This window comes from Spea bombifrons, chromosome 11, assembly GCF_027358695.1.
Source record: "Spea bombifrons isolate aSpeBom1 chromosome 11, aSpeBom1.2.pri, whole genome shotgun sequence".
NCBI classification, from domain to species: Eukaryota; Metazoa; Chordata; class Amphibia; order Anura; family Pelobatidae; genus Spea; species Spea bombifrons.
The window spans coordinates 34,837,092-34,981,270 of record NC_071097.1 but is presented as its reverse complement, the minus strand read 5'-3'; positions in this window follow the sequence as shown (position 1 = coordinate 34,981,270).

The following is a 144,179-nucleotide window of genomic DNA, read 5'->3' as shown; positions in this document are numbered from 1 at the left end:
GCACCCAAGGGCAGCTAAGTCCTTCTTGCAGGAGAAGTTGACCCAGACTGAAATGTGTGAGATGGAATTTCCCACCTCAATGCAACCTAAAGGGTTAATTTTGCAATTTGCATAATCTCCCATATATGGAACTTGTAAATTAATAAAAATATCTCAGTAATGACCGCTAAATCGGAATTCACATCCAACAGAATGCTCTTTTTGTCTCTTTTAAGAAAACAATTTAATCTGTTGCGGCAAAGTCTGTTTTGCATAAATTGAATAATTCTATGGAAATAGGATGTGTGATTTCTTTTTCTAGTTAACGAGTGCTGATGTTTATCCCGTCTCTCTCTGTAACTCCTCTTCCTTTGGTTTCTAGTCCATTTCTATGAATTTTTTTGATGGCTTCATTAAGTGTCCACCCTCCATAGCCACATGCCAACGTTGTCTGCCGCGTCAGAATTGGTCTTGAGCTGCATGGAGGAAACATTAGTCGGCATAAATTAAACAAGTGTAGAATTAATGAAGAATTCCATAAATTTAAAGATAAAGAAAGGTATGAATTCAAAATTGGAGAAATGAGTTCCCTTGAAGAAATTCGAACTGGTCTCCAGTCCCTTACGTATATGGGAGCCAGTGGTAGAGGCTGGCCATGAGAGGCACCAAGGACGTAACTCAAGCCCCAACAACCCATGTGGTGTAGGTGACCACCAGGTCCTAGGGCCCAGGGTACCAGATGCCCAGCCCAGGTCTCTCTCTTCCACAAGACCCTTTCAAATCGATCCACTTTGGTAAATTCATAGAATTTCACTCCTTTCCAAAAGTTATATTTGTGTCTTTCCGCATAAACCTCGGATTTTCCTCCCCACGGAAGTGTTTATCTAATCTTTACAATGCTCGTAGATTTTTGCGAGTCACGGGGAATGATTTTACCCCATTCAATAAGTCACAATAGTCTATTTAATTTTCGCATACACCGTGCACTATGCGCAGTTTGTCAGGAATGACAGCCCCGTGCCGGATATTAGTTATATTCTGAATTCTGCGCTACAGATAATCATCTCTTCGCTCGTATATATATATTTTTTTTTTTTCAGGAAATTGTCTTTTTTTTTTTACTTTTGCATCTGTTTTGTGGCCTAAAAAAAGTAAGGTGGGGGAATACGCAGACTCCTAGAAAGTGACTCCTCGATAAATCTTTTTTCCTCTATGCAAATCCCAGTAAAATTCAACTAAAATTTATATCCCGTGTACGTGTATATCGCTGAAATAATCTCTTACGTAATTTATGTAGAAGCCGAAAGAAAGGGAGACTGCAGAAATTTAGAGCCAAGCTTGTAAATAACATTACCCAGCAGGACAGGTTCGCTATGCAGTACTTTCCTAAGTGACACACAATAACATTTTGTATCAATTTACTAAGTTCTGTGATTTAAATCACCCGTGCAGAGAAATGCAAAATGCAGAGAAATGTAAAATGCGCTGCCACAGCTCAGGGACAGAGAGGGACGGGATGGGGTCTGTGTCCCTTAAAGGGGCTTTCAAACCTTTTAACCTCCTCCTCATCTCAAGGCAAAGATGCCACCTAAGGACTAATAATTTATTATAATCCCAGCATCCCATAGGGAAAAGTATGGGTCATGGGAGGGAGAAAGTGCTTCCATATCTCCTAATTTAAAATATTCCAACCTATCGTCCCTCTGTGAAGAGGTATAGGAGTGGGGGGGGGGGGTTGCTTGGGGACTATACCTGCCCCTCCAAGGTTAGGTTAATTACCCCCTGCTTACCATACAGAGGGTAGGGGAAGGTGAGAGGTGATTGTGACCCCCTTGGTCTTGGTCTTTATTATTTAATTTTTATATTATGTGAGGGGTACAAAATCATGCTAGTTTTCATTCAACTTGCATGCCCTCCCATAAAACCTACAAAAAGTAAAATGCTCACGCCCCCTTGCATTTAAGTGAATATGCAATATGTTTTTCAAGTGTAGGAATGCAAGAGAAGAACTTGACTGAATTGAGTTAACCCTGGCCAGAAGACTTCTTAGTGGTCTAAGACTTCTTAGACACAGTTGAGGAATGTTATACCCTTCATCCCTGATAGTACATAAAAAAGAAAAGGCATTTGCAAAAGAAGCACCAAAGGAATGTTTTGTATTCCAGTGATTCCCAAACTGTGCTATGTGCTGTTTCTTGAAAGCAAAGTATATGTCAATGATGGGAGATACAATAAAGACAGTGGGAGATAAGCACAGGGAAGGAGAGCTGTGTGAGCTGCACATATTATGGGGGAGGGTAAGAAAATGAGAGTGTGTGTGTAAGTAATAAGTATGTGTAAGTGTTTGGTGTTACAATGTATGGAGGTAGAGGGCAAATGAATATATAGCACATGTATGTTAGCGTGAGTGTGTGTTATGGTATGGCATTAGAGTGTGCATGTGTTAGTGTATGATTTTATAGTGTGTGAGTATTGGTGTTAGCATGTGTGAGTGTATGTTTTTAGCATGTGTGTGTATTTGTTACTGTAAAGTGCTAGTGTGCGTTAGAGTATGGTGCCAGCATGAGTGTGTGTATGTTAGTGTATGGTGATAGAATGATTGTGTGTGTTAGTGTATAGTGTTAGCAAGAGTATGTGTCAGCATATGGTGTTAGAATGTCAGGGTATCTACGTGTAAGTGTATAGTGTTAGAGTGAGTTGATGTTATATTGAGTTTGTGTGTTACTAGGCTTTACTTATGCAGGGCACGCTGAATAAAATACTGCACCCAGGTGCCGCTAACCCTAGGCTCACCCTTGGACAGTTGATTGAAGAGATCAGATCTTTTCTGTTCTTTGAAATAGATTGAAACACATAAAATATATTTTGGATTGAGGTAGAAATGAAAGTTTTTGTGATGGAGAGATACGAGCCAAAGGTCTTACGTCTTATCACAGATGTCTACAGCGACATGTCTGAACATTTGTAGGTCTATTACCCTGCAGTTTTCCAAAGCACAATCCTTTTTTATATCACCATAAAACACATCTTTTTTCATAATGCCAGACTGACCTCGGGGCTAAAAAAAGCTAAAACACATTTCATAACATTAATTTCTAGCATCTGTAACTTAAAGGAGTACACGCTGGCTAAGGGATAGTTCAGAACATACCTGTTTAGCTTTCTTTCCAAATTTACTTTCCTTTGTAGACTGAACCCTCCATGAAAAAGAGACTTAAGAGACTTAAGTGCGTGGTAGAAGTCTTCTGCTACCACCACCTCTGCTCTCCCATCTGATAGCAGATAATAAGATAATAATAATAATAACAATAATAATAATTCATTCACATAGAAGTATTTAGCTTCATTATCGCATCACTAGAAAAATTACTCAGGACCTGCAGAGACACCAATAGTAAAAAAAAATAGCAAGTAAAAGTTTCCCAATTTTTTTAAGAATAAAAAATATAATAAATAAAAAATATAGTTAATAGTAAAATAATTTAATGATAAACATAAATAAAAAAAAATATGTGATCATCAGTCTGAAAATACTATTTTTTCATCCATATTTTTTATATATACGGTTATTCATTACCAAATTTCACTTTCTGAAATTAACATTTTTTTGGGGGGTGGGCTTTTAGACTAAATATACGGAACCTTTGTTGGAGGTTTAATACAGAGGTCAACTATTTAGACGTTTAATATGCCTTTGGTGAGCTTATATATTCATATTACATGACGTAGCGTTAGAACTGAATACAATATATCCAAAACTATATATGTATTAGAAATTTTTGTGAGCAGTCATCTTAACTTCCTATATTCAGGATCTGCATGATTTTTGTCGATCTCTTCCTTATCGTGAAGATGCTGATTGTTGTTCATTGGTTTAGAAAGCTGTCACTCACTGACTAAATATATGAATACAATATAAAGGTCATTTATACCAAAAGCCGGCAGCTGCACACTTCAGGACCCCGGTCTGCTGCCACCGGGCCATGGGGCATTTACCGGCCCGAGCCTGGTAAGGATTAATAACCATTAATAACCCACCACTCGCTCTAACACCGTGTGAGCTCCTTTACTCTGGGGACCCAGCGGTCTGAGAAATCCAAGCAAAATATTGTCAGCCGACAGATTCCTTCCATAGGCAGAGGGTAATAACTTGAATTAGCCTTTTGTGACCTCTTCATGCTTGACTGCAAAACACAGACTATTTCTGCTATTTTTAATTAAGCCGCTTTCACTGATGTTCATTTGCGCTGAAGGCTTATATATACAGAACACGTGTAACTAAAATAGAATGACAATACTTTTATTACCTTTTTCTAACAGATAATAAGATTTCGGAATCTCTCAGATTCTATAAAGCTCCATTCCGAAGAGAAAAAAAAACAGCGATTTCTTCTGTAAATTCCAATTATTTTTGCCTGCGTTAAAATCAATTTATGCGCATTATACAAAAATATGTAATTATGGTAATTATTGCATTTGTTAGGAAACACAGGTGTTAGTTCCAAGAAAAAAAGAGACATGTCTGCACACCTGCCAAGTGTCCCTGTTTAGGAGATACAGTCCCTCTTTGGAACCTCTTTCCACCCTCGCAGCCCCTCTTTCCACCCTCACAGCCCCTCTTTCCTAGGAAAGACGTCATAACGGGCACCTCTTTAATTTTATTGTAGATCGCTGACCAGCCATTGGGAAGGAAACAAGAGATCTGTATAGCCATGAATCTCATATATTGTATCCCTCTGATAAAGCCTACCTTCCAAGTGTCCCTGTTTAGGAGATACAGTCCCTCCCGCCTTTGAAGTCCCTCTTTTCTAGGGGCATAGATTTGACATAGAGGAGGAGGCAAGAAATCTATTTAATCATATATCTCTTTGATGGAACATAGATCTGTCTGCTACAGCATACCTTCCAAGTGTCCCTGTTTAGAAGACGCAGTCCCTTTTTCCACCTTTTAAGTCCTTCTTTTCTAAGGGCACAGATTTGATGTATGTACTCCTTACTTTTACGGGTAGATCAATGATCAGACATAGAGGAGGAGTGCAAGAGATCTCTTTAATCATATATCTCTTTGATGGAACATATACCTTCCATGTGTCCCGGTTTAGGTAATGTAGTCCCTCTTTGTGATCTGCTGGACTGCCAGGAAAAGACACGTTAGCGTATAAATCCGGTGTTTGTTAGTTTAAACATTTCTGAACGAGCTGTCTGAGCATCGATTCTCGTCACAATGGAACCCCTGCCGCTACCCATTTGCATCCATCGTGCCGCTACCTGCGCAGAAGCGAACATGTGGCTGTATATAAACCATAAGCAGACGACAATGAGCTCTGGCACCGGGCTAATTACAGGCACTTGAAATGCGGAGTCTTAATTGAAATAAATCAGTCGCAATAAGGATGCTGTAAAGAGGAAACTAACTGAAGAGGCCTGAAATGGAAACAGCATTATGTGGAAAGCACTTCAGAAATGTTTGCGGGGACTTCCCTTCGCGTGGGTCAGACGTGGTCCTTATCCATAATCCAGGAAGACGCAACTACTCGCACAACTATAGTTAGAATGCTTTCAAAGATTGCAGCTCACATCCATCCGTGTGCAGACTGCCTTTGGAGAAAAAAAACATAAAATGAGAATTTACCAGCAGATCGGCCCCATTCGGCCCCCCTCTAGTCTCCCCGTTTCTCCTGCTGTGAAGACTCAAACCTTAATCAGCCGTTGGTCTCGTCTTAGATTCAGGAGCCGTATGTCTATCCCATGCATGTTTAACACCCTCACTTTATTACCCTCTACCACTTATGCTGGGAGGCTGTTCCATTTATCTACCACCCTCTCAGTAAAGTAAAACTTCCTTACATTTCATCTAAGCCTCTGACCCTCTTGTTCTAACGTATCTCTTCCTATAAAATAAACTTCCCTCCTGAACTTTTATGTATTTAAATGTTTCTACCCCATTATGCGTTTAGATTTGTACAACTTTTAATTAACAATGAATCTGTACGAATGTCAGAAATCGTGGAGAAATTGAGGAGCGACCCAACAAAATAAACAAAAACGGAGCAGAGAGCTCCGAATTTTCATTTCCTTTTTGTTGCTTTTTCACTCTGATTCGCTCTTACTCACACTCTCTCACTCATTCTTGCTCTCTCACACATTCATGCTCTCTCACACTCTCTCTCAATGTCTCCCTGCCTTTTCCATCGACCTTCATGGACATGAAAGCGGTCGGCAGAGAAGGTAGGAAGACATTGAGAGAGAGCATGAGACAGTGCGAGAGAGAGAGTGAATGAGAGTGAGTGAAAGCATGAGTGTAGGTGAGTAACAATGAATTCCGAATTTCGTCTGATCCGAAAGGGCAGGAAACGAAATTCATTGTTTGAAAACAAATAGACCAAAAAACACAAGTATAATATATATATATATATATTACATTACATTTATTTATAAAGCGCTGGCCAATTCCGCAGCGCTGTATATATAAAGTATATATATATGTATAGTTTATTCCGGCAATAAGCGTTCCTAATGTCTGTTCCATTAGATGATTTTCCATGATAATACCCTTCCATGGTCAGTTCCTTAGAAGAATGTGCGTCCTTTTGAAGGCATTTCAATCACCGTAGTGAAGAATAGTGCTAGTTGGACGTAGGTTCTCATTATAATCTTAAAACAGGTTCATCGATAAGGATGAGAAGCGAAAAGCCGTTACCGAGACTCTTTCATCTCTTGTTTTTAATCACTGACTAGCGAGGCATAGAAACCCTGCGGAAAAATAATCAGGTGATTTCAGACGGAATATTTTAACACTATTATTCCTCATCGTTCACGGAAAGCGGTTTATGGGAGTTAACTGAAAATAATGCACGGAACATGGAGTTTTGGCGAATCTCCGACGGATACTTTTGTTTTTCGTAGAAATGTATTAAAAAAAACCTAATTGTCATTAGTCACGCATCATAATTCGGAAAACGTAAAAACAAAATTATTTTACATTTTTTCTCCTCCAATTACTTTGAAAAACAGAAATGTCATGAAATAAAAGCTTAAAGAGGCTTGGGAATGCAAACATGGAATATATATCTTGTACGAACTGTTATTATTATTATTATTATTATATTTTATATTATATTTTATTTTATATTATTTTATTTTATATTATAGTGCGCCAACAATTCCCACAACGTTTCTTACAGTCCAGACATTCAAAGGTTCTAATTATTTTTATTATATTATTTTATACACCCCCATATTTTCCATTGGTGTTGAACATGTTGGCGCAGTGGTGCCACTTGACCTGTAGGTGGCGATGTGACATCAGAGCCTTCCAATGTTGGCCCTTTAATAAACAGAGAATTGGCTGCTGCCTAGGGGCCACTGTTGACACCTATGACAGTTTTAAAGCAATTAACAACAAAGTAACCTCTGTTAGCCCATTTCTGAAGGGAACTGATATGGTCCCAAAGGGCAGTATAGTGATAAATGTGCTCACTGCTGCCCCCCTAGGTTGTAAATATTGTTTAACTCCGTCCTCTTTTATAGAGCTCAACATCAAAGTTAAGCTAACAAGTCCCTTAGAGTAGTTATTACTGCCAAACACTCTGTAATAATATACTTACATTAAGTACATAAACATTCTTAATTTGTTCGGTATCCCCGGCAGTATTTTTTATTACTGTCAAAGTCAAATAGTTAAGTGGTAATTATAACGGGTCCTGGGGCAACATCCATAAATCCTTAACCCATTGCTGGGGTGATGATCATCTCGCAGTCTATAACCAGATATGATCTCCGGACGCGGAGCTTCGCTAATGAGGCTGGAATTCCCGTCAGTTAGCAGATACAGCCAGCGGTCGGGATCAAAGCTCCGGGGACGTTTCCTTTAATATACACATAATTAGGTTTTTTTTTTTTTTTTTTAATCCATCATTCTTTTAGCAAAACCAACCGACATTATAGGAGGTTTTGATTTAAATGCCCAAGGGCTTCTTGGTGCTAAAACATTGTTCAATTTCATCAAATATACTGTTTTTTATGTATACTTCCATGCGTGGAAATGCCTTAGTTTCAAAATATAAATAGAGCCCAGTATCACTTATCTGATAGGGGCAATTTGTAACATAGTAAATAGCGTGCTAAAATAGTGGGCTGGCCCTGTATAATGTATAGTTCAATCAGCAAGCCGGCCCCTGTATAATGTATAGTTCAATCGGTGAGATGCCCTGTATAATGTATAGTTCAATCAGCAATCCAGTCCTGTAAAATGCATAGTTAACTCAGTGAGATGCCCTGTATGATGTATAGTTAAATCAGCAAGCTGGCCCCTTTATAATGTATAGTTAAATCAATGAAATGCCCTGTATCATGTATAGTGAAATCTCTTAGATGCCCTGTATAATGTATACCTTGATCAGCGAGCTGGCCCTGTATAATGTATAGTTAAATCAGCGAACTGGCCCCCTAAAATATAGAGTTAATTCACTAAGCTGGCCCTGTATATCTAAGTATACAGTATACAGGGCATCTTATTGATTTAACCCTTGGAGACACGCTGCTGTTTTTGATAAATACATTTGTAGATTAGAAGCTTTGCAAACGTCACTAATTGTCACTAAAATGGTAAAATAATGATAAAACAAATAAAAAAAACTCACAACCTCGTTGCATGTGATATCGGCGTGACATCAGTACGGAGGACTGCAGACGGGATGATGTCACACGCGCAGGAAGCTGATAAGTGTCTCATTTGTTAATAACATGGGCTGTAAATGTCAGGCAGAATGTCACACGACGGCCGGCTGTCACGAGTCAGACTGGAAGGGACATCGCCATGACTTTTTCTTTAAATGCGATCCAGATTAGCGTCACGGAACGTCTGGAAAAGCGCAACGCGGTTTTATTTAATATCCTCCCTGTCTGAGAGACAAGCGGCGCTTTGAAAAACACAGCCATTCCCAGCGTTTGCTGATTTAAATCGCCCGATACGATCTGATTTATCCTCCAAGGCTGCCGGCCTCCTACCTGCTGCTGAACCTCACGATTTCATTCTCAGCTTCTTTTATGTTGGGAATGTTGATGGGCGTCTGCGTCGCTATTTAATTCTTTCGCCGTGTCGAGATATGTGGATCGCGCGGACGGTCGTGACTGGTGAGGTATCCGATGAGTTTACCAAAACGTATCGTTTTGTACTAAAAATCCAGGCATCGAGTTCTCAACAGGTGGCAAAAATCGACACAAATGTATTTAAATTCTAAAACCGTCTAACATAAAAACACAGAATCTGCTGGCAGACCGGCCCCATTCGGCCCATCTAGTCACCCATTCCTCCTGCTGTAAAGACTCTTAATCGCCCATTTGTCTTGAGCCTATCCCATATATCCCCTCACTGTATTAGCCTCTACCACCTCTGCTGGGAGGCCGTTCCACTATCTACCACCCATTCAGTAAAGTAAGACTTCCTTCCTGACCCTCTAGATCTTATGGCTTCTTTGTTCTAATATTTCTCCCCTTGTACTTTGTTAAATCCCTTTAAGTATTTAAATGTTTCTATCCCATCCCCCTCTCTCTCTTCTCTCCCCCAACATACTAAGTCTTTTGTCATAACTCTTATCCTGCAAACCATTTCCCATTTTAGTCGCCCCTTCTCTGCGCTCCAACATGCCAATATCCTTCTGGAGAAGGGGGTCTCTAGCACTGCCCCCAATACTCCAGGTGACGCCTGACTAGAGATCTTTAAAGTCACAGAATCCCCCCCCCTTCCTGCTACTAATGCCTCTCGCTATACACCCCAGCACCCTGTCTGCTTTTTCTGACCCTTTATTGCATTGTCTGCTTATCATTACGTTCATTATCATCACTCCCAAGCCCCTCTATTCCGTTGTCACTGACAGGGCCGGGGCTATATTCTGCCTTGAGATTTTTACTCCCCAAGTGCACTATTGTACATTTATCAACGTTAAACTGCAGCTGCCACACTTTCAACCATTCTTCTAACTTAATAAAATCATTTGCCGTTAGAGTTGTTCCACCAGGAAGGCCAACCCTGTTGCAGAGCTTTGTTATATCATCAGCAAAAAGACACACCTTACCATTAAGACCAATACTCATCCCTGATGTACCCCTGATTTGCATAAATCTACCCAGAATCCCTTGCACTATTGGATTCCTATGGCAAAAAAAACAAGTCACATAAGAGTTAAATTCAAACTAGAGGCTTCTCCTATAGAACATTTAGTTCGTTATGTCATTGAGATGAATCGTTCTACATTAACGATGGAGCCGGCTCAGCCTCCTGAAGAAGAAAGCCTCCTGGAAGCTGCCCTTCATAATGCATACCTCCCAAGGGTCTCCATTTTTGTTGGACAGTCCCTGTTTTTGGGCACTATCCCAGGTAGCTGCCTTACTGTCACATGTTTGTGGGCCACCGGGATCATGGGCTGGTTGGGGGAGATCTTTGATCTCCTGACCTGCCCAGCAAACTGTAACATCAATGGAGATATGCGCTGGTGCAGCATAGACCTCCATTGCAGCTCCCCTATGGCCACCTTGTGACCCCACCCACTTCTGCACCCAACTCCACCCCCTTTCACCTTTGGTCATGCCCCCAATGTTCTGTAGAATAATAAAAAAGTTACATTTTACACGTTTGTGGAATATCCGTGTAGAAAACCATTTTTTATATTTCATTTTTAACTTTTTATTATTTTTATACAGAAAATTTGATCACAATTCTCTTTACTATAATAGACATTTTACGCCTGATTTCCCCAGGCATAATTTATTTTCCTCTACTTGCAAATGTCCAAAAAAAAAAAAAAAAACCCCTCTTATTTTTATTTTCTCTAAAGTCATTAAAACAAATTTTATTTAAATCTAAACAATTTACTAACTACATTTACACATTCAAAAGAAAGCAATTTGCTTTTTATTTAAATGATTTGGCCGGGAATATGCAAGAGCCGTTTAACAAACAAGTCACAAGTGAGCTATTACCATTCCAAAACTGCACTTAACGATGGAATATCTCTCTGTTTATGGAGTTTTAAGTTTACAAAACACTCTAATAGAATAAAAAGAAAGAAAGAAAAAAAAGAATAAAATTCCTGCGTTTCGACAAGAGAAGAGTTTTTTGAAGAAAACATTTTATGGGTTAAATAGGGCTGAAAAAAATAAAAATAAAAAAATAGATAACCTTTTCAGTTTGTTTTGAAAGAATCCTGAGCGCAAATTGTGTTTTTTTTATTATTAAAAAAATAAATAAATAAAAAAAAAATAAAAAAAAAAAAAAAGAAAGGAAAAGAAAAAAAGAAAAAAGTTTGGTTTATGCGTTTCATGTGTTTTTTTTTGGAAGAAGTTGGCTAATGCTTTTAGCTATAGTACGAGACACCCCAAAACTTTGGGATACAGTATCCATGTGAGAGGGTGGTAGGTAAGTGGAACAGCCCCCCAGCAGAGGTGGTAGAGGATAATACTAATTAAGGTTTGGGTCTTTGTGGTTCAGTTGCTTCTCTTGCAGGAAATTTCAAATATAATGATTAAAAGGGCTGGTTCCAAAGATAGTATTTTCCGCCACGCTCAAGCTAACCGTTTGTGAGTTTCTTCTGCTCCTCAAGAGCCCGAGGACAGGATGTTTTTGCTCAGATCTTCCTCATTATTCAATCAATGACAGAAATGATGTTTAACGGGAAAATGTCATTTCACCGCTAAAAGACACAAAATCAAAGAGAAAGACAACAAAAAGACAATTCATCCGACAGCTGCAAGACGCGGCTGTCAGTAATTTCATGTTCCCGAGCTTTTTTTTTCCCTGAGTCTACCCAGACAACTGAAAGGCTTGTTCAAGTCTGATGCCTCCTACACAGCTGGAAACGAGAACAATGCCATGATAATAAAAAAAACAATAATCGGCGCCTGAATATCACCGGTTTTGGGCTCACGCTCCTGGAGGAGACTTGGGGTGTCTTGGCTGGGTGAGCGGCCAAAGAACCAGTTCCAAAAAGTGACCGCTTCGTCCGTTCATTTTATTTGCTCGAGAAATGAAAAATTTATTTGAAAAGTTTAGAAAGTAAAGTCAGTCCATTAAAAATGATTTTTTTTTGTAATGCTGTTGCTATACTGTCTATTTTTTTATTTTAAAAAAAATAATTTTTTCTCTGAAATATTACTTAAAGAGATATTTATATCATTCCTTATAATTTATATAATGTTGTTCACCGTCACTGAATAAAACGTAACAATAATAAAATAATACAATCTATATACTTAGAGATGCAGGGCCAGCATCTCCAAGAGCTTCCAGGGCTCGTATGTTGCAAGTCCAAACAGGATCTGTAGCTTCTCGGGAGGTATTTGGACGAAGCGTCCTGGGCTTTGGTGGAGATAGAACCCCCCAAAAATCTGGATATTTCTAGTCAAACATACCTTGGAACCTTTAGGGTTCTGGCTACCCAGAGCCTACCCTTTGAGAGATGCAGCCAGGTCTACCCACTGGGGTTAGTAGGTGGTCCTGTTGACATCAATTGGCGTTCCTGCTGACATCGTGGGACACCCCCCTATTTAAGGGGAAAAGGGGGGGGGTAGGGTGACCTCCTGCGACCTGGAGAACAGGTACTTCTGCTGGAGTCTGTAGGCAAAACCTGGAGAGTTCCCAGGTATGTAGATAAGGTGAACCCCAGGTCTCTCTACCAAAGTCTAGTGAAATATCATAATGGTTCTCCTTAAGAAGGCGAGACCACCTTACATATATATATATATAATCAAAATCATATGTGTATGTCTCTGATCATTAACAATGGGGCTGATCTGAAGTCAGATTCTATGTTTCTAATCAAGAAAAGCCTTAAAACTCAACTCTCCAAAGAAGTCTACAACTGGTGGCCATCCATTCCGCCATCTTTGTCGCCCTCATCTTCTCCCATCTTCTTCCATGGTGTTAGATATCTCCCACCCCTGTTATACTTCTCATGTTTCTCATGTACTTGGTGCTCTATAGGTTGTAAGCTTTAGAAACATAGAATTTGACAGCAGATACGATCCATTGGGGCCATGAAGGCTCAAACTTTGATTTCACTCACAACATTCCACTGAAGCCAATTGTTAAACGGGAGATCATTCTATATCCGAAACCTTTGTGGTCTTCTGTGAGAAAATGTTATTTCTTGACATTTTAATACGCCATTATCTCTAATAAGGTGAGACGCTGATGAAACCAACTTCTTTGGAACAAGCCTGGAGTCAAACTCTGTAAACGTCGCGTACGAAGCAGTAATTGGATCTGGAAAGGAGGTAGAAGTGACCAGCTGGTTTGATCTCCGTTCGCCGGGAGTCCGTTACCGTGTAGTAAATGAAACATAAACAAACCGTCCTTTCATTTTTGCCTGATTTTTACCAAATTCACTGCTAAAAACAAAAAAGGCATCCAACTGTGCTAAATACGCTTCAGCCGATACAAGTTATTGACCTCCAAGAGAATGAAACTAAAAATAATGGCTGGGTTTTGCTCAAAATGACATCACAAATGTATATGTTTTATGGCTCTAGGTTTACCTCTAATCAGAGACTTTATAATCACTCATCCAGTTAAACAATAAGTATCCTTTTTACATAGGCATTTAGGTTGAAAAAAGACCCAAGTCTCAACTTCTCTATTAAATTGTGCCTCAAAAAGAGGAAAAAGTCCTTTTAATATAGAAACATAGAATCTGCCGGCCGATCGGCCCCATTCGGCCCCCGTCTAGTCACCCGTTTCTCCTGCTGTAAGGACTCAAACCTTAATCAGTCGTTGGTCTTGTCTTAGATTCAGGAGCCGTATGTCTATCCCATGCATGTTTAATACCCTCACTGTATTACCCTCTACCACTTCTGCTGGGAGGCTGTTGGCCTCTTGTTTTTCAAGTATGACTAATCCCGTCCTTATAACCCGTTATCTCCTGTATATTCCTCATATTATATATTATATACTCTCCGGCCGTATAACTAATCCCATCCTTATAACCCGTTATATCCTGTATATTCCTCATATTATATATTATATACTCTCCGGCCGTATAACTAATCCCGTCCTTATAACCCGTTATATCCCTGTATGTTCCTCATATTATATATTATATACTCTCCGGCCGTATAACTAATCCCGTCCTTATAACCCGTTATATCCCTGTATGTTCCTCATATTATATATTATATACTCTCCACCCCGTATAACTAATCCCGTCCTTATAACCCGTTATATCCTGTATATTCCTCATATTATATATTATATACTCTCCGGCCGTATAACTAATCCCGTCCTTATAACCCGTTATATCCCTGTATATTCCTCATATTATATATTATATACTCTCCGGCCGTATAACTAATCCCGTCCTTATAACCCGTTATATCCTGTATATTCCTCATATTATATATTATATACTCTCCGGCCGTATAACTAATCCCGTCCTTATAACCCGTTATATCCCTGTATATTCCTCATATTATATATTATATACTCTCCCCCCGTATAACTAATCCCGTCCTTATAACCCGTTATATCCTGTATATTCCTCATATTATATATTATATACTCTCCCCCCGTATAACTAATCCCGTCCTTATAACCCGTTATATCCTGTATATTCCTCATATTATATATTATATACTCTCCGGACGTATAACTAATCCCGTCCTTATAACCCGTTATATCCCTGTATATTCCTCATATTATATATTATATACTCTCCGGCCGTATAACTAATCCCGTCCTTATAACCCGTTATACCCTGTATATTCCTCATATTATATATTATATACTCTCCGGCTGTATAACTAATCCCGTCCTTATAACCCGTTATATCCTGTATATTCCTCATATTATATATTATATACTCTCCGGCCGTATAACTAATCCCGTCCTTATAACCCGTTATATCCCTGTATATTCCTCATATTATATATTATATACTCTCCCCCGTATAACTAATCCCGTCCTTATAACCCGTTATATCCCTGTATATTCCTCATATTATATATTATATACTCTCCCCCGTATAACTAATCCCGTCCTTATAACCCGTTATACCCTGTATATTCCTCATATTATATATTATATACTCTCCGGCCGTATAACTAATCCCGTCCTTATAACCCGTTATATCCCTGTATATTCCTCATATTATATATTATATACTCTCCGGCCGTATAACTAATCCCGTCCTTATAACCCGTTATATCCCTGTATATTCCTCATATTATATATTATATACTCTCCGGCTGTATAACTAATCCCGTCCTTATAACCCGTTATATCCCTGTATATTCCTCATATTATATATTATATACTCTCCCCCGTATAACTAATCCCGTCCTTATAACCCGTTATATCCTGTATATTCCTCATATTATATATTATATACTCTCCGGCCGTATAACTAATCCCGTCCTTATAACCCGTTATATCCCTGTATATCCCTGTATATTCCTCATATTATATATTATATACTCTCCACCCATATAACTCATCCCGTCCTTATAACCCGTTATATCCCTGTATATTCCTCATATTATATATTATATACTCTCCGGCCGTATAACTAATCCCATCCTTATAACCCGTTATATCCTGTATATTCCTCATATTATATATTATATACTCTCCGGCCGTATAACTAATCCCGTCCTTATAACCCGTTATATCCCTGTATATTCCTCATATTATATATTATATACTCTCCCCCGTATAACTAATCCCGTCCTTATAACCCGTTATATCCCTGTATATTCCTCATATTATATATTATATACTCTCCGGCCGTATAACTAATCCCATCCTTATAACCCGTTATATCCTGTATATTCCTCATATTATATATTATATACTCTCCGGCCGTATAACTAATCCCATCCTTATAACCCGTTATATCCTGTATATTCCTCATATTATATATTATATACTCTCCACCCATATAACTAATCCCGTCCTTATAACCCGTTATATCCCTTTATATCCCGGAAAAGGGAACATATCACTCTACTTTTAAAACCCATATCGCCGTAACAACAGACGAGGCATAATACTGAGCATCGGACGGCAATTTGGAGTCAACAGAAAAAACTGTTGGTTTATTTTTCCTTTAGGGTCTCACTTCTTGAAGTCCGTTGGACCCGATCCAATGGCTCCTTACAACGTACAGCATACTTCAGGAAGTAAATGGGCAGATATTCAGGCTTCCGCTCCACTCTCAACCATCAATGTTCCCGCAAAAAGGGACGAAATCCCATTAAGATATCGCGCAGGAACAAAAGTCTCCATTTCTCCCAGCTCTGCCTCTTTTGTCGGAGTTGGGCAGGAAATCTTTTAAAAGATGTTTTGAGTCTAATTGCGTGTGTATCTGTGCGCAGACCGTCTATTTCAGAAATAAGTGTTTTTAAATGAGCAAATCAATTTGGTTGTTTGTGCAAGATGGGGTCCTCATCACAATGCTAATGGATGGAGACAAGCAGAATATTTATTTTTTTTCAATCTTTTGGATCAGAAAATACATTACCTATATCCAAACGGGTGGAAATATACTAATTTCCAAACAATCTATTTATGTAGAAGTTTTAAAAATCCTCTTCTCTCTGCTTTTTTCCTCCAATATCCCGCATTGCAGTTTGAGATACGATTGTAATTTATGTAAAAAAAAGAAATTAAAAATAATAATTCTTGATATTATTATTATTATTATTTTTATTATTTGTAGTAGAAGTAGTATTGCAATTTTTGATTTCCAAATATAAACATTGAATTACATATTTTTAATGTCTTGCGTCATGGAAATGGATGCTTTCACCCTAAAAAGTGCTATTATAATAATAATAATACTTATTATTATTAGTTATTATCAGAGGTTATGGATTATATTACATATTTTTATAGAGGTTCAGCAGATTCCATGGCGCTATTACAAGGGATTCTGGGTAGGCGCATGCATGAAGGACGAAACAATTTGGCTATTGTACCTCTTACCCAAGTTTTGTCAAAGGCTGTCCTGTACAGCGGGGCAATTACTTTAAGGGGATCCATGTATAAAGTGGATATAGAGGCAAAAAGTGATTATTGTTGACCTTATTTGCATGCGCCTACCCAGAATCCCTTGTGGTTGTGGCAGAACCATGAGATTTCTGAGGGAACAACGAGCCTTCTGGTTTGTCTGGTGTCTGTAGGTGAGAGTTTAATAATACTTCTACTACCCCCTTAAATTTAAATGGAAGGGTTTCCATCACCTTTACTCACCATAACTTATGTAATGGGAAGATAACAATAAAATTGAAATCATGATGAAACCATGTTAAGATTTTTTGGTACAGAAGGGGAAGATGGTGCTGCTCTTGTGATCTTATAATCTATTAGAGGCATTAGAGGACAATAGGAATTGTAAATTGTGTTTTTACGTAAGGATTTTACTATGGTAACAAAAACATTGTCCATATCGTGATACTGTGCTTTCTGCTTGTAATATTTTGTAGTGGACTGGTCTCTCGAGAAAATCATGAATAGTCAGATATATCAGTGGGAGAACCTGACAAAGAACCAGGGATGACAAACAAGCCACATCAACAATCTAGAATGTCATCAAAAGTGACCTTTCGAGAAGAAAATCCACTTGTTGCGCAGGTTATCCCGTCGAAAGAGCGGTTTAGGGAGGTGGTTCCCAACCTAGTCCTCCAGGCTCACCAAGGGTCAAGTTTCTTTAATCTCCCCATTGCAATGGAATGTGATAATTACTAAACCATGCATTGTCAGCATGTCTTGAGTGTTGGTAATGACCCTAGGATCTACTCCTAGGCATGGATAATAACGGATAATATGACATGGGGTTGCACATGGGCAAAAAGGCAAATATTGTTGCAAATCCTCGTTATAAATACCCAGTTGATCTTTTGATTCACGCATCGACGCCGATTGCCAATAACTGGCGGCCGGCGCTTCGACTTTCCAATAAAACGCTACCTGCCGTATCTTTGTCTTAAGGCTAACGTTATCCTAATTGAAAGCAGAGCCACGGATCCTAATTTACAACCCTTTATTAAAGTGGTCCGTATGCGTCTGTCTGTGAATTAGCATGAATTATAACGCAGAGTACCTTTTTGGCTGAATCCGATCCATCTGTTCATCCGTAGGCCCCTTAGGGATGGAGGTAAGGCTAAGGAAGATTTGTGATGGTCTTAAGATTTAGAGGAAACATTAGGAAGATGTGACTTGCTGGGTTTTTTTGTTTCAGTTTCATATATTTTATGGCATACCAGCCCTCAGTGATCAGCACATGACAGTTAAATGCACTTACAATCTAATTATCCATTTCTCGGCGGGAGAAAGAGGTAAATCGTAGAAAGTCTCCACGGTTGCATTACATAAAGATTTATATTATTGTTATCATTCCAAGTTTATCTTATAACTCTAATCACTTAGTGTTCACATAGCATTGGCCCACAAACTCTGTGTGTATGCCAGGTAGTGTACAGGGGCTATCAGTCTTTAGATCTCTGAACCCTACACCTCCAGGAGAAGAGGAGCTCTGGACAGCCAGCTCTGAAAAACAGAGAGTGTGTGTGTGTTTAGTGTTGTGTATGCATGTGTTAGTGTATGGTGTCAGAGTGTGTATTAGCAAGTGTATGTCTGGGCTAATCTAATGTTTTAGAGCAAGTTGGTTAGTATGTGTGTTAGAGAGTGGATGTAGGTGTTTGTGAGTGGTGTTAGAGTGAGTTTGTGTGGTGTGAGTTTTAGCGTATGGTATCAGAATGTGTGTGTGTGTGCTAGCATACTGTGTTGGAAATTGGTTATTTGTGTTAATGTATTGTGTTAGATCGAGTTTGCATGTTGGTGTGTGTGTGTGTGTGTGTGTGTTATTTGTAATGCTAGGGCCGGACAGGAGCACCAAATAAACACTGAATTCACAAGAGGACAGAAGTGAAAATATGAAGAAGAGGTTAAAATATGCTACAAAAGAATTTTATTATTTTATTATAATTTTGAAAGTCCTCACATTAGACCGTTCAATAAACTTCCCCTAAATTGTCTTTTTGAAGTTTTGGTCAATTGTGATATTCACTTTTTTCTTTAAAAAACAACTCCTCCTAGCATTATGCTTGTTATAATTGCACTGTGGTTTCTCATCTTACTAGACATCATCGGAATTTGTGAGATAGTAAGGAGGTAAACTCCTCTTCTGAAAATCTATACAACCGCAACGGCATTACGCTTAGGGCAAAATATGTCCCAATGTCTTTTCCGAATGTATTAAAGGTAGAGAATGGAAAACTAAATAAATAATTCATTTATCTATGACAGAGAGTAACAATCACAGCAAGCGAAACTTAAGTGGAAACCACATGACCTGTGATGGAAAGGTTTAACTTCCACATGATGCATGACAGGCGCATCGTCGAGATAGGGCTTGGAAAGGACACCAAAATATTCTCCCCCCACCGTCAACCCAATAACGTAGACCACACAGATATGTTGGAAAATGATTGTCCACAGCTTTATTATAAACCATAACAAAATACATATATTAACATATATGTATGATATAAACATATATATAACATTCCAAAACAATAAGTCATTGTCCACAACAAATAACACACAGTATAACCGTCACACATCCCCAACATATCAACACATAGACAATGACCCCCAAATTATAACACATAAACCTCACCATACGAGTGAGGTGCACACTAACACCAAACCAACAGTAGGGGCATACCGAGATACCCCTACCACCCCAGGTTCTGAGCCACAGACCAGCTCGAAACCTACCAAACGAATCAACCATACCAACCAGACAACCATAACCAACCAAAACATCCCCATTCTACCCCCCCACCTAACCAATCCAGCCCCGCCGCTGTGACCAAGCGAGGCAAAAAAGAAAAACCAAAAAACAGGTAAGTGGTTCAAATTAATTGTGGCAGGATCTAAAATGTCCGCCTATTTATACCTAACCAGGAAAACCCCACCTACCAAAAACTACCACCAATCCCAATCCATTACAACCCTTAAAGCCCTCCTCCTAGCTCTGTCAAGGCCTGCTCCGCTAAGCTGCGCTGCTCCTCTGGCTACAAGAATTGAAACACTTGTTGGAAAAATCCAATTTAGAATTCCATAGGAGACGGTGACTGCGAAAGCCACATTTAATATGGAACATATTGGGAAATCAGTAACAACAATTGTGAAAATGTGTTCTAAACGAATGAAAGAGATGCTTTGGTAAGTTGTCTAGATGTCTGCTTGTGACAGTCAGCTCTTCCATATGGTTCATCTAGGTGACCATCTAGCTTAGGCATTGTCACCAGGTTATACCTACGTCATTGAGCAAAGGGCTTACCGGAAGGACTCGATGGAGTGCTAGGGCGCCACAAGACGTAGAGTATCTTGTTTTTTTAACTTTTTTTTGGACTTTATTATGCAGAAATGATGAAAATGCTTACATCCGTTTTAAAGCATTGAGTGACTAGTTGCCTTCATCTTTAACTCTTGATGCGAAATAGTTTTTTCAGTCAATCTTGGGTCATTTAGGGGTAACATTTTTTTTGTACTTATTAACCAGTATATGAAGATTATACAAAAAATTGCTGAATACGTTTTATTTGTACTCTGTAAAGCATTATCTTTTTTGGTGGACTCCATTGTGGGTCATAAAGAGATAACTACTTCTCGTTCGTTGAGCACTTGTTGTAAAATCGTTCGAAAAAAGTGGAAAACAGGAAATAAATGCAGCCCAAAGGACACATTCGCGTTGTCCGGACTTATAAAGCTGTTTAGTACAGAAATTCTACTAGCCTGCGGGCTTAATTGTCTCCCCCCAAAAAATTTTATAACAGACAGAATGAGTCTCCTGCTCAAAAGTCAAGCACCAAGTCAACCTATTTTTTTTTAAACCCTAATTTTTTTTATTAAAACCTGAAAGGTTTAGGTAAAAACTGGTAGACATTGTTCCAAGGTAGCATCTTTGCAAATTATTCTATTTATGCTTCCATTAAAGATATATAATTTTTTTTATAATAATAGATTGATTCTTTGGGAAGAAGGTCACTTTATTGAATATCCCTTAATCCGTTTGCACTTAACCTCATCTAAAGAATTAGAAGTCAAGTGGTTAGTCAAGTTAAGGCTTCAGGAGCATACTTTCATCTGTCAACACTCGCAAAACAACTTGCAGATTCAAAGGGAACGTAACTTCATTATGAACTCGCATTTCCTCACCTGTAACTCACAAAATCAACCAAGGATCTGTTCTTGGACCAAAATGGCTATTTCTATTTTATGAGATACATATGAAAATGTCATATTGTGGCTACAACCATCAAATGTTTTTCATCGTTTTGGAGAGGGATTGGTTCTCCTCTTGATATTATTCTATAAATGTTCCTAGCTGTGTTGTTAGGTTTCATGATCCGATGAATTGTACAACTTGTCACAACTTTACCCAGGGAAAAGGGGACCACCGGACAGCCAGCTCTGAAAACACAGGAAGAATTTGATAGCCGTCTAGTCGCCCGTTTCTCCTGCTTTAAAGACTCAAACCTTAATCAGTCGTTGGTCTCGTCTTAGATTCTGGAGCCGTATGTCTATCCCATGCATGTTTAAATCCCCTCACATACTGCAGGTGATTATCATAGTTTTGCTCATTTATACTTAATAGAGTTCTTGGTAGTTTTAGCTTTTCCAGAGATATCAGCGATTTCATTATACCCTTGACTGGCTGTTGAGGACATGCGCCTTTTGGCAGTTTCATTGGAAGCCCTAGTAGGACTTTGACAACGCGCATGAAATCCGTGACATAAGAAGCAATAAAAAAAAAGATATCTTGGTGGCAGCTACATTGACGCTCTGTCACGGATACCAACTGCTAGAGATAATTGCTTTAAGATTTTGGTAACAATGTTTTTGTCATAGGCATAATGAAAAATTGAAGTGAAATAGTTTTGTTATCATTTAAATATCACATTGTAAGCATAGACATCATTTTGGTGGCATAGTATGATGTTAACTATTGTATACCTACCAACTGCCCTGTATAGCGTGAACATTCCCTCTTTGGGCTCCAAATCTCTGTGCCCCTCTCTCCTGATGTTGCTTTTTTTCTAGGAGCTCTGAATATTTTCTCTCTCACACTCCTGCACTCATTCTCTTACTCTCACTCACTCTGTCTCACATACCCCCCCCCTCACTCTCTCAATATTTCAAATTTTAACTCCTTAATGACAAAGCCCGTACATGTACGGGCTCAAAATGCATTGTTTTCAATGGGTTTTGGGACCGCCCATTGTCCTTAAGGGGTTAAAAACGGCAAAAGGTAGGACTTGCGAAAAGTGAAAGGTCTTCTCTAAGTCAGATTCATTGTCAGTGATACATACCATGTGGCCAAAAGTATGTGGACACCTGACCATCACAACTATATTAGCTTGTTGGACATCCCATTCTGAAACGATGGGCATTAATGTGCAATTTGCCTCCTCTCTACAGCTATAGCAGCCTCCACCCTTCTGGGAAGGCTTTCCACAAGAGTGTCTATGGGACTTTGTGCCCATTTGGCCAAAAGAGCATTTGTGAGGTCAGACGAGAAGGTCTGGCTCTCAAGTGGGATCCATTTCACAATAATTGCACTTACGGTGGACCGGGGCAGATCCAGCAGGGCAGAAATTTCACAAACTGACTTGTTGCCTCCTATGAAAGGCACGTTTAAAGCCCCTGAGCTCTTCAGTACGACCCATTCTACTGCCAACGTCTGTCTATGGAGATGGCTGCCTATGGGCTGGATTTTATACGCCTGTTGGCAATCGGCACGTCTGAAACCCCTAAACTCAATAATTAGGAGGGGGTCCACATACTTTTAGTGTATATATAAAATTTCTTCCCCATATATATATATATATAACTGGAAATAGAACAATAAGCCCTGATTGTTGCTTTTTATTTTGCTCCCAACATGTTCTTTTCAATAGATTTCACAATTTAACAAACTAAAAAGCCAGTTGGAAGTTAACAAACTGGAAAGAAGGACCTTCTGCTAAACTTTAATAAATTTGTTGAGCAATAATTCCTGGCTTTTCCCCTCTCTCGGTAAATATTAAGCCATTGGAACATATTTGTGTTTTATTATTATTTTGATGTCACCTGCGACTCTGTAAATGTCTTCAATAAAAGCTGGAACGAAAGGATTTAGAGAATAACTCAGCATTTAGTTGGTTCCAGAACAATTTCTACAGCAGTAAGTTTATCTGAAATCAAGGAAAGTTCAACTGCAAATTGTTTAGTAAAGTAATACGGTATAGACGTAAACTGGGATTTGTCAGTTTAAATGTTTACTTCACCTAAAAACGTCTGTTTTAATCATTATATTATGGTTACTACTATTACTTATTAATTTATATAATTCCATCATAAAAATACAATAAATCCACCAAATATTGTGTGTACTCTCCCTCTAAATACAATCTACTGAACTGAAAACTGTCAACTTTGTATCATTATTATATTACTATTATATTTCAAATAACTTCAATAAGGTGGTTATTTTACATATAACCTTTACATATACAGTAATATAACCCCCAGCGCTGTATACAGTAATATAACCCCCAGCGCTGTATATAGTAATATAACCCCCAGCACTGTATACAGTAATATACCCCCAGCACTGTATACAGTAATATAACCCCCAGCACTGTATACAGTAATATAACCCCCAGCGCTGTATACAGTAATATAACCCCCAGCGCTGTATACAGTAATATAACCCCCAGCACTGTATACAGTAATATAACCCCAGCGCTGTATACAGTAATATAACCCCCAGCACTGTATACAGTAATATAACCCCCAGCGCTGTATACAGTAATATAACCCCCCCCCAGTGCTGTATACAGTAATATAACCCCCCAGCGCTGTATACAGTAATATAACCCCCCAGCACTGTATACAGTAATAACCCACAGCGCTGTATACGGTAATATAACCCCCCAGCGCTGTATACAGTAATATAACCCCCAGCGCTGTATACAGTAATATAACCCCCCAGCACTGTATACAGTAATATAACCCCCAGCGCTGTATACAGTAATATAACCCCCAGCGCTGTATACAGTAATATAACCCCCAGCGCTGTATACAGTAATACAACCCCCAGTGCTGTATACAGTAATATAACCCCCAGCGCTGTATACAGTAATATAACCCCCAGCGCTGTATACAGTAATAACCCCCAGCGCTGTATACAGTAATATAACCCCCCAGCGCTGTATACAGTAATATAACCCCCAGCGCTGTATACAGTAATATACCCCCAGCGCTGTATACAGTAATATAACCCCCAGCGCTGTATACAGTAATATAACCCCCAGCGCTGTATACAGTAATATAACCCCCAGCGCTGTATACAGTAATATAACCCCCAGCGCTGTATACAGTAATATAACCCCCCAGCACTGTATACAGTAATATAACCCCCAGCACTGTATACAGTAATATAACCTCCAGCGCTGTATACAGTAATATAACCCCCAGCGCTGTATACAGTAATATAACCCCAGCGCTGTATACAGTAATATAACCCCCAGCGCTGTATACAGTAATATAACCCCCAGCGCTGTATACAGTAATATAACCCCCAGCGCTGTATACAGTAATACAACCCCCAGTGCTGTATACAGTAATATAACCCCCAGCGCTGTATACAGTAATATAACCCCCAGCGCTGTATACAGTAATAACCCCCAGCGCTGTATACAGTAATATAACCCCCCAGCGCTGTATACAGTAATATAACCCCCAGCGCTGTATACAGTAATATACCCCCAGCGCTGTATACAGTAATATAACCCCCAGCGCTGTATACAGTAATATAACCCCCAGCGCTGTATACAGTAATATAACCCCCAGCGCTGTATACAGTAATATAACCCCCAGCGCTGTATACAGTAATATAACCCCCCAGCACTGTATACAGTAATATAACCCCCAGCACTGTATACAGTAATATAACCCCCAGCACTGTATACAGTAATATAACCTCCAGCGCTGTATACAGTAATATAACCCCCAGCGCTGTATACAGTAATATAACCCCAGCGCTGTATACAGTAATATAACCCCCAGCGCTGTATACAGTAATATAACCCCCCAGCACTGTATACAGTAATATAACCCCCAATTTTTGGCTGTATTGATTGTATGAATCTCAGAGTTCTGTACATTTACAATTCATACAAATCCGAATGCATAAGCCTAGTGTTTGTCTTTTATAGTATATTTGTAGTATATTTGGCTCAGATAACAGAGCGAGCGCTCATACAAATGGCTGATATGCAGCAATATATCTTATACTAGTAATAAAAGCTGTTGTTGGGAGTTCTCCTTTAGCTGCAGCCCCGTGCGATGTACCGCGTGTCTATACCACCATTGTTACCATATAGATGCAGTGCCCATACATCACCATTCCGGTGACCTTCAAGGGATATTCTATTCGCATCTCGCATTCTCCATGGCCATCGTGGGATTTCATTCTCTCCTTTGTCACCGCAGCTGTTTACAAAGTATTCATCCACAGCCAATGTTTTAGTTTTTAAATAAACTATTGATCCGCATGCCAGAGAAAGATCAGTTTAATAAAAAATGATTTGGAATGAGCAGAAGACCAAACGGGCATGTAATAAATCACAGTTTGAGCTCCGAAGCTTGTATAAATATCCATTCTCCTTCCCGCTGTCTGTTCTGTATGTGGACACTGATGCTGAATCAGGAGGACAGAAAACGGCTACAATGTAACTCAAAAGAAGAGGCGCAATTTCGTCAGCATTTTGGGTAAAGTTGTTATTCTTTCTGTCTGCCTGTGATAGAAACATATAACTAACGCATTCGGTTACCGCTATTCTGAGTAATCCTGTTCTATAGCCGTTACAAAAAGAGAAAGTAAAATAAAAAAAACACAAAACAAAAAAGAAAAAGAAATAAACAAAGCCGAAAAGGAAACACGGAAAGGATCCAGTCAAGGTGAACAACTATCATTTGTCTTCTAGTAGCCACCTGTGGCAGTGGGTCTAAACCTTCAACAAAGGCGAACCACACATGGTTTGTGACTCAATCACCTGTCTGGTTTCAGCTCCTCAAGCACTGAATTTAGACACCGAATGGCAGAAAATAATGAGTGCAGCTAAATTCATACAGATTTTAGGGACGATAAAAAAAAGTTTAGTAATTTGTAGACGGATCTTTGGTCATTTAAGCCTTTTAATCTGGCAACATTTATGTCATACCGGTCTTCGCTTATCTCTGTTTCATGTTCTCTTTTTTTCTGCTGCCAGCATTGCAAGGGTTAATAAAGATTTTTTTTTTTTTACTACATTCGCTAAGAGAGTCATTCCTGACTTGTCTATAGTGCCAAGGCGATTCTATCCGTTGTCATTGGCGAAAGACACACAGAAAGAATGTTATTGCTCAACTTGCTACAATGTTGTAAAGTTAAGTAGGATGAATGAAAACTGACAGAATTCCAGTGGTCTGAAGTTCATAAGACAAGTACAAAAAACATGAGCCCATTCAATCTGACCCAGTAGGTGGCTTGCAAGAAAGAAAAAAAGTTGTTGCCCTGGGTAGTTTCAATAAGGGCATCTAAGTTAAATAAGTCCAGATTTTTCCTAAAGGTTTATTTCACGCGTGGAACCAAAGGGGAACAGAGCCAGGGTTTAACTAGTAGCTACAACCTGGTGTAAAAATCAGACCATGGGGATGGAAGTGAACTGCAGCTCTGGAGCTGCAGCTTCTCCTAAAAGTAAGTACTTTTTTCCATACAGGTTAAAGAATGCATACTTAAGTACTTAAAGTTATTGTAATATTCATTCATCATTGGTGGGGCTGCATGGCATAGTAAACGGTACCTTTAATTATACCTGCTTTTTGTTTGGTCTACTAACTCTAATTTAGATGCAAGACAACAATCGCACGTTCCTTATTTTATCAGATGGCAATGTTTTGATTAATGCTACTATTTTTATTGTCCTAATGTGTTTTCCTGCCTGTAACTTTTTGCCCCATTCCCTTATTATTAATAGGTTGTTGCAGCTGAAAAAAGAAAAAGAAAAAAAAGATTGAACGCAAAAGAAAAGAAAAAAAAAAAAAAGAAAAACGGGTAAACAAACACTGTTGAAAATAATAAAGAAAATAATAAAAACTGGGAAGCATCGGTAATTTGATTCAGATTCAAAAATCGATTACTGTCCCAAATCCTCGGATATACAGAATATATTTATTTTTTTATTATGTTATTAACTATAAAAGTCCAAATATCAACACATGAAAAAACAGACTGTCACCGAGGAGTAAGACGTATCATATAGCGTATTCGCAGTGTATAGGAAGAAAAAAGAGATAACAGTAGAGATCCAAGGACTTATTGAGTTTTTAGTCGAAGATGATCCATTTTATTGGCCTGCGCAGGCTTTCAGGAGCTCGGAGGTCTCGTCTTCAGATGGAATCCATCAACTTATCATGTATTAACCCGGTTAATTGAATGTATCTTGTGTCTTTTTATTTAGTTCTCCAACTGAGATAAGAGTCTGTCCAAGACAATCACAGGCTTTTTTTTCCCCTTAGAAAACAATTTCAATAATTAGGATTTTAAATCAAGGTGAAAACACCATATTATGTTTAATAAATGAATAAATGAAAAAATAATAATTGAATACATTAAATAATATGATATTGAAGACATAATTACAGTGACATCCCAATTAATTACCCCGGGTAAATGTCTCTCCGTATTAATGTTGCTCTAAAGCCATTTCCTATCATCGGTTAATTACAATAGTTAATAAAAAGATGTGAGAGATATTAACCCCTGCATGATCGGACGCTTTTTTTCTCCACAGTTTGTACCCTTCATGGCAATGGCTTTTTTAACATTTCTGCGGTATTTGTATTTAGCTGTATTTTTCTTCTTTCTCATTTACTGTACCCACACAAATTATATATATATATATTTTTTATATATATAAAAAAAAATATGGTGCAAAATTGAAAAAATCTTATTCATCTACAAAAGCTAATGAAAAAACCTGCTAAGTTTATTCGAACATTTATCTTGAGTTTAGAAATACTAAATGCCCCCTTATATGCTACGATAGTTTTTCTTATTTTTGTACTTTGGGGGCAAGAAAGGATTTTTTTTTATATGTATGTTTTTATATTTTTTTTATTTTTTTACATTTTGTTGTCTTTTGTTTGACAGTTTCTTGGAACATGATGGTTCCCCTTATGATGTCATTGTGACATCACTGGAATCCTAATTGTTTTTAAATTGTATCACATTTTAACTCTTTAACTATTTTTATATTTTTTTATTTTGTTAAATATATATATATATATATTTTTTTTAATGCTTTTTAAATATTTTATATTTTATATTTACAGGACTTCATTGCCCTGCATGGCTGATCGCAGTACCTGTGATCAGCCTGCAAGGGGTCTCAAGTCTTTTATCCTGATGCAGGAGCTAAAATTGGGGGTTGCTCATGGACACTTGAAAGGGAAATACGCAGAAAATTAACCCTTCATAAAGCCGGTTCGCACTATGCACAAGCTACTGTGAGATTAGGCTCATTCATTTCAGAAGGTTTGGTCGACCTTGGCGCTCACCATTGTAGTGCTGAGCTGATAGTTCACTCAAGCACTCACTTGGATTGGACTGGTAAGAACACCAAAAAGTTAGACAGCTTCCTGTCCTGCCCCTCCCCCACCATTACAAAGGCTGCTTGAACCAATCAACAACAATCAGCAACTTAACAATAGAGCAGAGATAACTTATTTGGGAGTAAAAATCACAGAGATCCGGATAAAAAGTAGTTAAGAAGGCTGCTCACATGGCTACCGATAACATGAAAAGAGCTTTAAAATGGTAAACTTAGGAAAAGTGACAGATCCACCTTAAATTATGTTGCCTTTCTTAATGTCATTTAATTTATGATTATAAAACGTAGTGACCTGCCTATTATATTAATTAAAATTCTTCTATGTGGGTTGTTTGGTATCATTTAACGATCAGAGATGGTTTATTCCATAATGAGATTGGGTGTAGAAAATGAATATATAAAAAAAAATAATAAACCATGAGAGATTATGGAAGGAATTATAATTAACTGAATTAAAAGCCAAGACCTAGTGTACAAAAAACGTAGGAACGTTCGTTGACTCGACATTCTACAGCGGAATCAAATATGATAAATGATTAAAATTCATGAGTATAGATAAATGCATTATAGATTAATTGCAAAATCAAAATGAATGTTTAATTGTGATTCCTAATGAAATATTTAACGCGCCCCCCCCCCCCTTCTTGTCGATACACCAGAGTAATTTAAAAGATGCAACCTTTGGGTTTAACAAAGCTCGTATCCGCCGCTCGGTATAAAATTAGATACATTTATCGACGCTCAGCGAGGATTCATTTTCTAACCAGAAAAAGACTGTTTCATCTTGGCTCCTTGATTTAAACTTCCTAACTTGGGCTGAACAAACAGTCTGATGCCCAAAGTTATATATTTTTTAAATGAAATGCTCCTTGATGTCCATTTTTAATGCATTTTGGTGCAAGCACTCTTTAATTACTGGATTTAGAAAATGAGACTCCTGTCTTATTAAGCCCCTCCCCCAGCTGCCTCTACTGAAAGCAGGAAGTGTACTCCGGAACCACACTTCCTGCACATGCTCAGTAGCGCTCTTCATTAAAGTCAATAGGAGCTGAGCTTCCATTACATCCCTGTTCAGATAGAAGCAGCCAGGGGGAGTTAAATGTAGGAAGGCTCATTTACTAACTAATTAACTAACTAACTAACTAACCAATGTGCACAATATACACCAATCAGGGTTGATCTTAAACAAAATGCCGCCTCCCAAATTAGGAACAGGATGGGGAGAACCTATAGGCCAAACCAATTAATTGGCCATGTGCTTTAGTTTATCGTGATACGTTACATAATTAAAGGTATCTTTAACTCTAGATGCTCTGTGGCGTATCAAATCAAACACATTCAAGGCTTTAGGTAATAGCCCCAAATATTCAAATCAGAGCAGCCCCTTCCGCCCCCGTCGGCAGCCCTCCCCAAGTGTTGGTAAAAAAAATGGTGGGTGAAAAATACCCTGGGTAGTAGGCAGATGGGCCCATCCAGCAATATATGTGTAAGGTGACAGCCTACTAAACAATTGCCCCTCCAATACACCCTTCTGGACCCTTCAGTCTTACAACTATGATGTATTACTAATATTTTATTCCCGGAAATCAAAGTTTTTGTGTCTACTTTTTGGCCGATGGGAAAAAAAAGGGTTAAATTCAACATAGTCCATGGAATGGCAACTTTAATTAGATATTATTAATCTGTAACAAAAAATTATTTAATTGGTTAAATTGAAGAATTAATAATATACAAAGAATAAAATATGTACATTTATTTAACACAACATATTTATATTATTCATAATATTTTTTTTTTAAACTGTAGAGTCAGAGGCTCTGGGAGGCCGGAATAATATTCCACCCCGCGGAACAGACATATATTTTGTGCCTTTTTTTGCGGCTACAATGCCAATTTTCGACGAACTGTTTATTACAATATGATCGAGGCAATAAGCAGGTTGCCAACAGCCACCTTGCAGTGGATTTTGCTGAGTGGCGGACTGATCGTTTATGTCGGAAATGAATTGTTCTTACCTGCGTAGACAGGCAGAGACTCAGCGATATTCCTCCCCGGTGAATGAAAATGAATACGATGCTGCTAGTAATTAGAAGACATAATGAACTGTACCTGGCAGCGGCTCCTGACGGCCGTCAGAATGCTTGGGATGGGCAGAGGGAAGATTAATATCAAGAGAAACAAAATAAAAAATGATGCATGACGGCAGGAAAAAAAAAATGAGGATTCGGGTTTTATTCTGTAAAATGAGTGTAAGGTTTAGTGGAGAGATTGGTTCAGGTTTACAAGACTTCACTCTTCAGCCCCGTCCAACACATCATTAGCAGCCTAATAACATAAAAGACCCCCGGGCTGGTTACGTTTCCCTTCCCAGCTGTCAGTTCCTTGAGAAGCTGTCATTACATAAAGACACATCAGACAGGTACAAGGGCACCGCATCACATATATATATATATTTATTTATATTCACAACAAGCATTTGTTACGCATCATACTGCAAGACTGTGACATCACTGTGACAATCCCCTGCTGCTACGTTGTAACGAGGCAATCCCACCCGTCTGCTTCTACAGAGCAGTCCCCGCACCTGCATAACCTGACTTTTTGGATAGGTGAGAAAATAAAATATAAAATAATGTGTTTTTCCATTTTTTCATTCCAGTTTTAATTTAATCACATTCACTCGCTCGTGCTCTTTCACACTGACATTCTTGCACACTCTCACTCACTCTTTCACACTCTCATTCCTGCTCTCTCTTAGTGTCTCCCTACCTTCCTTTTTAATAATTGATTTAATTATGGAGATAGATTTGTCTAGAAAGAGAGGGGCAGCAATGCTTCTCTTTCTCTGCAAATCTTTCTTCACTATTATGGGCTGTCGGTGCACTTCCAAAAAAAGGTGGAGCCATGTGGGAAACATCTCTGTTGTTCCTCCAATCAGGAGAATGGGTATGCCCAGAGGCTCCACCCTTTTGCAAAAGTGCACTGGAAGGTGCACCCGGTGAATGAATGTGTGGGTATAATGTGACTCTTTCACTTGTACAATTTCACAGAAGAGGAATAAACATGAGTGAAAATATTTCATCATATATATATATTTTCCCTAATGTTCCCTGTGCAATGTTTGTGGAGGTCTGCAATATGACATCATACAGCGCTGTGTCCTTCATTCTTACAACCTTTATGAAATCCTAAGTTGTGATCACTGGTCCCTGGAATCACCGCTCCCATCTAGGTGGTCGGGTACAGGGCACAGGGCACCCTCGGCACCTATATACATCTAGACCTGAAACATTATGAAAACAAAATATATATCACATTAAATACTCTCACTGTGCATTGAAACCGGTGTTTTTGGTTCTTCTCCTTAAATATATGTATATTTTTAACAATCTTGGAATTATAATCAATTTTAAATGTTCAATTGCATTAACCAGAACACGTAATCTCTTAAGGATCCCCCCCCCCCGCCAGTTGGTGTGAAAGTAGCTATTAATTTGACAGCTTTTTTTCCCTCTCCTTTTTTGTGATATTTTTCTTTCCCTAAAACCAAAGCCAAACTTTTTTTAGCCTGCCTTTCCCCAGTTATAATGCTAATATATTTCGCCATCAATCTCAGATCCTTATTATATCCTTCTTACCGAACACCTCGGTGCGAGCCGACACACAATTTATGAGAGTTGTTACTGCAAACATCATCTTACCTTCTCTTCCAAATCCATAGCTCACCCGGCTACACCGATACTTTACTTTTTATTATTATTAACTGTCTTGGCGTCCGTATTTCATCCTGATTACGCACTCTATTGCGAGATACCCGGCTGTATTCTGGAACAACATTTACGCCAGGACATTCTTCAAGAGGGAACTCACCCTGCTCGATATCGAGATGACACATCTTTAATTTCACGTATACCGTTAACGTGTCTATAAAGCACGTAATTATCCAGAAATGGAAGCCGACAGTCGTTATAGCGAGTCAATAACGGAACGGGAGCGGAATTACTAAAAAGGGGTAAGATAGATTTGTGGATACTTTAGACGGAATGCTTTAGATTGTAAGCTTGCGCGATCCTTCTTGCTTTGACATTTTACTGGAGTGCTTAAATCTGAAATATGAATATAAAAATCAAGAAGTTACCGGATGTAGAAGCTGCAGCGCTGCAGCTGCCCCCCCCTCTTTTGTGATTTCTTGATCCTTGACACTGATTGGCTGCTCGACGCAACCAGTCAGTGGCAAGTAATGGCTGTAGTGTCGCTTTCATGTGTTATTTTGTTCTAGAGCACTATGGGATTGTAGGGATTTATTTTTTTACCCACACTGAAATTTTTTAGAATATAAACCTTTTTTTTGTGTGTTTCTGTTTCCTGTAAGAAAAACTAAATTTCGCACATCTAGGTTTTCAAATTTTAATGTGATTGAACTAATGAAGAATATTTTATTATGCATTTTAGCAATTTTTTTATGCTTACAGTTTGGAATTTTATACACAATTATGGAAAACAGGATCATCTCGAGTCAGTTCTGATACAAATAGCTTTTATTTTTCAAATTAAGCTAATTTAATCAAATATACTAAGAAAAAAAAAATAATGATTAAAAAGGGGGGAAATGAATTGATTTTAATAAATTAAGGGATAGCTTGATAAACATATTATTCGTAAAATAAATATCCAATACAAAATGCAAAAGCAAACGAGTTATTATCATGAAATTGAATATTAATGGAAAAAAAGAAACACTTGTCCCAACAATGTGAGATCTCACCAAGAATACGCAATGAGTTTTTCCTTCTAGCGCAAACAAAGCGCATTATGGAATTTCAGACGTTGGGATCGAGGATTTAGAAATTGAATTATAGCTGAACTGGGTAAATTTACTCTGGAAGGAGCCACCGATAAGATGAGCTCGTTAATGAATTCAAGTATATTGAAGGTCAACATATTTTCAGTGAAAATGTTCATCCTGCTGACTCAGCAGATAGTTCTTTATGATCCAAAGATGTCCGCCGGTCATTGGATCGCGTTTTGCCTTCCAGTGTCTAAACTTTCTGGAGTGTTGGATGGATGAGGCTTCCAACGGAGTCTCGACCTGCTTCCTAATTGCTACCCAAATGGGTGTTAAGTAGATCAAGGTGCCGGTGGATTCCCGACCTGCTTCTCAAACGAAGAGGAAGCCAGGAGATCTCCGCAGGAGCCAGCGAATGGAAGGGCAAAATTCTCAGTGTGCAAAAGTATTTGTCTGTTGCAGGCTAATGATCCCCCCCATAGCACTCAACAGCAGGGGTATCGTCCAAAACCCCTCAGCCATTCTCTGTCTCTCTCCTCTTTCTTTGTCTCATCTCTCCTTTTTCTCTATATCTCTCCCCTTTCTCCCCCATCTCCCCCTTATTCATATTAAATCCTCTTTTTCAATATTGTTTCCCCTTTTCCCCCATCCCTCTTCTTTCTCATTATCTCCCCCTTCTTACTATCTTCCCCCTTCTCCCCTTCTCTCTCTCTCTCCCCTTTTTCTTTTTTCTTTCTCCTCCTCATTATCTCTCCTTTTTTCTATCTATTCTCTCTCTCCCTATCACTTACCTTTCTCCTGACCTTGCTTCTCATCGCTGTCTCCCGATGCTGCCAGCAAGCGATGCTGATTGCTGGGATATGTCGTATCCCGGAGCTCATAGGTAAACCTCTAAACAATAGAATGGCAAAGATTAACAAATAAACTCTACAAACGAGAGGTGTGAATTTAGCTTTGCGAGATGCTATGATGTCACCGTTCCCTTTTATTGTCAGAATGAGTAAGAAAAACAAACTTTTACATCTTTCTTGCCATCAGGTGGGCAACAAAAACTGTCAACTGCCCATTTTTCCCAATGTAAAGCCTCATCGGCTTCTGCTGGGAGAGAGCCACCCGTTCAGTAAAGTAGAAAGCGCTCCGGTGAGATCTTTCCCAACATATTTTTAGTGCAGGGGCTGTTAAGCTGCAGTATAAGGAAAAATATAGGCGACGTTCACCGACACAATGGGAAAATGAGTTTTCTTTGTCAAAGGTGTCTTCCCATTTTATAGAATCCGTGTGAATAATTAAGTTGTGTTCTTCTATCTCCAGCGGGGTATGTGGGGGCAGCGCGATCATCTAATCACCAGACCCGCAGAGCTTGGCAACAAAATATCTCATTTCAAGCATTCTTCAGCTTCAAAAAACGGAACTTTATGTTGAATAACTTCCAAGCAAATTTATTCTAATCAATTAAACGATCACACTTAGCAAACTTGTTTCCGACGGCAAAGTGAATCCAGAACACATTATTAGAATAATTCTCAAAAATAACGCCCCCCCCCCTTGGGTGAAATGCTTCCTTTATGTAATGAAATAAAATGTGTCCGGTGTTTCTACCGTAACCCTATAGACCTGTGAGATGACCCATGCTGTGAATGTCCACCAGCAGTGATCTGGGTTCTGCTCCTCTGTCCCGGGACACGTCTACCCAGAATCCCTTGCAGTGGTGGCAGCACTACAACATTTCTATGGGAAAAACGAGTCTTCTGGCTCGTCTGGTGATTGTAGATTAGTGGTTAATAATGCCTCCGCTACCCCCTTAGTGGAGGGCCTTCCCACCACCTTTTAACCCAACATCAAGTGGTGTAAATTTAGAGAAGAAAGAGTGGTCAGGCGGGCCAAAGCTTGAGGCCGGTGGATTAGGTCCAGGAACAATGGACAGACATGGATCTGGCCTGGAAAATGTAGGATACGCTGGAGGCAACAAAGGGTAATGTTGGGTAATGCCACCACTGGGGCACTGGAATAACCCAGCTCCATGGTGTCTGTTTGGTGTTTGGTTATATGGTCATAGCATTAGTGCGCTAGCTGATGACATCATTCTCACTCCTGAGCGATGCTGTAAGAAGCATTAGTTTGTATGAGGATGCGTGACCTGTTCTGGGCGCCAGATCCCCAGAGGTAAGGTGTGGAGGTGGCCGCGAGACGTATTAATTTGCCCCTTTCTCTGCCTTCCGGCAATTTTCTGTGCAGGACATAAACTCAGCTCCAGCGCATGTTTGGGGGAAACCCTTTCCACCCCGTGAACAAAAATTGCTTAGTGGCAAAAATAGTCAGACGCTGCAGCAGCAGGGTTGCAGATTCTTTTTCAAGTAAGTGCCATATATATATTTTCTCTCCTGTTGAGAGTCCTAGAAAAGGAGAAATTCTCTGGGCACAGCTGGCTAAACCTCTGTTGGGACTTGTGCAGCTAATTTGAAGCTGCTGGCAGCTATGGCTCTATAGCAACTGTCTTATTTTGTTACATTAAACTAACCCCGGTGTAACAATGCTTCTTGTAGGTATATCATGATTCCAATATACGTTCAGACATGGAGTCTGCTGTTATTCTACAATGAAATTACCGTGAGTTCTGTAATTTATTGCAGTTTTAGAACTTTTGGCTATTAATGCAGATTTTGCTCTGCAGAAATCTATCAGCAGCCACGAGAATACAGAACATTGCAGAAAATAATGTTACACAAAATGCCAGATAAAGGCAAAGTTTAACCCTCTGAACTTCCAGCGACATTCATGGTAGGAGCTCCCACCTTCTCTTTTTGTGACAGTCGACTGCATACGATTTTAGATGCAGTCTTATATGAAAGGAGTATTATGACCGAGAATAGGCATCTATCCTATGTGACTCCCCAAGCAGGAGCATCTTACATGTTAGCTCCCTTATCCCGTATCAGTCTGAAGAGCATCCCGGAACAGAAACGTCAGGCAAATGATCCCAGCATTAAGGAGATCACCACCCCAGATATCCATGTTTTGCCTTCGCGGACCTCATCAATGAGGTCCAGTTACTATCCTTCTATCTGGGCATAAGAGAGCAAGGAGGTCCACATCTGGACTCACCTTTACACCTGGGGTGGACACCAAGAGCCCCCCAAAGAGTCAAATACAATGCAAAACAGGTTTGAGGTTTCGGAGTACCCTTGTAGGAAGGATCAGATGGAGATTTTTCCTGTGTAATGAGACAATTGAGCTACTTCTTGAGACTCTCTGGAGCCAGGACGCACCATACTGCAGACTATTAATTGGCTGCAGTTTTTTGTAAGTTACTTTATTATTATTATTAACTTTTATTTATATAGCACCACCAATTTATGCAGCGCTTAATACAATACATATATTCAAGGGGTCTGACAAGACTAGAATTGACAGACTAAGAAAAACCGGTGGAGAGAGCCCGGCTCGCAAGCTTACAATACTCTTCGAGGATCTCTTGGGGTCCATTCCAACTGCATGGACATTGTTCCCTTGTGCCTAGAGGGATGTCTATTGGGTCCTGTTGGTGAGTCCTTTGAAGGTGGGAATAGACGTCTGGGGTTGTTGATTGTCTCCTGCAGAGGAAACTTGCCTTGCATTTTGGTTCTGGGCTGCTCTTGTGGTCTGGGTCTGACTAATATGTTGAAGGAGATTTTTCCTCTGTAACGGAACAAGTGAGCTGAAGCTTGAGACGTTCTTGATGCCACATATTTTACGGCAGGCTGTTAAGCAGCTGCCTTTTGTGAGTTTATATCTTTTTTGTGAAAAAGGGAAAGAAACATTTCCAGAAGGAAAATGTAAAAGATAGTTGTGTAGCAGGAGAGACATTTCTTATTCGGGGGCCAGGTGCAGACTCCCAGTTTGCAGCACAAGGACTGTCATCCTCATGGCCAGAATATGTCCTAAGGATAAAATGATGAACAGGAGCCCAGCATCTATTTAATAAATTAAGTAAAAATGCATTATATGCATGACAGCTGCTTAGGGTGAATAAAACCTACGTGGACTTTAATCATGCAAAATGTTTGGGGCTCAAGGAAAGAACGGCTCTTTATTGTCCCCCCATTGTCAATGTTGAAGTCCTCAAAACTTTACTTTCTTTCTAAATGTAGTTTGAGAAATGCCTATTTAAAACGGGCACCAGAGACACGGCGCATGGTCTGCTTGCTCTTGTTAACAACATCTGGCTTATGAAATAAACATCATTTTACTTATTTATAAGCTGTAATGTTTGCACAAAACTACCATTTCCTTGACCCTATGTACCCTCCCCTCCCCGGCCTTTCATTCCCAGCCATGGGCTTGCTGTGTTAATTCGTTTGACCACTAGGTGTCACTGTGGAGATGCCACTCATTCCAAGCATATCAAAATGTTACAAAGTTACCGCTTTTCCATAAGCTTGTGTTGTTTACACACTGCGGAGAAAGTGGAATTACACAGTGCGGGTCTGGAAATTACCATATATTCTGGGTACGGCTAATAAAGCTTTATATTTAAGCTGTCAACAGAAAGATTACTTACTTCTCAATCAATCAGCTCTCTACAAAACACAAAGTCATATGCACGAGCGATATATTTTATTATAAAACCCGATTATACAATATTACATATTACGTAGTGTATATCGGAAATTACGGCAAGGGGACTAGGCGTGCGCAAAGCTTTTAGGCTTTGAATACAGGAATTTCGTACCCAAAGGTATAGTTCTGTCAGGTATATAAGGAAGACGTGATTTTCTTTTTTTTTTAAAAGGATTGGTTTATGATCCTCGAGCAAAGGCAAAATAATAACTATTTTTTATGTTTTCTTTTTTGTTCTGTTTTGGAAAGATTCCACAGGTCTATAAATATGTTTATGATGCTCCAGCTTCTATCCCAGCTAATAAATTGTTATTAACCCCTTAAGGACAATGGGCGGTCCCAAAACCCATTGAAAACAATGCATTTTGAGCCCGTACATGTACGGGCTTTGTCATTAAGGGGTTAAAGTGAAAATATGAGTTGTGATCAACACAAGCTTCTGAATATCGTTTCAGCTGCACTGGGGAAAAAAAATGTAAGCTCTTTGGGAAAGAAAGTGATGATAGGACTGGGGAACTTTTCTGAATGTCAGTTTGACAATAAGCAGTGCTTCACATATTGTAATTGAGGATTGACCGTCCCTATTTAGACTCAAGTCTCTGTCCCTCTCTCCTCTTCTGATCCCCCTTACATTGCGTAGAAATAGAGCTCACCCTCAAGGATGGAAAGCACTAACTCCCAACAGATACCAAATCCCACCTGATACCAAGCAGGATGACCACGTATGGTTGAATTCCATGGCTCCATTGGCATAGAACTTTCTCTTGTTTCATGTGCAGTCCATTTCTTGGTGTTTGCTCCCCTACCATGTCACTCTACTCATGTCTTATTACATCTTATTAAGAAAATACATGGACGGACAGTAGTTTATACATTATTGGATCTTTCCTTCAGTCAAACCATTTCTGACCTATATATTCCATCCTTTGACCTAAAGAACTCTGGAGTTGCTCCCACAAAGTTCCTTCAAAGGCGTATTAGATCGTTATACCGTTTTACTTTTTATTGGTTTGGCTTTTCCATGGTTAATGTACACTGGTTTTTAATTTCGTGCTTCAAGGGCCACAGACAGACCACGGACTGTATGTATCCTTAACATATAGATATATACATTGGGTTTGTTTTCTAAATGCCTGTGATCAAGCTGGGATATCCAAAAACTATGTCTGATTTGTTGCCCTCAAGGCCTGTAGTTGGAAACCCCTAATAACATTTAACAAAACCCAAATATATGCCACTCCTGTTGTGTTGGACACTTTGTTAGACTCGACAACTTATACTAAACCATACATCCCCCGGTTTTATAGATGTTAATGGAAGCCTGGCAGCCTCCACTCTTGGATAATCACTGGGCATTGATTTAACACTTTTAGCGCAAATGAGTTTTCAATAGAATCATTGCTCAATTCTCAGGAGACATCATTCTTCTTTAATTACACCGACTGCACCTTAAATTTCTTCCATGCCATTAAAAACACTGCACGGGGGGGGGGCCATAAAGGCAGCATCTTGTGATGTTCCCACATACTATCTGCTCACAATGTTCCTGATATGTAGGACAACCTTTTTTTACTTTAATGCTTTTAAATATTTATTTCATTGGTAACAATTTAATCAGAGAGGTTTTGCTTGTAGAAAGTCCATTAAGAGATGTTACATGTGACCGATAGCAGAGATAAAATGTCCTACTCAAGCAGGTTACACCAAACGATCTACAGGTATCTTTGACGTTATACTAAAACGTGACATGGGTCCTGCTTCTCTAAACCATTGCAGGTCTGTTCATAGACTGACCTACAGGTTTTAACCCCTTAAGGACAATGGGCGGTCCCTAAACCCATTGAAGACAATGCATTTGGGGTTAACTAAAGAATGCTTGAGGTTGACCATTCTCTACTTTTTTAGGTGCTCACGGTAGCAGAAAGAATCTGGAGAGACATCGGCTCTGGAGAGACATTGATAGTCAAATGAAAGGCACCAGGAGACATTGAGAAAAGCTTGATGCCAAGAAATTAAAGACATCTACGATCTCCTTGTATCTCTCGGCTTGCAGGACGTAGAAGTAACTGGATTATAAGATTAGACACATCGAGTCAATCCTAGCTCGCAGCCTCCTACCCTGACCGTTCATTGCTATTCTCACTACACAGCAGAACGTCTTAAGATAGAGTTCTTAAAAAAAAAAAAAGGACGTTCCGTGCTCGGAACTCAAGGAACGAACAGGATTCAACTGGAAAACATTCACTTCTTTGCTAATTCACAAGTAACCCTTGGAGAAACGAACAGCGTGTGAGAGAGGGACCTTATCAAGATGATAAGATAAATGGATACTTATATCATTCCGGTGTTCTTTATATTAATACCATATGTATCTCAGCTCATTAGTAATCATATATCACTATAGAAGGAGTCACAGAACTCTCCCATCACCTTGTTAATGGCTCAATTGATCTCCGTAGCAGCCTAGTAATGTGGACAGAGTTATTCTGTACGCCCTGATTGATTCCGGAGTGATAAGGGGGTCAGGAAATTAGAGCAAAGTTAATGTCTATGACGTGACTTAAACGCACACATACTTGGTCATGTAGAAAACTTCCAACGCTATGGATATTGATGTCCAAGGTTTGCGGACATGGGTGAAAACGAACCGGCAATTGCATTATTAATAGTACGACCAAATTAACCCCTTAATGACAAAGCCCATGCATGTACGGGCTCAAAATGCATTGTTTTCAATGGGTTTAGGGACCGCCCATTGTCCTTAAGGGGTTAAAATTATTTTTCATATTTAACTGACATTTTATTACATCTAACTCTAAATGGTACATTTTATAGGGAGGTACGCGGGCAGCGGACACGCTGAGAGAGACTAGAAGGCCCACTAACCCTTTTAAGAACAGCAGGTGTGCGATACATCGTTATTCTCCATAGAGATTAGAGGAATGAGATGGCTGTATTAGTAACTTTGCTATATGAGGTTTGACCCTTGGGGTTGAAAATTATGGTTCAATATGGTAGAATCCTCCTCGGTTAATGAAGATTTTATCGAACATAATAATAAATATTAATACCAACCCTGAGGGTTAAACCCTACCCATCAACCCCAGAACGACAAAATGGAATCTTGAATTTACTCCAAACATACGGTAACATTCTATGCAAGAAGCACCGGAAACGAGGAGTCAACCCAACAATAATAATAATAATAATAATAATAATAATAATCATAATAATTTTATTCCAGAAAGCGAACATTCATCTTCTACCCCATACAAATCCTTCCGTCCTCTTATGATGGTAAATCTTGCCCTTTCAAAAACCCCGGAGTGATAGAAACGTTCCTTCTTTTATTTTAAATCAAATTACATATCATAGTTTCAAAAATAGACTCAAATGTACCCAGCATCTGTAAGATTAACCCTGTGCTAAAGCCAACTGGATATCGGGATATGTACGATGATAAGATGACTGTAGATAAATAAAGTAGAGCTTATGTCTTTCATATCAATGTGCCTTGTTTCCAAATGTTTTTATCCGACCCTGAGCAGATGGAAAGGCATTTATCATCATGATGTCATATGTCAACAAGACTAGTCTGTTCCCGAAACGCTTCCCATCCCGCGTGTCTCAAAAAAACTAAAGTTCGGGAAAGTCAAAGGACGGCCAATGTCAACACAAATGGCGTCCATCGACCATCTCGGAATATGAATGTCCCTCTCGTGCCGATGTCCCAGCCACCTTATGTCGTAGGATTGAAGACCAACGTTGTCATCGTCCGCCAATTATTTGTTTTCTGCGTAGGTGACTCTGTATTGTTTGGGGGAGAAATAAATCTGTTAGGAGATAAATCCATCACAGTTGTATCCTCCGTCCGACTATGTTTATTGCTAGACAAACGATTGTTTTTTTGGCAGGATGATGTCAACAGGTGTAGGCAAATTTCCCCTGGCATGGGGCATCATTAAAGGATCATCCAGCTCTGTAAAAGAGACATTTCCGTTCTCGGGAAACGTGAACCTGACCGTCCATCATCATTCCCCGCTCCCTGGCAGACCTCTCTAGATGGAACAGCCACGTTGGCGTGCACACGGGCACACTGCCACGCTGACAGATGTGTTGATGTGTATGCAGGCAACACGGAGTCTGCGTGAGTATCAAATGTGTTGGCAGAATGAGGATTCCAAGCTTGAAACATTTGGGCTTTGATTAAAAATATATTCGATTTCTGTTAGCAAATGTTTCTTTACAGAGGAAAAAGATTTTTAAAAATTTGTCTAAATAACAGTGAAAAATATATATATATTATTTTGAACCTTCTTGTGGGGGTGAATGTGGTTATAGACGGGTGGGGTTGCTAAGGGAGGGCTACTGGGGCTGAAGCCGAGAATCCCAAGTCTGTAGCCCTGAATCTGGAGACTTTGGGGCTAATGCAGGGGTCTCCAAACTACGTCCCACAGGCCACATCCGGCCCGTAGCAGAAATGTGTGTGGCCACAGCCAGAGATCTGTGCTGATTGAACCACAGATCTCGCCTCAAACGCGCGTCTGCCAGTCAGTGTCATATGCAGCGCTGGCGGGCCGACACACAGGGCAAGACCCCCCCGCAGACCTGGAGGCAGACTGAGAGGCTGGGAACAGAAGATAAGGTAAAAATTGGAATCAGGGTATGAAGGGCAAATAATGCTGGGTATAGCGATGGAGGGGGATAATTTCGGTGCAATACGGGGTAATACATACAAAAATACATGCACACACAAACCTACACAGATATACAGACAAACAAGCAACCATACATACACACATACATACATATACAGACAAACAAGCAACCATACATACACACACACATACATATACTTACAGTACACACACACTCTCTTTCTAACCCCTTACTTACACAAACAGCCATTCCAAAATCATACGCTTACACATCCATACAATTTTTTTGTTCAATCGTAGATTGTAAGGATGTTTCTTTAAACATTTTATAGGCATTTCTGTTAATCTGTATGTTTCTCGGTAGTAGTTGCGCGTGTAGTAATTGTGTGTGATATTCAGTCGCTTTCCATGTGGTTTCCATTTCATCTGTACCTGCAATGCAGGGTTTGCTTGCGCTCTTCAGTTGATTTCTGGTTCCATGTGGTTTTTCGTTTTGAGTTTCACAGCCACGGAGTCCTCTGTGTTGCTTGATTGCAGCCGAGTTTAAAAAAAAAACAAAAAACTACAGTAACTCGGCGATTTAGTAACCCCCGCGTTGGTAGACAATTGTTTGAAATGTGAAAATGCAAGATGGGGGAAGCAAGATTGAACTTTGACCCTAACCATTTCGGGAGCGCCATGAAACACACTCATTCCCTCTAACCCTATGGCATATTCAAGGAGATGGGAGGGTTAAAGAAGTAAAAGTAAACTTATTGGGGGGGGCATTGGCTGGGGAGGTAAAAATCACTAGGAATCCTATGTGGAAGCAGGGTGGGCATCTATGCCCCCCCTCCTCTCCTGGCATTTTCCCGGTGTCCCAGATGGCCAGTCCAAGTCAATGATTTTGTTGATCTCGGGTAGTCGGAGAATTCCAAAGTTGCCATGGTGATAAGACCACTTTACAAAATTTGCTCCACAATCACCTATATATGTAATACATAACCCAAACAGAGTTATGTATAAAGACTAATTTGGGTGAAAAAAAAAAAGCATTAGAAAAGGAAATAACCATGGCAACTAATGGAATGTTTCTAACAATTTCTTCTTTTTATTCCCCCCCATGACTTATATAAATAAATAATAAAAAAATTATATAATGCATTTCTTTCTCTATTGTTTCACAGCCTTTTGTCAACTGAAGGATTCTGTGTTTTTTTTTCTCCTTTTATTAAAGTTTCCATAATTAAAGAGTTTTTTTTTAATAATTAAAATTCCTTCACAGAAAACAGACAACTGATCGCACGCGGATCGACTGCCCGTAAAAATGCCATCCATTCACGTCAAACCATTTTTAAAAACAATCAATTCAGCTGCACCTATAGAAAAATGCTGACGGTACAACAGCAACAGCTTCCGCATCAATTCCCCCGCGCCTCGCGTCAAATCTGAATTACGAGCCGCATTTCAAATCTCCTGCGGAGAAATCCTTTATCTGAAGGCAGTAATTGTCCTTTAAACATTTCCATCAATAACCCGTAATGGTTAAATATCCTTCAAGGCGTAAATAAGGCATTATTGTCTAAACATATTTCACATTTAATTATTTGATACTTTTACATATCATCAGCGTTTGCCCGCCTGTATACAGTAATAACCCCCCCAGCGCTGTATACAGTAATAACCCCCCCAGCGCTGTATACAGTAATATAACCCCCAGCGCTGTATACAGTAATATAACCCCCCCAGCGCTGTATACAGTAATATAACCCCCAGCACTGTATACAGTAATATAACCCCCAGCGCTGTATACAGTAATATAACCCCCAGCGCTGTATACAGTAATATAACCCCAGCGCTGTATACAGTAATATAACCCCCAGCGCTGTATACAGTAATATAACCCCCCAGCGCTGTATACAGTAATATAACCCCCAGCGCTGTATACAGTAATATAACCCCCCAGCGCTGTATACAGTAATATAACCCCCAGCGCTGTATACAGTAATATAACCCCCAGCGCTGTATACAGTAATATAACCCCCAGCGCTGTATACAGTAATATACCCCCCAGCACTGTATACAGTAATATAACCCCCAGCGCTGTATACAGTAATATAACCCCCCAGCGCTGTATACAGTAATATAACCCCCAGCACTGTATACAGTAATAACCCCCCAGCGCTGTATACAGTAATATAACCCCCAGCGCTGTATACAGTAATATAACCCCCAGCGCTGTATACAGTAATATAACCCCCCCAGCGCTGTATACAGTAATATAACCCCCAGCACTGTATACAGTAATATAACCCCCAGCGCTGTATACAGTAATATAACCCCCAGCGCTGTATACAGTAATATAACCCCAGCGCTGTATACAGTAATATAACCCCCAGCGCTGTATACAGTAATATAACCCCCCAGCGCTGTATACAGTAATATAACCCCCAGCGCTGTATACAGTAATATAACCCCCCAGCGCTGTATACAGTAATATAACCCCCAGCGCTGTATACAGTAATATAACCCCCAGCGCTGTATACAGTAATATAACCCCCAGCGCTGTATACAGTAATATAACCCCCAGCGCTGTATACAGTAATATACCCCCCAGCACTGTATACAGTAATATAACCCCAGCGCTGTATACCGTAATATAACCCCCAGCGCTGTATACAGTAATATAACCCCCCAGCGCTGTATACAGTAATAACCCCCCCAGCGCTGTATACAGTAATATAACCCCCAGCGCTGTATACAGTAATATAACCCCAGCGCTGTATACAGTAATATAACCCCAGCACTGTATACAGTAATATAACCCCCAGCGCTGTATACAGTAATATAACCCCCAGCACTGTATACAGTAATAACCCCCCAGCGCTGTATACAGTAATAACCCCCCCAGCGCTGTATACAGTAATATAACCCCCAGTGCTGTATACAGTAATATAACCCCCAGCGCTGTATACAGTAATATAACCCCAGCACTGTATACAGTAATATAACCCCCAGCGCTGTATACAGTAATATAACCCCCAGCACTGTATACAGTAATAACCCCCAGCGCTGTATACAGTAATATAACCCCCAGCGCTGTATACAGTAATAACCCCCAGCGCTGTATACAGTAATAACCCCCAGCGCTGTATACAGTAATATAACCCCCAGCGCTGTATACAGTAATATAACCCCCCAGCGCTGTATACAGTAATATAACCCCCAGCGCTGTATACAGTAATATAACCCCCAGCGCTGTATACAGTAATAACCCCCAGCGCTGTATACAGTAATATAACCCCCAGCGCTGTATACAGTAATAACTCCCCCAGCGCTGTATACACTAATAACCCCCAGTGCTGTATACAGTAATATAACCCCCAGCACTGTATACAGTAATAACCCCCAGTGCTGTATACAGTAATATAACCCCCCAGTGCTGTATACAGTAATATAACCCCCAGTGCTGTATATAGTAATATAACCCCCCAGCGCTGTATACAGTAATATACCCCCAGCGCTGTATACAGTAATATACCCCCAGCGCTGTATACAGTAATATAACCCCCCAGCGCTGTATACAGTAATATAACCCCCAGTGCTGTATACAGTAATATAACCCCCCAGCACTGTATACAGTAATATAACCCCTAGCGCTGTATACAGTAATATAACCCCCAGCGCTGTATACAGTAATATAACCCCCCAGTGCTGTATACAGTAATATAACCCCCAGCGCTGTATACAGTAATATAACCCCCAGCGCTGTATACAGTAATGTAACCCCCAACGCTGTATACAGTAATATAACCCCCCAGTGCTGTATACAGTAATATAACCCCCCCAGCGCTGTATACAGTAATATAACCCCCAGCGCTGTATACAGTAAGACTGAGCCATTCTATTGCCCCCCACAGTCAGTATGATAAGGAGTCGGGGGGTTTAGTAGATCGGGGTTCAGATAACAGAGCGGGATACAAACGGCTGATATGCAGCGGCCTGAAAACATTATATTATGGGGCAAAACCTACAACTGGGGTAAAAAAAAACAGCAGAATAATTTGAAAACCTTTTTTAATCTGATCTGAGGAATAAAATATATGAACGGAGAGCCCCTTTAAGAACATTTTTTTGGTAAAGCCTTCTTTTTTTCCACTACACGGTGAGCGGTTGCCGTGGCGAGAAGCTTTTCATCTCCCTGACTTCACTGTGCATGATGTATTGTGAAATCTTGCTTTTCTATAATAACAAATAATCTGGTGATTTAAAAGGCCGACTTCTATTAAATCATACTTTCATATTCCAGCCCTGCTTCTGCTCCGCTCACAAGGCTTTATGGGAAAAAGAAATGGGATATAAATTGGAACTTTTTTGTGTTATAGAATTTTTTTGAGATAAACCTGATAATTGGTACATGGGATTTTCTTTATATATATTTTTTTTTTTACTGAGAGAGTGGTACATCAGTGGAACAGCCTCCCAGCAGAGGTGGTAGAGGGTAATACAGTGAGGGTATTAAACATGCATGGGATAGACATACGGCTCCTGAATCTAAGACGAGACCAACGACTGATTAAGGTTTGAGTCTTTACAGCAGGAGACACGGGCGACTAGACGGGGGCCGAATGGGGCCGATCAGAGGATATTCTAAATGTTTCTATGTTTTTTTTCTTCAAATATAAAATAAAGTGAACCTATCATTGTAAAAATGTATAAATTCACCTTTTAAGGCCAAAATGTAATTTATGATATTATTATGGAATAGTAGCTAGTGATTAGGACAAAAAAGTGAAATTATTGATAAACACAAAAATGATTAAATACATTATAAAAGAAGACGATTCTGCTCAGTTCTATTCAATTATAGATTTTTAATGGGATTATCAAAAAACGTATAAAAAAAATACAAATTTGGGAGTGCTTTCTATAGAACCCAGGGTTTGAAATGCAAATTATAAAATTTTAACCCCATATTGGATCAATCATTTTGTTTTCAGCCGAGAACGCTCTTGTTGAATAAGCGAAAGTAGCGGCGGCTTTACTCAGACACCAAAAAGAGGAAATTACAGAAAATTATTCCTCTATTTTACCTTCTCCTGCATGGTTGTCTCAATAAAAGTTTATCACAAGTTCATTAAAAAGCGCTAACGGCCCGTAGAGAATTGGCAAATAATATAGAAAGTTGGCTTATAGGAAATTATGACCATTTGTTTTTCGTGTCCCTTTCTTCTTTTTCTTGTTTTTAATTTTAACATAGATACGTTTTATTTTTAATTTAATTTTTTTGTATTGTTTTTTTTTTATCATTTTATTTTATTTCTGCTCAGTAAAACGGCTATGGACAGGAGGAAAAAAGCACCAAGGCCTTCACCCCTCCTGCTAAATGGTGTCCACAATGTATATTTTAATTCACATTGCAGGGAGAAAATCCCCCCCACCCCCACCCCGTAACATGCATGATTTAAAGATTTTTTTCCACTGCTTTTGGCCACCTGGCTGTCTGATGTACGAAGGCATTTATGTGGCATTTCAGTGATGACGGATGCTTTTTTTTTGCATCTTTTTGGGGTTTTCTATACATTTTCCTTCCATAACTCCCAACAGTCCAGGTTTTCACAAAACAGTCTTGATTCTGACGTACTGTCTCTCAGTCCCATGTAGCCGGCTCGTTGCCCAGCTTTTGCGAGCAGAGGTCATTGGGCCAGTTGGGAAAATAAGCCGATCAGCCCAAGGAGCTCAAAAATGTCCTGGAAAAAGTATGGCCAAAATATCATCCAAAGTGCCTTTTATTTCTCCCTGTGACCCCAAATACACCAATAATGGCACGAAAGCAGCGAGACAGAGCAGGTAGTTCCAGAATATTGTTCAATGGATCACTTGTGTCAGATGCCCACCCAACATATTATCAATCAGGGGCACTAATAGCCTAGAGCAGCCCCCCAAAAATGGTACCGAAGGGAAACATCGATGGATAGAAACAGCAAGGAATCGGGCAGAATGGACACCCCTGGGAACTCGCTGGGTTTGGCCCGGTCAACTCCTGGAGAAGCTCCACTTCTCCGGTTCTCCAAGTCAACACCTGAATCCTCTGAGTTGTGGGAGCGGGGTCTTGACACGCACCCCACTCCCCACCAATTTCCCTTTTAAAAGAAGGGGTTCCCCATGATGTCAGCGGGAACGTCCTGGCTGCGTCCCTCAAGGTTAGGCTCCCGGGCATCAGAATGGAGGATAAGGAACCAGGCATAGAATGGAAAGAAAGTTGCAAGAAAAGAACGTAACTCTGGAAACATTGAAGAGACGATGATTTTTTTGTTTGTTTTGTTTTAGAAAATCATTACCCGAAACCTACTTATTATTAAAACAATTCAACATAAAAAGCAGAGTAATTCTCCTTCTCGCATCGACAAGGCCCGTATGGGCGTCCATTGAAATATTTAAAGTGGGGAGGGGCCAAATATCTGCCATATCTAGGGGTATATGCAGAATAGGGTGGGATTGGCAGGGAATTTCCAGCCGGGGACAACCACTACAGCGGACACCCATGGAACCAATCTTATGTAAGGGTCGCTTTATTGAGTTCTAAAGAGTTAACTGTATCTCAAAGCAGTAAGATTTTTGTTTTATTTGTTTTATTATTTATAGTGAGAATATTATTTTATATTATTATGAATGGTGCCACTCAGTTGGCTTCTCCTACATTTCCAATCACCCAACCTCACGTCCTAATTGAAGATTAGGAGGACTCTCCTGAGTCCTGCACCGGTTCACAAAGACAATATAATAAAAAAATAAAATAACAGCTTCTTTAATCGACCAAAATGACCGTTATTCAGTAAAGAACGCTTGGATTTATACAAGAACCTGATTTTACTCGTGTGTTGATCTTAAGATACTCCGGGAAACGCCAGGGGCCGCGTGCGTCTCCGCGGACAATCTGCGCTTTAAACTGTCTATTTGTTTTGCTTCAGAGATCTGTTTTTCGACCACAGCGGAGAATAAAAGAGATTTTGAGCTTCGCTCCCCACTCCGTTTTTTTACATTATCACAGGGTGAACTCGGGGAAAAGTCAGCATTGGTCATTGTTATTGCAGCGTGAAGAACACGCGGTGTCTCTTTTGTCCGCCGCGCTCCAACGTACTCAAAAGGGACCTCCTGCGTTGTGAAAATACGAGTGAAGTCAGGCGGGGAGAAGACGTCGGTCGAATAAAGAACATCTGATTAAACAATCCCGGCCCTGCTTGGAGGCTTCGCTTTGGACGAAGACGAGGTCACCGCGCTAAGCATTGGCACTTTTCCAATAAGATTTTTTTTATGGTTTTCTGTTTTTAAGAGAAAAAAAAATGATGAGTTTTAATGAAAAAGAAACACTTTTCTGCTAGTCGACAGAAACATAGAATCTGCCGGCAGATCGGCCCCCGTCTAGTCGCCCGTTTCTCCTGCTGTAACGACTCAAACCTTAATCAGTCGTTGGTCTCGTCTTAGATTCAGGAGCCGTATGTCTATCCCATGCATGTTTAATACCCTCACTGTATTACCCTCTACCACTTCTGCTGGGAGGCTCTTCTGCTTATTTACCACCCTCTCAGTAAATGAACTGTGCATAAACAGTATATAGAAAAGGCATTAGAGCTACTTTGGGTACAAATAGAAATTTGTGAGTTATATTGGCATTTGAAAGAGAAGTTTAAATCCAAAAGAACTAACGTTCATCCTTAAAATGTTGTTTGATGAATGTGACTTCAATATTCTGTTTTTGGTGCCAAATGCATGTGTTTTGTAACTGGAAGGCCAGGTTGATTTTTCAACACATTCTGTAATAAAAAAGTTTTTTTGGGATTATATAAGGCAGCCCACCTGTGATATAAAGTCACGGCCATTACATAAAATTAATATAGTATTAGCGTCAATCATATGCAACCCCGACCAAGGCTGGGCTGAAGAGCCACTTAAACCAAATAATATATTATATTATTATTATTATTATTATTATTATTAATAATATATATTATTTGCGGGGCTCCAGCTGATTCCTTATTGCTATTACAAAGTTAAGACATACTGGCACAGAATCAGAAAAAAGGGCCCGGCTCTTGTGAGCTTACAATCTATTACAAGTTGAAGGGGAATGAGAGAGAAGTTTAGGGACTGCTTGAGTGAGTGAGATTTAATTATAGCAAAGATCGGGGACAATGGGCAGATTCTCTGGGTTTTTTACCCCAGTCTCAGGGTCTTGTAGGCAAAATGGGTAAATGTGTAAATACTCGGGGGTCACACAGTCTGGAGCCGACTCCTTCATATTCTCCTCTGATTTAATGATATCTGAGCGTCCCGATTGGTGCTTTTCTCCCTGCTATATCACAGCTGGAATCCCTGCTTGAACACAGGTGACTCCATTCAGAATATCTTTCCCTCCTGAGCAGTCACTATTTCCATAAAGACTTTTATTAGATTTATTTCATTGCCACCATTAGATTTGAACAGCTCTGTGGCATCTTATGGCTCTATATAAAACAATAAATAATAATAATAATAATAATATAATAATAATAATAATAATAATAATATTAAATAATAATAATAATAATAATAATAATAATAAATAATAATAATATTAAATAATAATAACAATAATAATAAATAATAATAATAATAATAGAAAGGGAGCATATTATACCCAAGCCCAAAATAGTGCGACCTCTATGAGAAGTTTTCTTGAAAATGTAGGTTTTTTTTTAATATATTGTGTTAATTATTACTGCAAAGTATATCCAAGATTTTGTACTTCATACCAAAAATTATTGAAAAAAAAAAAACTTCAAAGCTTCCTGAAATGTTATTAATTGTAGATAATACCCCGGATTCTGTTTTTGCGATTTAATGTAGAAACAGTTTAGCGTGAAAGCAAGAAAATTGTCCATTGGAACAGAACATTAAAGGGCCTCCTAATAGTCTGAATGTTCTTTAACCAAACATCGGAGTGGTTAAAAGACATTTGCTTTGTTAGTAATTGTCGCCGGCTGCGCATGATCTCCTTTCATATCAATCTGAACATGAATTTAATGCCACCTGAATTGTCTGCCTTCTATTAGCCTTGAAATAATCCACAGATTTTCAGACCCAACTATATTATTCCTCATTAATTATTATGCTTTGAATCTCCGTCTTTCATTTTCTTTTATTTGTGTTTTTTTTTATACAATTATCGCTGCCTCTTGTGTCGGGTGCTGCGGATAACGCAATTAACTGGAAATCTTTCTCTCTTTTTACTTTCAAACTAAAAGTTTTTTTGTTTTTTTTTGCTCTTTGAAAACTATTTCAAGAATAATTGTTAGCAACGCTCATTTAAAACAAAGACAATCTGACGAAGTTCAAACAAAAGATAATAAAGGGAGACCAACCAACTTTGGAAACAAATCGATATTTCATATGTAGCTATTCTTACCTTCATGAGATGCATACACTGTATACAGTAATATAACCCCCAGCGCTGTATACAGTAATATAACCCCCAGCACTGTATACAGTAATATAACCCCCAGCGCTGTATACAGTAATATAACCCCCAGCACTGTATACAGTAATATAACCCCCAGCACTGTATACAGTAATATAACCCCCAGCGCTGTATACAGTAATATAACCCCAGCGCTGTATACAGTAATATAACCTCCAGCACTGTATACAGTAATATAACCCCCCAGCGCTGTATACAGTAATATAACCCCCAGCACTGTATACAGTAATATAACCCCCAGCACTGTATACAGTAATATAACCCCCCAGCGCTGTATACAGTAATATAACCCCAGCACTGTATACAGTAATATAACCCCCCAGCGCTGTATACAGTAATATAACCCCCAGCACTGTATACAGTAATATAACCCCCCAGCGCTGTATACAGTAATATAACCCCCAGCGCTGTATACAGTAATATAACCCCCCAGCGCTGTATACAGTAATATAACCCCCAGCGCTGTATACAGTAATATATACCCCCCAGTGCTGTATACTGTAATATAACCCTCCAGCGCTGTATACAGTAATATAACCCCCAGCGCTGTATACAGTAATAACCCCCAGCACTGTATACAGTAATATAACCCCCAGCGCTGTATACAGTAATATAACCCCCAGCGCTATATACAGTAATATAACCCCCAGCGCTGTATACAGTAATAACCCCCAGCGCTGTATACAGTAATATAACCCCTAGCGCTGTATACAGTAATATAACCCCCAGCGCTGTATACAGTAATATAACCCCCCAGCGCTGTATACATTAATAACACCCCAGCGCTGTATACAGTAATATAACCCCCAGCGCTGTATACAGTAATATAACCCTCAGCACTGTATGCAATAATATAACCCCCAGCACTGTATACAGTAATATAACCCCCCAGCGCTGTATACAGTAATATAACCCCCAGCGCTGTATACAGTAATAACCCCCAGCGCTGTATACAGTAATATAACCCCCAGCGCTGTATACAGTAATAACCCCCAGCACTGTATACAGTAATATAACCCCCAGCGCTGTATACAGTAATATAGCCCCCAGCGCTGTATACAGTACTATAACCCCCAGCGCTGTATACAGTAATATAACCCCCAGCGCTGTATACAGTAATATAACCCCCAGTGCTGTATACAGTAATAACCCCCAGCACTGTATACAGTAATATAACCCCCAGCGCTGTATACAGTAATAACCCCCAGCACTGTATACAGTAATATAACCCCCAGCGCTGTATACAGTAATATAACCCCCAGCACTGTATACAGTAATATAACCCCCCAGCGCTGTATACAGTAATATAACCCCCAGCGCTGTATACAGTAATAACCCCCAGCGCTGTATATAGTAATATAACCCCCAGCGCTGTATACAGTAATAACCCCCAGCACTGTATACAGTAATATAACCCCCAGCGCTGTATACAGTAATATAACCCCCAGCGCTATATACAGTAATATAACCCCCAGCGCTGTATACAGTAATAACCCCCAGCGCTGTATACAGTAATATAACCCCCACGCTGTATACAGTAATATAACCCCCAGCGCTGTATACAGTAATATAACCCTCAGCACTGTATGCAATAATATAACCCCCAGCACTGTATACAGTAATATAACCCCCCAGCGCTGTATACAGTAATATAACCCCCAGCGCTGTATACAGTAATAACCCCCAGCGCTGTATACAGTAATATAACCCCCAGCGCTGTATACAGTAATAACCCCCAGCACTGTATACAGTAATATAACCCCCAGCGCTGTATACAGTAATATAGCCCCCAGCGCTGTATACAGTACTATAACCCCCAGCGCTGTATACAGTAATATAACCCCCAGCGCTGTATACAGTAATATAACCCCCAGCGCTGTATACAGTAATAACCCCCAGCACTGTATACAGTAATATAACCCCCAGCGCTGTATACAGTAATATAACCCCCAGCACTGTATACAGTAATATAACCCCCAGCGCTGTATACAGTAATATAACCCCCAGCGCTGTATACAGTAATATAACCCCCAGCGCTGTATACAGTAATATAACCCCCAGTGCTGTATACAGTAATAAGCCCCAGCGCTGTATACAATAATATAACCCCCAGCGCTGTATACAGTGATATATTATTAATTATTATTAAATTTTGTTCCAATAAACTTCATCTGTGTGATTAAGAACAAATTTCCACTTTTCACCTAAATCTACTTCTCAGATGAAAAAGCAAAAATGTGCGTTTGACAAAACTATCCGCTGTGGCAGGTCCAGCATTATCAATTCCATGCCCTGAATTTCTCTCCCTTCTCCTCTCCCGCCCACAAAGGCTGCCTCAACCAATCAGCAACAATCAGCAATTTAACAACAGTGCAGAAATAATTTATCTAAGAGGAATAATCATGCTGATCCTGAGAACAAGATTTATTTTAATCTGTAAAAAAAAGTAGGTTTTCCTATTGTGTAAAAGACTGAATTTTGGGCCTTTTTGAGACACCAAATAAAGTGGGGATTTACAACTTAGAAATAATTTAGAGCTAGAAAAGCACACCCTCCGTTCACAATATAAAGAACTTTTTTTATTAATATATATATACATATATTTTATTTATATACCATATATATATATACATATATTTTTATTTTTTATATTTAAATATATTTCAATTTATATATAAACCATATATGTATATATATATATATATATATATACTTTTTTTTATACATATATTCTTTTATTTACATATATATATTTTACACATATATACATATACAGTATATATATATTTATACAGTATATATATATAGTTGGTTTTATATATTTTTGTATCTGATCCATTGGTCGGATAGCTTGTTATACTGACTTTTATTATGCGAATGTTTTTTTCAATTCAATAATGATAATAAATAATAAAAATAATAATAATAAAAAAACCTCTACACTGCTGGAGAAACTCCAGTGTAATTCCCTTTCTGCCGTAAATTTAAAAACCACAATGTTCTTGTTGAATGCATACATAAAATATATAACCTACCTGTAGGCAGTGCAAATTGGGTTTCTTTGGATTTTCTGATTTTTTTTTTATTGGCTAGATGTTATTTAAGGCTCAACATTTGGCTTTGTACAGTAATATTTATTTCAAGAGGAACTTCTTCCATTTTTATTACTGGCATGAGATTAAAAATCAGTTTTAAAAAACACCGCTCTGTGAGTTCTCGCTCTATTATCTGGGCCCGATCTACTAGACAAACACCCCAACTCATACTGCCCGTGGGAAACATAAGAATGGCTCAGTCTTAATCACCACTCTGACTGATGAAAGCCCATGGAGAAACAGACTTCATTAGCATTGCCATAAAGCATCAGCTCAGTGTGGTCTGTAGCTAAAGCAGGTTTATTGCAATAAAATGAGATAAAACCAGGTACTTGCCAATGACGACGTATATTATTGTATGCAGGTTGTGCCTTCTGAAAAATATTATTTAATCTACACCCCCCCATGATAGCTTCTAGCATATTCTATTACCCTGCACAGTAACCCCCGAAAAAGCTCATTTTATGTATTATTTTATCCAGAACTAAATATGCAAATAGGTTAAAAAAAAACAAAAAAAAAAACCCTCCGTTAAAAGTTCAGTCACCAGTACAGAATTGACTTATTTTAATCATTGCCGGAGAACGAAGTCTAATCTACATTAAACTCCCCAATTAAAAGGAAACGCTATTATAATTGAATAATCGCACTCTGACATTTAGTATTTTGCACCATTTTTTATTTCTGCCTTAATTTGGTTTAATGTGGGAGCACCAATAAAAAAAAACTTTCTGATTTTCTGAAATATGTATGCGGCGAATGGTGAGATTTATATGACACTTCTTACTATTGATATATATTAGAGGTACTATTAAACTACAGACACCAGACAAGCCAGAAGGCTTGTTTTTTCCCTCAGAAATCTCATGGTGCTGCCACAATCACAAGGGATTCTGGGTAGGTGCATGCAAATAATGTTAACAATTTGCATGCACCTACCCAGAATCCCCTGTGGTTGTGGCTGCATCATGAGATTTCTGAGGGAAAAAACAAACCTTCTGGCCTGTCTGGTGTCTGTAGATGAGTGTTTAATAATACTTCTACAACCCCCTTAAATTTAAATGGAAGGGTTTCCATCACCTTTACTCACCATAACTTATGTATGTTGGTCCATAATGGACCCAAATTAACATTTAGCAAGTATTTATAAGATGATCAAGGTTTTGCAAGACCTGTATCAGTGCTGAGGTCTATGTTAACAGATGTGATGGCAGAAAGGCTGTTGGTGCTCTGCATCTTTAGCTTTACCCCAAACCCAGGTGTTAAATTGGGGTTACTGGCCTTCAAAAAGTGCAGTTTGGTAGATAAGCCCTATTAAAATAAGTATTTGTTCTAACAGAATCTGAGTTTTTGTAATGATGGGAAGGCTCTCTTAGTGTCTGAGCTCAAGGAACTGAAATCCATCTACAGTGTATGGCTACTATTGGCTTACAATTTTACAATAACAATGTTATTTATTATGTACAAAAAGCATCTCAGAATAGAATGTAATGATTTATGAATGAAAGATTCCCAGCATAAGCCTCTTTCCCCTTGTGCCATCATCAAGCATTCAATCTGGGGTCTTCATGTCTCTAGGCTCTGTCTTTAATCTTCTGTACCAGACTTTGCTGGACTTCATGAAACCTGTGAGTATACATGCTGAAGGAGTCCTGTGATTGGCTGAAGGTATCTTCTTATTGTGACCTCATCAATTTATTAGCAAGCTATATCACCTCGTTCCTAGAAGTCATTAAGACTCCCAGCACGTCTATGTTTAGCTCTTATGCTGTCTTTGCTAGTCTTGTGCTCCCGAGTCTCACTTTTTCCTGTTTCCTTGAGTCTTCCATCTCTTTGATTGGATATATCATTGTCAAATTTTGGACAACTCTTGATTTTTTGGTTATAATTTGGTTGTTTCTATTTTAAGCATGATTCCAATCTCAGCCCTACTCTACGTCCAGTCGGTGTTTGGGGGTTTCGCCATTAGTGGTCAAAAGTTATCGAAGTGAAACCTGGTCTTTCAAGGCTGATCCTCCATAGGACGTCTTCTATGGGGTTGACCACTTATGTTTAGTGGCAGGGACGTTGACGAGGTGTTTCGCAAGTGTTCTATTTGTGGTCTATAAACTATAAATAAATATTCCCATATTGATCATCGGAACATAGCCCAAAAAAAGTTTGTGAAAGAATTTAATCTTGAAATCTTCACTTCAAGAACTTTGATGTTGAATGAATTTCTTGAATTAATGGATATTCTCGAAGTGAACTTGATGGAACTTTTAAAGACATCTCATCTTTCAAGATTTATATTTTCTAAATTAACATCTTAACAGATTCTGAACAATGCTTTTAATTGGTAATGGTCTAATTAATTATTGTTGAATGAGGTTTCATATTATCATGGAAAAAAAATTAATTAACATATCAGGCTTTTAGAGCTTTTCACAAAATCTTAACAGTAAATAAGATGAATATACTCATATCTACATATATATATATATATATAATATCCCATAAGGTTACCGGCCACTCTTAAAGTGAGGTCCAACCAGTGTAGACTTGCACTATGATCGGTCCCTGCCTTGCTTGGTGTTCAGGTCCTTTAGCGATAAATGGTTCCCAGCGTTATCCCCTCATTCTTTGTGGGCAGACCTGGGAACTCTTTGGGCTTTCTCTCGGGGAGAAGTGCCGCTTTCCTGGGTCAAGGGAGTGGGGTCTCGACACCCTCCACTCCTTCTCATTTTTCCCTTTAAATGGGGGTGGACAGTCCTGGCCGCGTCACGCAAGGGTGGGCTCCAGGTAGCTATGTTTGTGGGTAACTTAAAGAAAAGGTGGGGGTCTGATGGACTTCTACAATTTAAGGCAGAGGTGGGTTCAGGGGAGACATCAGAACGTTAAGGGAGAGGTGAAGGCTGGCATGAGGGTTAATTGCCATTCCAAAGTTCCTCAAACAGGAGAGCAGTATTGCAGTTGAGTCACATAACGCAATACGAGCAGCCAGAAGAGCTCTGCGTAGGGTGAGGGATGAGGTGTGAGAGTGAGGTTGGAGATGTGAGTTGTAATTGATAGGTGAGATGTGAGGGAGTGAGTACCGTATATTTTATCGTAAGTGTGTGTTAGTATGAGTGTGTACACGCGTGTTAGTGTCTGTGCTAGAGTATGTGTCAATGACAGGAAGTTTCGAGAGTGATGGACATGGTTGAAAGAGAAGGAGAATGGGAGAGAGGAAGAAGGGGGGTAGAGGAAGAAGAAGGGTAACGGTGAGAATGAGGGGGGGGACAGAAAGAAGAATGGGATAGAGAAGGAACCAAGAAAAAAGGGGAGGAGTGATAAAGAGAAAGGGAAAGACGGGGAGACAAAAGGGTGAGAGAAGCAGAGAAAGAAGGGAGAGAGAAGGAAAGGAGACACAGGGGAGAAAGGACAGAGAGAGAAAGAGAGAAGAGAAAGAAGAGAGGGAAGGAGGAAAAAGCGGGGGAGAAAGAAAGAGGACAGGATGGAGAGAGAAATGGGAAAGGCCGATTTTTTTGATGGGGAAAAAAAAAATATATATATATACATATATACATATATAAAGAAATACCCTTACAAAAAAAACTGCAATACTGCACTTTTACTGCAGTATTACTGCACATTTATTGCAGTTTTACTGCATTTGTACTTCACTGTACTGCAGTTTTACTGCACATTTACCGCACTTTTTTTTTATATTGCAAACCTGCAGTTGTAATTCAATGCACTGCAGCTTTATTGCATTTGTCCTTCCGTACAAAAACAACTGCAGTAAAACTGCAGTACAGTGAAGTACAAATGCAGTAAAACTGCAGTAAAACTGCAGTATTGCAGTTTTTTCATGTCCAAAAAACTCCAGTATTACTTCAGAAAAACGGCAGTATTTTTTTAGTAAGGGTAGTTATCGGTTCCACGTTCTCTTGTGTTTCATTCGCAGGAAATAACGAATATTTCTTCGAGGCAGAAACATCTTAATAAGAAAGTGGTCTAAGTCTAAAAAAAAAAAATGATGTGAACATTTAGACAGCTGCAAATAAGTATCCGTGGCCCCTTCTGCGCTTCTCTCAAATAGCTGCCACTCAAATAATTACATGTTTTCTTCCAGCTGTCAAAATACATTATTGACTAACAACATGTGTAAGACATTAGATCCTCCATCCAGTGCCCGACAAGTCGGATTAGTGCGGCCGGCGGGTGGCAGGTACTCATTATCTGTCAATCAGGAGTATAAATGCAAATATTCTGCACTGAGTTACATCGCTGACCTTTTCCCACAAAAAAGAGTGCATTTCACCAAAAATATGTTTAATTTCTCAGCAGGAAAAGTCTAAACATCAATAGAATACTCATTATTTCCTAACTGTGTACCCTTTTATTATGTCGACACATTTAGCAATCACGGTGCCATTGTGACAATGCATATTTTTATTAACGCAAAAAAAGCACGCTCTAATACTTCCTAAAGGAGCATAAGTCAAGCTGATAGATTAAGTCAACAGAATTTAGGAAGGGCCGCTGTATTAGTTGTTCGGTAATTATGAAAACAAGCAAAATATGTGTAGGTCTGTGACACAGCACAAATTTATATTGTATACCCCCCAACTGTCCCAGTTTTCATAGGATAGTCCTGATTCCTGTGCGCTGTCTTGCATAGCTGTCCCATTGTCCAACTTTGGTTGCGGTGGGGATTGTTTGTAATAGTGCTGAATGTTCAAAACCTTCCCAGAAATAACCATTTAATCAAGCAAAAATTGCCCCATTCTTATATGTTTTAAAAATGTCATAGATCCACATCATGGTCCTCCTATGACATCGTAACGGTCAATTGTACATAACAAGAAGGAACATGAAACAAAAGACAGGCAGATAACTCAAAATCCAATTTAATAGATTAATATAAATACATGCAACATACTCACATATGCGAAATGCAAGCTATGGATCTGGATACCAAAATCTGATCACCTCCCTAATGCCGTTGCTGGACAGCTTGAGACTTATGGACCCTCCTGCAGTGTAGGGGCTATAGGGCCCTGTGTTACGCTGTCACATGACAACGAGCACCGTTAACTGATTAGGAGCTAACAAGATGTGTCCCATCAGCCAACTGTCCAACTGACCCATTAGCTTTAGCTTTTCTGCCTATGTTTCTTCATTGTTGTTCTCCTACTCAAGATACCCCGGCAAAAAACGAGTAGATTTATATTACCCACAATTCTGTAAAAGTATAAGAAGATACATTTAAAAGGAACAATGAATAATAAAATGATTACATGCAGATTAATTGAGGTTATGAAACATACACTTACCAACAGAACAACGGAAGGCTCAGCTTGTTATTTTTGGTCATCGTTCAGTTGGCTTCCGCAGTGGACATCCTTGAGTCCCACCAATCTGGAGGACCCATGTTGAATCGATGAAGACATGGTTCACCACATACATTGTCTTTCAGAATCTTGTAGGTCCAGTGGCTTTCCCACCACTACTTTTGAGACAATCATATGAAGGTAGACTCTCTCACCAAATTATTTTGGTAGGAAAGTCAAGACTCACCCTACACGTGGATGGAGACTCGTGAAATCCTAGCTCCCAACCAACTCAATGCCAACTGTCCCATATCTCATGACATAACGCCATAACCCTTGAGGGCACCAGGCAGACTGCTCTTGTTAGCGTACTTAATGAAGTTGTGAGTCTTGCTTATTTTCAGGGGGAATTTTCCATTAGTATTTGAAACAAGGCTCTTTTTTTTTTTTGTATCGCGTATAGCTAGGCAGATTTTAATGCCTCTCTTATGAAGTGTGAAAAACAGTTTTAATTAGACAATTACTTAACAAAACAGTAAAACAGCTACAATCTCAATAAAACATCTGTCACGCTGATACAGCCCTAAATTTTTTTTTTTTAAAAAAAGCTTCTCGTTAAACACAAAATGTGATAGGTTTATATTTATTAACACTATACCCTAAAATGCTATTCAGACATGGCTTTATAAGCACATTTATAAAACCTACACCGAGCTGAACAGCGTCGTTAATTTAGAAGGAGTCTGGTTCGTTCTAACAATTAATGGCTTCGACGAAGCTCCGGCTTTGTTTTTTAATTTCCGGGAGGGAGCTGTAAAAATAGTGGTGCCTTCTCTTATTAGTGCAAATAATAAACTTTTTTATTGGTACTGGTAGTTACCAATAACCGGCGAGGAAACAATAGAGATATTTGGTCACTCATTCATATAGCAGCATTCCTGTAAAATTAATGGATGTATAAAACCAAAACCCAACAGCCAATAAGGGCCATTTGCCCCACAATCCCCTGTTTGATTTTCAGGCCATGCTCTTGTCCTATAGTCAGAGCCATCATATGCTTTCATAGCCTTTAACTGCTTCTGTTATAAGGCTGCTCCCCAGTAGTGAGTGTCTGGACTCACCTTTACAGTCGATGTGAGCCCAAATAGATCACCAAATGCTGATAGCCAAATAACATTTAAAAAGGGATTGAGAACAACTCAACCAAGAACGGACAGCTGCTTCATAGCCGGCCATATGGTGACCCCACTCAGGAGCTTCTCAAATTTTAGCTCCATTGTGTTATTACAAAATTGGCACAAGTGACCTAAAACCTAAGACACTCTTGAGGGTAGGCTATCAGATGGCAGTCTGTTCTAATTGATTAGTTCTCCAACTTTAAGTATTTAATTTCACCTTTCGGGGGGGGCTCTCTGGGATCACCCCAACTGTAATAGTGAGTCCGGACAGGGGTCTCGTAGCTCTATCATAGGATGTACACAGCAAACCCATAAGTGGGAGAACATGGTCTTGAGAAATTGGATGCTTACCAATGAGGGCTACTGGTAATAGAAGTCTATGCCAGTAGGATAGCTGCAGGAGCTTATAGTGAGCAAAATCAGAAGGACTCCTAGGGGCCATTAGGTTTAATTCTTCAACTGAGTCTTCTGGTAGGGCTCCAGTAGGACTTTGTTATACCACCTATGGCTAGAGGGCCACTGTGCACAGCTCTTTAGCCTAAATGGATAGCAAAGATTGCTGGGCCTCCTAACCTGCTTGGTGTAAAATGAGATATATGGAAATTAGATAATAATTATTGTCATTTTGTGCAGAAGTTTCTGGTCCGGATTACTTTTGAGGGCAGCTAAAGCTTGAGATGCTCTTGAGCAGGGAGACTCAACAGGGCAGGTTATTAAGCCACTGTCTGTTCTCAAGCTTTTTGATATGTAAAGTCAAACTCATGCCTAAAACGTAAACTTGTAAAAAAATAAAGTTTTAAAAAGAGAAGGATAAAAAATCACAAGTGATAGAAAAGTAAAAACTTAAAGGGTTTATAATAAGCTGCTCAGCAGCAAATCAACTGATCGTGGACGAGTCTAATGACGGTCTAATGACTCTGTGTATGGACAGGGAACAAAGAACGACTTTTTCCTAACAAGCTGCTAGTTCGGAGCAGAGATCACACGGGGAGGATTAATGTTTCCATCCACTAAAGACTTTGCGATAAGAAGACTCCGCATAAATCCAGTTGGAATAGAAGTTAGCGCGTGGCTCCAACCCTCTTATGGTTTTACTGAACTCGTGTTTGAAGTTCCTTAAGTCAGCAAATTCTGTCCACATGCAAATAAAACATTTGGCTTCACAAATTTATTAGAGCCTCCACAAAGAAGCTTCCAATTAACCTCATTCTGTTTGAATGTTAAAGGAACGAAATTTGAAACAGTTTTACGCCTGCAAAATAGGGAAAGTTTTCAAACTTACTTGGTGGAGCAGAAACTGTTACCCCAAAGTAGCAGCGCAGCAACTCGCTCCAAGCCAGATCATACAATGTAAAAGCTGAGGTATTGAAGCGTTTAATTATGACTATTATTATTATTCTTCTAATTATTATTATTTTTATTATTAGTAATAGTATAGTATTATTATATTATTTATTATTAATATTTATAATAAAAAACAAACTCTCTCTCTATAACTTTTGAACGGTATATATATATATATATATATATATATTTATGTAGAAGCATTATTAAACACTCATCTACAGACACCAGACAAGCCAGAAGGCTTGGTTTTCCCTCAGAAATCTCATGGTGCTGCCACAACCACAAGGAATTCTGGGTAGGTGCATGCAAATAAGGTCAACACCTTTTTGCCTCTATAGCCACTTTATACATGGATCCCTTGAAAGTAATTACCCACTGTACAGGACAGGCTTTAGACAAAACTTGGGAAGAGCCAATAGCCAGATCTCCACTCACGGACAGCAGTTTCACCCTTAATGGGACTCATCAGCATGAGGTGCCAAGGCATCCACATATAAAGAGGATATAGAGGCAAAGGTGATTATTGTTAATCTTATTTGCATGTGCCTACCCAGAATCCCTTGGTTGTGGCAGCACCATGAGATTTCTGAGGGAAAAGCAAGCCTTCTGGCTTGTCTGGTGTCTGTAGATGAGTGTTTAGTAATACTTCTACTACCCCTCAGTTTCCATCACCTTTACTCACCATAACTTATGTAATGGTATACTTACATATTTGAAGAAGAAAAATAAAAAGTGGAAAAAAAAATGTTGTGGGGCCAGGGTAAGCTCATATAGAGGAGGATAGGTTGGGGTCTACTTGTGGCCAGTCAGTGCCAGACCCATAAATAGTATATCTTTATGTTCCAAACATTCCTTTCTGTTACATCATCTTTTTATTTATGTGACACAATGTTGTTTGGCTGTCATTTTAGTTTTAGGCTTTTTTCCCCCAATGTATTTGTAATCTTTCCCTATGGAGCTCTTGCTGGATAATATTCTTTGATTTAATACTGAACACGAACCGAGGTGTTATATTATACTAAATAAATTAACATAATCTTTATATGATAGTTTCTTTCCACTTACTCCATTGTTGTAAATTTAGCTTACATATTACAAATGCATACATGGTCTAACACTTAAAAAGGTGCCTTGCTTTCCACCTCTGGACTGACCGTATGGCCATAGTGATCGTATTTAATAAAACAAGTGAGCAAAAGTGAAGGTTCCTTATTCAGAATGAGAGTAGCGAAATGTTAATATTTTAAAGACTGAGACTTCCTAGTGGCATCAGAGGTCAAGGCTAACAATGCGATCCCGCAAAAGAGCCTAAAATACATTTGGCACACAAACTAATATTATTTACTCCTGGCCAATAGGCAATCGTCCAAAAAGGGAAAGTTTGAATGGTCTCTGATTAAGTTACTCATTTTTATGCCACTAGCTCCAATTTGTCTTCCGTCTCCGCCATACAATCGCTGCAAACCCATTAGTAATTAGTGGCCATCTGTCCCCCACTTTTGAGGTCTCCAGTTCATTTACTTCTCCGTGTGAATTTTGCAACAATCAACAATTAAATTATCGTCACCCCAGCAGCCCCCTGATTTCTTCTTCAAACACCTTCATCCGGCACCTTCATCCACCTAATAAATTGTAAAGTAATAAGAGCTCCTTTTTTTTTTGCACACAAATGTCTTAATGAGTGTTCATGTTAATCTTGTAGAATATAATTATTTTATATATTATATATTATCCTTTGTGGCTATTATTAGAAAAAACAATATTTGTGATAATAGCTTTACAGAGGACCTGCGTGGCTGGAAACAACTTCTAGCGCTAGAGGCTTTGCAGTTGTGCTAGAACAGGAAGTGGCTTCCAATGTCCTGTTTCGGCTGACGCAGGGAGAAAACAGGAAGTGGCTTACAACTTCCTGCTTGGACTGATGAGAGGATTCTAATGGCGTCTGCACATGGGAAACGATCAACATTTACATAAAACACCTTAACTACGTTTTAAGCGGATGTCAGAGCTGGAAAATCTAAATATGAATGTCAGAACATTAAATAAACAATAAATAATATATATATATATATATATATATATATATATATATATATATATATATAGTAATGTCGGATCTGGAACCACAAGTAATATATATTTATAGCAATGAAAGGGTCGTTACTTATATACTTCCCCTTCTCCCTTGGCTTTGCTTTGAAGAAATTAGCAGGGACAGGGTGCGGGAAAATCCTAAAACGGTGTCAAACTCAATTTCACTTTGTATGATTCACAAAAGAAACAAACATCACTTAAGGGCTATATCTCCCCAGATCTTTATCAATAGATAATACCGCGTGTCAGACGCGGTTACTTTGTAGCTTCGGATACATAAAGCAGTTTCAGCTCCTCCAATGCCCACTCAGCCAAGATTCACTGTAAAGGGATTTAGACAACTTGAACCGCAACGCACTCCGCACCCGTCGAGAATTTTATTTCTTAATCCACGATTTACAGTCATAAACCGAGAGCTGTAAAAAAAAGGCTCTTGGAACCTGGAGCAGGGTCAAGAGTCCTGTCCCGTACTGGTGTCGTTGGAAGTGAGGGACGGACTGAGGCAATGGTGCTGGGCAGCTCATGCTTGACCTTCACTGTCCATTTTTTTTATTTAGTTGGAATAGATTAAAATTCTGATTTTAACTAATTTGGATCTATAAACTAAGAACTGAATTGATTAGTCGAGATAAGGGTTAGCTCAATTGATCACACACCCTGGCATCCTAACACTCACAAAACAACTTGCAGATTCAGTCTGTATATCCTATGATGTTGATATTTTCTTCTTATATAGATAGATATATGGCACAGCCTCTCATCAGAGGTAGCCAAGGGTAATATATTGAAGGAATATAAACATGTATGGGATAGGCATTTGGCTCCTGAAGACGAGACCAACATCAAACAGGGCCAAATGGGGCCAATCTTCCGGCAACTTCTATGTTACTAAGTATATATATATATAAGGTTACTTAGAGTTAATAAGTGTTGCTTTGTCAACATAACCTTCTTTATATGCATAGTTATGTAGGAACAGGGTTAGAAAGGACGGCATTTGAGTGGTTGCTAGCCCCGTAGTCTTGAGCCGGGCCGAACGATGTTACCTCTCCATCTTGCCTTCATCATGTTAAGTGACTGGTTTCCTTTTTGCTTCTTTTTTTTTTTAAATACATTTCGAAAGGGGGTTGAAATTTGAGAGATGCCGACGTCTACATCGCAGCGAGTCGGACCCCTGATAATTGCATCACATGGTTTAAAGAAGTTACAAAATGTTTCCTATGTTGCGATATATATATATAAAGAACCAAACTGTTATTTGCGGTTTTTAGAATTTACGATTATGAAATCGAACCCCAACAGCGAAACCCATTTGATTAAAAATGCTGCGTTAATAACAACGGGAAGCAAAAATAAATTGCGTTCTGAAATGATTTCCAAAATAAGGTTGCGAATCACAAGCTCAGGGAATGATAAAGAAAAAAAAGAATGCAGCTGATACTTCTCAAATTAATTCACATTCTAATCATCTCCGGGATGAAGATTGACTTCATGACGAATGATCGACCCCTGTACATATTATTTGCATGTAAATTTCGAGCAGTGTTCCTCTCATGGATGAGCGCCTCTTCAAATATTTTGTTAGAGGAGCGGCTCATCCAGAAATAGGATCCATGTCTTTATGTTCGGCTCGGAGAGGGATTATTTACTTCAACAAAGAAACAGCCCTGATAATAAACATCAACTTCATTCAGATCAGCAAAATGCGAGCCAACCTTTTCCATACAAATGGCCAGCAAACCCCACATGTATGTAGCATTCGTTGGTTTTTTTTTGGCACAAGTGAGCAAGAAGATTCACATCTGGACTTAACTTTACACTCTGGGGGTGACCCAGATGGGTGAAATTACATACATGGATATCTGAGAATGACTCCACTGAGAACAGACAGCTTTGTCTACCCTACAAAGTGTCTTTACCTGGGGGCTTCTCCGGTTTTAGCTCTCTTGTGCCATTACAGAAAAAAAAATCTCCATCAATATATGTTTTTCTGATGATGCCTGCAAGGGAAGTCTAGGGTCTGGCGTTTGAGGATCTCTTGGGGTTCACCCCAAGTGTAAAAGTGAGTAGAGATGTGGACTTCCTTCTTCACTCATGATACCAACTGTATCTCCCCAGCTTGGCCCCATGTAGGCTATAAATGAAAGTCTTGAGGTTGTTTGTGCTCTCGTGGAAAGGGCACTTGCTTTGCAGGTTTGTCCGGGATGACTTCTACGAGCAGGACCATCCTGATATATCAATTCAGATTTTTCTAGGGTGTATGGAAGCTACTTCTTGAAACTCTTGTAAGTCAGCTGTCTCATCTTGGTCAAGTCATTCTCAAACCTTCGTGTATGTTATTTCACCCCTCTAAGGGCCAATCCCAAGTGTAAAAGTGAGCCTCACTTGTGCCTAAAAGGATACAACCCACTTCCTTTGGCCATGGTCTACCCAAGATGCCATGTCTTTATTTTAATTGGGTTGAACATTAATCATGTGCCCCCCCCCCGTTGTACATTAATCGAGTATTTATATTGTACATAAAGTGTATATTCAAGAATTCACTTTAAATGCAAATCTGAATCTACATGTGGAACCTTCCACGTTCATATTTCAATGTTTACACCTAAAACATTAATCTCTATTTATTAAACGCCACGGCGCATGCATTACAACAGATTAGCTGGGCAGCGAATTATAGACGATTCCTTTTACACTCAGTTCCTCCGGCACTAGAAAGTTGCTGAATTCAGTCTTTTTCAGGTTGATGTGAATGCTAATTCCATTGATTAAAATGCCAATAATGCCAATTCCATCTGGCCGGATTTCTAACGGTGAAACTCATTACGACACGGGTCACGACTCACGGTCATGTTGAAGTCTGCGCCTCTCCACGTAACCCTGATAAATGGCTTTATCCACCTGTCGTTTCTTCCACCTAAGGCTACAAAATGTATTATTAGGTGATCCCTCCTAATCAACGACATATAATGCTACAAACCAACACTCTTTCAAAACCAAGACATACAACTCTGGCATCATACATTTATAATCATGGTGGACTTTACTGTAGGGTTTTATGACCACACTTTTTTTTTTTGGTTAGAAAAGGAAATTTGAAAATTTCTGGATTTACACAAACATTTCAGGGGTAGTTGTTTAAATCTCATGGTGCTGCCACAACCAGAAGGGATTCTGGGTAGGCACATGCAAATAAGGTGAACAGTTATCACCTCCTTACATGAATCCCTTAAAAGGAATTGCCTGCTGCACATGACTTCAACTTAAAATTAATAAAGTTTATCAGCATGAGGTCATAACATTCCCTTAATACGCGAGGCTTAGGGTAAGAAATACCATTATATAAGTTATGGTGAGTAAGGGTGATGGGAAAACCCTTCCACTAAAATTAAGGAGGTAGTAGAAGCATTATTAAACACTCATCTACAGACACCAGACAAGCCAGAAGACTTGTTTTTCCCTCAGAAATCTCATGGTGCTGCCACAAGGGATTCTGGGTAGGCGCATGCAAATAAGGTCAACAATTATCACCTTTGCCTCTATATTCACTTTATACATGGATCCCTTGAAAGTAATTGCCCGCTGTACAGGACAGCCTTTACACAAAACTCGGGTAAGACAGAAGAGTTACCGTTAAATATGTCAAAAAAGGGTCGTCTCATGAATCCTATGATGACATCAAAATGCTGTTTTATAGACAGGAGACAGACATTAACACAGCCGACTTACGAGAAGAACAAGGTATTCATAGCAAGTCCTAGTCTATTTTAATCATTAAATAAGGGTGATATTTCATTGCTCACAATAAAGATCTTCATATGGGTAATGAGTACAGCTAATTGGCTAACCAGTTTGATTAAACTTTGATGGCACATTGATGAGAGTTTGGGGAATTTTTTAAATATTGCAATAATTTGATGATTACTGGCTCCTAAATTACACTCGGCTCTTTTGAGTCATTAACAAGAAACAAAGCTTGCTATTTTGTAATTTTTATATATTCTTCATAAAAGAGGTGTCATTAATAAAGCAGGGTTTTAATTACACAGTAGAAGTCCCATACGGATGGATTTTTATGTGAAAGAATGAGACAATTAGCAATGCGAATTCGCTCTTGGCGTTATGGACCCTGAGCAAGCGAGTCTTTGGTTTAAGGGGAAACGCAGATAATTTGACAGTTGGGGGGGCATGTACATTTGCACCTCATTGGTTGTTTGACAGTTGGGTCACATAGGTTTGACCTGGATCGGTGCTTGACAGTTGGTGGACATTTTTTTTTCACATTGCTTTGTTAATTGCAATTAAATGGTTGAAAGGAGAGAGGAATCTGTCCTTTTTTGTGTGTTATATATTTTGCAAGAGAAAATAAAAAGAAAGAAAGAAAGGAGAGAGGAACCAAAGTTATTTTTTATTTACCAATAGAATCTTAACCCCTTAAGGACAATGGGCGGTCCCTAAACCCATTGAAAACAATGCATTTTGAGCCCGTACATGTACAGGCTTTGTCATTAAGGGGTTAAGAAAATAAGTTTTACCTATTTTCCTGTAACTTCATAATGGGCTACGGACGTTGACTGATGCTGCTGGGGTACATCTCAGCCAACTAGCCAGGACCGGATGATGACCAAACGACCCACCATGGATAGACCTCCAACCAGTAGAGGGGATTAGCACAGCTGATCTTGGTCAAAATCACATCTTTTGCAGCAAGAACAAGGAATCGAATTTAGAGACTAGATCACTTCAAGCCAGGCAATTATAGGGCGTTTAAAGTACAAGGCTGCAAACTACTTGGTATTGGCCAGGGGTCCGTAGGCTTAATGAGGTCTATTGGATTATGGACACAAGTCGATGGCCTTATCCAAGTCTCATTTACTGTACAAAATTGTAACTTTCTGAAGTGCGTCCCGATGGATTTATGAGCTTTTCTATCCTATTGAAAACATTGACAATCTTTAAACCTACAGCGTGGATCTGTATACTTCTTGTATGTGACAGTAATCTTGTGTCTGTATCCAAGGCGTCAACAAGTGAACAATTTAACCATGGAAACAAACTCACTACTTAAAGGGGATCTCCCACCATTTTAATCACCAGTATCAGATCAAAATCATTTTTCTAAAATATTGCTGCGGTTTTCTTTTTTTAACCAGTTGTAGTTTTTGCCCCCATAATATAATGTTTTCAGGCAGCTGCATATCAGCCGTTTGTATGATTCTCGCTCTGTTATCTGACCCCCCCCGACTCCTTATCATACTGCCTGTGGGGAACAATGGAATGGCTCAGTCTCAATCACTCAGCCGGAGTTGGATTGATAGTCAAGCTTTTTGTCTGTTCTTTTGATATATTGAAATATGACATCATTCTTGATTACTTTGCTTCCTCCGGAGGAGTCTTGTGGATTTTTTTTTCGGGTCAGTGCTTTGCCGCATTCTGCAGACAGAGACAAAGTGGAAATGAAAGTGTCTAAAATGTGTCCATTTAAGGGTCACGGTAAACACCACATCCTTCAATCGTCATCTTCTTGGGTCGCACTCCCCAAAGGGACATGCAACCCCTTCCTTCCCTCCTTGGCTTGAGAACCTGATGGAGAAAAACGAAAAAAAAAAAAAGAAAAAACTTTGTGCAGCTTTGACCCCTCTTACTATCCAAGTCTTACTGAATAGATGAGTTAATCCATAACAGCAAATTGAGTCTGAAACTTGAAGCTTTGTAAGTCGACCTATAGGTATATTATTAAAAAAGAGACATGTCATTCCCCCCCCCCCCAAAATCACTCACCTAAAATTCAAAGTTTGTTCAATAGGAGGAGAATAAAACTTTAAGTTTCCCGTAAAGATGTGATAATGAAATCCCCCCCCCCCCCGCCGCCCCTGGATTATTAATGAGACGGCGCGTCTAAATGGACACGAGTATTGATAAGATATGCTAATTTCTGTACGAGATAAGAGTGATTTAGGAAGTGAATTGAGTCCATCAGTATAACATGATTGCTATTGATATATATCACATAATGTATGCACAGCAGATATCTTGATAATACTCACTGAAAGTTTTACTTAAATAAATTTGCATGTATTGCTCAGTCTTCTGTATCCTTGAAAAGGCACTGAAATCAGGATATCTTATGGAGAGAACATACTTGAGGTGGGTATTTCCAGTGGTGCCTGGCTGCAGTATTTCCTTAGGGTCCCCAAACTCGATAAATAGCAAACACTCACTATAACACCAAACACTCACGTATACACATTCACGCTAATACTATACACTTACGCAACATCAGCACAAGCACTGTGCGTTGGGAGTTTCATGCAAAGCCAACACTCTGCGCAATGCCAAGCGTCGGCTGGGGTGGTGTAAAGCACATAGCTACCTCTACACCTCCACCGGACTCTGGATCAGTGGAAACGTGTTCTCTGGAGTGATGAATTACACTTCGCCATCTGAAAGTCTGCTGAAGGAATCTTTGGCAGATTCCAGGAGAACACTACATACCGGCGTCAGCTTAACATCTAGGTGGGACCACAGTGGGGGTCATGAAATGTTGCATTATGTGACACTGAGGCATTAGCCACACGGACACACTTACCAGAAGCAGGAGGCACAACAGACTCATTTTAAGTTGCATTAATACTACTATTTCTGCAGCCAAAAGCCACAACCAAAAGGGATTCTGGGTAGGCGCATGCAGATAAGGTACAGTATTTAAGAAAAGCTTAAAGAGATAACCATAGCACTGCTCACAGATCACTTTGTCAACTCTAACAGAACTCACCAATATAAGGTTATGATACATATGAAATACTTGCGGCATGGGGTAGCCAAGAAATACCATTATATAAGTTATGGTGAGTAAAGGTGATGGAAACCCTTCCACTAAAATTAAGGGGGTAGTAGAAGTATTATTAATCACTCATCTACAGACACCAGACATGCCAGACGGTTTGTTTTTCCCTGAGAAATCTCATGGTGCTGCCACAACCACAAGGGATTCTGGGTAGGCGCATGCAAATAAGGTCAACAATGCTCTCCTTTTGCCTCTATATCCACTTTATACATGGATCCCTTGAAAGTAATTGCCCGCTGTACAAGACAGCCTTTAGACAAAACTCAGGTAAGAGGTCTGGCTTGTCTGGTGTCTGTAGATGATTGTTTAATAATGCTTCTACTACCCCTTAATTTTAAGTTATTTATATATATATAAAAATATATATATAAAGATCTTTGGTTTGTACTGTCTCTCTGTGACATGCAGAACTTAACAGCGACCCGCTAGTAACTGCAAAGCAAGTTCGGGGACCTGGAGATGAAGGCATTGACTCATACAGTATTTTCCCTGTGGCAAACCAGCCCTGATGATAAATGTGAACTCTGCACTGAAGATCCAAACACACTTAATAGGTTTTTGTTGACTCAAGCGTGTTAAACACAGGCATTCGCTTCCCTGTAGCATAAGAAAATGCATTTGCCTTCACTATGAATAACGTTGGATTGTCTTGATGAATAGGTTCCTAGGCGGTTCATCCTTCTGTATTTCTCACTTTTGGAAAAGCTCATATAGTTTTGTGACATTGTATCCCCTGGTCTTTTAACAGAGACGCTCCACTGAAGAATAAAGAAAAAACTTTATCTGTGTGTTTGCCAGGAAAGACAAGAGGGTAAGAAGGAGGGAAGCAGACGGCGTACTTAAATATCCTGCGCCATTTTGGCAGCTTTATGTCACGCTTTGCCCGGGTTCCATGGGTGGAACGCCTGCTCTCCTTTCGCTCATGGTACCCGATTCTGGGACACGCCGTATTTCTCTTTGGAGTTACCCGAGGCCTAACCTGGGGCAGCACCACCATGCTGCGGTCCATAATGGTGAGTGCTGGGACGTAACATCAATTTAATTACCCACAGTGCTGGGCAGAAGAATGCTGTAGAGAGTCAGAACAGTCCTCCGTAACGCTACAGAATTTGATGGCACTATATAAAACAATAAATAAATAAATAATAATGGCTCTGCTTGGTGATCAGTGATCTCCCTTTTAACCTCTTCCATAACGGCGCTCTGAAGACATAAGTTTTATTTAAATATTTTTATTCGGTGCTTGTGAGTTGCATCAAAGTGATCACGTGCACGGGTTTGAGGGGGAGTGGCTGCTACGCATTGCTGGGGACACCCAGTGGTCAGTAGCAGCCGCCCCTCGCGATCTCAGCGCCCATAGCGACGCTGGATCGCGCATCATCGATGACGTACCTGGAACGTCCAGGTCTGTTGGTGACACCCAACCAGGAAGTACCAGGTACGTCACTGGTACGGAAGGGGTTAATCAGCCTAAAAGGCAATTGGTTCCCTGCAGTAATATAACCCCCCAGCGCTATATACAATAATATAACCCCCAGTGCTGTATACAATAATGTCAGTCGGCATTGAAAAAAAAATGGTTTTATCTCATTTTGTTCCAATAAACTCCCTGTATCTGTAGACCTGGAGGCGCCGTTGCTGTCACTCATGTGATATTTTGGGTGACTTTCCCGGCTCAAACACCACACTGAGCTGATGCTTTATGGCGATGCTAATGAAGTCCGTTCCTCCATAGACTTTCATTAATCAGTGTGTCCGACTGGGTGATTAAGACTGAGTCATTTGACTGAGCTCCCTTTCAGGCCGAATTAGGAGTCAGGGTGTTTGTCTAGTAGATCGGGAATCAGATAACAGAGCGAGAATCATACAAACGGCTGATATGAAGCTGCCTGAAAACTTTATATTATGGGGCAAAAACTAGAACGGTTTTTAAAAAGGAAAACGGCGCAATATTTTTAAAAAGTTATTAAGATGGTGAGAGTTTGGACTGCTGTTTGGACCTTTTTTGCACGTTACTGTCTGGCATGAAAACAGTTGAGAAGCGTAACCAGTTAATTAACACTTTGTGTGCTAATGCAATGTGCCCCCCCACCTATCTCCCAAAGCCTTTATTAGTGCAGGTGGCAGGATAAATGGTAATAAGATTCCTTTATTGTTTGATTGAATAATAAGGCAAATGCTCTCTATGAGGAAGAAAGTGGCATTTATATAAATAGTGCAGGGTAAACACCTGCCAATATTGCCCCAGGTGCGAATAAAGCAGATTCGGATAGACAACATTAAACAAAGCTGCTTTCTACATTCAAACAACTAATTAGTATTTAGTTCACCGCAAATCATAAAGGAGAAAAACAAGCCGATCCGGATGATTTATTAAGGAGCCGAGGGATAATATGATTATTGCTCATATGTCGGCTGTGAGCGTCACGGGCCTGCTGCACGGCTCTATCCCCTAAAGAGTTAAAGAAGTCAGACGCTTAAAGGTATTAAGTAATTTCCCTAAGAATTATGATCTTTCTTGTGAAGTTACAATTACACCACTAGGACCCGTGGAAATCCCTCCATTCAGCTGGGGAAATGTGGCTCATTCTGCAGGGTTCCGTCCATTCTCACTGTTGCCCCATAAACTGCCTCTTCTCTCATCTGCTTGCCACCCCTATTCGTCCTTCTAGTTCCTCCCAACACCCCTAGCTGCCCATTTTTCTCTCCTCAGCACCTTTAAGCCCCCCCTTCGCTCCCTCCCTCCTAACTGCCCCCCAACTAGTATCTTTAGTTACAAAGTACCCCCTGCTAATTCCATTTCTTCTTTTACCGACTCCCTTGTCTCTCTTTACCCGGGAACTCTCCGGGTTTTGCCTGGAGACTCCGAGTGAAGCACTGTTTTCCGGGGTCTCCAAGTCACCGCGAAGAATGTCCGGGTCGCGGGAGTCCCCAGCCCCCGCCCACTTCCCTACCACCCACCGTCACCATCAGACCGCCCACCGTCACCATCAGACCGCCCACCGTCACCATCAGACCACCCACCAACATCAGCAGGACCGCCCACCAACATCAGCGGGACCACCCACTGTCAGTAGACCCGCCCACCCACATCCTGAAAAGTGAAGGCTCCGAGTAGCTGGAGCGTGAAGGCTCATTACTCCTTTCCTCCCTTCTTCCCTGTATCCATTTCCTTTTCCTACTCGCCCTTCTCTCCTCTCACCTCTGCTTAGCTTCTCTTATACGATAAATCTATATACATAAACTGTTAATTTCATTGGATTTCCCCCAATGCATGCGCACGTTACCTAAAGCTTATTTCATGATAATCTGGAGCCGTACTCGTTTTCAATAAATCCAAACATTTACCGTCTGCCAGCATCAGTCTATTTTCAGATCATCCATCGCCGGCTTTTAAATCAGAAACAGATGTTCCGACAGAAGTTTAAGAGCAGCCGTTTGTACAGGTAGTTGGGTACGTCTCATTATTTCTCATGTTAAATGCATTCATTAATTAGACGGGAGGTTAGGAAGCCATCATTAAGAAGGAATTACATATTCCTGCCAATGTTCTGTGACTGCGCATGCTTCCAGCCCGACATATTCGATCCGACGAGAGTCAGAACATTAAATAGGCCCACCGGCTACGAAGGTCGCAGCGAGGCCACTCGACTGATATAAAAATCACCTGCTATACATAGCGTTTCTTTTCAGGGTAAAATGGAGTTCTTTTGATAATAAATACCATTTTTATTCGATACAAGTTAACCAAATCTACATTTTTAATCAATGATGTTATGTAAAAAAAAAAAATGTTAAATGATTTGGTATCGCTGACCTTCAATCAACTATCATGTTCCGATCTTTGATGTTTCTTCGTGGCAGGAGACTCTTAAAATCCTTTCATTTATCTTGTACGTTATATATAATAAACAATAAATAATAATAAACAAAAATATATATATATATTACAACTGGGACGGAAGAATAGAGAAACGATATGATAGAAGCATTTAGAGGGTTCGATTCTTAGATGGAACGTAAGGAAGCTTTACTTCACTGAGATGGTGGTAGATAAATGGAGCAGCCTCCCAGTACAGTTGGTAGAGCTTTATACAGAGAGGGTATTAAACATGCATGGGATAGACATACGGCTCCTGAATCTAAGACGAGACCAACAACTGATTAAGGTTTGAGTCGTTACAGCAGGAGAAACTGGCAGACTAGACGGGGGCCGAATGGGGCCGATCTGCCGTATAATTCTGCATTCCTTTTAAGAACCTGGTTCGAGTTGTTACGATAGAGCCGGGATGATGACGATGATGTACTACATATCTGACCTTTCTACAACTAAAAAACAAGACAAAAAAAAGCCAGAGTTACAATAATCAACATACTTATTACTTGGAAGGATTATTCACTTTTCTGCATTAAGATAGATGATGTGATTAACCCCTTAAGGACAATGGACGGTCCCTAAACCCATTGAAAACAATGCATTTCGGGCCCGTACATGTACGGGCTTTGTCATTAAGGGGTTAACATAATTAAGACTGCGGGCCCCGGGGCTTTCTTCTGTACAACAGAAATTACTAATGGCTTTGAGTTCATATCTGCCTTTGAAGTGTCGATCCGGTTCCAGAAGAAGAAGACGGCGTTGTAATTCTACCACATGCTAATAAGAGCCGTAGGCTTGTAGGGTTTTTTTTTTTTTTTTTTTTAGGGGTCATCCAATTTATATGGACATTGGTAAAATCCAATTACACGTCCAATTGACAAGCAAGGACCGTTGGCTTTCATTATTCCGCCTTGATTAATTATACGAAGATGGACGTATCCGTGCTGGAAGAACAGGCAATCATTGATGGTACTCCTCACGAACGTTATTACCAGACCATTAGACTAATAAGTTCATTAAAAAAAAGCCAGGAACGATATCCAAATGTAACGATAATCAATTAAAAAGATGGCGTTTTGCGTTTGTTGCGTTTGGTTCTTTGATACAATGCCGTGACAAACTTCAAAGGAGATCCTACAAGAAAAAATGGTTACTTATTGATGGGATGGAACGTTATCATTCATTTGTATCCAGGTACGAGTCCCACCAGCGGAGGAGGTCCTTATATCCATGTATATATTATCTTATCGTAGGCTTGGACAAATGTCCTTGAAGAATTTCCAGTATGGGTTTATCTACCTGGACAGGTATTGAGTGCATTTCCAAGTCTATATCTATAGCTTTCGTGGACAATCCTTACGTTGATTGCCTTCTGCTGGTTTTATGAAGGATAAAGTCTCTTCCGACGCCTACACGACCCTCGTCTGCTTCCGTCTCTGATGCTGTCATTGACGCCGTTCCAGTTTTAGCATAAAAATCCAAATTTAGTTCAATTTTACGAATTATTCTCCTAATCAGTTTTTGAGAAATATGTGATCTGGCATAGAAAAGAAAAGTGTTGATTGTAGTCTATTCCTGCACTTTGACCATTATCGCTCGGCCTTGACTTTTACACTTTATGATATGGGTACATTCAATTATGCCGCAGATCATCGTTATATATATATATATATATATATATATATATATATATATATATATATATATCATATATATATATATCATATATATATATATCATATATATATATACATTTCTATGTATAGCCATTAAAAAATGAATATTATACTTTCCATTAATGGTGCTGAAAATCTATTATTTTATTTATTTTATATTTATTTTTTTTTCTCTGTCAGCTCAGTATGTTGGCCGAATCCGTTTAATCCTGCGCGGTAAGACTTCATAAGCTATCCTTTTTTAATATATGTTTTATTTATCCAGTTTAAGCTAAAACACTGGGTAATTCCATCTTATTTAACCCCTTAAGGACAGAGGGCGGCCCCTAAACCCATTGAAAACAATGCATTTTGAGCCCGTACATGTACGGGCTTTGTCATCAAGGGGTTAAGGTTAATATGGGGTTAAATAACCCACACGCTTTAAAACCTGTCTGTCTATCATCTTTAATGTAACAATTCTGGTCCTGTTCCTCGCATTAAAACCACAGGTAGATATTGACTATAAAATGAAATTGCAAATTAAATTATATTTTTTTTTTTCAGTAGGTTGCATCTGAATTTCCATCTGTACAATTTATTAGCCTGCCAGAAGAATTAAGAACTTCAAACTGCAGCTTGAGAGACACTCTCGGATCCCCGTAGCGTTCAGACGCGTGATGCCGCTTTGGAAAATTAGAATGTTAGGATTAAGATTCCAGATGTCCTCTGAACTTTTACGTCTCCGTCAGATGTCTGTGACAGCGGACCATACGTTTTCCGCGGACGTCCGTTAATGGTTGTTTTCATCAAATTACACACAAACTAATGATTTCCTTCCAGATCTATTCACTTAAGCTCAAGTCATAAGTTGAGTAACTCAACTTAAGCGATGGACTGAGCCTCCATCAACAGAAGTTTGTCTATTCGCAAAAGGTTTCTACCAAGTTGAGTCAGCTGAGCAGAGTTGGGCATTGGGAGTTTCCCGTTGAGTGGCTGTTGAGTTGAGATCAACCAATACTGAGTTGGTCAACATTAGTTCAGTTGGTCATGCAGACCGGTGGCCGAGCCCGCCATCTCGCTTGGTATAATGGAGTTCTTGGTCAATACAACTCAATACATTTTTGTCTTGATTGCGACTGACCAATTCCTGTGGCTTGTGAACGTACCTCTTTTGACAACGGCGGACCTCATTTTGACTGAACCCATTAGCTTAGTAATTTTCCTTGATGAATAATACATTATTTTAGGGTTTTTTTCATGCAATTTCCACGATGGTGACCATGATTTTCAAGGGGAAATTGGAATATCCAATCGGTTATATGCAGGAGACTAAAAAAGCTACAACTTTATAATTTAGGAATCCAAGAAAGTGAGTATTTACATAGAAACATGGGATTTGCCAATAGATTAGACCCATTTGGAAAATCCTTCATAATACCCAATCAGATTTGTTATTTGACTACAATTCAATGAGAAATATCACATATCTAATGTTTTTTGGACCTCAAATATCATACGCCCGGCTTATTACATCATAGATCCCTCGCTGTCAATGATGTCAGAGCTGTAAGGGTCCTCCAGTTCATTTCAGACATAAAGACTGCGAATATTTGCCCAATCTTTCACAGGACAAGTTCATTTATAGTAAAATACGGCCAGTAGTCATAAAATCCCTCTTTATCCACATAGCGGATGATTTGCGCTTAGAGACTCGTGAATACTTAGAGTGAAAGCCATTATAATATTAATTGAGAAATTGATTTATTGATTCATTGAGGATACTTTATAGACAAGTAATTCATACGTGTTAGTCAAAGCCAAGATCTCTGCTTGAATAAAGATGACAATTCAGAATATCTTTACCTCCTGATAAGTCTTGGTGGTCATAAGAACAACATGTCTGTCACCATTAACAAGTCACTGCTATAGAGTCTTTGGAATGGCATAGTAAAGGGTTAATATGTCCCGAGGCTCAGGGTGAATGGGTTGTAACGGTTTTTACCCTAAATAAGCAGATTCTCAAGGTCACACAGTCTGAAGCCCACTCTTTCATATCCTCCTCTGATTAAATGATATAGCGCAGCTGGAATCCCTGCTTGAATACAGGTGACTTCATTCACAATACTTTTAACCTCCTGACAAGTAGTGGCTTTCGTTGCTAGATCCATTCGGGTTTCTACCATTAGCCAGTCGCCGCAATTAAATCTGAGCTGTTGGCTATTAAGGGGTTAATATTTAAAGAGCCTCAGAGTGAGCGCACTCCTTGGAGTGACCGTTTTATTTTGCGATAAATGGTTTCTCCATGGATTATATCTCAACCATGACACAAGAGTTCAGTCACGTAGCGCGGTTAACGATTAACAATGAATCTTGTTGGGGCAAGCGGATCGCGAAAGGCCGACTTCTCGACAGCCGTAAGTTTCCCGTTACTTATAGCGAATATTTTACCGCTTCCTGATTTTCACGTGAATACAGAGAACATATCACGACACATTGTGACGTCTAAGTGTTCTGTGGCGCAAATTAATACCAAATTATTTAAAATTTCTGTTGATTTTTGTGCATCAATCTTCTGAATTATTATTATAAATTATCTATATATATATATACAGCTTTTAAATTCGGGGTTTTGATTCTGTAACAAAACTAAAGTAATTGCAAAATAAATGCCGTTTGGACATACGATGGGTATAAAAAAGAAGGCCATGTCACCCAGAGAAAAGAAGGCCATGTCACCCAGAGAAAAGAAGGCCATGTCACCCAGAGAAAAGAAGGCCATGTCACCCAGAGAAAAGAAGGCCATGGCACCCGGAGAAAAGAAGGCCATGTCATCCAGAGGAAAGAAGGTCATGTCACCCAGAGAAAAGAAGGCCATGCCATCCAGAGAAAAGAAGGCCATGTCATCCAGAGAAAAGAAGGCCATGTCACCCAGAGAAAAGAAGGCCATGTCACCCAGAGAAAAGAAGGCCATGTCACCCAGAGAAAAGAAGGCCATGTCACTCAGAGAAAAGAAGGCCACGTCATCCAGAGAAAAGAAGGCCATGTCACCCAGAGAAAAGAAGACCATGTCATCCAGAGAAAAGAAGACCATGTCACCCAGAGAAAAGAAGGCCATGTCGCCCAGAGAAAAGAAGGCCATGTCACCCAGAGAAAAGAAGGCCATGTCGCCCAGAGAAAAGAAGACCATGTCATCCAGAGAAAAGAAGGCCATGTCATCCAGAGAAAAGAAGGCCATGTCATCCAGAGAAAAGAAGTCCATGTCACCCAGAGAAAAGAAGACCATGTCACCCAGAGAAAAGACCATGTCACCCAGAGAAAAGAAGACCATGTCACCCAGAGAAAAGAAGGCCATGTCGCCCAGAGAAAAGAAGACCATGTCACCCAGAGAAAAGAAGACCATGTCACCCAGAGAAAAGAAGGCCATGTCACCACATTGATAATGATATGTGCTGAGGATTAGAAGGGGTCATAATAGACTCTCCTCTAAATTTGTTACATTCTTTCCCCCAAAAGTTTTCAAAAAGTTGTTTTATTCAAAAATTAGGCTGACTAAAGCCTTTTTTTTCCATTGAAAATGATTAATGTAAGTATTCTGGGGAGAGCTAGAATTAGAATGAGAAGAAGTCAAAATACGGACGCTACATTCCAGGGAATGAGTAAATATTTCCCAGTTTCCGCACACAACAAAACTTCTTGCAAAAATTAATTCATGAGCTCTAATTTTATTCTTTCCTGAGTCTTTGTCAAGAAAGAGCTGATTACGCAATTATAACTTGAGGATTTCGAGAGGAATTTGAAATAAAAGGTATTCTTTCAAGCAGAACATTCTCCTCTTGTTCCTCATCAGAAATATCCGCAGAGTGGACCTGTCAGCTGGCGGTCTGGCGGAGATTGTAACGGAACAAACCTCTCATGTGAGGAACGTCAACGGCTGAAAATTAATGAGGATTTTCTATGCACGGAGAGGGAATTAACCATAAAGCTCTTTGCTCGATGTGCGCTCATGTGCCGTGACACAGACATAGGAGAAATGTATCGACATTCACTGGTGCTTTGATCAATGAGGACAACTTTCAATGGCCTGACCTTCATTTTTAAGCGCGTCGTAAGCAACTCCAGGGCTAACTTCATACAGAGAAGCCTTGCCTTTTCTTTTTTTATGGGAATATATTTTAAAAGCAATGATTGCTTGCTCGTTCGATATTTCTATCCTGGTTTCTCACATTCCATCGGTATTAACGGTAAAACGTTTCCGAAACATTCTATGTCATTTTGATTGCTTATATTTTTCTGAACAAATGCAACGTTTATATATATATATAAAAAAGAATTTTAAAAATGGAAATGTATCAATTTGGAGAAGTCACCTTGGAATTTAACGTCAGTATGGAATGCCATGTAACAAGTTAGCCGCCGTATATCTTGTTCTCTGCGAGTCGTTCAAGCCCAATGTGTAATGTGTTGGATGGTGTTACACAGACGATGTTACATATAGAATCAGACATACTGATGAACTCCTTCGGTTGTCCAAGGCTCTCGGTATCCCAACTGATTACGGGAGATCCAGAGGACGTTATGATATCCTTATGTTCATAGTGACATCTAGAACCATCTGAAACTTTCCACCGCCGCCCTTCACATATAGCCATGTTCTTCTAAGAAGCCCCATCCCAACCACACATATATAAAGCAGTAGGGGGAATCGTCGAGGAGGGACGATTCTTGGGAATTGTTCCGCTATATTGTTGGGGAACGTGAGCCGGTGTTGCACATCTCTTAATAGCCAACAAATGTATCTATAAATGGCTGTGGCTACTTTAAGTACTATCAGCCCTGGTATAAAATTGAAACTTTTTGAATCCTGTGTATCAAAGGGTATAAAGTGTGACTCTGGATGAAATAACTAAAATCATGTAAATGAACCAGTTCAGCTGTTTTTTTGTATTTTCAAAATATTCATATTATTTACTCAAAGGGTGGTCATTAAGTGGAACAGCCTTCCAGGAGAAGTGGTGCACACAGCATGCATGGCATAGGCGTATGGCACCTGAATCTATGAAGAGACCAAGATTAAGAAGAGACTGATACATTTCTTAGAAAAACAGGCAGAATAGAATGGTTCCAATCTGCCTTCAACTTCTATGTTATAAACAGAGAAGAGCGAGCTATGTTCCCTATTGTACTCATCCTACCCTCGTACACCCTGACATTAATTTACCCTCCTTGACAGAACTTACAAGTTTCTATATTATACTATTAATGACATGTCCAAAAAAACCTCTCTAACCTGAAGGAGCTCCATTCAACACAGAAGACGTCTAGAAGTTCTACTAACGGGAGAAACTTCATTCCCATTCATCCACCTGAATCAGGTCGAGATGAATGATGGTTTGATTGACCACACATTCTTCACACTCCTCCATTATCACAAGGAATAAATCAGTCATGGAAAACATGACGCTCGCTTTTGGCCTTTCTATTGTAGCGTTGGATGGTGATTTGACTGTTGCTCATGTTTGCTTGCTAATTACACAGGAAATCAATCTTGAAAATGTGTCGTGTGAATTGAAACAGTAAATTAATTGGATTTGCTCCTTAACTGGAATCCTAGTGAAGAAAAAATCCAACTTTTTTTTTCTCCTATAGGAACAGACCCAATTATACGTGGAGGGGATCCTTCTTTTGAAGGTTATGAGATTTGTAGTTCTGTTCTTGCTGTTTGGGTTAATAATATGGATAAAAGAGAAAATAGAGGGGGGGCGGGATAGAAACATTTAAATACATTTAAAGGAGGGAAGTTTATTTTAAATAAGGAGAAATAAGGCGATTCAGAGAAATTTTGGTTTAGTGAGAGAGTAGTTGAAAAGAAGAACAGCCACCCAGTAGAAGTGGTAGAGGGTAATACAGTGAGGGTATTAAACATGCATGGAATAAGCAAATGGCTCCTGAATCTAAGATGAGACCAACGACTGATTAAGGTTTGATTAGGAGAGGGCTGGCACCTTCTGGCATGCGTGGTAAAGCCGAGTGGTCTCATCGACCCCTTTGCCCCTCCTGTAACTCACATAAGCACAGACACACTCACACTAACCCACATATACACGCTAACACATACTTACACATGCTCAGTAACACACACTCACACACAATCATGCTAACATGCACATCCCCTCATACAGTCACACGTACACTCTCATACTCACTCATACAAACGCATGCTCTCAAACACACATTGACATTCATGCTATCACACAAACACATACACATTCACGCTAACACACAAACACATTTATGGTCACATTTATGGTCACACACAAATGCTTACACATACACATTCATGCTAATACACAAACTTATAACACTTATAATACACTCTCAATCTAATGCGGAGCTGCAGCTTCTCCTTAAGCTAAGTACTTAAGCTCAATTCCAATGGTGTCCTTGCGCAAGGTTGGACGCTCAATAGATTTTAATTTTGGCCTGACATACTTTTCATGAATTATCATTTCAAATTTACTAAAACACGATTTTTTTTTTTTAATTGGCCCTTTTTTTTATTTTTTATTGATGATTCGTCTCTGTTCTGCACTGAACTTTTCCTCCGTCATAATCTATTCCTGGGCTTGATTACTTCTGTAATTGAGTGCTTTGCAGAATTTTGCTTGCGTGCATATTCCAGCCTAGACGAATAAATCTAGTAAAATAAATTCACTACGTATGGCCGCACCAGGTAACAGCTAAGCAGTTTGGGTCATTAATTAAGAAAGCAGCAAATCACATCTGCGAGAGATGTCGCTTGGACACGATTTGCCAGAGTTGACAACTATATTATCTACGTCTGGATTAAAGGATATGATTTCCATAAAAGTTAGCAAAGGGATAGAAAAAACCGTTGCTGACCGTTAAATGGAAAGTTCATTTTATCAATTAGGCTTCTGACGACATGAATTTGAAGAATGTTTGAAAGTCGCCGCAATCTAATATCGCAAAATTCTTTGATCAGGACATCGTTAATTAACCAAAACCCATAAATTCACAATAAAGATATTCACTTGGTTTGCTTGAGTACAAAATCTTTGCTGAGTCCTAATGATGGTGCTTAATCTGTACAATTTGAAAATTCCAGAATATTTGGTCACAAAGGGTAAGCGATTTCTCCCATACACCGTAGTAAGTGCTCGGCTACCTTTCCGTGTTGCGGTATGTGATACATTGTAGGAAATGTATATGTAGCCAGATGTCTATGCACAACATGTGGGGAGGAAAATAAAATTAAAAAAAAATAATAATATTTTATTATATTAGATATATACCATTACATAAGTTATGGTGAGTAAAGGTGATGGGAAAACCCTTCCACTAAAATTAAGGGGGTAGTATTATTAAACACCCATCTACAGACACCAGACATGCCAGAAGGCTTGTTTTTCCCTCAGAAATCTCATGGTGCTGCCACAACCACAAGGGATTCTGGGTAGGCACATGCAAATAAGGTCAACAATATATGCGTGATATAGGGGTGTCTGCGGATATTCCTGTTAATGAATTTTCTCAAAGGGAAAACAAGGGATATATGGAATGTGATGTTAATGGGGGGGGGGATAACTCCAGAGAACAGGAAGTTAGGGTCATCTTTATCTTTAATGAGTCCTGGAGGATAGGGGTCGGGGCAATTCCAGCCTTGTGGATTAAACAATCGCCAGCCTGGTGATCCAGTCATAAGGCAGCCCTAAGAACATTTGAAAGTCAACATGTCTTTTGGTCTAATCCAGTCTTATCTTAAACAAAAAGTTCTTGTAACAGTAGACACCCTGGTGGCTGTATGTGGAACTGCAGCCTCAAATCATTACATCTGCTCAGAGGATTATTGCCTCCTGGCCAGTTTCTGCCCCCAAAATATACCAGGTTGTACATCTTACTCATAACGCACATAATGTTTTATTTTATTTAATCACAGAGTAGGTCCTAAAATTATTGATATAAAACGAGCAAGATTATAAAATGCACATTGCCAATTACATTATTATTTTTTTGTACAGGTTTTGCTTCATTGCTAATCAGCTCAGTAGGATCAGCTTAAATCTCGGAGCATTCAAGTAGAGTTGATCAAACAGAATGACAGGTAGCTTAAAAAAAGTATTAACCTGCAAATTATCACAAACTTGGAATTGAGTTTGATGTCTCCATAGCAACAATAAATAGCCATAAATTGGCATTTCTAAACTGAGAAAAACAAAATAAATAACTATATTAAACTATTTAACTCCAACTGCATGCACTGCACCAATAAGCAAAATTACCTTTAAATTGGCATAAAAATGCCTTAAAATTTAAACCAAATCCAAGGTTTAGTCTTATTTCTTAAAAAAAAATCTTTAATTTGTGATTTCTTTTGAAATAACCTACTTCTTCATTTGTGTTGTTAAGTAACAAGCATTTCTGAAAAAATATGATTTACTTTCTGTGGGAATTTTGCCCGTTCATCCAGTAGAGCTGGTCAGGCGCTGATGTTGGACGAGACGCCCGGCTCACAATCTCCATTCTGGTTCATCCCAAACGTGTTCCATGGGGTTGAGGTCAGGGACCTGTGTGGCCGGTCAAGTTCTTCCACCCCCAAACTCATCCAATCATGTCTGATGATAGAGTCAGGATATTTTAGGATAAGTGTGTGTGTGTGTGCAGTATGTTAGTGTGCGTGTGCATAAATGTATATCTTTTAGAGTTAGTATGTAGATGTGTATTTTATCGAGCGGACACTCGGCTTTACTTGCCACCCGGGCCATAAGGTGCCAGTTCCATACATTTCTGCCTAAACCACAGCGAAGGAATGCCTGAAAAAAACATAAATTAAGTACAGAAAGGATCCAGTTATGATATCAGTAATGGCTAAAATCTTTGTTAATGTTTGGCCCCTGGTGGCGAAATGTAGAACTGCAAGTGCAACACATAAAATACCTGTTGGTAGCAAAACCTTTAAATCAAGGCAGCCCAGAGGTCTCCTGTCCCACTTGGCGTGCGGAAATGTTATTTTCTTGATCTTATAAAGGTTCGTGAAATAAAGTGGATATTACCAAATTTGCTGTTAGGGTTATTTTAGCCTCTTTGGAAATGGCCCCACCTTAAGGTGCGGATAAAAGCGATGGGGGCCAGTTCTTAACCCAACTTGGCATCTTGGCGAGTCTTTTCCAAATCTAAAGCAACCATTCAGCTTTCACATGCATTGACGAGCATTGACGATGGCTGGTGTGTCCCTTTTAACCCCTTAATGACAAAGCCAGTACATGTACGGGCTCAAAATGCATTGTTTTCAATGGGGTTAGGGACCGCCCATTGTGCTTAAGGGGTTAAGTTTATCCAAACATTACTTTTAAATTATTATTGCAATTCACTGAGTCTGATATGAAGTTTCAACAAATTGCTAACGACTTATTGAAGACTTTTACTATAATATATTAGCTTTTAATAATAATGCTGCATTCTGCCGAGCCTCTGCAACCTCAAAACTACGGCGAACTCAACCCAATTTTACTGCAATGCTCCTAATTTTAGAGTTTAACAAAAAAAAAAAACGAACAAGACCCGCTCATAAACAGATGCCGGGGAGTCCATTAATATGTCACGAGCATCATTAACATTTGGCAATTAATACTTTGTTGCCAAGCTGTTCTCTGCTCTATCAGCTAAACCTGAAAAACTAATTAACGAGAAGGTTGTAAACAATTTGTTTGGGCGCTAATGATAGGTAACCAAATGATGCTTAACCGGGATATTTCGGCGGGAGGGACAAGTCCTGTCTCATGCGCGAGGGAAAAAAATACATCTCCGCAGGAGTGGAATTTCTGCATATTTAAAGAAAAGTGAGATTGTTTGCTTTCTTAATTTTCACACATATATATATATATATATATATATATATATATATATAAAGCCACGTAATAAAAATGTTAAAAAAAAAATTACGAAGTTTTTGGAGTCTTGCTATGGGAATAGAATGCCCCCCCCCAATGACCCTTTCTATTGCAACTTTGTCCGGCCAATGGATGTGTCTTTAATCAAAAGTGGGGAGCGAACCTGTCCTCCCCGAAAGAGCCCCCCGAGCCCGGTCGCTGTCCACAGATTCCGCTAAAAAAAAAAAAAAAGAGATATTTTGTTTCAACTCGTTGCTAAACGTAGGAAATATTCTGCTGTAGTTGCCATAGCAACGGGAAATTAATGTCTTATCCTCAGCAACAAGAACATCACAAAATATCCAACCTCATTTCAATCAAAGCTCCAAATGTGTTTTCCTTTGAATATAAAACGGGTGGGAAGTGTTTATTTTTCAATTAATTCCCTCTAAATAACCAAAACCAAGCAATTCTCAGATTTTTTATGTGATCGTATATATATATATATATAGATATATATATATATCTATATATATATCTATATATATATATATACCAAGTGTTAAAACAGGGCTCAGAAACCGCGTTGAAGATGGCATTAGCTGTCATACGAGACGTGTGATCTCTTTACTGGATTAAAAGTTGCATAAGAACTAAAAATAAAATAAATTAAATATATATATATATATTTCTTAATTATTTCTGAGTTTTTTAAGCCTCGAATCAGATGATTCCAGAGCTCGCCGGGCCGTCAGTTTGTAGACTTTTGTAGTCTCTTGCTTGGTATAAAATGTTTAAAGAGGTTGGGAAGTTTTGACGTGAAGCATCAATCTCCAATGGTACAAAACACAATGTTCAAGACGCTCACAGTATCTTTGTTCAAATGCCGCTTTCTGGAAGAAGTTAAGTAAAGAGACAGAATAATCGCTCTGGATTTCTCGATCAGACATGGATAGTAACTTAGATTAACCCAATAGCTACCTGTGATCAGAAAATAGCAGGGACTTAGATGGAATGTAAGGGCATTTTCGTTTACCAAGAGGGTGGTAGATAAGTGGAACAGCCTCCCAGCAGAAGTGGTAGAGGGTAATACAGTGAGGGGTATTAAACATGCATGGGATAGACATACGGCTCCTGAATCTAAGACGAGACCAACGACTGATTAAGGTTTGAGTCTTTACAGCTGGAGAGACAGGGGACTAGACGGGGGCCGGGTGGGGGCCGATCTGCCAGCAGATTCTATGTTTCTATTTGGAAACAATGTTGCATCTGATTGTTAACCCCTTAATGCTCAAAATGCATTGTTTTCAATGAGTTTAGGGACCGCCCATTGTCCTTAATGGGTTAATAGCGATGCAGAATGAAGGCGATGTTGGTTTCTTAGCCCTCTCTGGGATGCCCAAACTTTTAGGTCCAAAAATGGATGCCCCTTCTATTGAGTAAGATTTTAAAATCCCCCCCTTTCCCGATCGCTGAGTAATATCTCTGTTATTAAAGGGACTGTAATGAGGTATATGAGCGCCCGCTCCGATTATAGCGTTATTACAATATACAGCACTAATGGGCTAGAGTGATTTATTAGCTTTCGTGGGGAACGAGTGGCAATTATATTTAAATGAATCGGCCTTCAGATTTTGCAGACTTAATTTTACTTTTAAACAGAAAAAAGTACATTTTTTGAAACACGGGACCTAAAAATAATAATTCTAGCGTAAATACAAAAATATTTATGAGATATTTTTTCCCTGTAATTTTTCTATAGGCTATTTTTGCCCCTCGCTATGCATCCCAGCACCCTACTTACATGCCTTCATTTATCCATGACCCGGTCTCAGATTATTCACTCTTCTACCTTCGCTTCTGGGCGGCCTGTCCTGGGAAGTTCCCATGGATGCCGTTGAGTCCTGCACCAGTTGCAGCGGTCTCTTTGAATACTTAAGACCCGCTCTTTATGTGAATAACTCATCTTGACACCTCAGTGGCAGACTAAAACATATAGTAATTAACCAAATATCTTTTATGACGCCCAAATTCCCCTTTATCTTGCTAAACACTAAACCTTAAACTTATCTCGTCCCATAACATTAATCTGCTTACCTTTTTATCTCTATTACTTAACCTGCTAATGACATCATCGTGGATTCTACACCATTAGTTAAGGGAAAGTGACAGGGCTGATGTCATAGTTACATTTTCCAGATATTGGTTAAACTTTTAAAAAGAAAAAGTCAATGATTTTGCTTTGTTAGACTGAATAATTTCATTATCCATCGGTTTTTTATGAAAATTGTTACTTTAATATTATGCGTCCATTTTCGTATCGGCGGACAATAATTAGCATTTTCAATCCAGAAATCTAAATTTATTGTCACATTATTGTGTTGTTAACAGGAATCGCTTACTTTGCATTGTATGTGTTCTGATTCTAATTAACAAAATAAGCTTTAACAAATTCGAGTGCGAATGGAGACTTTTTCAACATTCATTACATATTAGAATATAAAGTAAATGATTTTGTGTGTTTAATTTATAATAAAATAATAATTATAATAATAATAAATATTATTAAATATATTTTTAATAAATTAATATTTGACAATAATATGATTTGCTCTCTCTTATTTAATTATAATAATAATAAATAATATTATAATTATAAATTATATATAAAAAATATAATCACAATACTACTAAAGAAGTGCAAAAAAAAAAACAATAAAAAAAGATACTCCGGGAAAAAAAAATAATAATCTGTACCTTACTTTATCAATTAATCTAATTCAATAAAATTAAATAACCAAATTCTGAAAATCCTTGGTAAACAAGGATGAAATTTTGATAATTTATTGTATTAATGACCCCATTCCATACCCTCTGGGCTTTTGCCACCTTCTCCTCGCTAGTCTTCATGCTTCATGTTTTTTTTTTTTTTTACCCTTCACGGCATTAGAAATTCTGCTGAAGACAGAAGTTCTTTCTTCTCTCTCAATCAATCTCCAACGTCTCCTCCGGAGAATTGTCTGCCGGCTCCAGATTAACCCCTTAATGACAAAGCCCGTACATGTACGGGCTCAAAATGCATTGTTTTCAATGGGTTTTGGGACCTCCCATTGTCCTTAAGGGGTTAAATTCCTCATTTACTAGAAAATTCGTAATTCTTCCTTTAATGTTCTCATGCGCTCTAATAATCTCCCATTTTTTCTCCTTTCCCTGACTCCTGCCATTTTGAACCTTTATGTATGGCTAGGGTTGTATTTAGAGTCGAATCAATGCGAAAATAAAGATTTTTTTAAATTTTTTAAATTTTTCTCTAATCTACCAACTTCTTAATGTTTCATTATTAGGATCACATTTAAAAAATAGATTTCAAATATTGCGTTGTTTACTTTCTTAAAACATTTGTAGTTTTTGCCCCATAATATAAAGTTTTCAGGCAGCTGCATATCAGCCGTTTGTATGATTCTCGCTCTGTTATCTGATCCCCGATCTACTAAACCCCCGACTCCTTATCATACTGCCTGTGGGGTACAATAGAATGCCTCAGTCTTAATCGCCCAGCCAAACACTCTGACTAATGATAGTCTATGGAGGAACGGACTTCATTAGCATCGCCATAAAGCATCAGCTCAATGTGGTGTTTGAGCCGGGAAAGTCACCCAAAATATCACATGACTGACAGCACCGGCGCCTCCAGGTCTGCAGATAAAGGGAGTTTATTGGGGCAAAATGAGATAAAACCAGGTTTTTGTTGATGCTAATTTACATGGTAACTTGTGCCTCATATCACAGATATATTAAGGTATAATTATTAATTTTACATGAAAAATTCCCACGACAATAAAACTGCTAGAAAAAAAACAAAAAGTACAAAATATAACGCAAGTTAATAAATGTATTTAGTTATGTTAAAGGCTGTGACGGCGAGCGTTCCTCTTTAATAAATAGAGCCCTTTCTACCAGCAGACAGAAGCCTAATAAAAATCAGTAGCGTGATCAGTAGAATGGTCATTCCCACTTAAGGCAGAGTCCAATGAAAGAAATAATCAATATGTAATAAAGATACGAACAAATAAAATTTAAACCTAAATTGGTTTCCCGGAGATCGTTTAACTCTTTATTGATCATCCATTATTAAAAAAAAAAAAACATCTACAGAAACTCGAAGTGAGAATGAAATACAGGAATCCACCTTTATTCCCGCGTCAAGCGATATCGCCTGATGTGGCTGATGTTACTTTACCGGAAAACACAATGGAAAGTTAGTAGCGGGAAGAGGGAGGGGGTTCTGCCGCTTTAGAGATCTCCGATCTGACGTCACCTAGAGTATTGGGGGCCAGTTCTGGAGACCACCATCCACAGAAGGGTATTGGAGAGCGTTCAGAAGGGGGCGACTAAAATGATGAATGGTTTGTAGGATAAAAAATATCAGGAAAGACGAAGGGATCATAATATATGCAGCTTGGGGGAGAGAGAAGAGAGAGAGAATGTGATGGAAACATTTAAATACATAAAGGGATTTAACAAAGTAACAACGGGACGCTTATTTCAGAGGAGAAATGTTACAACAAGAGATCATAATCTAAAACTAGAGGGTTAGATGGGATGGAAGGAAGTTTTATGTTACTGAGAGGGTAGTGGATAAGATGAACGGCCTCCCAGCAGAAGTAGAGACTTATACAGTAAGGGAATTTAAATGCAACATTTTCTATGAAGTCATTACTGAAAAAGGAACGTTTTGCAGGGACGAGAGAAATCCAGACGGTGCTAGAGGAAAAAGGCACAGAACCGTAATGACAAGGGTAGGACTGGCTGTGGTCAGGTGGGTGAAGGACAAGCATTGAGGAGAGCAAGTAGGGCAGATTGGGTTGGGTGGAAGGGGTATCAATAAAAAGAGAAAAAGGTGGAATGCTAGGATGTGGAGCAGAAACAGGTGATGTCTCAGGAGTATCAAGCCGGGTCGCTATACGGAATGTCAAAGTAGGGTAAACCATTGTGAGACGCGGCTATACGTCCTGCGTCCTGCTGGCGTCCCGGGAGGTCCCAATGATGTAATAGGAAGCACCCCTATTTACAGGGGAAATGGGCGAGGAGTGTCAGGATCCTGCTCCTACAACCCGAAGGATTCCGTTGTCGACCTGGAGAAGCGGCTATCCTCGGAGTGTTCGCAGGTATAACTATTGTAATTGTACAACTCCGCAGCTTAACATGCTGTTGGCTTCTTATTGATCTTATTTGCATGCGCCTACCCAGAATCCCTTGTGGTTGTGGCAGCACCATGAGATTTCTGAGGGAAAAACAAGCCTTCTATCTTGTCTGGTGTCTGTAGATGAGTGTGTAATAATACTTCTACCCCTTAATTTTAAGTGGAAGGGTTTCCATCACCTTTACTCATCATAACTTATAATGGTATTGCCCTACACCAATACTTTCCTTTACATCTTCAGAAATCGTTTATGTTCTAATAATAACGTCGTCCTCAGCCTCCATCACCATGTTTGTAAACTCATTTAAAAGATGTTTTCCCCGGATGGTTAAATCAGAGTCTCTCCGTAACCCGACGGGCAGGAAAATCTCGCAGAACTCTCATCATCCAACGTCGCTTTGTTTTTCTTGTTTTCCTGGTAACTTCTCTGCTATCAATAATTCATCAAACCTTCTAACATCTTCGGCTGCTTTTGTGGAAACGTGTCGATGTCGTCTCTTTTTTTTTTTTCTTGCTCCTCCTAATAGAAGATTCACCAAAGGACAACTAAGGATCCTTCGAAACGACCTTAAACGTCAGCTCAGAGAACCAAAACTCCGGAATATCATAGGGAAAAAAAAGAGATGTATCAAAGATCATTATAGAAAACCAATTTTCCTGCATTTTTTAGAGATTAACCATTTGGGTATAGAGGCATTTAGAACATAACACATTACTCACCCCCTCCCCCATATATCCATATCCAAATATCCATATACATTTGCCCTGTTACTTAGCCCCCCCACCACGCTATTTGCCTGGGGGAGGTCTAGCAAGAGGCACAAAAAGAGCTCCCATTGGTTTTTAATGGGAGGGCTTTACTGCCATTGGTTGTTCGCATAAAGCAGGCAACGACTGGCCCAAAACCATAGACCATAGAGGATGTGTTCCCCTGCAACCCTGGAACTGCAGCTTCTCTTAAAGGTAAGAAAGCGGGAGTGTCATTTTAAGCTGATTGATGAACAAAAAGCACCTTTTAAGATGCAAAAAATTAAAATTTCAAAAACTTAATTAAGAAAAAAACCAGCTCAGCCCATGGGTAAACTTAATAAAATAACTTCAGAATGATGAAGAGTAAAAGGCCGACAGATCTACGTTTAATACCATGCTGAGAGATATTGGCTTACATTTCTAACTTATGTTTCCTTAAAAGCACACGGCAGGCATCCCGTAATGTTTGATAAATATTTAACCTGGAATCGCTATTTCTGTACGTTCTGTATTTAGACGCGATTTCCCCTCGGTGTAAACGCACTGTATGTTATAGATCAGATCTGCAGAACATAATTTCTGGAGCTGTCAAATATAATTAATGAGTTGGCCTCGGGTTAGATAGCTGATAAAGCTTCGACGCTCACTCAAGACGGGGTTAAATGTGAAGGGAACTGAATAACATCAATGATATGTGCTCAAAAATAAAATAAAATAAAAAAAAAAAAACAGAAAAAAAATGTAATTTCTCATATGTCAAAATACCCAACAGGAGTAACGCAAATCGTTACTCTGATATTAAAAAAAGAAACATAAACAAGCAAATATTTCTATGTCATAATATATGTGAAATTTAATTTTAATTTTTTGGGGTATAATACAGCTGATTTTACTGTACCATGTCTGAATATGTAAACATTTACATTAGTATTCAAGATCTGCATGAATATTCACCCCCATTAAGTTATCTCTCCTGTGTTATCAAGTTGCTGATTGTTTCTGATTGGTTCAGAAAGCCTTTGTCAAAGGAAGGGGGGAACTTCAGGGCAGAAATTTGATTAGATGCTACCTACCCAAAGCATATTATAATCTTCCCCTTTAATCTTCATCGTAATACATCTCTTTGTGTATTTCTTTTCATAACTTGAGTTGAACTGTTGATAGACATCAACCATCCAGAGAAGAGACTTGTTAGTGAGAAGTGTGTAATAGGGACCACAAAAATTATTTAGGTTAACGATGGAAGTAGAAGGAAGTAGAATAAAGAATAAAGAAGACTGACTAATCGGGAAGGAATGGGACATGACGGCTGGCAGAAGAAAGGTTGCTAGGGTGGGTGTGTTCGGAAGCGAACAAGATACAATGTTTCCACCAGATGTTTAAAGCCATGTGAAGGAGGAACTTACTGATCTCCCAGAAAGCTCTCTTGTTTTCCATGAAGTCTCACTTAATGAAGTTCCTGGTCCATTTTTCTTTGGGTTAACCGAACATCTTCAGAAAGATGGCTTCAGGAGCCAAATCCTAAGAAGTTTTGTAGCATCCAGAACAAGAGGTTCTGGGAACCTTGTGGAAGGATCTGCCTGCTGAGGTTAATTCTAGTAGCCAAAACGTTTATCCAGTGTGGTTGGGTCTGCGTTTTTTTATGTGTGGAATTTAACATAAAGCCTTTAACATGCCTTCACCTTGTGTCTCGTCTTTACTAGGAGAGAGTGCTTGACTTGGTCCTTCTGGAAGCTCAGGGCCTCAGCAGCTATTTTTCCCTTTTTGGGGGAACCAACCGGATCCCGCCCAAATGCCAGGGCCCAGCAGTCCCCCTTGAACTTCTGTGGGGGACTGCCCAGAGCCTGCCAGAAGGCCAGAGCCCAGCAGTCCCCCTTGAACTTCTGTGGGGGACCACCCAGAGCCTGCCAGAAGGCCAGAGCCCAGCAAGTCCCCCTTGAACTTCTGTGGAGGACCAACCAGAGCCTACCAGAAGGTCAGAGCCCAGCAGCCCCCCTTGAACTTCTGTGGGGGACCACCCAGAGCCTGCCAGAAGGCCAGAGCCCAGCAAGTCCCCCTTGAACTTCTGTGGAGGACCACCCAGAGCCTACCAGAAGGTCAGAGCCCAGCAGTTCTCCTTGAACTGTGCCGACTCCTGATGCAAAAGTCCCAATGCTTAATTTTGTCAAATAATCATAAAGCCTGGTTGCAAAGCCCAATCGTGGACAGCTGCTTCTTCCTTAGTTGGAACTCATCACCATGGGCTTAATATTTACCAAATGCCACTCATGTTAGTGTGATTTCTGAACATGAGGTTCAGCAGTTATCATTCATTTTAACGTGACACTAAACTTTTTTTTTTTTTATTACAGTTAAGAAAATGTAAAGTAAAGTTTGCAGAATGGTTTCCATAAGGGTTGAGAAGGGAAAAAAGCCATTCACTTACTGACTTTTGCCATCTTACCCACCGTATATTACAGTTTGCTAGCCTCTATGGGCTTACATTTGCCAATCTGGCTATGGTATTTTTGTAGGTACTAAAAGCATTATTATTAAACACTCATCTACAGACACCAGACAAGCCAGAAGGCTTGATTTTCCCTCTGAAATCTCATGGTGCTGCCACAACCACAAGGGATTCTGGGTAGGCGCATGCAAATAACAATTATCACCTTTGCCTCTGTGTCCACTTTATTTGCATGCACCTACCCAGAATCCCTTGGGGTTGCAGCAGCACCATGAGATTTCTGAGGGAAAAACAAGCCTTCTGGCTTGTCTGGTGTCTGTAGATGAGTGCATAATAATGCTTTTACTACCCCCCTAATTGTAGTGGAAGGGTTTTCCCATCACCTTTACTCACCATAACTTATGTAATGGTATTTTTGTAGGAAATTTAAAACATTTGCAGATTTTACTGACGTACTGACTGTATTCTGAACAATCATTTGAATGACCGGCCAATTCTATACTGCTCTGCAACAACAATCTTCTGTCAAAATCAATCGAGCCGAGGCAGAATTCCAAAGACGTTACAAATAAGATTTTGACGTTGACTTGTGCCCCTTTCCTTGCTGTGTTTATGCGCTTCCTCCCGTTTTAACGCTTCTGATTTCATTTGGAACTGTCAAGTTACAAAGCCCAGGAAGGGACGCCTTTTATATTAAGTGCAAGATTGATATGAAAATGTAAAGAAACAGACAGCCGATATAAGTTTGGTATTCAGTGGTCAAGCCAAATTAATGGTCTCTCTTGTTCAAGTTTCACTTTTTTCTTTGTAACAATAATGAGCCAATTTATCAAAGACACAAAGAAACAAGATGTGTATATATTCGCTGCCTAGCTGGTGCTCTTAAATTTTTGGACCAATGTCTCGCTCCGAGCGTTAAAGGGACACTCCGACAATCATATCTGCTTTAATGCATTTGGCAGCTGAGAGGTGCCTTTATATTGTCGTGGGCTCTGCATGGTCTCTGATGTTTCTATGACATCATTGAAGGTGGTGAAGCAGTTGCCGGGTGCCAAGCACCAAGCAAAAAAGGGGTCTGCATGATTGTTGTGGAGACAAAGGATGATAGGAGTTCTGGTTAGAACCCTTGGGGAAGCTACCAGATTTTTACCACAACGAGGTAATAACGTAGCAGCTGGTGAACAAAAGGTTCCGTGTCTGTCTAATCCAATCAGTAACATATGTAGCTCTTTCAAAAAAGTGTCAAAGCAAAGACTATCATTTCCAGTCACATATAAACCGCATCGAATCGCTGGAACAAGCTGTCAGAATATCTCCCAAAGTCATTTTGCTTCGACGTTCCCTGCAAACCAAACTGCTTAGTGAGGAACCCACATTTTACAGTTAAAAGCACTAAATAAACCTGTTTTAATAAACAGTATACTTGTGCATTCATTTTCGTATTAACTTTTTTAACGAAAATTTCCCTTTTTTTGTGCGTTCGTAGAAATATCCGATAACAACGGCGATCTCCAAGGAAACAAACAAAAACAAACTGCAAAAGTGCCGAAAACTTGTCATGATTCATTCATTCGTCCATATGGGACACTTGATCATTACATAAACAGGCCCTTTGATGACATTATATTGAAATTCCGCTCTTCTGGGAAGGATTTCCACAAGATTTTGGGAGTTTCTGTGGGAATTTTGCCCGTTCATCCAGTAGAGCGTTTGTGAGGTCAGGCACTGATGTTGGACGAGACGCCCGGCTCGCGATCTCCGTTCCAGGTCATCCCAAAGGTGTTGGATGGGGTTGAGGTCGGGGCTCTGTGCGGCCGGTCAAGTTCTTCCACCCCAAACTCATCCAGCCAGGTCTTTATGGAGCTTGCTTTCTGCGCCGGGGCTCAGTCATGCTGGAATAGAAAAGGGTCTTCCCCAAAACTGTTCCAAAAAAGTTGGAAGCCGAGCATCGTCCAAAATGTCTTAAAATGCCGAACTGGACAAACTCCCAGAAGAGTGGAAGCCGTTATAGCTGCAAAGGGGGACCAACTTCCTATTACTGTCTATGTATTTAGAATGTGATGTCATCAAAGTCCCTGTTGGTGCAATGGTCAGGTGTCCCAATACTTTTGTCCACATAGTGTACCAGTATATGCAGTGAGTTTGCTCCTACGCTGAACCATGTGTTATAATAGTATATGACGAGGCTACATACCCTTCCAGATAGATATTTTTTCTTACCGCTATAAGGCATTGGATAGGATCCAACTTTCTCGGGGGCCGATGCATCTGCAAGAATTACTCCTCGTAATAAAATCCTAATGATATTATGCGTCGTGGGTAAATATAGAAGAGAAAATGTATTAAAGCCATTAGGCAGATGTGGAGTTCCAGTATCCACGCAGAATGATTAGGAAAGTCCATGAAATAGTGATTGGTAAAAGCCACATTTCATTAATACGTTGGCAATGTTCGCTAATCGACTCGCAAGGGGACTATTTTTCTGCTTGGGAAATTACATTACTATCAGTACATATAATGACTGTGTGATCCATCAGATAATGGCATATTAATATATGCTAAATGAGCTTAACACTATATATTTATTCATAGACAGAAGCTTAACCACCGTTCCAGCTATTGGTCAATAAAGCTTAATATATCCTTCGGCAGGGAGAGAGAAAAAAATGAGAACGTTAATTGTAACTCAGATCTTTAAAATGGAATAAAAGTTGGACCATGTGGCTAATGATTTGTCCCATTAGTGCTGGATTTTATTGATAGCTCATGGATCACAGCGAGAGGGTTGTGCCGGCAACCTTTTGGGTCAAATATGGATCTTTTCACCGTTTTTCCGTATAACTCAATTATAATGTTTTCTTTACCGTTTCTTAAATAAATGGACATTCTCTTTTATCGGTTTTTGCCTTTATCCTTTGGAGAAGGTCTTTTGCTCTGCTGTCTACATTCTACTTGCATATTCATTATCTCCAAGCAAGCGATCTGTGGGTTCAACAACCTATGGGTTGCTACAGAGTTGCAAATGAAGTAAAATAAGTAACACCCACCCAAAACATTAACACAACAAAATAGGGGTCCCCTAGAACGTCCATTGTTAACCAAGGAGAGACAAAAATCACCCCACCCTGTGTGTGGTTATTAAATATTAACCTGGGAGGACAGAGCTCACCCCTAGCCCCCTTACATCAATATTGCTCAGTAGGATCAGAAATATTATTTCATATATTAAGTAGGCAATAAACCTATGGGAGGTAGGTAGCCCATCCGTTACCTTCCCTCATACCCCCAATGGTGTGATGATGGGTAATGATGTGATGATGCCATTCACTGTCAATTTAGATTGTATGGATAAGTATAATTATACCTTTTGGAGAGGCACACAGCCCACCCGTCTCTCGTCCCCTTTGTCTATGACCTGTGCTGTTTGATAGGGAACATTGTCATTCAACATACATACCCTCGCCTGCAACTCGCAAAATTCTGGAGGCTGACAATTCATCTCTATGATTTCTCTTTATTTTGTTTCGTCCTGATAGTAACGGAAAAAGATAAACAAGGCCTTCATCTCGTTGTGATGAAGGATAAAGTAGCACAAAATGGTGATCTTACTAAACTTTAACAGCAAGAGCTGTCAGGAGAAGTGAACTGGAGTCTTTACTTTAAAGAACGGGTCTCGCCGGACAGATCTGCTGATTTTCAGAAAGTTTACCTTTAGGCTGTAGTTTGTATTTTAGAACTAATTCTTGTTTTTTTTTCATTACTATTGGGTCTTGGAGAACATTGGTACGTGACTAGGTTCGTGACATACCATTTAAGATTAATATCCCTGTTGTATATACACTTGATAAACTCTCACTGCCGGCTGCTGCACATTAATAGAACGGACTCATATGAGCCGATGGGAAATAATATTATATTTACCCAACATTTAAAGGCAAAAACAAACACATAAACACAAAAAAAAATACAAAATGAGATAAATCTATGGGGGACATATAGTTATCCAGTAAGGATAGTGTTAAGTCCAGAGATATGACTTGGTGGAATGGCACCTTTACTTATAAGTGGTTTCCAGACATTTCGGGTGGTTTTTGGCCCATTCCTTTTCAGGCCATGGGTTAACTTCCCTGCCCATTTGGTTTGGGAATTAAATGTGTTGCCCTATGCCCACATTCACTCTCACTTACTCTCTCACACTCTCTCATTCCTGTTCACTCTCTCTCATTCCTTTTCACTCTCTCTCATGCTCTCTAAATGTTTCCCTACTTTCTCTACTGGCCACTCCTTCCATAGCGTCTTGCTTTTCATCTTCTATCTTTGTCCGCTTCTCCGCAGGAATAACCTGGCAAGAATGCCCACCAAAATGGTGGCGCTTTTGCTGACATCCTCTCCCTCGATCCTCCAAAACTTTAGAGAGCACGAGAAAGTGAATGAGAGACTGAGTGAACAGACAAAAATTCTGAGCTTTTTTCTTCCACTTCATTGGAGGTCTGGCTTTGTTTTTGTGGCTTCTTCTGAATTCCCAAATTTGACAAAATTCTGTAAATTTACAGATTCGTATGAATCAGAATGCACAATTCTAGTGCTGTGTCCAAAACCTAGATTCATAACTATAAAATATAGAATTTGGCCACACCTTCTCCCCACCCAGGTTCTGCCTACTTTTTACCCCTTCAAAATCTAAACATATTTGTAACTAGCCCTGCCTATTTTCTTTAGCCACACCCCTTCCTGTCTTCTGATCACGCATATGCCTAGGGGCCCAGAGAGTCTTTAATTTGTATTGAATGTTTGTTGTACAGCTGTATAGAGCACACAGCTCGGTGCTCACATATTTCAAATTTTTAGAATGAAATTTCTTGCCTTTCAGCAGCGAGTCAAGGGTTAATTCTAAGTTTGCCGAACTGAGTTCTCTCTCTCCAACCTAGACCTGGCCCCCACTTACCTTTTTAGCCTGAATTCTGTGCAAAGAATTCTCTTATCATTTGGAAATGTCACTAACTCGTGGCTCTGACTGCGCAATGAATATGATCTTCGGAGCAGAAGATGAAAAAGAAAAAAAAGAAATGGGAAACCTATTTTTTTTTTTTTTTTTTTTTTTGCCGACATCATGTTTTTGTGGGATGATTACAAAAAAGCTGGCACTTCAGTTTAAATTCATCCCAAAAAATCAGAAACTATATTATCAGAACTTATGAAAAAAAGACAGCATGCGTTATTAATTAAAAGGTTAAAGCTGTGAAGAACCTGCGCATGTACAATATCCATATGGCAGATTCAATCAGTTCATGGTGCAAACGGCAAGTGTTATAATGTAACATTTTACATTTATTTTAATTGTATTATTATGGATTTCACGGTGTTTATATCAACCATAACATACTGGGAGTCTCATATATGATCATAGCCGGTAGAATAGGAAAGTGTCGGCTCCAGACCGCGTGACCCCAAGAATCTGCCCCTTCACCCTGAGATTGGGGCAAAAAGCCTGAGACTCGGGGGCAAACCCTGAGGATTCCCAGGTATGCAAATCAGGAATGCTTATAAAATGGGAAAAAAGAGGGTCTCTGATTTAGAATCAAATTACTGTTAATTACGTGTTGCTCGTCAATCAATGCAAATATAAATTAGCTTATAGGGTAAGTTTTATTTTGAGATTTTTTATATATATAGTGAATGAAGTATGAGATGTTCTTTTCTTGTTCACAGTCTGTAGAATACATACATACACAAGCAGATCTGTGAACCCCGGATAACAATTTGAATTTGAATCAGGCTGCATTAGAATCCTCAAATTCCGGCTTGCTTGAAAATTCGCTATGGAAATGTAATTGATTTAGGCAATCTCTGGGGACAAGTGTCAAATATATATATATTGTACATTTCTCTCTCTCTCTCTCTCGGCTCTGGGTTTATCTCATTGTTCCCAGTTCTGTTGTGCAGTTCACCAAAAGCTAATTTAATGACTTTGCAAAGGCAGGCATCACCTGGATACAATGTTAACTTGTAGCATCCCGCAGAAAACCCTTTATGAATTCGGTAGTCAGGGGTGCGAGAAAAATGTAAAAATAACTTGATGCATCCAAAAGCCTTCCAAAAAAAAGACTGAAAAAGAGGATTCTTGACTGTTTCTTCATCCAGTCATATTTTGAAGGGCAGAGATACTTAAATCTTCGCGTTTTATATGAATTTCAACCTCAGGACCATATTTGTAAGGCATGTTGGGTTTTCCAAACCCAACTTCAGTTGCGAAAAGTCTAAACGTGCCCAAAAAAAAAAGTTTTTGGTCCTTTAGGAAAATTATGACGAATCTTAAGAGATTCAGTCAAAAAGGAGGTATAGTTACTTACCTTCCCACCACGTGGCTTCTCTTCATCCTGGTCAGCAGAGCTGGTCTTCAACAGTAGAGACGTCCATTATCAGTGTCCATAATGTGCTGATGGATTCTCGCCGCTGAAATGATCCACTAAAGAATTATGTTCACTGTTGGCACCCAGACTGGTAATTGGGCACAATGGGCAAATGCCGGTGGGCCGCTGGTCAACATCCCCTCCAGCGGTAGATCGGGTGCTATAGCATGTATGCCCAACCGCCCAAAGGCTTAAAGTGTCCGGGACACCCAACAATGGCAAGTCTGGCCCTGTAGGCACCTGTAATATGTATCTTTTATATCTGATCTTGATCAAAGTCAAAAACCAGAATAACTCCAAATGGTCAACAAGGAAAAACACTGTTGAAGGTTATCCAAGGTCATTATCGTCTCTTCCTCCCATCTCTACTTACTGTACTATCCTAATTCATAGTGCAGCCCGTGTTTGCCTGTTTCATTGCTACAATTACGGAGCATTTATGTTTCCCGTTGGATATCTTGCCGGAAAATAATGCAACAGATGGGATCCGCACCTTGCCGAAAACCAAAAACGGGAGAGAAGAACCAACGTCCGCTTCTGATGAACGTATTCACCAGCGAACATTTGGACACTTAATCCCAATTTAAAACATTAAATGCTGAGAATACAATTTACAAAGAAACTATTGTCTGCGAAAGAGAAATCTGTCTGAAGGTTTCCCCGACGCTTGTTGATTACAATCGTAGAAGCAATTAAACTCTTCGACGAACGATGAAATGTTACTGTTGTTCAGTGATCGTTTCCTCTTCTATTTAATGTAAGGTTTTTTTTGTTTTTTTTTTGTCTCAGTCGGGCTAATTCAGATAAGCCGCACAAATTTCTACTCTTAAGCAGCTGTAAATCCCAACATCTGTTACTTTATTCATGGACAAATCAGCTTTCTGTGTGCGTAGCGGAACACATGCCAGCAGACAGCGAACAATACGATGGCTCGGTGGGTATGGGGTTGGGGAAGTACCGTATAGAATCGTTGTTTATTGTATAGATCTCCCAAACGATTATGACATCATGGAGTCATCAATAATGATGTCATCAATATGGGGTTCTCCTTTCTTTAGAACAACACATCATCTTTAATGTTTTACAGCAGGAAACATGAAGTCTCACGTGTGGCTCAGTGTGCGTGCAGATAAATTGTAATCCCTTAGTATGATGTCATAAGTTAAGTTTGATGTCAGCAGCGCACAGAACTGTGCCAGTCCAAGTATAGACCTTATGCTATTAGAGTGGTTTAATTTGAAAGCTGGCCTTGGCAGATAAAGTCCTATGTCCTTCCTATATCCCCAGGAGAATGTGTAGAGTGCCTGATAGGCATTCCAGCTCAGATAATATTTTAATTACCCCAAAGCAGTAAAAAAAAAAAAAATAGAAATGTTTTTGGAATTAAAAATAAAAAAAGTGTTTTTCTTTCTGAACTTTTAAAGCATATAAACACTTTTTCAGTCTAAATTTTTTTTTGCATGTGACAATAAAAAAGGATAACTTTCTTGCCCTCGCCTGAAGCTAGGAAAATTGAGCAACTAAAAAAAACAAACCCCTCCCCCGCAGTTTATTATATAAAAATAATTACATGCAAACTGAAATTTTCTTTAAAATATATATATGTCAAAATGTAAAAAGGGGGATTTCTAATTTAAGGGGTAATAAATCTGCAAGTTGCCTTCTTATTTCAACTCACATCAACCGGAGTCTCCCGCAGAAGAGTTGAGTCGGAGGACTAATCCCCAAACCCTTCATAGAAACATTTAAATCGTAATTTCATTCTAAATAAAATTGTATGTTTCAAAAAGTAAGACGACCTCAACAAAATTGCAAACCGCTGATGACTGCCTTCTCTCTGCTTGTTACAATTGAGAATTCTTGCAGGATGTCGTTACAGACGCAGAAACTAATTGTTGTCTGTGTTTTATTTCATGTTTTATGCTTTTTTTTTTTAAACTTGTTGTGCGTTTTGTCTTTGGAAATATCAAAAAAAAAAAAAGGAGCAGGCATCTGATATGAATGTTTGCAAATATCAAACGAGCGTGACACGAGACCCGAATGGAGAGTTTGATGCAAATTAACCCCTTAAGGACAATGGGCGGTCCCTAAACCCATTGAAAACAATGCATTTTGAGCCCGTCCATGTACGGGCTTTGTCATTAAGGGGTTAACGCTGCTGCAGATAAGTGACTTTGAACTGACGGGTGACAGGCGGTCGAATACCACACTTGCTTTTAATAAGTTTGTCACGGATGCCAAATAATTCCTTTTCATCTTCCCGTGATATGATAGCGCCTCGTTCCTCGTTACTGGTAACAATCTCTGCGGGAGGTTCTAAAGAGCTGCGACGCGTGCATCCGACGATAAATTTCGCTCTCGCTAAACAAAAATCCTTCAGGGCTTCCTCTCCGCTGTCTGTTACGCGCTTGACAGTTGCTTTCAGAATTAGCCTTGGAAAAAAAAAATAATATCTGGGAAGCGCGTTATAAATAATACTCTTTGACATTTTTAAGAAGAGGCTTACAAGTCAGGAAGAATTGTCAAAAAAAAAATCTCTGCCCTCTTTTGGTAAATTAGTATAGGTTTTATGATATATGGCTGCTCGTCTTAGTGAAAAAAGGATTATAATCTTCATTTTGATACGGAGCTAAGAACTGTCTTGGAAATATTTAGTGTCTATAAATTAAAGGAATAGATGAGCCGTTTTTGTCCCCCCCCTCCACTCCCTCCAGTCCAATTCCACCTTCTATATAATATAACCTTTTATGTCGAATACAGCTTACTTCACGCACTACTGAAAAGGTAGGAATGACTGTGGATTTAATGGTTAATAATAATGTTTTTACACACTTTTCTATACTCCCTTTATCTGCAGATCTAGAGCCGCTATGGCTGTCAGTCATGTGATATTTTGGGTGACTTTCCCAGCTCAAACACCACACTGAGCTGATGCTTTATGGCAATGCTAATGAAGTCTGTTCCTCCATAGACTTTCAGTAGTCAGAGAGTCCGCCTGGGTGATTAAGACCGAGCCATTCTATTGTTCCCCACAGGCAGTATGATAAGGAGTCGAGGGGTTGTCTAGTAGATCGGGGATCAGATAACAGAGCGAGAATCATACAAACGGCTGATATGCAGCTGCCTGAAAACATTATATTACGGGGCAAAAGCTACAACTGGGGTAAAAAAGAAAACAGAGCAATATTTTTCACAACTTATTTTTAATCTGATACTAGGAATAACAAATGATGGGAGAAAAATTATTAAAATGAAACTATTTCCCTATTTCTTGCCCTGTGACGATCAACGTCTTTATTCTCTCTTAAAGCAGGAATCCACCTAATGAAGGTAGACAGCACCGTGAACGCATTGATGCGTTTTCTTTCACAATAATCGCTTCTCCTTCGGTGGAACAAACTCTTAACTCAGCAGGGCTCCTCGGCACCAAATACCTCGATGAATGCAGAATTTATCCGAAGTACTTTGATTTTAGGAAAATTGAGCATCTACTTGATTCTGGCTATTTTTCTGGAGTTGGGCTCAAGAGACAAGTCAATGAGACGAGACACAGGTCAGTGGAGACAACCCAAGGACCAATAAGAAGTCATAAGCCATCTTATTCATCATGAACTCCCCGAATATTTAGAGACAGCTTTCCGGTGCTAAAATTGGATTTTTTTTTTAGATTTTCATTTTGCAACGCATTCGTTGGCTGCTCCTACTTGTGAGTTGAGATCATTAAACAGATGCATCTCTCTTCGTTTGTTTTGAGTTTTTAAAAGAACAAAAATCAATAAATAATTTTTCTGCTGTAATGGCAACAGAGTATTTTAACCAATCATTCCATTTATTTACTGTATACAGCGCCAGCAGATTCCTCAGTGCTTTTAGGCACATCGGAAATAATTAAGAACCTTTAAATGTCATTAACAGACATTAAAACATATAAGTACAGAAGGAGAAGAGGGCCCTGCTCTTGCGAGCTTACAATCAATTTGGGGGTTGAGGAGGAAGGTAGACAAGAGGAGAGGACTGCTTGGGTGAGTTGATTGTAGAGATGTCTATGGAGGGGTCTATTGATCTTGCTGGTGAACGTGGCAGATGGTTTGGGGCATCAGGAGGAAGGTTGTTAGCTTCACAGAATAGGTGGTTTTTAGTGAGCATTTAAAATGAAAAATTAATATAAATAATAATAATAATAATAATAAAAATAATAATAAAATAAATTATTAATAAATAAATAATAAAAATAAATATTCTAGTAAGAGGCGCCATTTTGTTTCCAAATATTTGTAGACCATCAGAATATTCTCATCATTGTTACAATTTTGAAATGGGTTATAGATTTTCAAGGTGGTATCGACACTCAAAATCCACCCATAAGAGAAGAGAAACCGGAAGCATGGTAGAAATCTACTAGATGGGTCATCTCGTTCTTATATCCACCATTATCGGTATTTTCTGTAAATCTCTTTATACTGTATTTTAGCTTTAATGTCCTTTATTATATTATTTACCCCAAAGGACTGGATAATGGCAATGAAAGATCAATGATCTGGTAATGCGGGATTACAATGTTCTGCTCTTCTTTCAACGACCTATTGTGTCTCTCATCAGATCAGAGAGTGAATTCCGAGGACATCGTGTCGCCTTCAGCGTATGATGCATTCATTGTATTCTTCTTTGTGTCTCAATGCTGACTTCTACGCGGCAGACTTGGCAAACGTCCTTGCCGTTGGCTTACGTTCTATTAATCCACAGTTATTATGATATGTAATAAATAAAGTTATTTTATATGGCAACATAACCTTATATACCGCAAAATGTTATTTTTTTTTTAAAATCACTGTTTATGTGATAGAAGAGTAACTACCTTATGTCAAACTGCCAATACTTTTAAATGGCCGGAGAAATACAATTTTACTTTAGGGGGTGTGGTTAGAGGTGTAACTGGGGGCGTGGCTTTACCCAGACTCCTTATGTGACTTTGTGCCCTATTGCTCGCTATTTGTGGGGTAATTAGAAGAAGAATAATGGATTTTTTTACATTATTGGGACTTTTAGGGCTGTAGAACCCTGTGATATCCTCATACCCAGCAAACATTCTAAGAACCTAGAAAAGGGGCATCAGGGGAGGAAAGAGGGGCATCACGGGAGGAAAAGGGAGGAAAGATGGGCATCACGGGAGGAAAAGGGGGCACCAGGGGAGGAAAGATGGGCATCACGGGAGGAAAAGGGGGCACCAGGGGAGGAAAGATGGCATCACAGGGGAAGAGAAGAAGCGTTTGTGTCTATAACTCTGCTTAATATCATAAATTGTCATCAGTGATATCCTGTTTGCATTCGGTTGAATTAATTACTTGCAAAAGAACAAATATGTGATTTTCATCATATTACCTACAAATAATACTGTCTATTTACAAAAAAAAAAAAGAATTGTACCATTTCATCGTGGAATGACCGACATTCTTCCCGCTTTCCGTTATGAAACCAAATGATTGATTTTAGCAGCAATGTAAAAAAAAAACTAGATAAAATGTAACGTTAAACTATCGTTTGTTATTATTTATTTATTTTTATTTACTGTTTAAAAATGAAGTTGACCACAAAATCCTAACACGAGCCCAAACTCATTAGCTCTATGTACTTAGATAGCCTGCTTGTATTGCATGCTATATTTAACCCCTAGAATGCCACTATAGCGTACATAGCTAGGCACTTGGAATATTAACCCTTTAACAGCTCATTGTGAAGCTTCTATGTAGCGACTCGCCAAATATATTAACTAAATGGCGTTCATGATGGCCCTCATGGTAACCTTGACTTGTCATTATAGTTACACTTAATTGAGTCACCTGCATTCAAGCAGGGATATCAACCACAACTTAGTGGTCTCAAATTCCATAATAAACTTAAATTTCTTAAGGGTTAACTTATTGTTGTGAAAGCGACTAATCTTAATTAATTCCATTTAAATATACTTTACCCTCAACATAAAAAAAACCCTCGTTACCTGTAAGACGCTTAACCGGAATACACAAAGTTTCCAGGATTCCGAAGGACGTAACTAAACTCTAACGATCTGTTATACTGTTTCAAAGGAGGAACAGGTCTAAAAATAATCCGGTAATGTAACGGTGCCGTCTTTCGCACGAGATATCATGCAGAAGACATCTGTGACCGTCTCTTAAGCAAATAATCATTCGTGCGCGACACCAGTTTAAAAAAAAGAAGCACACGCTGGTATTACTGATAGCATTTATCCAATACGGAGCTATCTTTCAGGAGGATGTTTGGGATCAATCTCCTGTCAAAATGACTTGATCTTCCGACTCCACTGGCCATAAAACACTAAGACATGGATCGATGAGAAACCACTGTGCTAAAGTACCATCAATCAGTACCGGGTATGACAGCGCATAGAGAAATGAAAAGATTTATAAAACTGACGAGATGAAGCTGGAGTCTGGAAAGTTCGGCTTTAAAGAGTCCGTAAAGCCCCGTACGCGGCCGTCTTATACGTTGGGGAAAAAGAGGGGAAAGTCACCCAGAGCCCGCGAGAGCCACGTAAATAAGAATAATGGAAATGGTCGTATTTGACCCAAGAGAAGCTGGAATCTTTATTGGTCGTACATAGAAAAAGGTGCAAAATTCTATAAGATATCTGAACCTTAGCGGTCTCTTCGTCAGGTGGAATGCTGGTTTTTTTTCCCATTTGATGAGATCCTTTTTCATCCCACCTAACATTTCAGGTGTCGGAATCGGAACGGCTGTGCTGGGGGTGTGGCTAGAGGCGGGGGAAACCGGGACAGACAGAAGTGGGCAGGGTTAGAGGCGAGGCTGCCCGCCCAGTTTGCGGGAGAACGTCGCGAGGAGGCCATATGGGATCTGCAATGGAGGTCCATTCTGTACCAGCGTTGACCTCCATTGGATTTACAGATCCTTGGGCTTCCCCAATGAGGATGATCTCCTCAACCAGCCCAAAAGCAGGAGAGTGGAGGGGGCTGGGTTGGGCAGCAGGATAGTGCCCCAGAATCAGGACTGTCCTAAGGACACCAGGACACTTGGGAGGTATGTTTTATTGTAGTTATGAACACTCTCCACTTGCTGTTAGACTTTGGTGGATGTTTAAATGCCTTCAGCTATTAGATATCACAACAAAGGTTCATTTCCAACTACATTTAAGCCGATACTGAGAGGAACCAATCGGATGACAGCGATGCCTGTGACCTGTCACTTCATAAATTAAAGTTGCCCATTAAAATAATCTGTTATTTGAGTTTTTTGGTAATTGCAGCGAGGTTAATAGTAACAGCTCCATTATACTTATTTTAATTACTTTTAGGGAAACGTGGCGTGATTCATGAATAGAATCACTCATCCCATCGTCATGACAATCAGAATAATAGAAGGTATTCCATCAAAAGAGGAGGAACGAAGGGAAAAAAATCCTCTTTTTTTCTGATATTCGTATATTAAACATTGTAAAGTAGAAAGAGGTTCGCGGAAATCTTTGGTGGTGTCCCGCAGGAGGGATTCTTTATTATAGATACAAAAATGAATGATTCCGCTAAATGAAACAGCATTGTTTGGGAGAGAAGAGAAAGAGAGATGCAAGGGGGGGGGAGCGAGAGCCATGACAGCATTGAGACCCATGAGAGAAGGAACGGGAGAGCTATGAAAAAGGGAGAGAAGGAACGGGAGAGCATTAGAGCTATGAGAGAAGTAGAGGGAGAGCTATGAGAGATGGAGAGCATTGGGAGCTGTGAGAGATTGAGAGGGAGAGCTATGAGAAGGGAGAGATGGAGAGCATCAAGAGCTATGAGAGAATGAGAGTGAGAGCTATGAGAGAGGGAGAGCATTGAGAGCTGTGAGAGAAGTAGAGGGAGAGCTATGAGAGATGGAGAGCATTGAGAGCTGTGGGAGAAGTAGAGGGAGAGCTATGAGAGATGTAGAGCGTTGAGAGCTGTGAGAGAATGATAGGGAGAGCTATGAGAGATGGAGAGTGTCGAGAGCTGTGAGAGAATGATAGGAAGAACTATGAAAAAGGAGAGATGGAGAGCACTGAGAGCGATGAGCGGATGATTTAAATGTAATTTAACCCCTTAATGACAAAGCCCGTACATGTACGGGCTCAAAATGCATTGTTTTCAATGGGTTTAGGGACCGCTCATTGTCCTTAAGGGGTTAAATTTTGTGATTGAAATTGCACACGTGGGCCATGCAATTATTTATGTGATGCTAGCCCCGCCTCTACACAAGACTAGCCCCACCCCTTCACGAAGCCACTCCCTCCGAAGTTCATATATATATATAAGCGATAAGCTATAATCTTTTTCTTTCTAGTTTCCAATTCTCTTAAACACCGTAGCTTACCAAGAAGTAAAGATTTTTTCATTTGTCAAACGAAATTCAATGTTTTTTTTCTCCTCATTTTACTGGAGTTCTCTCCCGGACAATAAAATAAATCTGATAGATCATACGCCAGAGCTCTGATAGTGTTGCCTAGCAACAACCGTGTATAAGAGTGGAATTCGGAGCATACATTTAGACACAATGGCCAACGCAGGTAAAACGGCGTCCCTTGCTATCGAATGCTAAGGGCATTTATCGCGGCTTATGATTCCATACGACAAACGTTAGAACGAGCGATGCTTTTCCGAAGCAAACTCCGCGTTTTTTATTCCTTTGCTAAAAAAAAAAAATCTCAATCTGCGTCGCTATTTATCAAGTTCCAAAGAGGCCTTTCAGGACAATGTCTGACATCCATTTATCAAAATGATTTGCTGTAATTTTCACTTACTTGCTGCGTCGGATCATGTAGGTTAGGAAACGATGACAAAGGGGTATTAATTTAAAAAAGACCTGACGCTTTCCTAAAACTCTTCATTTTACAGTTAAATTCACCTAATATATGAAATGCTGTTTGTATATAAAAAAAAGGGGGGGGGAATAATAATTTATAATAAGAATATTTACCCTGCCTGATTATTCCTCTCTATGAAGTTATCTCTCCCCTATTAAGTTGCTGATTGTTGCTGATTGGTTCAGGCAGCCTTTGGTAGGGGACAGATGAGAAGGGAGAGAACTTCAGGACAGATTTTAACTTAAATTTCTAAAAAATCTTACTTTGTTGTTGCTCACCTTCACTCACACTCTCATTCACACTCTCATTCACTCACGCCCTCTCAATGTCTCTCTACCTTCTCCGCCGACCGATTCCATGTTCCTGTCTTCTTTTCTCCTCTTCTCGTTTTTATGTCTTCTTTATTCTTTCTCCTTTCTTCGTCAGCTTCTCGGTATCAGCTCCGTTAACCTCTTCTGCAAAATGGCGGAGCCTCCTCGCACACCCTCTCCTCCTTTTGCTGAAGGGCTCCAAGAAGCCAGATTAATACAGATCCTACGGTGTCATAAGAAAGTCCCTCCAGCCTGTATCCACTAACCCATGTGAGCTGAACATTTCATACCCCATACAAAGTATTATGAACAGCCAAACTCATAACAAGAGGGAGCGACCCTCTTTCCTCATCTCATTTTGGTGGGTAGCAGGGAGTAAAAGCATTGTGGGGGGGTTCAGACCCCATGTATACCCTCCTCATCAGTAGTCCTATGCAATGTGGGATTGGTGGGATCCAAAAAAAAAAGACAAATACCCTTGAGGGGGTCTTACAAGCCACCTTTGCCCAACACGCTCAACGCTAACTTTCGGAAAGACACGGAACTCATCCTGTGCCTCTCCTCCTCCAAACTACCTTGTAACATGTTCCAATGTACCCAAAAGAACCCAAAAGCTTCTAACTAATATAAAATCAAACATTTTGCAATCATATAGTACACCATTAGCTTGGGTTATTAAAACACGGATTTCCCGTTCATAAAAATATGTCTTAGTGACACATGTCGCTTTATTGTGTTTCTACCGCTCAGGGAAATGACTAATCTGTCCGAGACCACGACCTTCACAAGGTTGAGGTCACCTCTGTGGCATCTTCACTCTATGACTCAGACAGTAATTAAATAGGAGCCGAAATACAGCAATATAGTAACCGAAAATCACAAATTAATATAAGTAAAGCTTTTTAGAGGTTACAAGCCTAGAATCATTATGATGAGGCCAAGCAGATACCTTTTATTGGGCCAAAAATAGAAGATATCAGCTCTTGGGACTTCAGGAAGGTCTCTTCTTCAGATAGAATGGAAGAATAAAGAGTAATAATAATAACAATAACATAAGAATAATAATAACAATAAAAATATTAATAATAATAATAATGTCTGGAGGGATTAGCGTGGTGATAATCCACAGTTTATGAGATAAATGAGAGAGGCGAGTACATGGATCCAGAAAGCAATTAATTGTTTGAACCGGATGCAATTATTAAAGTTCTTAAAGACCTATAAAACAATAATTCTTGTTTAGAAACATGGAATTTACCGGCAGAACGGCCCCATTCGGCCCCCTCTAGTCAGCCCGCTTTTCATGCCGTAAAAACTCAAACCTTAATCAGTCGGTGGCTCGCAATCAGTACTCTACGGCATCAATAATTTCCATGTGGACACACACTGCATTATATATAATATACATACATATATAAAACGGGATTCTGATGAAAAAAGGGGTATTTTTATCTAATGAACAGACTCTTCCAGCTGATTGGTCTGCTCCAGCGATTGCTATAGTGTACCAGAATAACTTTTCATATATAACCCTTATACATGGACCGGACATATGGCTCCTGAATCTAAGACGGGGCCAACGACTGATTAAGGTTTGAGTCTTTACAGCAGGAGAAACGGGCGACTAGACGGGGGCCGAATGGGACAAATCTCATTATAATCCATAAATTACTTAATCCGTAAAAAAAAAAGGATGGATAATTGTTTTACTTCCGCTGCTTTAGCCAAAGTGACAAACAATTTCCGACTTTTTAATTTGCCTCCATGGTAATGAGAGATGATCTTCACCCGACCCTCATCACACCGTACAGTTTAAGCATAATTAGAGAATTGTGGGTTCCCTAGAATAATTGGAAGGGGGTTGAGGTCCAGACAGAAAACTGACCTTTAGCGCCTCTCGGGACTAAAAGCGACGACCCTCATGAGTGATTAAAAGTTTTGTAAAGTGCAACCTTCTGGAGATGTTGATAAACACCTGATTTAGCTGCAACATGGGCCTGGCTAACAAAAAAACTTGACGTTAATAAAATAAAAAAAAATTAAGCTTTTGGCGTTTTGGCCAGCCGTCAAATCCTTCTTTTACTTTCTTCCGTTTTTCTTCATCGTTTTTAAAACTGTTGTGATGCTGCGTCTCCGTTAGATAAAAAGTCTGAAAAATAATATTAATGTTATTTTTTTTTAGTTATCAAAACACTTAAAAAAATATATTCAGCAAATTTTATTTGGAAATACCCGACACATTGAATTTAAACCTAGGAAACGAAACAGAAGAGGTAAGACATTCTAAAAGCACTTAAATATATATATATATATATATATATATCATACACAACTGTTCAAATGTTTAGAGTCACATAGAAATGTCATTTTTTGTTTGTTTGTTTTTTAAAGAAAAGCAATTTTGTCCAATAAAATAACTTGGCAGAAATGATATCAAGGTCCTATTATTATCTAATACGGTAATGTTAGTAACGGAACCTTTCCTGGGTTGTCTACCAGGAGCCCTCCTTTGTTTGGCAGCCTGTAGTGGGCGGGGAGTGGGAGGGAATTAGATCGGGAAGTGGGCGTAGCCAAATACCGCTCCCCTCCCAGGATAAAGGAGAAACCGTCCCAGGAGGAACCAGGGCTTCACCCAGAGACTCTTAGAAAACCAGATTAAAAAAGAAAGTTATATTCTACAAAAGCATAACAGAATATGAAAGGAAACTCAATATAACAAAAGAAAAATAAATAATAATAGTATTATACAGAAACTATGGAGAACCTAGGTGGGGTTCTAAAAACTGATAAGTAATTAAAGAAGTGTAAACATCCAACATGGAGCCCTCCAACGGGAAAGGACAACTGCTGGTATTTTAATCTTTCCTAGCGCATTGCTTTGTTTTGTTGTAACAATAGGCAGCGAGTTGTTTGCTGATGGAATAATGAGTGTGAAGTGATACCCGCTGGCTTACGGGAACAGATATTTCATAAGATGTTTCCTTTATCGGTCTGGGAATTACTGATACTTAAACTTACCGTGTTCCCGGTGGGTCATGCCAGGCCGACAACCTACGTGCTTTTATGGACAACCCGCCGGGGCTTACAGTTGTATGTATCTGTCTTTGCCTGCCACCCAGCTAATGTCTCATGTGATCGTCAGCATGCACACCATCCATGAGGATCTGAGGAGGCCTGAAAACTGGTCAGCGATACGAGCCTTGAATATGTTACAAGTAGAGGTAGAAATAAACATTTTTGATACTTTGAAGAAACCTTGGAGTCTCTCTCTCTGTCTCTCTCTGTCTCTCTCTGTCTCTCTCTCTCTGTCTCTCTCTCTCTGTCTCTCTCTCTCTCTCTTTCTCTCTCTCTCTCTCTCTCACGCTCTCTCTGTCTCTCTCTCTGCATTTTGTCCTAGTGAGAAGAACTCAACATATTTCATAAAAACCATACATTCTATAGAGAGAGGTTTTTTTTGAGGGTTTTCATAAATCATGAGGATTCAGGGTTACCGAGTCACCAGCCCCCCCCCCGCTACGTCCCTAGGGCCATACAAAAAAAACATTCTGACTTAAAATCAGGAATCAATAAGAGCGAGACTCTACATGTAACGGAGACCCAGAAGGTTTTTTGAAAAGGCCATTGTGTCCCGAACTCTGACACGGAACTCAATCTTTCGCTGACGTTCTATGTTCTCGCCAAATTCTGATGAGATTTTTTTTTAATTAAAGAACCGGCGGGTCCCCCATTAAACTCCCCGAAGACAGATGATATCGATTGTCCTCGCCGTTTATAAACGGGTTCCTATTTCCAACATCGCTTAAAAAACATTCCCTTTGAAGTGCCAATAAATAAGAAGGGAGCAGAGGCGTTGGACGTCACCCGTCTTCTGCGTTTTCTTAGGGTCAGCATCGCTGACTCTTTTTCTTTACTGCCATTTAATTGTCCAATTCTTCCTGGATTCTCTTTAACCCCTTAAGGACAATGGGCGGTCCCTAAACCCATTGAAAACAATGCATTTTGAGCCCGTACATATATGGGCTTTGTCCTTAAGGGGTTAAATCCTACTTTCTAGAAGAAGAAAAAGAGTGAAATTGAAGAACCATAGCATAATAAATAACAGAGTAAGCCCAGAAGCTAACAATCTAACTTATCACTATCACCGTTCAATTGACTTTAGATCAAGTTCTATATTAATGTAACATATACATTTCCTTAATAGAAACTGGGAAATTAATGCTGCAGAGGGGTTTTTTTGTGTGTGTCTGAAGGGCCCATCCTGGTCAGGTGACTCTAATTGCCAAATTACCCCAATGATTTTTTCGAGAGACATTAACCCCTTAAGGACAATGGGCGGACCCTAAACCCATTGAAAACAATGCATTTTGAGCCCGTACATGTACGGGCTTTGTCATTAAGGGGTTAACAATGCCGTAATGACACGCGTTGCCTTCTCTATAATGGGCAATTTAGACTGCAGACCCCGTGTTCCGACGCTGCACTGAAAAAACACGTAATTACTCCATCATTTTCTAGTCGCGCTGGATAGAAATTGGAATGAAATTGCAGTTTGGCAGACGCCTGATCTGATGTAATTATTCTTCTTCCGCGAGTTTTGACTTTACTTTTGGGAAGATCAGGGCGCGATTCTATAAGGGGAATCAGTCTGAACATTTCCGGAGAAAAAAGTCGCCCCCCCCCCTTTTCTCAAACTTTTTTTTATACCCAAAATATCAAACGCCATTCATAACGTTGCTTCTAAAGTACCATTTTGTTAATGCCGAAAATATAGATTTTTGAAATCTGTTTTAGAGCATCAATTCAGTAACATATTTTAGATCATTTTTCTCAGTTATTATGAATTTTATTCATTTGGTAATTGTCGAAACGGTCGCACAAGGCTGATGGACAGCGGACTTTAGAGTCCTTTAAACATCTCAAGGTCCCTCAGGTGATCCATGGGACATTTTTTTTTTGGGACAAAGAAAATAAACATTGTAATATTTTGATGTTCACATATTTTCCTATTGTGCAGGTTTTGTTTTTTTTTTCTTCTTAGCTGAAATTATTGGTTATTCCTCCCCTTGATTATATTTCTGTGTCCACCACCTCCTTACTACTACATAGAGTGTAAGCCCACTGGGGCAGGGGCTTCGTTTGCTAATGTACTCATACCTATTGTACGTTGAGGATGTCTGTTTAGCTGTGATTCTTATTATATGACTCTACTTGTTGTGCCTACCTTTTATTATACTGTAACTTGTCAAAGTCAATTATTTAGCACAATGCATTCAGATAATACATGGGTGAGCTGTGCTGCAGGGGGTAGGAAGGGTGGCAATTGCCCCTATGGCCAGTCCAAATTCTCCAAGCATATCTGGACCGCTTGAGGCAGAGGGAGTTGAGTGGGTTCTCAAACACAATGTATCCTGGCCTTGTAGTAGGAGCGAGGCAGCTTGCACCATGGAAGAGGTTCTTTGAGGACAGACTAAGGTAAGCGTGTGTGCTAGTGTGTGTGTATGTTAGAGTCAGCAGTATGTAAATGTGTGTTAATTACAAGGGGGTGTACTTGCCCTGCAGCCCAGAAGGTACCAGCCACCCTCTGATGCCCATGATATGTTATATTCTGAATATATCAAAATTACTTTAAAATGCCCTTTTGGGGGATTGGTATAATTTCACTCCCTGTAAATTAGTGCGGAATATCCGTGTCTAACTAGACGGTGTATCTTTCACATATTGCGAAACAACACAATTATTTGTTCCATTGAATATAGTACATTTAGACAATTGTAATACCGTTCTATGTTATTTTGACAAAAGAACAAAGGAAACTCCTGTAGTTCAATTTAATTCATTTAATAAACTTAGCAACCCTCAAGGAATTTTCTTAACTTCCAGACATATTTTTCACCTCTGCTAATCCCATAAATAAGTAGCGAAAAAAAATTCTTTTTTTTTTATACTATATTTTTGAGGGGACCGGACGTCCCCCACGTGCACAGATTCGCATATGCATACAAATACATTTATTAAAAATAGGAAACACATCTTCCTAATGAAGATTTTTGCGTTTTCTTGGCCACCTGATAATAAGTTACAATGTGTCGAGCTCTGACGAAAACCTGAGCAGATTGATACGTGGAGACGTGTTACACGCATCACACCGAATATTTCTATAATATGTTAATTTTATTATTTATTGTTTTATATAGCGCCATCAAATTCCGTAGCGCTGTAAAAATGCAGTCCATCTGTTGTACATACTATATATATATGTATGAAAATAAAAGAAAAAAATATATATTTAATTTTATGTATATATAATTGTATATATAATGTTTATATATATATATATATATATATATATATAATTATATGTGTATATTATATGTATATATATATAATTATATGTATAATAATAATATTTATAATTTTATATGTAATTTAAAATATATAATTATATATATATATATATATATATATATAGATAGATAGATATAGATATATTAATATGGATATAATAGTTATAAACATATATATATATATGTATATATATATATATATATATATATATATATATATATATATATATATATATATGTACACACACAAGGATTTATTTATTTATTTATTTATTTAACCAGTTCTGGCATCATCATGAAGGGCCAATATTACTCAATCTGATTTTGAACTCCACCATAAGTGCTTTTACATCTGATTTCCAAGAGATCTGATTTTTATATACTGTTGATTTTCATTCCCACTATAAAGGATTTTCGTAGGGTTAATTCCCTCCGAGAATTGACAGCAACGCGCGCTATGAAAAGAAACAAAATATCTCAAGTGATATTGCTTTAGAATCAGTTCGGCTCTCCGATTAAATTCTGTATTTCCTCTCGGCTCCCAAGAAAGCGATCGCAAGTCCTTTTGTGATAACCTGCTATTATTTGAGCAGACTATGCAAACACATTTACACTTCCTTAGGCTTTTAAAACATTCTGGGGTTTTTTGTAGTAAAATAAACAGTGCTGACAATTAGATGACTTGTCCAATATGACCGGCTGAGAAACATCTTGCTGTATATCCTTTACCTTCTGTTCCAGCGTCTGTAATGATCCTGAGTATTCCCTGCACATTGTATTTTTTTTTTTTTTAAATATGTTACCTATATATACTATATGGACAAAAGTATTGGGACACCTGACCATTACACCAGCAGGGACTCTGATGACATCACATTCTAAATACACAGACAGTAATAGTAGAAGCATTATTATTAAACACTCATCTACAGACACCAGACAGGCCAGAAGGCTTGTTTTTCCCTCAGAAATCTCATGGTGCTGCCACAACCACAAGGGATTCTGGGTAGGCGCATGCAAATAAGGTCAATAATTATCACCTTTGCCTCTATATCCACTTTATCTGGCTTGTCTGGCTTCTGTAGATGAGTCTGTAGGTGAGTGTTTAATAATACTTCTACTACCCCTTAAATTTAAATTGAAGGGTTTCCATCACCTTTACTCACCATAACTTATATAATAGACAGTAATATGTAGTTGGTCCCCCTTTGTAGCTACAATGGTTTTTGCTCTTCTGGGAAGGTTTTGCACAAGTTTTGGGGAGTTTAGGGGATTTTTTGCCCGTTCATCCAGCAGAGTGTTTGTGAGGTCAGACACTGATGTTGGATGAGACGCCCGGCTCACAATCTCCATTCCAGTTCATCCCGAAGGTGTTCGATGGGCTTGAGGTCAGGGCTCTGTGTGCGGAGACGTTATTATTATGGAGAAACAAACATGAATCTTGCTAACCTCTTATGAATCTCCTTTTCTCAAGTAAAATAGGTAGTAGGGATATCTGCCAAATTCTCCCTATGCATTTGGGACACGCGGTGTGTGATGGCTGGGGTGTCCCTTTAAGGTTTATGCTGACTTTTGGTTAGTTAGATTTAAAAAATGTGGAAACTAATAGAGCCTTCCGATGCCAGGAGGTTTACAAAGCATTTCGAAGAGGAAATACCGCGTTGGCTTGAAATGATTAAATAAACCAAAAAAAAACGATGGCTCCCAGAATAACGTACTTCCCACACATTGTCTTCTCTTACTCTCCTCTATGACCCGGCATCTCTTTAATTAGACCAGTCATTTGTTATTTACGACGCCGAGCATCAAAACCCAGCCAGGAAAAGTTCTTCCCAATTAAGGATTATTGATAATACACGGTCTAGCAGGGGCTATTGATGTGTTGTTATTATTAGAAGTGAAACACGGGATACGCAGCAACGGAATGATCTTTCAAGCTTTACGATTAAAAAAAAAACAACAACAACTAGTTGGATCTGCGGTCTCGGAGACGCGGGTAATTATTTTTTTATGACAAATTCATGGGAAATTAATTTCTGTAATAAGTGTCCATCTTCCTGCCTTGGGACTTTCGGGTCCCTCTATTGTTCCTCAAGCCCCATTATGACCTCACCTGTCTACTTATGGCAGGAAAATGTTGGTATTTTGCAGCGTAGAATTCCAATGGTAACCACTCCGTTACTAAAAATATTAATTCTTTTTTTTTTTTTTTTCAAGGCAATAATTATTAAGCCTAAAATGAAAGTGAGCACACGAATGAGTCATCTCATAATTACTGTTAATAATGGCATACTTGTTAAAAGAAAAATATGGCACGATTGCAAGGGAGGAAGGAGAAGCGAAAGAACTTCAGAGCAGGAGATTTCAAATGCTAGTTCTGCCACCGGCTGCCACCCACCTCAGATTTCTTGAGGATTAATTAAAAGACAAATATATATATATTTATAAAAATTACAATAATTCACTAAAAAAGCCCAAACTATAGGCAGGTTAATATATTGTCTTCTGATAGTAGCTGTGATAGTGACAGTTCTCCTAATGATAGATGCTGAGGACCCAAAATGGCCCCAGATGTCCTAACATGACCTTCCACGTCGTCCCACTTATGCCTCATTTGTTCTATGAAAACACACGGATAGATATATTAAATTCGCTCATTTTTCTCTGTCTATCGCTCCTTCACGTGAAACCCGGCTTTGGTTTCATGCTCTCACAGATGACATGTCTGTTAAACTGTAATTTCTCATATATCATTGAAAACTATCGTTTAGCCTTTAAAGGATATAAATTCTGTTTGGGTCGCAAAGAGGGGTATAGAAAATAAATGGAGTTTCAGATTTTTCACGGTGGAAATGATGAATTGTTACTTTAGGGTTTGTTATAACAAATATGAAATATGTAAAATCTCATAGGCCTCTGTATCAGCCCTCAGTGAAAAAGTTCTAAATTAAAAATGAAGGAAAGGCAACTGTATTTTAAATACAAAGGTAAACTCCCTCTAACACTTACTCCCTCTAACACCGTACACTAACATCCACACTATCACTATCATTACATACACTAACACCCACATAGTCTCTCTAACACCATATACTAACGTCCACACACTCACTCTAACACCATATACTAACACCCACACACTCACTCTAACACCATATACTAACACCCACACTTCACTATAATAACATACACTAACACCCACATAGTCTCTCTAACACCATATACTAACGTCTCACTCTAACACCATATACTAACACCCACACACTCACTCTAACACCATACACTAACACCCACACTTCACTATCATAACATATACTAACACCCACACACTCACTCTAACACCATACACTAACACCCACACTTCACTATCATAACATATACTAACACCCACACACTCACTCTAACACCATATACTAACACCCACACACTTACTCCAACACCATACACTAACACCCACACTTCACTATAATAACATACACTAACACCCACATAGTCTCTCTAACACCATATACTAACGTCCACACACTCACTCTAACACCATATACTAACACCCACACACTCACTCTAACACCATATACTAACACCCACACACTCACTCTAACACCATACACTAACACCCACACACTCACTCTAACACCATTTACTAACACCCACACACTCACTCTAACACCATACACTAACACCCACACTTCACTATCATAACATATACTAACACCCACACACTCACTCTAACATCATACATTTTCACACCCTTTCTTCCCTATCCCCTCTCTTTCCCTTTTCCAGGTGACATTAACCCTAGACTCACCCTTGACATCAAATGCTAACACACATTCTATATTAACACTCACACACTCACTCACTCTAACACCATACACTTAGACATACATGGCATTTTTGCATGTGTGGTTAAAAAATGTTTGTTCTGTGACTTTATTTCATTTTGTGACAGTGTATTAGCACAGCAGAAAAATACCAGCTGTAAAAAAGTAAATGATGGAAGGAGTACCAAGTGCCCCTCTCTAAATGGGACCGTCCCTCTATGGGTCCTAAATCTCTGTGCCCTCTTTCCTCTCTTAAGGCCCCACTTTCCTCTCCTGATGTCCCTCTTTTCTAGGAGGTCAGAATGTTTGCTGGGTATGAGGGTATCGCAGAGTTCTACAACCCTAAAAGCCCCAATAATGTATAGAAATAGTGTATAGAAACAGCAGGAAATGGTTTTATAAATTAAATAATGTAAATAAAACTAATTCTTCCTCTAAAATTTTAATTTATTTATATAAATATTTGTCAGTTGGTCACTGTCCAATAAAGTCAGTAAAGCCACACTTCAGCCACACCTCTAGCCACGCCCACTAAAAAAAGTGCCCCTCTTTGGTCATTTGTAATGCTGGGAGATACGCACTGGTGTGGGGAAAGAGCAATTTAGGGTAATGGGATGTGGATATAATTCTAAAACTTTGATTTTTACAAGCTTCAAATCCACTATTTTTATTGCAGCGGAAGAAATATACTGCGGAGGTTCAGAACATCGTAAATTATGTTTCGCTAAGACTTTTTGTTTTCAATTAAGCCCCAGTAAGTCTATGACCTTCAATTTTTGTTATTCTCTTCTCTCTGTTTTTTTTTTATTTTATTTTTCTGTTTTAAACATAAATCAAAGTGTTATTATTCTAAACGGAATCAAAAAAATGTCCTGTTGCAAATGAGAAATGAAATGTGTGAAATTGGAAAAAAAAATAAAATTTTCCCCATTTTTTTCCATCTTACCAGCACAATAGAAAAAGGGCATAATGAATATAATTGAGATCAGGAAAGGTATGGGAGAGGTTGTTAGGCAGCTGCTTATTGGCCTTATTGGAAATCTGAACTTTACATCTACTTGGTAGATTGAAGAAGAAGCAGTTTACTTTAAAAAGTACAAACATAAGGTCATCAATTCATAGCCCCTCCCAATATATCAGGTGTGACCACTCACCCACAACCCATGGTTTTCATGGGGACCCCCCCAATTTTTTTTATTTTATTTTAATATTAGGAGTGGGGGTCAAGCATCCAAAGGGCTTAAGACAACAAAAATGCATTTACTATATCAATATCTGTGACCCCGATTTAGACCCTATAAGACCTCCTAACACATTTTGCGGGGTGTGCTTACATTACCGTTTTGTTCATAGGCTCACTTGTTCTTGCATTTAGTTGTACGTTCTGTAAATGTTTTTTTCTCTCCAAGTGTTGGAATTCCATAAGGATTTAATGACGTTTGATTTCGATATTTTTTTATGCATATTCTTTTTTTTTTACGTTATAAAAATATATTTAACACACATTTCTATTTGCTAGGTATGTGTCATCTTCATGTTCTACTCATCCTTAGAAAAAAAAAAAGGCCAAATGTTTTATTTCTACCTTATCTGTATTCCAGGAGCCTTCTATTATAGAATGTTCTCTTTTGTAGTAACATAGTTTATCATCTAAATATATTCACTGCAACATTCTTTAGATTTGCTCTAATTATGAGGTTTTTCCATCCACAAACCCAGAAGATAAATAACTGGGATGTACTCCTATGACGGCTGAAACTCCTGGGAGTATGAGATAAAACAGATACAAAATGCTATCTCGGAAATAGAACATTGGCCGACATACTGTATACTCATTTTAAGGTCTGCACACAATCTCTGCGGGTTTAATAAAGGCTTCCTAAAATCACAATGCCTTCCAGAGATCAGTGAACCTTAGCACCAAGCTAACTACCAACGTTACCCTCTAAACCTGTACTTTCTGTGATGGATGATAACTTTTTTTCTTTGGATCTATATGTAATTGTTAAACAACCATCCAACTTACATTCCTAATAAACTCAACCTGTATCTTAAAGAAGCTTCATCTCATCTCCATACCTCCCTCAATACAATCAAGTGATCCTCACTCAGTCCCTCTCCTACTGTCTCATTTCCACCCTCAACCACTCAATAGATTGTAAGAGCAATACGCTTCCTCATGTCCTTTCTTAACCCCTTAATGACAATTGAAATCCCTAAACCCATTGAAAACAATGCATTTTGAACCCGTACATGTACGGGCTTTGTCATTAAGGGGTTAAATCCCTTTTTGTATTGAAATGTCTCTCATCAGCCCTCTCTCTTCTCACCAATGAGCTATACTAATCGAGCTCTCTTAATCTTGCCTCATTTGTTTTATCCTGCAAACCATTCAGCATTTTAGTCGCCCTCTTATGTGCCAATATCCTCTAGCCTTCCAACCCCAGCTATACACCCAGCACCCTGCTTACTCTCCCCCCCCTGGACGCTTTATTATATTGCCTTCTCAGAAATAATTATTCCCAAGTACCTCTCTTCCATTGTTGCTGACAGAGCAGTGCCCTCGATACTATATTTGGTCTAGGGATTTTTATTCCCCAAGTTTGCAAGTTTACATTTATCAACATTAAACTGCAGCTGCCATTCTTCAAAGCATTTGCCATTTGGCTTGTTCCACCTGGAATGTCTACTCTGTTGCAGACGTTTGCATCTTCGCTAATAAAAATATTATTACCGATCCCTGAGTTACCCCATTAGTAACATGACGTTCCTCTGAATAAACTTCCAGCTTCAGTCTCCTGTCGCTCAACCATTACCACAATAGATTAGCTGATAAAACATTTTCTAGGCGTCTATCACCTGTGTCATCAACAGCTGGAGACCTGTCGGACAGAAATGTTTGACGGAAAAACTTGCATTCTAAGTTTGGTGGATAAAGGTGATGGAAAACCTCAATGGGTAGGAGAAACATCATTAAACACTCATCTACAGACACCAGATGGTTTATTTTTCCCCTCAGAAGTCTCATGGTGCTGCCACAACAACAGAAGGTTCTGGGTAGGCGCATGCAAATAAGGGTAACAATGATCACCTTTTCTCTCTATGTCCACTTTATACATGGATCCCTTGAAAGTAATCGCCCGCTGTACAAGACAGACTTTAGACAAGATTTGGGTAAGAGATGCAGTAGCCAAATCACCGCTCATGGACAGCTTGTAATGGGTTATTTTTTTTTTGCAATCTCTTTTTACACTTCTTATTTTACACCAAGAAGGCTCAGGGCCCCAGCTTTCTTTACAATTCATCCAAATCAGAAAGCTGTGTGCAATGGGTCCCTTCAAACCCTGCTAGCCTTTCATCATCCCAGCCAGGAAAATGCAGCCTGGCTAAGGAGTTACTCGGCCCAGCTTTACCACAGGGACCCAGCCAGAAGACACAGCTGAAGAGCTGAACACAGAAATCCTTTAGAGGGCCCTGCTGGTCACCAACAGCTCATTCTAGGCAAACCACAGCAACAAATGTACATCTTCAACAGATGCAAGGGCTTAGTAGTTGAGGCTTGGGGTAGCCAAGAAATACCATTACATAAGTTATGGTGAGTAAAGGTGATGGAAACCCTTCCACTTAAATCATGGGGTAGTAGAAGTATTATTAAACACTCATCTACAGACACCAGACAGGCCAGAAGGTTTGTTGTTCCCTCAGAAATCTCATGGTGCTGCCACAACCACAAGGGATTCTGGGTAGGCACATGATCATTGTTGACCTTATTTGCATGCGCCTACCCAGAATATATATATATGAAGATTATGCACCCTTCCGCACTCCAGCGGACATTTGGATGAGCTTCCGTCCCACTTGTTTTCATATAAAGTTTCCCTAACCCCTGAAGACATATTTACCGTAATATTCGATTCCAAATTCACAGGAATTGTAACAAAAACAAAACTAATTGTCTCTTTGGTGTATCTACTACATCTCTGTATTCGTTAATCAATATTAATTCTATACAAATAAAATAGACTGCTGAATAATTTCCGATGATTTGTAAAAGGCTGGTAGAATTTATTAAAGATACATTTTCATATCCTATCCGTATTCCTATTTCATGCAAATTAAAGAGCGCAAACATACACTAAATTCCCCACCACGATGCGTGCGATTACAATACTCATTAGGCTTAATCATTTGGTTTGCCAGTTCTACACAGTCCTGCCAACGTTAAGGATGCGAATGATTAGTGATTTATATTGGAAAGGTGTAAAGATTCCACTTTTTTTTATATTTTACGTTTGTTTTTCTCTAGATTTTAACCTCTTAAGGACAATGGGCGGTCCCTAAACTCATTGAAAACAATGCATTTTGAGCCCGTACATGTACGGGCTTTGTCATTAAGGGGTTAATGAGAAAGAGCACAAAATCCAAGGGCTCTGATTTTCACTAAGTGAAGGTTTAACGTTCAAAAAGTTCATGGGTAATTACTAGAAGTTTGTGGTTTTATTGTACAGCTTTTTCTTATTTTAAAAAAGTAAAATTTTAAAATGTTAATAAAAATAAAATACGGCTTGCATTAATATTGGTGATAAACTATGAAACTTCATTAAAGAGATAGTAGAGATGGTCCTATATTTTTTTTTACCATGTAAGTTGGGAGGAGAATGAATTTCAAGATGCCTGCGAGTGCCAATTTCTTTCCCATTTCTTACATAAAATCTGCCAATGTTAATAAAAAAAAATCTTTCTGGACTGATAAAACAATAAATTATTCAAGAATCACACACACTCTTAACAAATGACTACTGATTTTAGAAGGTAGGAAATACATCTGCAAAGACTGACTGGTGAATTCTGTATGTTAACTGCCCTTACTGTAACATCATGTTATGGATTTGGCCATCAATGGATGGTTTTATTTTACAGAACGAATGTTATGATCACGATACATTTAACATGCTCAACTCAATCCCTCCTAAGCATTATTAAACACTCATCTACAGACACCAAACAAGCCAGAAATCTCATGGTGCTGCCACAACCACAAAGCATTCTGGGTAGGCGCATGCAAATAAGGTCAACAACAATAGCTTGGCAGCTTGGCAGCTTGGCAGCTTGGCAGCTTGGCAGCTTGGCAGCTTGGCAGCTTGGCAGCTTGGCAGCTTGGCAGCTTGGCAGCTTGGCAGCTTGGCAGCTTGGCAGCTTGGCAGCTTTTGCTCCACCATAAACAAAACTCATCATGAGGTTTTGGGTAGCCAAGAAATACCATTATATAAGTTATGGTGAGTAAAGGTGATGAAAAACCCTTTGACTTCAATTAAGGGGGTAGTAGAAACAATTATTAAACACTCATCTACAGACACCAGACAAGCCGGAAGGTTTGTTTTCCCTCAGAAATCTCATGGTGCTGCCACAACCACAAGGGATTCTGGGTAGGTGCATGCAAAATAAGAAAATGACCCGGAAACCCAGGAAAGCAGCCTTTCACCCGGAGACTCCAGATCAAACCTTGAGCGTTCCCATGTACGATTTTAACTCCCTTCACTAACATAGACACATAAAGCTGTATGGTTTAACTCAATTAGAGGGTGGTAGGTTAGTGACTCAGCTTTCCAGCAGGAGTGGTAAAGGTTAATCCAGCGAGACTTTTTCAACATGCATGGGATAGGCACCTGAATCTAAAGCGAGACCAACGATTTACTAAGGTTTGATGTAGAAAAATAGGCAGATTAGATGCCACAAAAAAATGGAAAAAGGGACGATAATTTGCCCCTTATGGTCAAGTTTTGATTCTGAATTCAATTTGTTTTGTTCTCTTTTTCCCTAAAGATAAGAGAAGGCAAAAAAAAAAAGCTGTGCTACAATGTAACCAAATCATTTTCACACCGCATGTCTTTTTTTTGCTGAAGAAGTCGATGTATGTGGCGGGAGAATATTGCCGCGCATGTTTTCAGTAATGGAGCAGTTGCCGTAGAACAATTTCTCACGTTTGTAGCAAAACAGAGATGATAACCCACCTCCCGTAGTTTCCCACCGCTGTTCTCATTACACGACAACAGCTTGACTAAAAATACAAATAGCCTCAGGGATTGTGGGTAAACTGTACGGCATCTGCGAGTTTCAATGGTGTAAAACAACGCGCTTTGTCACTGTCAGCTAAATTACATATTAAAGCAAAGCAGGGCAAATATTTTATCAAGCAAATCATGTTAACACTTCGTGTGCCAGACCGAGCAGAGAAGGGGGTAAGGACACTGAAAGTATTCTGGAGACGGAAACCATTACATATTTTAAGATTACATCATACTGCTTACCTCATTGTCCCACTCACCTCCCCCATACTGTACTGAGCTTCATGGGAAAGTTCCATAGAAAAAAAGCTGTCCATAGGCATAGGCGCTGTATACAGTAATATAACCCCCAGTGCTGTATACAGTAATATAACCCCCAGTGCTGTATACAGTAATATAACCCCCCGCACTGTATACAGTAATATAACCCCCAGCGCTGTATACAGTAATATAACCCCCAGCACTGTATACAGTAATATAACCCCCCAGCACTGTATACAGTAATATAACCCCCAGCACTGTATACAGTAATATAACCCCCAGTGCTGTATACAGTAATATAACTCCCAGCGCTGTATACAGTAATATAACCCCAGCGCTGTATACAGTAATATAACCCCCAGCGCTGTATACAGTAATATAACCCCCCAGCACTGTATACAGTAATATAACCCCCAGCGCTGTATACAGTAATATAACCCCCAGCACTGTATACAGTAATATAACCCCCAGCACTGTATACAGTAATATAACCCCCAGCGCTGTATACAGTAATATAACCCCCCGCGCTGTATACAGTAATATAACCCGGCACTGTATACAGTAATATAACCCCCAGCACTGTATACAGTAATATAACCCCCAGCGCTGTATACAGTAATATAACCCCAGCGCTGTATACAGTAATATAACCCCCCAGCGCTGTATACAGTAATATAACCCCCAGCGCTGTATACAGTAATAACCCCCCAGCACTGTATACAGTAATATAACCCCCCAGCGCTGTATACAGTAATATAACCCCCAGCGCTGTATACAGTAATATAACCCCCAGCGCTGTATACAGTAATATAACCCCCAGCGCTGTATACAGTAATATAACCCCCAGCGCTGTATACAGTAATATAACCCCCAGCGCTGTATACAGTAATATAACCCCAGCGCTGTATACAGTAATATAACCCCCCAGCGCTGTATACAGTAATATAACCCCCAGCGCTGTATACAGTAATAACCCCCCAGCACTGTATACAGTAATATAACCCCCCAGCGCTGTATACAGTAATATAACCCCCAGCGCTGTATACAGTAATATAACCCCCAGCGCTGTATACAGTAATATAACCCCCAGCGCTGTATACAGTAATATAACCCCCAGCGCTGTATACAGTAATATAACCCCAGCGCTGTATACAGTAATATAACCCCCAGCGCTGTATACAGTAATATAACCCCCAGCACTGCTGCACAATATTTTTGAAAGCATATTTTTAATCTGATGCTAGAAATAAACATTTTGTTGGGAGATCCCATTTAATGCTAACAGACAAATGTGCACCCCTGAAATCCAATGTTGTGCTCCCCCTGCACAAATTACACTCATTATAAACGTATGAACCCCTTGATATCAAACAGTTTCTATCGTACGCTCACTGAAAGCGCTTTCTTTTTCTCTACACATCATAGCGAAACAGAAAAAACATTTGCTTTCCCAACAAACGGAAGAATCGATAACTGAAACTCCAATCCTAAGCAAGTCCAATGAAGCATAATGGTCTCGTTATCGGTTAGAGGCTCCGTGGCACGGAATTAGTCAACTAGTGTTTTGGGGGAAAATTTGGAAAGAAATCTCATCAAAGCAAAGTTTTTCAATTTTAAAGTTTGAAGAGTGATGGCCAGTCCTTTTACCTGAATACGGCGGCCTCATCTGCTCGCATTAGCCATAAGTGGCCATTAGTCTGAGTGACCATTATTAGCTTCCCCAAACACGGAAAGACAACGTTCCCGTAGCGGTCATTAGATTCTTTGATCTCTGATACGGCTTTTACACAAAAATAAGTGTTCTGGCTGATCCACACAACACAAAAAGATGTTTCATGTTCATTGCTTTGTAGACGACCAAAGATTTTCTAACTCAAGACTTTCATTAGTCAGAGAGTCCGGCCGGGTGGTTAAGACCAAGCCGTTCTATTATTCCCTACACTGCACTATGATAAGGAGTCGGGGTGTTTAGTAGATCGGGGCTCAGATAACACAGCGAGAACTTAAACAAACGGCTGATATGCAGCTGCCTGAAAACATTATAGTATGTAGAAAAAACAGCATAAAATAATGCCCGTGTGTTAGGCCGGGTGATTAAGACTGAGCATTTCTGCTGAGTTCCTCTATGCATTTGTAAGCGGTGGTGACACACAAAACTTTCTACAAATATGGCTACACTAGAACATCTATGAAAGCCACAGCGTTCTTTAAATGTTCCAATCACTTCTGGAAAGGATATAAGTATAGGTGACGGGGTAGACATGAAAGTGTGGTTTCCTGTCTCTGACTCTGAGCCGCTTGATAATTACGACAGAATTGCGAGGGTTAAATAGGTTTATTGCTGAGTCAGGATTCCATTACGTTGGACGTCGTGTTCTAAATCGTAACGACGTAGGAACAGGGGAAGCGAGAAGCATTTACAGGACCCCCAATTATAAAGGCGACCCAGGCAGTCGTCTCGTGTGCCGAGCAACAGGGGGCGTCATTGAAGGCGCCAGTTGGGGAGATCAGCTGTTGGACCTCTCGTGCTGGCCCTGTTTATATTACTTAATATACGTATAGTGGCGTATTGTAACATTGTAATGTGTGTGAGCTTGAGTGAGTTTGCGTCTTTTTAGTTCAGTCAACAGGTTGCCAATCCACGTTAGCGCTCATTAACACGTGGAGTAGGAATTCTAGATTGAAAATAAATAAATAAATATATATAATTACTTAAAAAGTACTTTAATATGCATTCATGGTCTTTGGTGTAAAATGAGGGCCTTCTTTACCTTCTTCATCTGTCTACAGCAGTTGTTGGTGCTATATAATAATAATAATAATAATAATAATAATAATAATAATAATAATAATAATAAAATATGGGTTTAACTTATTTTCAAAAATGTTTTACTTTTCATTCTATAAACTTAAACAAAGTTAAGGTTTAAGCCTTCATGAATAAAGGGAGAACAGAGGTCTTATTACATACCTCCCAAGTGTCCCTGTTTAAAAGACACAGTCCCTCTTTGGCAGGGGAGGGCTGGCCGCCTAAGGCCTGGGGGGCAAGTCTAGTCAACTGGCCCATTGCACCATCAAAGCGGCCGGACATTGAAAGCGGCCGTCGTGCGGCAGTCACTCCACCAGCGCCTAATGAAATTAAAGTGGCCGGCGTGCACACACCTCATGCCTCAGCTCTTCATCACACCACTTTTAAGACGTGGGAAGAGGAGCTGAGGCATGGCCGTTGGGTCTGACAGCCGCATGATGCAGGGGCGTACCTACAGTATTTGGCACCTGTGGCAGACCCTGTATGTGGCACCCCCCCACACACACACACACTGCATAGTTTCTATGGTTAGCCAAACATTGACAGGGGTACAGCATATCTGTTATCATTATATACTTAGGGATTACGCAACACCACCCTCAATATGTGCCTATACACTGAGCCAGACACTGACAACCCCTATCACTATATACTAAGCCAAACATTGATGTGGTGTAGGCTTACCACTTTAGTGACTGGCATAGTATATAGTAGGGATGCACCGAAATGAAAATTCTGTACCGAAACTAAAAATTCAGCATTCACTTGGCCAAAACTGAAAAAAAAAAAAAAAAAAAAAAAACTTTAAAATACTTTATTAAAAGTAACACCAAAATTAGACAAAAAAATCAACAATAATATTAACACACATTATATATATATATATATATATATATATATACACATATATATATAACAACAATCACAATCCTATCATGTCCAGGTTCTAGCATGTGCTGGCTGACTTAGCATGATAGGAGTGTGATTGCTGTTTGCAATTATATATATATAAATATATATATATATATATATATATATATATATATATATATATATATTAATACTGTCATTGAATTATTCTGTCCAATAAAAGTGTTAACACACCGAAGTTGGACCAAAAAATAATTTATAACAGCAATCACACTCCTATCATGCCTAGGCAGCCACTACATGCTGGAATCTGGGCATGAAAGGAATGTGATTACGGACTCCCTATGCCAAGCTATCCCCCAACACTTACACATCCATGCTATCTGAAACCCTCATTCACAAACATTCAGCATAACACCCATCACTCTCACACACTTACATTCAGCATAACACCCATCACTCTCACACACTTGCATTCAGCATAACACCCATCACTCTCACACACTTACATTCAGCATAACACCCATCACTCTCACACACTTACATTCAGCATAACACCCATCACTCTCACACACTTACATTCAGCATAACACCCATCACTCTCACACACTTACATTTAGCATAACACTCATCACTCTCACACACTTACATTTAGCATAACACCCATCACTCTCACACACTTACATTCAGCATAACACCCATCACTCTCACACACTTACATTTAGCATAACACCCATCACTCTCACACACTTACATTTAGCATAACACCGATCACTCTCACACACTTACATTCAGCATAACACCCATCACTCTCACACACTTACATTCAGCATAACACCCATCACTCTCACACACTTACATTCAGCATAACACCCATCACTCTCACACACTTACAATCAGCATAACACCCATCACTCTCACACACTTAAATTCAGCATAACACCCATCACTCTCACACACTTACATTCAGCATAACACCCATCACTCTCACACACTTACATTTAACATAACACCCATCACTCTCACACACTTACATTTAGCATAACACCCATCACTCTCACACACTTACATTCAGCATAACACCCATCACTCTCACACACTTACAATCAGCATAACACCCATCACTCTCACACACTTACATTCAGCATAACACCCATCACTCTCACACACTTACATTTAGCATAACACCCATCACTCTCACACACTTACATTCAGCATAACACCCATCACTCTCACACACTTACATTCAGCATAACACCCATCACTCTCACACACTTACTAATCAACTCTCTCCTACCTTTTCTTCTTCTACTGCTACTTCTTCTTCTTCCTGTCCTGTGCACTGAGCGCGGAAGACGGTGGGCGTGGCTTCAGTGTTGTGCGCCGGGATTTGATATCAAGTCCCGGCGCACAGTCACAGTTGCCGTGCGCACCGTTTCTGGAGGTGTGCCGGCATGGTGGCAGCCCTCAGATGAGCGGCAGCCGGGGCGGACCGCCCCCCTCCCTCCCCCGCCAGGTACGCATGACGGCCGCATTCAATCCTGCTCGCGGCCGCTTAGTTTTTAACTTTGCGGCCGCAGCCGCATTGAATGCCTGTCTGCCGGTCATCTGTCCGGCCCACCGGCCCGGATTTAGGGCGGCCTGGGGGGCAATTGCCCCCCTGCCCCCCGGCCCAGCCCGCCCCTGCTCTTTGGACCCCAAACCCCCATAGCCCCCCGATTCCATCCTTCCTCACTTTATGCCCCTCTTTTCTCCTCAGTGCCTCCTCTCACCTCCCCCGATGCCCCTGTTTTCTAGGAGGTCAGAATATTTGCTGGGTATGAGGGGATCGCAGGGTTCTACGGCCCTAAAAGCCCCGAAAATGTGTATAGAAACAGCAGGAAACGGCTTTATAAATTAACCGCGGTAAATAAATAAAACCCACTCTTCTTCTTCTAAATGCCCCGCCCAGTTACACATAAATACCCAGCAATAGGGCACAAAGTAGCATAAAAAGTCTGGGTAAAGCCCCGCCCCAGCCCCGCCTCTAACCACACCCCTAAACCAAAAGTTTGGTTATTTGAGACGTCGGGAGGCTCATGATTGTCCGTATTTCTCTCACTTCAAGCGCGTTTTCAGCAAAAACCTGACTTATGGGGCTACGAATTCTGTGAACTTAGTTTGTAGAAGCTGCCAGATGGAATCCGGTGAATAAAATTTGCGACAATATTCTGTATAAGGAACGTCGCAGAAAGCAGATAATGCGCATCTCATTAATCATCCACAGACGTGTTTAGTATAAAACCATAAATCTAAGCGACGCTGGATGTTTATATTTCATTATGTAAAGAGTTTTGGAAATCTCTGGCTGCGCTTATAATAAAATTATTGATATTATTTCCAGCGAGATCTCCATCCTCATCGGGAAAAACGAACTTCTGATTTGTGTCGGCAAAACGAGAAGCACCAGGGATGTATTGTAAATGAATCTATGAACTTTAAAAAGTATGTGGTGTTTAATATTCAAACAATGAAAAGTTCAAAATTATAAACCCTTAGAAAATATATAAAAAGATGAACTTTAAACGCACAAAAAGCACAATGAAGGAAGAATATGGTTTAAAGCTGCTGTCCCACCTACTCTGCATAATTTAAATATTGAAAACCTCATTTCTATGTTTTTTATCCAAATCTTTCCCAGAAACAAGCTGATTTTTTTCCCCTACTTGCTAATTGCTAACCCCACCATTACTTAAAATAATGTTTTTTTTTTTTGAGGTTTTAGGTTTTAGAACAGCCCCTTTATCAAATTTCTCTTAAAATTGTTTACTGAGGACCATTACAGCAAGCAAACTTTCAACACCAACTCCATGGCCGTCGAATTGAGATAGAAAGCAATGGTGGTGGGGGATGTGCAAACCCTTCCAGTCCGATTAAAAATTCATACAAATTTAGTTTACTGTGATTTTTCACAAAACAGTCTGTTTTTTATTCATTAAAAAAAATAAGAAAAATACACAAAATTAAGAGTATTATTGGCCATTGATTGGATCCTCAACAATTTTAAATAAATATTATAATAGCGAGTATAATAATATAATAGCAAATTGCTATTATTAATATTGTAATATATTTATTATATTTATTATATTTATCATATTTATTTATATTTATTTATTATATTTATCATATTTATTTATTATATTTATCATATTTATTTATTATATTTATTATATGTATTATATTTATTTATTATATTTATCATATTTATTTATTACATATATTATATTTATTTATTATATTTATCATATTTATTTATTATATTTATTTATTATATTTATTATATTTAGAATATAATTATTAATATAATAGAAAACTGGAAATTTTTTTTCCAATGTTTTTTCAGATAAACTTTTTTTTTCTGAAAGTTATGTTTTTTCTCACTCATAGGGTGCATTACCTGGATGCAGGGACCGTATATTGAGACCCCCTGTTCTTCTGCGTGAAAAATATCCCCTTTAACGTTGAACAAACTGCTTCTAGAGACAAGAAAAATTCTTTAAGACTGTGCCCCCTAAAAAGAAGGGACACTTGGGAGGTATGGATTAAGAGTCTTAAATACTCCATCAGGACACAAACTTACAAGATAAAGTTTTTTTTTGTTTTTTTTTTTGCGTTTTCATTTTGCAAGGGTTATCATAAAAAGAAAAAAAAAAGGAACAAAGATCCCACGGAGAAGGCGGCAGAGAAATGCAGACACTTTGCGTACTGAATCCTGATGAGATGATTAATAAAGTCACACCAGGGAAGACAGAAATAACCAATATTGAAAAGGCGAGGAGACTGAACTGGGGGGGAATTATTGAATTTACTTTCCGCTGCCTAAAACAACAATTCTTCTGCGCCGCCGACTGCTTCCTTTACACAATGAAATCAGATAAAGAATATTATAGAGTGGCGACGGCAAATTTGAAGAAGGGGGTTAAGATGTGACTTAATACACTTCTGAGAACAGGATTTTTTCGTGTAAAAGGCATCTGCTTGAAGGATGCTGTGAGTTTTCAACCTTGGTGGCAACAATTTTTTTTTTTACTGTTATGATAAATGTTTCACAAGAATATTTGTTACAGTATCTGTCCAACTGCGTATATCTATTTTTATTATTGTTATATTATTATTATTATTATTATTAGACCCCCCGTGCCCCTGTGTGAAAAGTGATCCCATTGATTTTAATGGGAACATTTTTCTGCTACTGTCTTAAGAAGCAAATCAGTGGCAAGAATTGTCAGAGCACGGAGGAGGAGGGAAGTTGCAGCGGCAGTGCTGCAGTAACTACCTTAGGTGAGTGCTTTATTTGTATTCTGTTTTTTTTAGCAGGGCTGTCAAGGACACTAAGCTGTTGTAGGCTTCTCTTGTAGGCTTAACCATCGTTTGTCTTGTAATTAAGGTCTGAACGAGACTACTTGAGAATATTGAGATAATGTTCTGTGTTCTCTTCCATTTGTGCGAACTTAAATTGCTAATTATAATGAAATTGACTTTTCTACGCAACTGATTTGCATACGGCTAATAATTATCCCTTGATCCTTCAAGCAACCCATCAACGATTGTAAAATGGTCCTTTTCATCTCCGCGTGTTCTTCTCTAGTGATAATTTTAGTTGTTAATTGGTAGTGTGGGAACTCCCATATTTCCAAGTGAGCTTAAGAGCTCAAAACCATTATGAATCTTGTCCTCTTAATTGAAGAATACTGACGGGAGATAAGCAGCACAAAATAATCCATCCATCTTGAGCACACACCATACATTACAAACATTATCACCAGGCCCGGACTGGCCATCAGGTACAATGAGAAATGCCCAGTAGACCGCCGGCCAACAGCGCCACACACACACACAGACACACACACTCCGGGATATAAAATATAGTGTGCGGCTGCACATATCCAGCTGTGGGCACTTACGTCATTGGGCAGCCACTGGCCTTAAAGTGCCGGGGCCACCCTGTTCATCGTCCATAATAACAGAATAATTATTTTGCTAATAAGTATATTATCTGAAGTGTGGTGGCATTAAATGATAGATTCCCCCTATTGAATAATAAAATGGGCGTGGGGTGTTATGGATACGGAAACCCCTCTCCAAAACTCACTTAAAAAATATAAAATTAAACTTAACCTTTATTGAAAATTACTAAACTAAAACACCCCAATAAATAGGCCAAAAGAAAATGAAATACAAGAAATAAACCATGGTCTCCCTACCTCACCCTCACCACAGCTTCATCGAGGCAAAACCTGAGTTCCTAGGGATGATTGCTTGTGGGGTAGAACGTTTCCTTTACACATAAAACGAAGTAACTGAGACTTACTTGTTAACGTTTTCTAGCAAGTAGATAAAACAGCGAAGAATGTGAGCTTTTTATCAAGAACACAATTTATTGGCTTCTAGATTCATTTGTCTTCTTATAAGCAAGGTGCTAAATGATTCTGCTTATTTTTCCACCGGGAACTACTTAGTAAATTGTAAAAGGATGTCTAGTTTGGTGTCGGCCAAATTTTTCAGGCTTGGTTTTTGCCCATTTGTTTTCGGGCAACAAATTGAAGTCTGGACAAAAATGTCTGGACAAAAATGGGGGCAATTTGTTTAATTTGTGAACAAAATTTGTTGCCTAGTGCCCAAATTCACTCTTATTCACTCTCACACTCTCTAAATGTTTTCCTACTTTCTCTGCTGACCCCTTTCGCTTCCGCATCTTCTTGTTCTTCATGTTTTATCTTCACAAACTTCCAGCAAAATGATGGCTTTTCCGATGACATCCTCTTCCCTGATCCTCCAATCGGGGAAGCGGCATCATCCAAAGCGCCGCCATTTTGCAGAATTTCCGCATAGAGCAAAATGGTGTCGCTTTCGGTGATGTCCTCTCCCCTGATCCTCTAATCGGAAGAGAGATTAAGATTCTGAACTTTTCCCTTAGTTTTGTCCACTTCGCAGGGGGGTCTGGTCACGTTTTTGCAAATTTTCCACAATTCAGTAAATTCATATGATTCAAAATGCACAAGTCTATAAAGTACATCTCAAACTAAAAAAAATAAATATATATAATAATAGTAATAATAAAAAATAAGAAAATAATAAACCTTATTGGCTAACATAAAGAATTAAATCCACTTACCTGTTACTTCCCCCCTTAAATGTTTACGATGCAGATTTTTATTTTTTACTCAAGGCATCAAATGTAATCTCATGACTAGAACTTTATCCTTTTATGTACCGAATAGGTCATCCTTAAAACAATATTAATAGCTTTGTGTTCGGAATCAATCACTGCAACAATTTATCAAACACGATTCTGCTTGTTTGTGACATAAATATGATGTCTTAATATTTGCCTTGGGAAAATGGCATCGCTTCCTCTTTTTTTTTGTAGCACAGTTCTTTTTTAAGAAGTAACCTTGAGCTCTCGTTTTCTGAAAATATGACTTTATTCATTGACAACACCAGACGTGGCGATAAATAAATGAAACCAAACAGAATGAAGAAAGAGGAAGAACCCACATTACTGGCATCAGTTAGTAGATGGTTAGCAGTAGACCTGATGACCACTATGTACCATGCGAATGCCATGTGAGGGACATCTAGGTGTCCCGATACTTGACAACAACACAAATCTTTAATGACCATACCTGGGGAACGTGAGGTTTTGCCCCTTCACCCTGCGATTGGAGCAAAATCCATGAGAGATGCGGACAGAGACTGAAGATAGAAGAGAGAAGAGAAGGAAGAAGATAACAGATAGAAGACAGAAGGTAAAGAAGTAGATGTGGAAGCGTAAGTAGTCGGCAGAGACTCCATCAGATTTCTGGGGGGGTCTGGCCTCTTTTTGGGGGCTTCGTATAAATAGCCGAATTTAGATTATGGCCTCTTGATGTAACATTTCCTGCTCTTTGAAATAAACATCCTTCCTATACTTTGTTTAATCCCTTTATGTATTTAAATGTTGCTATCACCCCCCCCTCTCTCTTCTCTCCTCCAAGTCGGACATATACGTACCCCCCCCCTGTCCGTTTGTAGCCGCGGGGATGTATCCGATCACTTTATCACATGTAAAAACGATTCAAGTCGTACTTGGTTTTCATTTCTCTTCCCTGAGTTGGTTGCTGATTCCGAAGGACATAAACATCACTTTGTATTATTGTTCGAGGAGCTGCGTTTTATAATGATTCCGCCCACGTTTGCCATTTATTTGATTTCTTAAGGAATTATTGCAGTAAAAACACAAAACACTGATTTTTGATGGAGCTTTCCTTTGAAAAAATATGGTAAAATCCTTACTTCACATTTAACTTTTGCGATGTTTTTAACCCCTTCAGCCTTCAGGTAGCGATCGCCCCATGGAGCAGGCAGCCTAATATGTAGGCCGAGTTGTGTGTGGGGGGGAATCAGCCCTGGCAATTTAAGGGTGAATGGTGTACATATGACTGCATGCTGGATATGTGACCTCACACTACTCTCTTGAATTGTAGGCCGTGTGGCATTTGGCCGGTCCTGGTCTGATTAAACATGGCTGCTTAATACCATGGCAACAGGGAAATTAAATTACCGGCAGCAATCATGCAGCGATCAGGGATTGTGACATCACGATGTCTTAGAGAAAAGCAATGTTAAAATAATGCATAGAATAAAAAAAACAGGCAATTTATTTTCTTAAATATATATTTTTTCCATGGCCTGAAACCACCATTGTCGCCAAAGTGGGAGATTTCTTTTAAAAAAACAATAATAATAAAAAATATATATATATACTATTTGGTATAGAATTTATTGGGAAATAACGAGGACATAATATAATATTTTCTTTTTTTTTGCTTGTTTTTACTGCATTTGCCTGAAACTAGGTCCTAAGAAACTGTCTGTAAGACTAAACTTAACTATAACATTGATGTCCCATCGGGAAAAAAAGTGTGCCCCCAACCTTCATAGGGTTAACCTCTTGACCTTGGAGATTTTTGCTATAGAAATGCTTGTTGAAGATTTATTCTCATAATACGTTTAATAATAAGAATAATATTCTTTTTAAAAATAAAATAATAATAGTTATAATAATTCTAATAATAATTTTAATAACCATTAATAAACTCAGAAACCACACAATGCATTTATATTCTTAAGTCAAAAAGTCTTTAGAAGTCAAAAAAAAAAGGAACTTTCCAGATCTTTATTTAGCAATACCAATTTATGAGCCTGGTGCGGTAATTATTTAATCTGCGATATTAATTGCCCGACATGTTACCCTCCCCCACGAGAGTTTTAGAGCCTACATTTAAATACGCTGTCATCGCCGTGACATAATACCTCCTCCCTGAGCCTGGATTCCTCGGTGACCTTTTCGCCGGACACTTAGAGTTTCCTTGTGCTGACCAAGTAGCTAATTAAGTTGTCGGAATCTTTAGGACAGTTATACGACTCCATAAATCCAGCTCTGCATGAGGCAGCAGAAATTCCAAGTATGCTTTGTCCCCATTTTCCGGTGAGCAGTTTATTTCTTTCTTTCTTTCTTTCTTTTTTTTTTCTTGGTAAGAACTGGCAGCGCCGCTGATCGCATCGCGAGCCCAAGGTGTTATTTCAATTATTGTAGTCCCCGCTTTGTAGAGGAAGGAGTTAGTGTTAACGTATTTTGGAAATGAGGAGCGTTTAGCACCATGGACAGCTCGGAATAACTCGAGAAATATAAATTCCGGGGTGGTTCTGCCTGCTTTTTTTATTAAGGTTTTTAAAAATTCTTAGTTTTAAATTTAACCCCTTAAGGACAAAGCCCGTACATGTACGGGCTCAAAATGCATTGTTTTCAATGGGTTTAGGGACCGCCTATTGTCCTTAAAAAAAAAAGACAAGTAGAAACCAAGTTTGGTTCACCGTTCCAGCTTGTCATAACTCCCAACAGTCCCAATTTTCAGAGGAAAGTCCGGATTTTTAAGCAACGCCCCGGTTTTGGAAAATCCTATGCTGGTTCTGCAAGGTTTTTATTAAGGTTTTCAATTCTTGGTTTTCATTTTATTGGGGGGGGGGCATGCAGCAGTGTTCCGACCATCGTGCAAGCGAAACAGCACGTCATACCTCCCAACCATCTCAGATCCCATCGGGCAGTCCTGATTTTAAGCCACTGTCCTGCTTGTCTTGGGTTGGTTGGGGAGATGCTCTTGGGAGTGATTTTTGCCCGTGAGTAGCTTTGAGCGAATGTTGCGCGTTGGAAACTTTTTTTAGCCACACTAATAGACCCCACTGGAGTCTTTAGTTCTAGGTGATGACTTTTATTGGGCCAACATAAAAAAATAATAGAAATCAGGCTCCGTGTAACTCTGCGTTGGCCCTCTACTAAAGATGTCTTCTTCTCTTGGACATGCGCGGCTGTTTTTTCTCTTTAAACGTTTAAATGGCATTAAAGCTAAAATCGTTTTCCTCCTCTTTGTGGCTCTTTAAGTGTTAAACGTAATATTCGAGCTGTCAGCTTGTTAGGCTTTGGGCTCAAATTCATTTTATTGTTTCCTCCTGCGCTAATCTGTTTACTCTCCTCCGAACGCCTGGCCATATCCCACGGCGGGTGCGAGTTACCTACAGAAACGAGCTTGGAACCGGTACCGGTACGTCTGCCGGTTCCCCGGGACAGACTCTGGAACCTTCGTTCTGCGTTTTTATACGGATTTCTTTGGCTGCGTTCTCACCTCTCTCTTTTTCCAACAGCTAAGATCTTCATTCCTGCAGTCTCTCTCTCCATAACTTACCAGCCTTCCGTCTCCCGGAACATCCTAATCACTTTATTTTTTATTATTTTAGCCCGTTATTTAGGGCATGTTGTCTGGATTTTTTTTATAACCTTGGTTTCTGGACTCCTGAGAAACTTCTAATTTATTTTGTATTTATTTTAGATTTTTGCTGAGTGCCGCGCTCTCCCGGGAGAAGCCAGCGGTTCATACATACAAAAATATCAGTTACATTGAGCTAACACAATTTGCTTTCCTCATAAAAACACTATTTATTTTGCGCGGCATAAATATGAAACTGTGAAATTCATTAAATGAAAATTGTGTTAGTTCTTATAAATAATCATAACTTTAAATCTCAGCAGGGGAAGAAAACACTGGAAATGTTTTATTATAAAAAAAAAAAAACCCCAGCCTTTCACCGACGAGACCTGCAATTCTTTGCCCAGATCAACAGAAGAAGAACATTACAGAACATATTGTTTTGTATACATAGGAAGATATGATGGCGGCAGAGATCAACGTTCCTGATTATGGCAGAATGATTATTCATATTGTAAATCTACCGTGAGCAAGGCTTTCTACGATCGTTAGCTTTGATTCTTGGAGAAGACATGTGGGTTTGAGGGTATGCTCACTAAACCACGAGTTGTGGGGCATTCTAACTCCAGCTTTGGTTTTCTAGGTATTTCTTCTGAGGTTCTAGGTCATCCAACGTTGGGCCTTTATTCAATGTTAGGTTCCTCGCTTGCTCACAGGTTTCCCATTTGAACGAAGGTCTAACACACGCTGAGGAACACTAGCCAGGTCAATGAGGAAGATATAGGTGTCCTTCAAATAGAAACCTCGCTAGGTTGTCCACTAGACAACCTGGTGTGACACCACTGAAAATGTTCCCTGATTATGTGACTGCTTGTTGAACTGGTCCTTCATAATGCATACCTCCTAACCATCCCATTTTTAGGGTGGACTGTCCATATTTTCAGGCCCTCACCTGCAGTTTTGCCGAGCTGCCCTACTGTCGATTTTTCATATCTTCTGACCAGCCCAGGTACTCGATCTCCCATGATTGTCCCGGGTACCTTATAGCATTCAGCGAGTGTCGCAGGTGCCCTGAGCTCTGCAAGGTACGTCTTCCATTAAGGTCCTGTCTACAACCCAACCCTTCCCCACTTTATCACGACAATACGTCCATTAGCCGTTGGTGGAAGTGTCTGGCTATAGATTTCTTTAATGAGATCATTAACACCATCATAGAGATAAATTATTGGTATTATAAGTTTATAATCATTTTTATACATTATTATTATTATTATTATTACTATTTTAACAAAAAAATCCCGTTTCTCATGCTATACATCGAGTTCTAAGAATGTTCATCTTCTGTTCAGTTAGTAAAATGCAGAATTTCTGCTTTGCCCTCCAGATCCGCACATGGAAAATAATCTAATTCCCCCAATATAAAGGTTCTAACGCCCTGCGTCAGACATATGTGCCCCGCATGGAATAAATTGCCCCTTTCTGTAATTAATTAGGAAATTACCAGTCAGAGGGATTCCTGGACCACGTGTGACACGAAGCTGCTTACCAAGTGCCTTCACACCATCACAGAACTTTGAGGTGACTTGTAATATCGTAATTATATTCCGCCGGGATTAATTTATTCATTAACATACATTATCCCTTAATTGAGAAACAACGTCAAGACATTTTATGACAGCTGATTATTTCGTCTTTGATTCCATGTATCTTTGAACTATCGTCATGTCTAAGAACGTATATCAGCGATAAATGTTTTGTGTCCATTTAAAGGGGAAATCCCATGGAAACATACTTTTCTCCTTAAGCATAACCCCCCCAGAGCTGTATACAGTAATAACCCCCAGCACTGTATACAGTAATATAACCCCCAGCGCTGTATACAGTAATATAACCCCCAGCACTGTATACAGTAATATAACCCCCCAGCGCTGTATACAGTAATATAACCCCCCAGTGCTGTATACAGTAATAACCCCAAGTGCTGTATACAGTAATATAACCCCCAGCACTGTATACAGTAATATAACCCCCCAGCGCTGTATACAGTAATATAACCCCCCAGTGCTGTATACAGTAATAACCCCCAGTGCTGTATACAGTAATATAACCCCCAGCGCTGTATACAGTAATATAACCCCCAGTGCTGTATACAGTAATATAACCCCCAGCGCTGTATACAGTAATATAACCCCCCAGCGCTGTATACAGTAATATAACCCCCAGTGCTGTATACAGTAATAACCCCCAGTGCTGTATACAGTAATAACCCCCAGTGCTGTATACAGTAATATAACCCCCAGAGCTGTATACAGTAATATAACCCCCAGCACTGTATACAGTAATAAAAACGCCAGCACTGTATACAGTAATAAACCCCCCAGTGCTGTATACAGTAATATAACCCCAGCACTGTATATAGTAACAACCCCCAGAGCTGTATACAGTAATAACCCCCAGAGCTGTATACAGTAATATAACCCCCAGCGCTGTATACAGTAATATAACCCCCAGCGCTGTATACACTAATATAACCCCCAGCGCTGTATACAGTAATATAACCCCCAGCGCTGTATACAGTAATATAACCCCCAGCGCTGTATACAGTAATATAACCCCCAGCTCTGTATACAGTAATATAACCCCCAGGGCTGTATACAGTAATATAACTCCCCAGAGCTGTATACAGTAATATAACCCCCAGTGCTGTATACAGTAATAACCCCCAGAGCTGTATACATTGGTTTTATCTCACTTTGTCCC